Here is a 127,452-nt window from a genome sequence, read left to right as displayed (position 1 = left end):
TAGCAAAATGAAGAATTGCTGAAAGTGGCAGAGTGAAGCCAGGGAGTGGGATTTGAATACATAGCCCAAGCAACTGCAGTAAGATTTGTGGCAGAGGTGGGACTGGAACTTATCTCTATAGGTATCTCAGCTCTGTGCAGTGGTGGGATTGGAACGTGGGTCTGTGGAACATATCAGGAATGAGATGGTATTCCAGGTTCTCGCCGGTTCAGGCAAGGGCTCCTTGCTCTAAGTCCCAGACATCGCTTGCGAGGCGGATCCCACTTTTCAGGCTGTGCAACGTCACCAGCGTGTCTGGACTTTATCAAATCCAAGGCACACAGCCAGAAAGCTCCTGGCACTGTGCAGGGCGGGAGAGCTTCTGCAGGCTGAACACGAGTCCTTCCTGCAAGCAAACGAGCCTGGACATGAGGGGGGAACTGTGCGGCCCTGCTGACCTTGCTAAACAGTGTTTCACCGTCTGCCCTCTCCTCTGAAGGGCTAAGGAGGTGGGAGACTCAGTCACTTTCAATGGACTTATACCACACAGAGATATGAGTTCAAGTCCCACCTCTCCCACAGATCGGCTAGAAAAATGCAAGATGCACATGCTATATCCTGTCTCCAGCGATGGCCAGAAGTCCTCAGCAGATCCTGAGAGAAAAGCCCCTGTTGCTCAAATCCAGATGTAGGGGGTGGTGACTCTTATATCCGCCCGCCTGTCCCTCCAGGAACTTATCCAACCCTTTTTAAACTAGGCCGCACCATTAACCTCATCGTGTTCTTTGGCAACAAACTGCATGAATGAACTGTGCACTGACTGGAAAAAAAATACCCTCTCTAATTGTCAGTGCCCTGGAGTGTCCCCTAGTGTTTGAAGGGGTAAATAAGGGCTTCATTCTACTCATGATTTTATATCCCCTCAGTTGCTGTCATGGGTGAGACTAAGTCCCAGTCACAGGAGAAACTTGTGTCACAGCACTCTGAAATCCAGCGCATGCCTCAGGGACACAAATTCTGGAGAACAGCTGGATCCCATCTTCACCTCCCCCTCTCCTTCCTCCCCCCTGGCAGAGTCTGAGCTGCGTGACTGGCACAGTGTTTCAGTGAGAGCTGGGAAAAGTGCCTGCACTCCAATATCTCTTCCCCCCCATATTTTCAGCATAGCATCACCTCCCCCCCTCCCCTGAATGTGATCCAGCCTCCAGGAACCCTGACAAGACACAGCTGGAGCTTGGCTGAGGCTGCATGATCTCCCCTCACCCCCTTCCCAGCCTATGGCAACAACATAGCATACCTAGGACCAGCACTGGGACATTCCTGAAACAAGTGATGCCTAGAGGAAAATTTTGGGCCAGTCCTGGTTTTCAGGCAACCCCCATCCCGGTGCATCCTGATTTCAGTGGGCAGGATCAAGGACTACAAACCCTACACTGCAATGGACCAGGACTGGCTAAAATGTCTCCCTCAAGGATCATACTAACTTGGCAGCTCTGGTTCCATCTCATTCAGATTGACTTCCACTGGCAAAACTACAACTCCCTATATGCACTGGAGTAAGACCAGGACTGGAACCACCTCTCAGGGATGACCTGGGTCAGATGGACAGCTTAGTAAGAAGTGCCTCTGCTGCTATGGAGCACCTGACAGTACCATCATCATGGCTTAGAGGAGTGCTTCAGTTCTTTTTTGGGAGGGGAAGGTTAGACTTTTCCAGAACATGCCTCGCTGCTTAATCCTTTTTGACTTTTAGGCTGAAGAGAAAACCATCTGGAATGTATTAGCTTCCTTTTCTGTGGGGCTCGGTTTTATGAATGACGCCAACATCCGGAGGAGAATCCTCAGGGGAGCTGAGTGGGGGATCGCATGCATGCACACAGAAACATACACGCATAGGCACAAATATACATGCACACATGCAAGCATACACTGACCAATGCTGCAACTCACACACATATAGGCATGTGAATACACAGAGACAGACATACATGCACACGCACACATCCATACACAGACTACATGCATGCATATACAGACACATAAGCACCTGTTCATACATATGTGCATGCATTCACAAGCACACAAACATCCATGTACAGACATACGCAGAGACACACATGCATAAATACCCATGCACACACATAAACACATGTGCACAGACATACATGAACATTCATGCATTCACATATAAACACACATGCACAGACACATGAACACCCATGCACACACATACATATGGGCATGCATTCACATGTACACACACACACACACAGTAACATAGTAGATGACAGCATCCATCCAGTCTGCCCAACCTGATTCAATTTAAAAAAAAATTTTCTTCTTAGCTATTTCTGGGCAAGAATCCAAAGCTCTACCCCAGTGGTCTCAAACTCAAACTCTTTGCAGGGCCACATTTTGGATTTGTAGGTACATGGAAGGCCTCAGAAAAAAATAGCTAATGTCTTTGTTTTTGGCTAAGTCTTAATAATAATATTGTCATTTATAGCTAAAGAGACATATGATCAAGAAACTGTTTTATTTTACTTTTGTAATTATGATAAACATACCGAGGGCCTCAAAATAGGACCTGGCGGGCCGCGAGTTTGAGACCACTGCCCTACATGGTACTGTGCTTTGCTTCCAACTACCGAAGTCTTCGTCAAAGCTCACTCCAGTCCCAGCCATTGAAGCCCTCCCCAGCCCATCCTCAACCCAAAGGCCATATACAGACACAGACCATACAAGTCTGCCCAGTACTGGCCTTAGTTCTTCAATATTTATTATTTTCTGATTCTAGATCCTCTGTGTTCATCCCATGCTTTTTTGAACTCCGTCACCATTTTCCTCTCCACCTCTATCGGGAGCGCATTCCAGGCATCCACCACCCTCTCCGTAAAGTAGAATTTCCTTACATTGCTCTTGACCCCTCAACCTCAAAAATTACCCTCTGGTTTTACCATTTTCCTTTCTCTGGAAAAGATTTTATTCTATGTTAATACCTTTCAAGTATTTGAACGTCTGAATCATATTTGAACACCTATGTGCACATTCTTATATACATGCATGCATACACACATAAACACCCGTGCATGCACACTTGCATACACACGCACGCACACATCAAGCATCTCCATTCCATTCTTCAGCTCCTCCCCAGCCTTTACACAAGGATGGCGGGACTTTCACCTCATCAATGTTGTCTGCTGAGGGACCATACCTTAGGAACCAGCGTGGATAGAGGTTTGGTACAGAGAAATCCCTTCTCTTTACCATCTCCGGTTTAAACATGGACATGGTCACCCTTTCTGCTCAAGGTCACATACGCATATGCCTTCTTCTTACCGTGAGAGGGAGTTCTTCTTACATAACAACATAAAAATAGCCTTACTGGGTCAGACCAATGGTCCATCAAGTCCAGTAGCCTGTTCTCATAGTAGCCAATCCAGGCCAAAGGCTCAATCCCTGAAGGGAGTGCACTAGATGTGATGTATTTAGATTTTAGCAAAGCCTTTGACAGTGTACCACATAGATGTCTAATAAATAAATTGAGTGCCCTCGGGATGGTCCCAAAGTGACGGGTTGGGTCAGGAACTGGTTGAGTGGAAGATGACAGAGGGTAGTGGCCAATGGAGATCGCTCTAAGGAAAGGGATGTTACCAGTGATGTGCTTCAAGGTTCTTTTCTGGGGCTTGTTCTTTTTAACATTTTTGTAAGTGATATTGCTGAAGGGCTGTCAGGTAAGATTTGCCTATTTGCGGATGACTCCAAAATCTGCAATACAGTAGACATCCCAGATGAATAACATGAAGAAAGTCCTAGCGAAGCTTGAAGAATGGTCTGAAATTTGGCAGCTAAAATTTAATGCTAAGAAACGCAAGGTCATGCATTTGGGCTGCAAAAACCCGAAGGAACGGTACAGTTTAGGGGATGAAGAACTTATGTGCACAACAGAAGAGCGGGACTTGGGTGTGATTGTATGTGATGATCTTAAGGTGGCCAAATAGGTTGAAAAGGTGACAGCAAAAGCTAGAAGGATGCTGGGTTGCATATGGAGAGGTATAGTCAGTAGGAAAAAAGAGGTATTGATGCCTCTGTATAAGACTCTATTGAGACCTCATTTAGAATATTGTGTACAATTCTGAAGATCGTATCTTCAAAAAGATATAAAAAGGATGGAGTCGGTCCAAAGGAAGGCTACTAAAATGGTATGTGGTCTTTGTAATAAGGTGTATGGGGACAGACTTAAAGATCTTAATATGGATACTTTAGATTGAAGAAAGGTGGGAGAGGGGAAATATGATAGAAATGTTTAAATACTTACGTGGCATAAATGCGCATGAGTCAACTCTCAATTGAAAGGAAGCTGTGGAATGAGAGGGCATAGGATGAAGTGAAGAGGTGATAGGCTCAGGAGTAATTGAAGGAAATACTTTTTTACAGAATGGGTGGTAGATGCGTGGAAGAGGTGGCGACGGAGACTGTGTCTGAATTCAAGAGAGAAAGAGATAATGGTGATTGCGAATGAGCAGACTAAATGGGCCATTTGGCCTTTATCTGCTATCATGTTTCTATGTTAATATGGAATAATAATAATAATTTATTTATATGCCGCCATACTGGGAAGGTTCTAAGCGGCTAACAACAGGAAAGCAGTACATGCAATTCTAATAAATACATCAAGATAAAATACAAACATGTAAGTAAAATAGAAAGAAGCAGAGAACATTAAGATACCAGCCTATCGAATCGTTGTGTCTTTAGCAATTTTCTAAAATCTAAATAAGAGGAAGCTTCTAACATCATTTTGCTGAGCCATGCATTCAATTTGGCGGCCTGAAGTGAAAAAAATACACATCAACATTTGTTATGTCTAATCTGAAATGATGCAAAATTGAAAGTGAGATTTCATTTCATTTTGTCATTTTGTGCATGAAATGGTTTTTCACACTTCCTCCTCAACCTCCCACAACTTCTTTGCTAAGACCAAGACCTCTCCTACCTTTGAGCCAGTCTCCCCCAGGAACTCACTGGTCCTACTGAGCGCTGCCTTTCTTGGTTTGTGTGGTTAATCTGCGTTTCCCTGGTTAATAATCCCTTCTTTTTGCACATATTTGCTGGTTTACTGTATAGAGGAAATGGGGTAGGATGCTCAGGATGGGTTCTGTCCTCGGCTATTCTTACTTGACCACCTCTTGTGGGCCAACTGCATCATTTAAGAAAGTACACATATGGGGCTCCTTGCTCCAGTTTCACTCTGCAGCAGCTTAGTACATGGAGACATGGATTTCTGTATTGGGGATCACAGATAATAAGATGTGTGAGCATGTCAGATTCAGAAGGGACATGGCGTGGAGAGCACCGAGCAAATAGCTAAGGGGCAAATTATCCTTGAGTGTTTCTTTAATCTACTACAAGACTGACTGAAGCAGAAGCTGTAATAAACCTCGTGTTTATAAATGCTTAGCATTTTTTTTTCTTTGCTTTTCTGGGACAGACAAAAAGCGTTAACTCCTAAGAGTCTTCCTCTTTCAGATTGGTCTGCGGTGGTGCAGTAGTGCCGGGTTGTTTCAACCATGACCACAGAATGGCAGCAAATTGGAAAATAGCAAAAGACCCTTGAAAGATTATAGTTACTGTGCAGACCCTGCTGCTCATCTGAAGAGCACCTCTTAAGAGGTCTTTAGTGGGAGCTTAAAGAGGCAGAAGGTGCAGCCAGCTGAAGCTTCTTCTAGTGAAGCAGAAAGACCTAGTGTGACCTATGGAGACTTTGGGGCTCATGAACCCCCTTTTGTCAGGCTCTGGAGGTTATATGGTGCAGCTCCGAGCAGAGGCGGGGCTTAATTGTAGCAATTTCCTCTTGAGCAGAAAGTAAGCTGAGAACTTGAGACCGCTGTTGCTTCCAGGGTGGTTAGAGTACAAGCCAGAACTTCTCAAGAAATGAATCTTCCGCAGCCACTAATAAGAGGTTGGGAAACAAGGAGGGTTAGCAGAGCGCTACGGGGGCAGCTGCTCTGTGATTGATAGGATATCACATGCAGAGTGTGTTTGGGTCTAAAGGAGGTTTCTGGGATCCTGTGCTGGACAGTGTCAGCTAGTGAGGGGGTAGAAGGAAGCCTGGCTGTGGGGGGGATCAAGAAGTGGTTAGAGCACTGAGCTCAAATCCCACCCTCTCAATGGCACTCTTTGTGACCCTTAGGGGGCCCATAAATGTACTTAGCACATCCTTACACAGGCTTTCCAATGCCTAAGGTTACCATATGACTCCAAAAAAAGGAGGACGGATTGAGATATCCGGGTTTTACTTCTACTGAACGCAATGGAAGGAGGACAGGTTGAGACATCCGTGTTTTCCTTTAATTTAAAGCAATGGAAGTAAAACCCAGATATCTCAATCCATCTTCCTTTTTCTGGTAACCCTAGATCAAAGGTCCATTGAGCCCAGTATCCTGTTTCTAGCAGTGGCCTGTACAGGTCACAAGTATTTGGCAGATTTCCACAACATAGTGTAGAGCAAATTGGGTCTAATATGGATGTTTCCAAAAGATTTGAAGAATATATAAAAAGGCCTACCACAGGCTAACTTGAGTGTGTCTGTCTTCAATATTAGCTGTTCCCATATAGAACAAAATAAGCTACTTCAGTAAGAGACAGGCATATCATAATCATGGATGATCAGATTATAGGACCTCTTATAATTTCCATATTATTTCAGGTCCATATCCTGACTCCAAATTTTAATCACCTACGCCTGTCCCATCCTACCTGCCTCGCTTATTTTGTGTAAAAAAAACTACAGAATTACATCTGCAGGTGTGTGCTTCATGAGCTGTATCATCGAAATATATTGTATAATAATGAAAAAACCACTAATCACAAAAGTAGTAAATATAAACCCTCAAATCATTTGTGAAGAGGGAAAGCAACACTTATCTCAAATGGTATAACTCATGAACTAGCGCTGACAGGAGAAACAGGTGTTTCAATCTGTCCAAAGCAGATCTTCCTCAGGGGGTAATGACCAGCGTTGCCCCTCTACAATGAAAGAAAAGAAAAAACTAGAAATAGGAAACACAAAAAAAAAATGTGTGCACCAAAACCCCCTTTGTTTTCTTTTTTATCACAAATATATAAATGATAAAAGCTATGTTCTAGCAAGACCCCAGGGATTAGCAGTGACTTTTCTCCCCCAGCTATCTTGTTAATCACAGAGTATGGAACATGTCCAAACCTTTCCTAAACCCAGGCACGCTGCTTCTGCCTCATCCTCCAGCAATGAATTCCAGAGTGCCATTAATACCTTTCTCCCATTCGTTTGAAACAAACCGTCTGCTAGTTCTCTGGAGTTTCCCCTGTCTTTGCACTTTTCAGTGGGATCATTTCAAAGGTATTTCACGTACAGAAAAGGGCTGATATACGTCGTGCAATCACACCTAGCAAAGCAAGTCAATGGAAAGTGGGTGCCTGTTTTTGTGCGATCTGTGTTGGGGTGTAGTTTGGGGGGGGATTGGAGGCAGAGTTGAGATGTATGTTCCTATTGTACAGACACTGAAGAAAAAGCCCGAAAGGCCTCGATGACGAGAGCAGCAAGACAAAACAAAGAGTCGTGAGTCAATGCTACTATCGATGAATCAAGTCCACGGCTGTGATTGACATCTTGTCTTCTTATTGTATCGAGCATGTGGGTACATGCGTACAGAACACACACACATTTACGACAGCCTTGGAGCAGTGTATGTGGGTGTCAGCATTTGAGCGCTGAAAGCGAAAACAATTGATTCATTTTTGACCGTTCTACTTATTCAGGATTTTATAGACCTCTATCATATCCCCCCTCGATCATCTTTTCTCCAAGCTTTACACCGCCCCCTAAAGATACTCTATGCTTATCCCAGGCACCCCCCCCCCCCCCAGAGCTAATGATCCATGTGCTTATCCCTGGCTTCACCCCTCACTCCCTCCACAGCTAATGACCCTCTTCTTTTGTTTCATGCCACATCCTCCCCTCAAGGACATGCTGCTGGCCATTTCTGTTTTGAATTAACAGCCAACCAAGCATGTGACTGTTCCATATACAACACAGAGCTCTCTTGTGGACATGTGGCTTCACTTCCTGTGCTGTTCTCTAACCATCTAATAATATTCAGTGCATCTTGCGCTGAGTATCCAGGATGGTGGATAGTCCAGTGTTTGGCTGTGTTGCATACTGGTCTATCGAGCCCAGTATCCTGTTTCTAACAGTAGCTGGGTTGCCTCCTGTGATCTGAATATCAGGGCCACATTCTCTTTTGTTCTGTTCCACTCTGGAAGGTAAAGACAGAAAGGGAAGTACAGTTTTGTATGTTACACAGTGCGAACTGAGGGAATTCACTCAGGCCTTTGGATGCTACAGGCCCTTGATGGACCTGTGACCCTTCCTGTCCAACAGCTGGCTTGAGAGTGTGGTCTTGTGTGCCCATCTCCACGTTTTCTACCTTGCTGCACCCTCTGCTTTGAACAGCCTTCCTGGAATGGTGCGGCATGTCTGTTGTCCCACCTCCTTGAGACTGCATTCAAATCCTAAGCCCTGACCTTATGGGATTTACGCCACAAGCAATGAAAAGAGACTTGATGACCTAAAGATGTATGCCCCGGAGGAAAGGAGAGACAGGGGCAATGTGATACAGACATTCAAATGTTTGAAAGATATTAATCTACAAACAAACCTTTTCCAGAGAAGGGAAGGTGGTAGAACCAAAGGACATGAATTTAGGTTGCAGGGGTGCCTGTCTTCCCTTCCTTTTCAACTCGCTTAGAGCTTGTTTAGGTTTGTGCGACTCACAAATATTAGATTAGAATAACGCCAGGAAGTACTTTTTTCATGGAGAGGGTGGTAGATACCTGGAATGCCCTCCCGTGAGGGAAGGTGAAGATGAAAACAGTAAAAGAATTTAAAAAATGTGTGGGATAAATACAAAGGAATCCTATATGGAAAGAGAATGGAACCAAACGTACACAGTGATGTTTAGATGGCAACTCCAGTAACTGGGAAGCAAAGCCAGTGCTGGGCAGACTTCTATAGTCTGTGCCCTAATCATGGGTGGACAAATGAGGAGGGCTGAAGTGGGGCTTCAATGACAGTAATTAATGAACAAGGCCAGTCCCAGGTCTGTGCCATGAAAATGTCAAGGAGAAATTAAGATCAATGCACATGTGGTGTCATTATCATACCTTATACCATGCGTTTGTTGGGCAACTGGATGGACCATACATTTGTTTATCTGCCATCATCTACTATGTTTTAAGAAAGGTTTGGGCAAGTTCCTGGAGGAAAAGTCCATAGTCTGTTATTGAGAAAGACAGGGGGGAAGCCATTGCTTGCATGGAATATTGCTACCTCTTGGGTTTTGGCCAGGTACTAGTGACCTGGATTAGCCACCATGAGAACGGGCTACTGGGCTTGATGGACCATTGGTCTGACCCAGTAAGGCTATTCTTAAGTATATGATCGTTCCAAACCACAACCTTGTTGCTTCCACACATTGTCTGAAACCTGTCTTGTCTCTGTTTCTTGACTAAATGTGAACACGTGCGGTCTCTCGTGCATCCATGCAATACCCTGCTCTCTAGGTAGCATTACAGATGTGCGAGGCAGGAATGCTGGTGAAAAGGTGAAAGCAGCTGACAACTGGTTCTCAAGTGTGTGTGATGTGACTTTTCCTGCTGCAGGATAGTCATCAAAATTCAAATGGGAAGCGTCAGGAAAGCGCTCAGCGATCCCTGGGAAGAAAAAGAAAATCTTTTGAAATATTAGCTCATGCAAGCTCGTATGGGTTTTCTCATCTCAGAGACAGACTGGGAAGGGGAAAATTCTGACTCTATAAATAGATTTCAGGCTCAGGCAAACCTTTCCCCCCCCCCCTCCCATGGAGGATGAGGCTGGATGGAGAAAAGGAGGGCCAGTGGTGCTGTGTTATGTCCCTGGAGAGGTTTTATGGGCTGCATTTCTCACAGGAAGCTTAGGGAAGCTGTAGGACTGTGAATTTTCTGCTGAAGCTGCATGAAAGGCGGGGTGGGGTTGAAAGAGGCAAGCCTTGTCCTTTCACAAAGTCCCTGCTCTTTCATGTTTTGTGTGTATTAAAGGAACACTCAATCCTTCAACAAAGTCTCCACTTTTTCATGGTCATTATATGTACCGAGGTGCAGATTGTCCCTGACACTTCAGGGCAACTTCCTCCCCCAATATAAATATTGAGTACAGTTGTTGGAATTGTATTGGAAGGACTGAGCAGCAGCCTAGGGAAAAATGTTTTAGAAAACTCTTTATATCCATTGTGAAGTCTTTTCCTAAAGACCACACTGTAGGGCCAAGGGGATGACTTCAGAAGCCTGCAAACCCAAAGAGGCCGCCACGGACTACTCTTCTCTGTGATCCTGGAGCAGAGTTGCTTCTCTCTTCTGATCAGGGATCAGCTGCTGTTTGTGAATCCTGTTTCCAAGCTGAACCTTAGCAAACAGAAGGTTTCTTAGAACTCCGCCATCTTGACCCTGTTTCATATTAGATATTTCCAGGAATTTCAAAAGGGTGAAACATTTGTGTGTGAAATAAATCAACCTACAGGCCCTTGAGAAAGACTGGATTCCTCCCCTAGAGGCTGTGTCACAGATAGCTCCAGCTATCACCACTACAAAAATTTGTGATATCACAGATCAGAGAGGACCGAGTTGCTGCCTGTCCTGTGGTGGGGCAACGTGTGTGTTTTTCAGGGGAAAGGGCAAAACAAACTCTAATTTCTCCCCATTACAGAAAAAGTTGTTTTCAAATTACAAATCTTGGGAAAAAAGAATGCACTGCAATTTCCTGTCAAGAGACCTATGTGTCCTGCACAAAATCGCAATCCTAGTTTGTTTAGCTTCTGTCATCCCAGCAATTATGATAATAAGATAAACAGAGGAAATATAAACAGATTAGAGCCAGAGGAAGGGAGAAAATGGCTCTCTTCCTTTCGGGCCAGCGAGCCGAGGCAGGAGACCCAAGTCCCCTGAGAAGCTGACCTCCTGGAGGTCATTTGGAGAATCAGGGCTTCATTCTCAAGCTAGATGAATGTAAGGATTCAAAATGGTACTTACTGGGATTACACAATGCATTTACATTACATTACTGACTTCTATTCCGCCTGTACCTTGCAGTTCTAGGCGGATAACATCAGAAGATAACTGGACATTTCCAGGAAAAATTACAATTTAGGTGGCTGGTTACAGAGTTGAGTCTTAGTGGGGGAAATTACAGGAGGAGTGGAGATTTGAGGGGGGATTTTACAGGGGAGGGGGAAGGACATGGGGGGGAGTTAAGATATCTGGATACATTTTTTGAATAGCAGGGTTTTGACTTCTTTTCAAAATGATTTGAAAATCATTTTCAAAATAGTTCCTGTATCACCGCTGTACTAAAAGTGGTGGCTATGTAATTTGAATTGATATTTAAAATATAAAGGATAAAAATATTAGCCTAGGAACAGTTTCATTTTCTTCTCTGCAATGATTTTGACTACCTTCACCTTCCCATTGTAAAACTGCACCTAGTACTGAAGCATATAGAAAGGCAAAAAGGAAGGCATCTAAAGATCATATGGCCTCTCTAGCCTGCCTAACCATGCCCTCTACTATCCCCTCCTCTCCCTTAGAGATCCAACGTATAGTTCCCTCTCCACCACCTCCGCTGGGAGTCCCTTCCACACAGATTCACTTCTCTTTCCGTGAAGATGTATTTTCTTGAGGTTACTTCTGAGTCTAACCCCCTTCACTTTCATCCCATGCCCCTTCATTCCAGAGCTTTTCAGCTGAAAGAGACTTGCTTCATGTGCTTTTATGCCATGGGGGTATTTAAGTGTCTCTATCATATCTCCTCTCTACCATCTTTCTTCCAAAGTATACATATTGCGATCTTTAAGTCTGTCCCCAAACACCTTATGACAGAGGCCACCAACCATTTTAGTAGCCTTCCTCTGGACCAACTCTATCCTTTTTATCTCTTTTTGATGATGGTGAGGTCTCACCAGAGTCTTATATGGGTGAATCAATACCTCCTTTTTCTTACTGGCCATTCCTCTCACTATGCACCTAAGCATCCTTCTAGCTTTCAACCTTGAGTTGTCCTTTTTCATAGAAGTTATTCTAAAAAGAGCAAATGGTGAATGATTTTTGTCTTAAGAGCTAGGAAAGTAACTTATTACATCTGCCAAGGAAATTTTTCAACAATGACTAGTAGTAGATTCCGGGGAGCATGGACTCACAGGTCCCAAATGTAATTTGTTTATCAACTCAGAGGCTGTGTCTGCAGCTATGGGCTCTGGTGGAGGAGAGATGCATTAGACTTAGAGCGTCTGTGGTGCCCTCTGCTGACAGCTTCAGGAAGGACAAACTGGCACAAGCAGCGCAACTCAGCTCTCTGCATTTTGCCAGCTTCTCTTGTGGTATTTTTTTCAGCCCCTGAGCTCTGTATTATTCTGGATGCTCTTTGGTATTTTCAGTCACTGCAAAGCGGCTACTTTGTTCTCAATCCATAAGTTCACTTTTCACTCCAGAGGAGACAGTCTGTGCGTCAAGCAGTTCTGCAAAATCTATTTTCTACTTAAAGCCAACTTTCCCTCCAACCCTATAGAGTTTCTCCAGGCTCCTGTATATTCACGGTTTGGCGGCGGCCATAAAAGCAAACAAGATTCTAGGAATTATTAGAAAAGGGATGGTAAATAAGACTAAGAATTTATAACGCTTCTGTATTACTCCATGGTGCAACTTTGAGTACTGAATTCAATTCTGGTCGCCATATCTTTCAAAAAAGATGTAGCAAAATTAGGAAAGGTTCAAAGAAGAGGGACTAAGATGTTAAAGGGGATGAAACTCCTCTTGTATGTATGCTACGTATTTGTTCTGAGTAGCCCAATAAAAGGGGGAAGGAACTGTAGCTGGCCTGGTCAGAAGAGGAAATCGGTAGGCTCAGCTCTTCTGAGCAGGTCCAGTGGTTCCTGCAGGCTGCTCCTTCCTGCTGCCGGTAGCCACCACTCTCCCTCTGCCTAGCTGATTGTGGCTCTGAAGCTGCAGTCAGCTGATCCAGCAGGAGAAGCCATGATTAACTGAATCGACAGGATTAACCGGAGCCCGTGAACTGACACAGGAGAGTAGAGCTGCAATCAGCTGGACCAGTAGAGGGAGAACAGGGGCTGCTGCCTCAGACCCCCCAAACTCACGTGTTAACCTTTATTGATTTGGGTCCTATAATTTAATGCAGTTCTACACCCCTTTCCCGCTCTTGTCTTAGTATGGCTGTTTGGTTAACTTTTTGTGTAACACCCTTTCTTTTTTTAATTCTATGTACTATGCTTAGAAATTTGATAAGGTGATTAACAAATTTTAAACAAACTTGGAAATTTGGCCCGTGCTCTTCAACATCTTTATAAACAATCTGGACATTGGTACGACGAGTGAAGTGATTAAATTTGCGGACGATACGAAGTTATTCAGAGTAGTGAATACACAGGGGGATTGGGAAGATCTGCAACGTGACATAATCAAGCTTTAGAAATGGACATCGACATGGCAAATGAGGTTCAAAGTGGATAAGTGTAAAGTGATGCATGTCGGTAACAAAAATCTCATGAACAAATAGAGGATGTCCGGGGCGGTACTTGGAGAGACCTCCCAGGAAAGAGACTTGGGAGTTCTAATCGACAAGTCGATGAAGCTGTCCGCACAATGTATGGCGGCAGCGAAAAGGGCAAACAGAATGCTAGAAATGATTAAGAAGGGGATCATGAACAGATTGGAGAAGGTTATCATGCCGCTGTACCGGGCCATGGTGCGTCCTCACCTGGAGTACTGCGTCCAGCACTGGTCACCAGAAGGACACGGTACTACTTGAAAGGGTCCAGAGAACAGCGACTAAGATGGTTAAGGTTGAAGGAGTTGCCGTACAGTGAGAGATTAGAGAAACTGGGCCTCTTCTCCCTTGAAAAGAGGAGATTGAAAGGGGACATGATCGAAACATTCAAGATAATGAAGGGAATAGACTTAGTAGATAAAGACAGGTTGTTCACCATCTCCAAGGTAGAGAGAACAAGAGGGCTCTCTCTAAAGTTAAAAGGAGATAGATTCCATACCAAACGTAAGGAAGTTCTTCTTCACCCAGAGAGTGGTAGAAAACTGGAACGCTCTTCCGGAGTCTGTTATAGGGGAAAACACCCTCCAGGGTTTCAAGACAAAGTTGGACAAATTCATGCTGAACTGGAACGTACGCAGGTAGGGCTAGTCTCAGTTAGGGCTCTGGTCTTTGACCTAAGGGCCACTGTGGGAGCAGACTGCTGGGCACAAAGGACCACTGGTCTGACCCAGCAGCAGCAATTCCTATGTTCTAAAATGGGCACAGCGTTGGGCGCACCTGCTTGTAAAAAGTGGGCATTGCCATTATATTCTTGTAATGCATTAGCCAGGGAGCGTCCATTGGCCAAATTAGCTGAGCTAGACTAGCAATCCCCCACGTGCCACTGCGCATGCACGGATGCAATGTGATGACATCAGAGGCGTGCGCGGACGCCCAGGCTCCTAACTAGCGGAAAGTGCTGCTTTTGAACGGCCCTGGAGCTGGGTCTCGCGCTTCGACGTCATCGGCGCTGGCCAGCGCGACCTCAAACGTCATCTCTCCTGGACGGAAGCCGCTCGATCGACCTTGTGTGCCACGGGCGCGGGGGATGCTGCCGCTGTTGAGGCCGCTGCTCCGGCGGAGCGGGAGCCTGGTGAGAGGCGCGTGCTGGGGGGGGGGTCCGCTGGCGCATGCGCACAGGCTACTGCGCCAGTGACATGATCGTAAGCTCTTCAGAGCAGGGACTGTCTTGCAGGATATCCGCAACGACTATTTGCCTGCGCTTCCTTCTGGGTATGCAAATCTCTCTCATGCATATTCATTGCGGATGTCCTGAAAACCTGGCCTGATCTCGAGGACTGGACTTGGGCAGCCCTGCTCTATTGTATTGTATTTATACTATAGAAATAATAAATAGTAGTAGTAGTAGTCTGCACCATCGGAGGAAAACAGCCCCCCCCCCCCCAAATAAAGGAAGGATTATTCTCCTGGCATGGTTTAGTCCAGTGGTTCCCAACCCTGTCCTGGAGGACCACCAGCCCAGTCGGGTTTTTGGGATAGCCCTAATGAATATGCATGAGAGAGATTTGCATATAATTGAGGTGACAGGCATGCATATTCATTAGGGCTATCCCAAAAACCCGACTGGCCTGGTGGTCCTCCAGGACAGGGTTGGGAACCACTGGTTTCGTCCAGGGCTCTTTAGCAGCAGGGCAGCATTAACTGTCCACTGGGACCTCCTAGTGGCATGGTAAGGGGGGTAGGTGGTCTTCCCCGGGTGCCCTTTTGGTGGGGGCTCCACCTACCCCCGTCACGTCCCTTTTTAAAGTTTGTGGCGTGAGCAGCAGCTCTTCTTATGACATCATTTCCTGGACCCGCACCTAGGAAGTGACGTCGGAGGAAGAGCTGATGCTGGTGCGAACAGCAGAGTAGGGTTGCTGCTTGCGCCGTGAACATTAAAGAGATATGGGGGAAGGGAAGGGCATGCGGGTGGAAGGAGTGGATGGGGGTGGGGCAGCACCTCTCCCCCCTCACTATGCCACTGGGTCCCCCATTGTGGTATAGAATATTTTTAAAATTCCTACAAACAGGTGTTGTGTGGTTCCACTAGCAAAGATGCTTGCCAACTCCTGCTGAGACAGTGCACAGGATGTGGGGGACATGGACACATTTCTATAGATAGTGGCACTGGCCCTGACTTAGGGTTACCAGAAATCCAGGAGAATCCAGACATGGCCTCTTTTGAGAGGACAGTCCGGGTGCCCAGAAGGATTTCCAAAACCTGGCAGTTTGTCTGGATTTTGGAGGTCCTAGTTTGTCCATGTCTTAACTCTGCCCTACTTATCAGGATTTCTACAGTGAATATTCCCCGATTCACATAGTATGGGTAGATTGCCTTATATTGAAATTTAGTTTATTAATGATCTGCTATGCTCACTGCTCTCTTTCTTGTGTTTTATTAACAGCTTTGCTCAGCCTTGTCCTCGGAGAGAGATCATGCCTCACCTTTGCAACCACTTGATACATCTGGTGCGTTCCAAGTCATATCTCTCTCTTTACTTCTGACCTTCACTGGGGCTGGGAATTTTTCTGAGAAATGGGTAGTGAAATTGTATAAGTTGGGAGATGGCCAGAAGTGTGAAATGCAGGATCTAGTGTGACCTATACCACAGGGCTGGTACAGTTGGTACCCTTCCATTCTCAATAAAAATTAAGTGACAAGTCCTTCATCAAACATATTTGTGCTCTTTCCGAATCGCTTGCAAAACTTAAAAAAAAACTGAGGCTAGAAACCATTTAAGTTAACCTACATTCTTTTACATTGAATCAGTATATATTTTGTGTGTACAGCAATTGGAGTGCAAGAGTATACAAGTAATGCAGCTATATTTGTAACCCCCAAAATATAAATATTTATGAAGCAATTCAGCCTTATCTTTATCAGCTTCTACATATTCCTCCCCTTCACCTTTGAGTCCTGCTGCTTTTTCTTGCTGAATGCCCCTGGCAATATTTCTTGAGGGTTTCTTCACAGGTAAACGTTTGTGTACCCATGGAAAAGCCTGTTAGAAATGGGCTCCTGTAGAAATAGAATCTGCCTAGGTCTTATAGACGATGATGTTGCCAAAGCAATTATAAAGAAAACAAGGAAAATACATTTCAGCCCCAGGAAGGGTGGGATTGAGTGAAAAAGATACAGCACAGCTCCAGGAGCAGGACCACAGAAGACAAACTCACATAGGGATGGCAGTATGGTAGACCCTGATCGATTTTCAGAGGATTGTGTTCATGAAAAGCTAGCTAAACTAACGGTGGACAAAGCAATGGGGCTGGATGGTGTACATTCGAGGGGGCTGAAGGAACTTAGGGAAGTTCTGGCAGCTCTGCTGGCTACATCATAAGGCGTATGGGGACAGACTTAAAGATCTTTATACTTTGAAGGAAAGGTGAGAGAGGGGAGATATGATAGAGATGTTTAAATACCTATGTGGCAAGTCTCTTTTCAGTTGAAAGAAAACTCCAAAGTGAGAGGGTGTAGAATGAGGTTAAGAAGCTCAGGAGTAATGTAAGGAAATACTTTTTTACAGAAAGGGTGGTAGATGCGTGGAACAGTCTCCTGAAAGAGGTGGTGGAGACAGAGACTGTGTCTGAATTTAAGAAAGCCTGGGATAGGCATGTGGAATCTCTTAGAGGAGACAGTGGATGCTGCGGATGGGCAGACTGGATGGGCCATATGGTCTTTATCTTCACAATGCAAGTGTTAAGAGCCTTAGCTTATAACAATAATGCTTTATGACCTCACAATGCAGGTGTAAAGAGCCTTAGCCTATAGGGAGAGGAGGGGATAGTGGATGCTGTGAATGGGCAGACTGGGTGGGCTATTTGATGTTTATCTGCTGTCATGTTTCTATAATAAAGCTCTATGACCTCACAATGCAAGTGTAAAGAACCTTAACCAATAGGTAGAGGAGGAGATAGTGGGCAGACTGGATGGGCCATTTTGCCTTTATCTGCCATCATGTCTCTGTGTTTCTAGGCAGACATGCATTTGCAAAAGAGAAAGTTATCAGTGGGTGCCCTGCTGTATCCAGATTTAAAGAAAAGTGCTGAAGTTAGATTTGGAGACCTAAGCCAAGAGCCAGAATTGTGGGTGAGGGAGGAGTTATTTCCACAGGGATACAGTGGTAGTTTTGTCACCTCTTCCCTCTCTCTTTCTTGGCTTGTAGTAGAGAAACGGCCTGTGACTGATTCTGTTCTTCCTATAATCCGGAAATGCAGCATCCCGCTCCCATCACACCTAATAGCCGGGCAGGCCTGGCTAGAGTCCCTTCTCCACTATGATGATGAGCGTCTGGGCCTGGTGGACCTGCACCCTGATGTGTTCACAGTACCACCCAGGTAAAGGGCTCCAGGGTTTTGAGAAAAGGTAGGTGGGTGGCTGTCCTGTGTTTGCAAGGCTGGATGTACGTTTGTGTTAGAGTTTTCTTTGTTCTAAATTAAGAGAATATTGAATTAATATTGGTAAGAAAACACCTGAATTATTTCCCTGCCTATGGCCCCAGTGTTAGGGGCACTGACAGTAAGGGGCCTATAGAGAGGGGATGGAATGGATGTGAATTTAGGGAGGGGGGCTGAGGGGGTTAACAGATAATATTTGTGATTTTGTGTTTCACCAGGATTGATATTTTGCATCAAGTGATCACGTGGCAGCGAAACTTCAAACGGATAGTAAGTGTTTGTGCGTAAAAGGGAGAAGAGGGAAGAAATGGAAAGAGTGTGGGATACAAAGAGAGTGACGACTAAGATCTTCCATCAGAGCAGATGATCCTTGGGGGGGGGGGCATGTACCCAACCTATGACTTCAACTTAAATCTGATTATTTTATTGATTAATACATAAATACAGGGTTGTTTTTTTAATGTTGTGTTCTTGGGTACTGTCACGAATTACAAGTACCTCAACCCAGGCAAAGATGGGACCGTGAGAGCCTTCTTGCAAATACTTCAGACAGCAGGCCCTTTTTTTGTAGGAGTCGAGTCTTTTTGAGCATTACATAAAAACAACATTTAAAAAAATCAAACAAAACAATTAAGACCAATAACCATGAGCAAAGATGAACCAGGTGATATTACAATATATGAATGTATATGCAAGGATTATCAGAGTTTAAAAGACAAAGGCTCAGTAGAGGTTTCTACCATGGCCCAGAGCGCTAAATTCTCTAACGCTCATAGGAATTCTATTCCCTATCTCCCTCCCATGATCTTCCCCCCAACCCTCTTCCCCAAGCATATCTCTCCACTATCCCCCCTCCCCAGAGGAAGCATCTCTCTCCCCCCCTCCCTAGAGAGAGCATCTCAGTCTCTCCCCTGATCAATCATCCCTTTCTCCTATTCCCCATCTCTCTCTCTCCCCTATCCCCCCTTCCCCAAGCATATCTCTCTCTGCCCTATAATCCTCTCCTCCAAATAGAGAATGACACGGTGACTGTTTCCTGCTTCTAGCCGTGGAGATGGGGGAAGAAATTGACTGTTAGCCGTGGGTACAGTGTAAGAACAAGCTGAACTACTTTCACCTAATTTGTCTATTCAAAACCCTGACGAAGCCGCATGATAGCGGCAAAACGGGTTCCCGTCGGAAAGGATATGATGCATGGAGATATAACGGCGATATTAAACATGCCGTCTTAATTTTCTCATCTTACATCGATCTTTAAAAAGATAAGTGCCATTTTTTGGCTTATACTTTGCTTCATCAGGCTGATAATTGTATCGGTCTTCTAGATACTATTGTATTACACAATTGCTATTTGCACAGCTTAAATATGCTTAAATGCACAGTTCTTTGAAAATATTGAGCTAGCTAAAGCACTAGCCACTTTAATGTTATTCAAAAAAAGCCCCAATATAAGCTAATACGCACAGTCTTAATATTTAATAGCTATAAAATTATTTATATTTTTAAACATCATTATGTAGGGTGGCTCACATACACTAATAATGTTGATGAATTAAGTCAAATCATTACATATATGTGAAGGTTTTTATGATCGACGAAAGATATCCACGCCACAATTTCATTTTGGATGATATTATTATGATCCTAGGAGTGGCAATTCTGAGATCTTTTCCTTCACTTTGTAATATATGATTGAATGATCGGACTAATGTCATCAGAATTATTGCTCTTTTGATTAACTTTTTGTGGAGAGAAAGGGGAAGCATGCCGGCCTTTGGGGGGGGGCCCTGGTGTCCACGGATGTAGGGGGTCCAAAGAGAGGGGCATATGCCGGGGTGGGGGAGATGAAGGGGAAGAAATAATGGGTCTGAAAACAGAGGAGAGGGAGAGAGATGGTGGAAAATGGGATGAAAGGAGGGAGGGAAAAGAAAGGGAGAGAAGTTAGACCTAAAGGATGCCGCGTATGTCTAGTAGCGCTGTAGAAATGACTAGTAGTAATAAGGACTCAGTAATTTGATTAGATGAGTACCAAGTTGGTGTTTGTTTGAAATGATTTTCATAAACTTCCAAGACTGACTGTATTAGCTCCTTTACTTTATGGCTGCACGTGACATTACAAAAATGAAAGAAAACCCAGAAACAAGGGATTGATGACTGAAGTGTTAGGCTCAACATACAGCATTGTGGACATTGCTATGATAAGCTCTGATTAACCCATCTTAGTCTAGGTGGAAGTATCCATCATATATAATAAAACCCTAGCCGCGCATGCGCACTCTTACCTGCGTGATCTGTGATCCTTAGGTCCGTGGCCGGCAGGAGTGCGCATGCGCGCATACATCGCTCCCTCTCTCCATGAATGCCAGGACTGGCCGGCAGCGCTGGACTCCCTGCTCTCCACTTCTCAAGCTGCGATATCGGCTCCTCTCACGAGCCTGCACCAGCGTCGGAGAAGGCTTCCGACACTGGCGGGGATCATGAGAGGAGCCGCCGCCGGCACTTTTAAACTTTAAAAAAAACCTTCGGCCGCAGCAGACCAGCCCACGGGAAGGGAGGGGGGCCGAAAAAGAACATGACTCCAGCTACAGGAACGCAGGCTAGACCGCGGGAAGGGGGAGGGGCTGAACGGAGCAGACAAGATCACGTTAAGAGAAGGGAGGGGCCGAATGGAGCAGGACAGCTCGCAGTAAGAGAAGGGAATGGGGATTGGGGGAAAATGCTGCTACTGCTTCACAGAGACCTGGAGGGAAGGGAAATATCGCTGCTGCTTCTGCAAAGGAAAGTTGGGGGGGGAGAGAAGGGAATGGGGGGGGTGGGGGAAATGCTGCTACTACTTCACAGGGACCTGGAGGGAAAGGGAAATACCGCTGCTGCTTCTGCAAAAGAAAGTGGGGGGGGAGGAGGGAAATGCTGTTGCTGCTGCACAGGGAAATGGGGTGAACATGCTGCTGCACAGGGAAAAGGAGGGAAATAATGACAGACAGACAGACAGTGGGAGGGAGGGAGACAGAAAGAAAGGAAGAAAGACACGGGCAGGGAGAGGGACAGAAAGACAGACAGAAAGGGGGCCAGGGAGAGAGAGAGAGACACAGCGGGAGGGAGAGAGACAGAAAGACATACATATATTCTAGCACCCGTTAATGTAACGGGCTTAATGACTAGTAATGATTTAAATACAAAGCTCACAAAGTGCCCTTTTTAATGATGTCGAGAGTGAGAGAGTAATTTAATTGGTATTATTTAGAATTGAATTTTTCACAGTTTACTTGCAGTTGGCCAAGTGCTCACTAGGTGACGATATTGCTCCACCAATCACTAAATTTGTAACTTCCTTTTTTTTTAAGGAAATTTCTCCTTTGTTATAGGAGGCTCAGCGGATTTGGTAGAGAATGACAGGGGACAAATTTTGTTCCTATGGGATCTATCTCCATCCCTGTCCTGTCCTCGCAAGTTCTGTTCCTGCCCTATTCCTGAAAGCTTTGTCCTCATCTGCACAAGCCTCGGACATTTATGATTTTAAAGTGTCTGAGGCTTGTGCAGATGAGGACGGAGCTTAGGCATTGGTGGAATGAGGCATTATCACATCACAAGTTGAGCGATTTTAAAGCGTTTGAGGCTTGTGCAGATGAGGACAGAACTTGCTGGGACAGTTCTGGGATGGAGATAGATCCCATAGGGATCTCTAGTTTGCAGTAAATCTGTTGTGACATTGTTTGACTGGACGAGAGAAGAGGGAGAGTGTCTTTCTATTTTTGCTCTTGTGCATTCGTTGTGCCTTTATTTCAGAGCCACGCAAGAGTGAAAACTCGTGCAGAGGTGAGAGGAGGTGGGCGGAAGCCCTGGCCACAAAAAGGAAGTGGCAGGGCACGACATGGGAGCATCAGGTCCCCGCTTTGGAAAGGAGGTGAGAGTCTGTCACAAGAGACATGAGGGGTGGGGGGGTATACGGACAGTCTATCCACAATGCTGAGCTTTGCATTAGGGAAAATGTTCAAAAGTTCTCTCTCTATCAGTTTGTTCACATAAGATCAGTGGCTTAGTAAGAGAGGCGACTTCACTTCCTCTCCCACTGTTTCTCTTAGTTGGCGCAAGCAGCAACACCAGCCTGCTGCTCGCTCCAGCGTTGGCTCTCCCTCTGACATCACTTCCGGGTCCTGCGGTTAGGAAGTGACGTTAACGGGCGAGCTGATGCTGACGTGGGCAGTGAGTTGGTGATGCTACTCGTGCTGGGGAAGGGGGGGAGGGGCACCTCTCACCCTCACTACGCCAGTGCATAAAGTCAGGACCTCGAGTGAGGCGCTGTTTCTGATCTCTACTAAGCCACTAATTACATCATTCCTTCTTTGCCCGTGAGTTGGCTGATTTGAAGGGCAGGTGTTTGCGTTGTTATTCGCCTGCATATCTGTTTTTCAGGTGGAGTAGCTCATGGGCCCCGGGGCCCCACAAGCTATTATTACATGCTTCCAATGAAAGTGCGTGCCCTGGGGCTGAAGGTGGCACTTACCACTAAGCTGGCTCAGGTAATCCGTTGGGCCGTTGTGGCACCTGGGAGATTTGGGGGAGGAGAGGAGACAGATATTTTCGTTTTCAGTATGCCTCGCTTGATTCTGTGCTGCTAGCAGGAGTGGAGGCAGATTCATCTTCCCTCTGTGGCCTAAGCTACTACTTCGAGCGTTGGGTCCTTGGGCAGGAAAATGACTTGTGCAACTGATTGTAATGCCCACCCTGAACCATAAAGAAATCCCCTTTGGCAGGGCAGCTCTCAGCTTCTGAACTAAGAAATGTGCCCTTTGCCGTTTATCCCGTGGTTCTAGCAGCACAAAGAACTCTTTGGACGTTACAAGGCCAGTATTGCTGATCAGAAAGATGGTGGGGTCTCACCCTGGGGGATCTTACCCTTTCTTGGAGCCAGCTGAGAGTCCCCCTAGTGGTGTAACACTGTTTCCTCTCTTGGGGGGGGGGCCTTACCCACTCTTATCATTAGTGTAGTGTCTGAATGCGCCATGCCACATCTCGTAATAATTTTCTCCTTATTTAACTCCTTAGGACAACTTTCATGTCATTGACTCTTTGGAAGTTCCAACTCCGGACCCTCAATATCTCAAGGACTTGGCCCGATACCGACACTGGGGGGATTCGGTCCTCATAGTAGGCATGTGAGTATTTTTTGGCAATACTGACTGGAAGGGGGGGAGTTGAAGAGGTGTTTGATGATCTTTGAGAGGCAATATTTACCATTCATACTAAAATATCTCCCCAAACCCTCACCCTTTCTTTAACTGCACACTCCTTTGGCATACCTTACCGCTATGTGGTGACAGGACAGCATAGGACTTATTGCTTCCCCTCCTCCATTGCTACTGCTACTCCCTGATCTCTGATAAGGCAGCCCTGTAGCATTATAAATTGGTGTGTACAGCATAGAGCCACTGAGTCCCAACCCCTCTAATGTTCTGCTGGAAGAGACGGGGTCTGACAGAGCTTGAATGTGTGTCTGTGCTTAGAGGGCTTGCACCATTAGAACCTAAGAATAGCCTTACTGGGTCAGACCAATGGTCCATCAAGCCCGGTAGCCCATTCTCACAGTGGCCAATCCAGGTGACTAGTACCTGGCCAAAACCCAAGGAGTAGCAATATTTCATGCTTCCGATCCAGGGCAAGTAGTGACTTCCCCCATATCTTTCTCAGTAACAGACTATGGACTTTTCCTCCAGGAACTTGTTCAAACCTTTCTTAAAACCAGCTACGCTATCCACTCTTACCACAACCTCTGGCAATGCGTTCCAGAGCTTAACTATTCTCTGAGTGAAAAAAAGTATGTCCTCCTATTGGTTTTAAAAGTATTTCCAGTGTCCTCTACTCTTTGTCATTTTTGACGAGTGAAAAATCGATCCACTTGTAACTGTTCTACTCCACTCAGAATTTTGTAGACTTAATCATATCTCCCCTCAGCTGTCTCTTATCCAAGCTGAAGAACCCTAATCTTTTAGAGCCAGCCTCGCAGAAGTGTGGCATTGGTGGCAGCTGAGGGAGGGGGAGATCAAGCCCTGCAAGAGACAGGGGTGAAGTGGGAGAATTGCTAGGCAGAGGTGGTGGAGAAAAGGGGAGATGCTGGATGGCCGGGGTGGAGATGAAGGTACCCTGAGGGGCAAGGGAGGGGGAAAACAGTAGAGCCCCTAATCAATCTGTGGGGAGGGAGGGAGGACAGGACCTGTACCACTCCTTGAGGAGGAAGAGAAAGTTTGCCTGGGGTCTGCTCCCTGTAATGGCAGCCCTTTGCCCTGTTCTGCCTTCCCCCTTTAATTTTCCCAGTCTCTGACAAACTTTTCTTTTGTTTCTCTCCTCTGTTAACATTTTTTTTTTTTTGCTGGTGGTGTGGGAATGAAACGGGCTCCCTGTACAGTAACAACGACTTTCCCGAGAACATCCTTCAAGCAACAAGCAAATTAAGGACCATCACCCTGATCCCTGCCATAGGTACGAGGAAAACATGGGCTGCACAGAGCGACACCATCATAAGAATATAAGACTCGCCTTACTGGCTCAGACCATCTAGCTCAGCATCCCGTTTCCAACGCTGGCGAAACTTAGATGGCAGCCGACCTTTTTCTTCTAAAAGAAATTAACGCACAGTGTGTAGATGGGAACGCACTGCCAGAGATTATGGTAAAGGCGGATAGCATAGCAGGTTTTAAGAAAGGTTTGGACAAATTCCTGGAGGAAAAGTCCATAGTCTTTTATTAAGACATGGGGGAAGCCTCTGCTTGTCCTGGATCGGTAGCATGGAATGTTGCTACTCTCTGGGATTCTGGAATCTTGCTATTCTTTGGGTTTTGGCTAGGTACTAGTGATCTGGCTTGGCCACTGTGAGGAGGGGCTACTGGGCTTGATGGACCATTGGTCTGACCCAGTAAGGTGAGTCTTCTATTCTTAAGGTGGACAAGTGGATCTGGGGTGTGTCGGAAACCTTTAGTGGTAGCCACTGCTTTTACATGTGTCTCGGAAACTTTGACACCATTTTGTTTCCTAACTAAGGAACTGCAGTTGGTCTGTTGGCTGTTGCATTGCGAAGGCCAGGGTTTGGTCGCAGAAGAAAGGAGACGATTCACTACCGAATCTGAAGTAACATTTGGTTTTTTTGTCTGCTTTTCCTCCTCCCCAGGCTTGAACGTCTACAGCATCTTGAAGCACCAGACCCTGGTTCTGACCCTGGATACTGTTGACTTTCTGGAGGAGAAGCTTCTGTGGCAGGACAACCGATTTTCCCCCCTCTACCCCTTCAAAATGCCTTACAGTGACTTCCCCTAGCACCAGGGGCAGCGGGAAATTCAGAATGCTGCAGAGTTTGAACAAGCAAAAGTGTTGAGCAGTTCTGCTCTGGGCTGATAATGCAGGAAAAGAACAGACTTCACTTTGCATTTTGTTATATTTTTAATTATAATTTTCATTAAATAACAATCCGTGTTAGAGCCTCTTGTGCAGCTGCAGTGTTTTTTTTGGGGTTTTGCAATGGCTTTTTGAGGGGAAGCACCTGTAGAAAGAAGAGGAGGTGTCCCAGAGATGATATCTGTCCTTGGCCGGTTCCTGTCAACCTGCCGGGAACTGGACTTCATATCTCAGATGCTGGTGATGTTTCTCAGCAAGTAATTCCAACAGCTCTTCTGAAAACCAGAAATTATTGCCATGTGTTCTGTCCCTTCCGAACTCTCATCACCTTTTCCTTTGCATTTTCTGAGAGAGTGAGTGGAGTAAATTGCAGATAACACCAGGAGTGGATTACTGAAGTTAGTGGGATTTGGAACTGCTGGGCTGCACCTGACTGGAAAGGTACATTAGCTGGAAGAAGGTGCCCTGTGGCTTCCAGGCTGCTCCTTCCCCTGCTGGCTGCTTTCTTGACAGCAGAGGTCGACAGTGATCTGTACCTACTCCCTGGCCACTCCCCCTGCCTCCCTGGTGATGTAAGGAGCCCGATCCAGACCAGAGTCCAGAAGAAAGAAACCCCACCCTGAGAAGAACAGTCAAAGAAATAGAAATGAACAAGGGAGAGCTGAACTCTATAAACTTCCATTTGGCATTTTGTAGTTCATTTATGTTAGGTACAATCAAGCATTTTCTCTATCTGTCCCAGCAGGCTTACAATCTATTTAACGTACCTGAGCCAATGGAGGACTGAGTGACTTGCCCAGGGTCACAAGGATTTGAACTCTGATGCTGAGGCTGTAGCTCTAACCACTAGGCCACGCCTTCCTCACCTTAACCCCTGAGGCAGGCGGATTTTTGCCAAAACACGGTGCCGTGTCAGGTCCATTGCATGTGTTTTGTGGACTTATCTCTCCTGCCTGGGTGTTCTCCTTAGTTTGCTGGACATCCCGTGTTCGTCCCTACTTCTTTTATTGTGGATGGAGGGAGCACCTCGGCACACGTCAAATAAAAATAACCCAGGCCTTTAATCCCCAGTCACCCAGTTCAGTCTGACTTGCTACTGGGTTATGGTACCCTGAGCCTTTATTTATAAATATCTGGGGGTTTATTCTGTTTTTATACAGTATCTTTTCTCCTCTCAAAAACAAAATCTTATTTGGGTTAATCAATGCGGCCACAGTGGAGGCCCCATACCACAGCTTCTCTGTCTAGTCTAGCCATTCCATTACTGCTGAGTTAATGGCTTCAAATCTCCATCCTTCCAGGAGGCATGAATTCTGCCTGTGCCGACAGCTCAAACCAGTGGCATCCCCTCTTTATTTTTACAGTCCTTGATGTTGTGTGGCCTGATCTGGGGGAAGGTGGTATTCCTCTTTATAAGATGGATTTTACAAGGGAGTAGAGGGCTGGCATCCAAGCAGAATTATTGCATTGACCTCTGAGTTTCACTTTAAAAACATTCTCGACTGATTGGTTTTTTTTTATGATTTGACCTGTCAAAGGAAGTGAAGAGAACGCTAACAGTATGTAAACAACAGGAAATCTGAGGCAGCCCCCCCTCCCCCACCCAGCACTACATTTCACATACGGGACTTATTCAGAAGCCTGAGAAGGAAACAACCATCCCACCCTCCTCACGACTGATCAAAAAATGATTTAGTTAAACTCAAGGCAGCAGATTCTCGCTCACAAAAATATTCCAGAGGTGATGGATGGATAGAAAAAATACAATCACTCACACGCAGCACAGTTGCAGAAATGGAGGCGGGAAAGGAATGCCAAACACCCTTACAGGGCCCCCCCCCCCCCAAAGAAGAACTGGGGATGTTGCCTACCAAAGCAAACTAGCAGCCAGCGCCGTAGCACTTGGGAGAAATGTGCCCTTGCATGCAAGAGATTCCTTTGTTTCTGGAGACGAGCAGGGGCGGTGGTAGTGAAGCAGGAAGTTGTGTCATCTGCTTACACTTCACAGGGTTTCCCTTTGGTATTTCTGGGTTAGCGGGCTCTTTAACCACCATGGACACTCGCAGTGTTTATCTCCAGCTGATCCTGGCCTGTCTCCTTTGCTCGACTGCCCTGGGTAAGTTGATGTCAGCGTTCTCAAAGACTCCGTTCGAGGAAGGGGCTTTTACATTGTTTTAAATTTACAAAAAATATGACCCCCCCCCCCCCCTTTGGTGATCAGGAGTAGCTGAAAAGCATGTGGTATCAGATATGCTGATAAGCTCTAACTGAGAAGGGCATAGGTGTGGGGGCCAATAAGAACAGCTTGGAAGATACTGTGATGTTCTTCTAATGGGGGGGTGTTCTTATAAGAGGCACTATGACTGTTCAGAAGGACACATCAGTGACTGTGGAAATATGCTCTTATAAGGGAGGAGTTTTTGTAGCGGATTTTTACTTTCATAGGAACGGACATCCTGGAAGCTCAAGAAAGATGTTCTTATAAAGGGGGGTCTTGGAAGAAGGATTTCTATAAAGCAGGACACACTGGGGGCTCAATAAAGATGTCCCCTCTCGCCTTCATTCCAGAATTTCCTTCGCCTCACGCGCATTTGTACCACATAGGTATTTAAACATCTCTATCGTATCTCCTCTCTCCCTCCTTTCCTCCAAAGTATACATATTGAAGACTTTAAGTCTGTTCCTGTACGCCTTATGACGAACACCACCAACCATTTTAGTAGCCTTCCTCTGAATCGACTCCATCCTTTTTACATCTTTTTTTGAAGGTTTGGTCTCCAGAATTGTACACAATATTCTAAATGAGGTCTCACCAGAGTCTTATACAGAGCGCCTGGTAGACTGGTATAGCCCTTACGAATTGTTATGATGAGATATATTCTACAGGCTAACAAAGAAAATTAGCAGGTTAGAACCTAATTTCTCCTTTTTCCTACTGGCCGTTCCTCTCCCTTTTCTACTTATTTGGCCACCTTAAAATCATCACATCCATGTTCTGCTCCTCTTATGCACAAAAATTCTTCCCCCCCTAAACTGAACCATTCCCTCCCAAATGCAGGACTTTGCATTAAAGCCAAATTCCAGACTATTCTTCAAGCTTCGCCGGGTTCTTCCTCGTGTTATCCACACCATCAGGTATGTCTACCCTACTGCAGATTTTGGTATCCACAAAGTAGCAAACCTTTCTAGACAGCCCTTCAGCAATATCACTTACAAAAAAGTTAAAAGAACCAGCTCAAGAACCAAACCTTGCAGCATACCACTGGTGACATCATTCTCCTCAGAGAGATCTCCATTGACCACTATCCTTTGTCGCCTTCCACTTAACTAGTTCCTGACACAGTCAGATACTTCATGGCCCATACCAAGGATACTCTGGTTTATTTATTAGTTGTCTATGTGGAACAGTGTGGTTCTTTATTAAAATGTAAATATACTACATCTTGTGCTCTCCCTCAATCTGGTGCTCTGGTCACTCCTGAAAGAAATGAATCAGATTGTCTGATGAGACCTGCCTCTGGCAAAAGCCATGTTGGCTTAGATCCTGTAATCCATTGGACTCCAGAAACCTCCCAATTTCATGAATTTGTTTACCACTAAGGCCAGACTAACCAGTCTGGAGTTCCCAACCTTCTCCTTACATCTGCTTTTGTGGAGAGGGACCATATCTGCCCTTCAACCAGTCTTCTACAAACACACCTGACTGTAGAGAATCCATTGCAAAGATCAGACAGCGAAACCTTCAGAACTTCCTTAAGTTCCTTCAGTCCCCTCAGATGTAAGCCATCTGGCCTCACTGCTTTGTCTACCTTTAGCTAGCTCATGTCTACTCTTTATTAATAATAATAATAATAACAACTTTATTTTTGTATACCACAATACCACAAGCGGTTTACAATGCAAGAGACTGTACTTATTCAGCGAAGATGCAATGCAAGAGAATGTACAGTGCAGTTGAGAGCAGTTTACAATGCAAGAGACTGTACATATACAGCGAGGATACAATGTCAGAGAATGTACCATGCACTAAAGAAATTTATCAAAGAGGAAAGATTTGACAGATTTCCTGAAGGATGAATAGGATGGAGCAGATGAGATGAGGGTAGTCAGGCAGTCAGTCCATCTGCCAGCTTGGAATGAGAGAGTTTTGTTAAGGAATCTTTTGTAGGTGCATCCCTTTGGGGATGGGTAGGTAAACAGATAGCCATTGCGTGTGCGATTGGTACCTGGGAACGCAAAGTGGTATGACAGGTATATTGGGGACGAGCCGGTTAAGTTTTGAAGCAGAGGCAGGCAAATTTGAAAATGACTCTCGCTTCTATTGGTAACCAGTGAAGTTTTCTGTAGTAAGGGCTAATATGGTCTGACTTTTTGAGGCCATAGATGAGGCGGACGGCGGTGTTTTGAATGAGTCTCAGACGTTTAATGGTTTTCTTGTAGGAGCCCAAATATGATGTTGCAGTAATCAAGGGTGCTTAAGATTAGGGCTTGGACCAGCAGTCTGAAGGAGGGGAAGTCGAAGTAATGTTTGATGGTACGGAGTTTCCAGAGGGTGTAAAAAGGTCTTCGAAGGTCAGGCAGCGGTCCAGGATGACTCCAAGAATTTTGATGGTGGAATTGATAGGGTAAGTTAGACCGTTAAGTTGCAGGGTGGTGGTCGTTAATTTGTGGTTGGGGCTTGCAAGGAAGAATTTGGTTTAAGTCTGTGAACAGCAGTGCACCCCTGTTTCTTGCTAGATATATCTTCCCTACTCTCCCCATAAGAACATAAGAATTGCCGCTGCTGGGTCAGACCAGTGGTCCATCGTGCTCATACGGCGGCCCTCTGGTCAAAGACCAGCGCCATAACTGAGGCTAACCTTACGTTCCTAATGTAGCTGTTCATCTCGCATCGATCACTATTCCTTGTGACAGGTCCGAATTCGAGTGCCCTCTGGGCTGCAAGAAACAGGGGTGCACTGCTGTCCGTAGACTGAATTCACCACTGAGGCTGGTGAAGAGTGTGGCTTTACTCTGATTGCTTGTTTCCTGCATTTTTCTTGGGGTGCTTGTATTTCATCATTCTAGGCACACAGACTGCAGTGCACAGATAAGCCCTTCTCTGCTCACATGCTCATGCCCTGACCAGGGAGTTGCCTAGATTTCACAGAGAAGGTTTCCTGTTCCTCACGGGTAACTCAGCAAGGAAGCAGATGACAGGGACAGTGGAAATGAGAGCCCCTTCCCCCTCCCTCCTGTTGGGCTTGGGTTTTCGTATCACAAGCATTCGTTTGTCACCTTTGCACTTCACTTAACCAAGTGAGTGCAGTGACAGTCCTCAACTGAGAACTGTATGGTAGGCCCAGTGCTCTTCATAAGCCTTAATTCTAGCCACTAGGTGGCCCACAATGCTTGGATCTGCTCTACTTGTCATCCTTCCCCATTGGACCTGTGAAGGCTTTTCTGTAGTATCTCATGTAATTCAGGAGGCGATCCCATGTCTTCAGACTCTATGCTCTGGACATGTTTACCTTTGGATTCCTTAAAATTGGCTCAGTGGCAGTGCCTTTGTTTTTGGCTTCTTAAGGCCGTTTCGCCTCCAGGTCTCTTCTCATATGTTCCTGACTGGTTTGTCATTCACTGACAGGTCTTTTCCTGCTTAGTGACTGCTAGTTCTTCATTACCAAACAGATATGCAACTGTTTGATTTCCGCATCCCAAACAAACACACGCTCTTCAGTTTACTCATTTTTACTTTACCTCATTCTTTGTATTTATGTTTATATTTGGGGGTTTTGTTTTTTTTTACTACTGTTAATGCTGTTAACAAAATTGTATGTTGAATTATACCTGCTATACATCGCCTTGGGTGAATCTCTTCAGAAAGACGGTTAATAATTCCCAATAAATAAATCATTCAAAACATAGTTGCCAAGCCTTAGAGCATGTCTAACTTCGATTTTTGTAATTCCTGGATTTGTTCCAGTTCTTTAGACTCGTATTTTGTGAGTCGCTATGAACTGTGAGGTATGAGCGGATTATAAATACAAATACATTAATTTCTTTCTTTTTTTTTTTTTTTCATGCTTTTCTTTTTGTTGCGCTTGGTTTCAGTCTGAGCTGGACAATCCGTTTCTTGTTTAACTCAAGCTTTTTCTTCCTGTTTTCCGAAAGCAGAAATATGTTCCTGTTTTCAGAACATGCTCCACACCCTTCCCTTTCTACATGATTCCCCCCCCCTCCTCCCCGCACCCTCTGTAACTTTGGTTTTTCCATCAGCACTGGGATAAGAAAGCCACAATGTGACCCAGTTCCCAGAAAGAGATATTTGTCAATTTCAGGCTGTGGCTAAACACGTTGAAATGAGATACCAAAATGCCAAACAGAGCTGTTTTAAAATATAAAAACAATATTTGGATGTTAAGCAAGGGTCACCTCAATTGTGGAAACAGTATACAAAAATCTCCCAGATGTCAGACTCACAGCTTTTCTTATTGTAAACCGCCTTGAACTACCATGGCTTTGGCGGTATATAAGAATAAAATGATTATTATAATGCATGTAGTTTGTTATTAAATTCATGATGCTGGAGCTCTCGGGGGTTGGGTACTTTTTTTGCAGTTATGGGGTTACATTCCTTTAAGCTTCCATGAAGAAACTGCGCAGAGAACTGACAAATTAGGACAATCGGGATCTACAACACTCGAGAGTGGCACTGCCAGGAATTCTCAAACTGAACAATAATTCTGATTTATTTAAAGTAACATACATAGTAGATGACGGCAGATAAAGACCCGAATGGTTCATCCAGTCTGCCCAACCTGATTCAATTTAAATTTTTTTAATTTTTTCTTCTTAGCTATTTCTAAGCTCTACCCAATGATGGCTTAAGCAGAAGAGAGCTGTTCTCAAAGGCACATCCAACATTGCACATGAGACATTTCCATCTCAAAAGTAGTTCATGCAAATAGTAAGGAACCTTTTTTTTCTCTCTTCTTCTCCTTGGAACAGTGTGCAGCAAGTCTTGTAGCCTCTGGTTAGTCCCAAAGCATCCAGTAGTCCCGTATGGCACTGATATAGTGTTGAATTGTAGCACCTCATGCACCAATTATACGAGTCTAGACTGGGAAACGTCAGTGAGGAAAAACCTGAGCCGAGGTGTCCAGTGGGTGGCGCTCTACATTTCCAAGCAAAGTGCGTGGACGTTGACGCCGCAGTGCTATCTCATTCACTCCGATGGCTCTCCTGAGCTCTCCTCCGTAAACATCCTTTTTTACAGTAAGTATGGTCCATTCTGCTATCAGCAGTACTTTATACAGTGGTGGTTTGACTAAACTACAATTCGGATTTACAGCTTCTCCAGAAAACACCTGCAAGATTCATCCATGGTGTGGGCCAAGTTGAAAGAGCATCTGCTTTATTCAAGTTTATTGTATTTAATATACCACCTAAAAATCTTAAGCGGTTTACATTAAAAAAAATTAATACAAAAGTTTGAATAAGTAAAAACAACAAAGGGAAAAAAAATAATCTAAAACTAGAACGCATATCACAAGATACAGAAGGAAAAAATGGGAAAAGAATACTTCATTTATAAAATGTATGTTCCAGCATAACTCCTTAGGTATGGACAGATTTCAATCAAATGTATCAATTACAATCTGGGAAAAAAATACTGTGGGGGTGGGAAGGGGGTGACATGTAAAGAATCATCGAAAAAGACAGATATTGCTTTGACCAATTGTGTGAAGCTTGGGGAATGATGTCACACTGTGCTGTCATTGCTGTAACAATGCCTTCAAAGAAACGTAATGTAATTGGCCAAGTGCAATCAAAGCTACATCTAGAGCTTCAGAGAGAGTCCAGCAGCATAAGGATATGAAAAAGAGAGCTGCTACATCTAGAGCTTCAGAGACAGTACAACAGCGTGAGGCCTGACTACAGGATATAAAAGATAAGTGTCTAATCCATAGTTTTCGGGATCGCTGAGATATAGAGAGGGCCATTCTTGCAGCTGGAATTTGGATAATTGGGATTGGGATATCCGGGTAACGCCGGATGATCAGCTAGTATAAAATAAAAGAGGTGGGTGGGAGGGTAAGACCAGGAGGGTAGGTAGGATGTACAGAAGAGCCCTAAGAATGAAAGAAACTCTAGGGAACAGGGGTTTCTTTAAACGTGGAAAGCATGGTTGCCTATCAAGCTGCCAACTGAATTTAAAGTTGCAGGCCCCCTAGTGTAAAACAGAACACCATAAGAGCAGTATTTAAAAAATTAAAAAGTTGTTGTTACTCTGTGCCCGTGACACGCTCCCTCAAAACTATTTTTCAAAACTAGCTAAGCAAATGGGTGTAAAAGTGTTTTCTGTTAACCTATTTTTTTTTCTGGGTTAGATTTTTTTTTTTTTGGTGCTAAGGGTTCCTAAATACATCCAAATAAGAGTTATTCCTGCACGATCTCCAGATAGTACGTACAACACAATCTTAGGAGAATTCCATTTTCATTTTTAAAATTTATTTATTGAAATTTTGAAAATATAAACAAGAAAACAGAAATATAAAAGGAAACATGATCTATACAGTGGAAAGGATGCAACAGGAGAACAAAAAGCATCCAGATATAATAATAACATGGAGACAAATTTTTCCCTGTCCCCATGGGAACTCATTTTCCCATCCCATCCCCGAGAGTTCTTTTCCTGTCCCAGCTCCATTCCTGTAAGCTCTGCCTTAACCGCACAAGCCTCAAACACCTATGATTTTAAAATGTTTGAGGCTTGTGCAGATGAGGACGGAGCTTGTAGGAATGGGGCAGGGACAGGAAAAAACTTGCCAGGATGGGAAAATGAGTGCCTGCAGGGACGGGAAAAAATTTGTGTCCGCGTCATTTTCTAATTCCAGTGTGAAGGTGGCACACTTTGCCAAGTGTACAGATTTTGGGGACGTGAAGTCATCTTTATAAATGAAGGTTGTATAAAACCACAGACCATCTGAAAGAATTTCCAGATAGTGAGAGCCTAGAATCCATCTTGCTATTCCTTTGTCACCTGACCTTGCGATTGAATTTATTCACTTACTCAGAAGCATGGTAACGTTTTTTGCTCGTCTTCTGAAATAAAAAAAAAATTGGCTTTCATATTGCAGCTTTTTCTTCTCCGGAAATCCATCTGAGAGATGAAATTGTGGCAGGCCAGGAGCAGAAAGTCACCTGCGATGTGTCCAGCATGGTTGCTGGCGCCACTCCGTCCGATATTGAACTCACTCTCAGTGGCGCTGGCACGGCGCTGGCACAGAACCGAAATCTGTTGCTGGAGTATGTCTTCACAACAGGTGCCAAGCACGACGGGATGGTGCTCGTCTGCACTGCCCTGCTGCAGGTGGCTAACACGATCCTGATAAAAAACAAGACCGTGTTGATGACGGTTTTCTGTGAGTATCGTCCTCCTTTGAGCCTCAGGTACAGCTGACAAGAGTGTGTGCTCTCAGGCCGAGAGATGCAGGTGGGGTGGTGGAGAGTGCCCACAGACTTCTGATTCAGGGGCAGAAGCAGTACCTATTAGCTAACAAATAGCGCCTTCTACAGGCTAAATGGTAGATCTTCTGTCAGGTGACATTCCTGTCTCTGTAACTCATGTTCTAGGCAGGGTGAGCAGAAGATCCCATCTCCCTCTTCCGCCCAGGCGAGACAATCAGCCCAATCCATCCCCCACTTGCTTCCCTCGCTGCCGCTGCTTACCTTTTGAAGAGTCAATCTTTGCGAGCAGCATGGCCTTCCTTCTGACACAGTCCACCTCTGCAGAAACAGGAAGTTGTGTCAGAAGAAAGGTTATGGGGCTGGCGCGTGCAGTGTCTTTTAGTCATGCTGCTTGCTGCCAACGAAGATCGGCCCTTTAAAGGTACACAGGAGGAGAGGTTGTGGGAGTTTTTAGCTGGCAGGGTTTGGGGATTTCCACTAGCAACATCATAGATAGGCTGCTACTAGGTGGGCCTGGACCCTCCCGTGGCTGTACCACCAGTCACAGGTCAGGTTTGAAGGTTGTCCATGATGAATATACATGAGATATGTCCGCATAGGCACTGCCTCCACTGTATGCAAATCTGTCTCATGCATATTCATTAGTGATATGCTGAAAATCTGACCTGCCTTTAGCACTCGGAGCCTTACAGGAGATGCCCTTCCCTTCAGCGTAAGAGGAAAGGGGATGGCAAAAAAGCCACCACACAGCGGAAGAGCCTTCAGTTAGTGACGCACAAAACCCAGCTCCCTTCCTCACTTCCCAAACCACAGTTCCTGCCCCCTTTTCTCAACTGCTAATGCCCTTTCCTGGTGTCCCGACTCCCAAACACAAACCAATGCCAGTCTACCTTCACAGCACCAAACACAAATCAAACAGGCGTAAATACTTTCAAGTGTTCTGGAGCAGTCCCTGAAGGAACATGCTTGACAAATTCTCCTTTCTCTTCTCTTTTGGAAAGCCAGACAAGCCCACCAACACCAGTGTTTTGACAGAGCGGAGGGTGTTTCAGGTTGGGGAGAATTTCACTGTGAGCTGCCGCAGCACGGGCAACCCAGCCCCCAACTTCACCTGGCGTCTGCCGTCCAATGAAAGTGTTGAGGTGGCCAGTGATGGGAGAATGGTGTCCGTGTACTCTGCCACGGTTGTACACAGCGGAGACTATGAGTGTAATGCCAACAACAGATATGGGCTTGGCACAGCTCGTGCGAACATCATTGTGGAACGTGAGTGTGCACCCTCCAATGTACAAGCAATCCACTATCTCTTATATGATTTTGTAACAGAGTCTTACAATGGTGTATCTCAAATGAAAGACCCAGGCAGCCATCCTCAATTCATTTTTCTACTGCATTGTCTCAGTCTCCGATTTTGCCCCTCGCTCCACCGCTTCTGAGAGTGCTCTAGGCTCAATCCAGGCTTCACTTCCCTCTGCCTCCCTGCTGATGATCTGTGCTTCTTCCTGGCTTTCTCAAATTCTCTACCACCTCCTGTGAGACAGTGGGATAGCTATGGGTGGGCTCAGGCACCACACTGCCCTCTTCTCCTCTCAACTCCATGATTTCCCAGTATCTGCCCTTCTAGCTCCAAACCCCGTCCTTCCCTAGTGTGCATTACAAGTGTCCCCGGCATCAGCAGCAATTCATTCGCTCTGTTGTGTCCCACCCTCACTAGTGTCGCTTCCTGTTTCCTGTCTGGCAGGACATGGCAGAGAGAAGGTTGGGGCTTGCGCTGGCAGCAGAAATGAATCACTGCTGGTACCAGGGACACCCAGGGAGGGATTAGGTTCGGAGTTAGGAGGGCAGATGCCAGGAGGCCGTGGAATTGAGGAGAGATGCTGGACGGTGAGGTAGATGTTAAAAACCTGGTTTTTTCATATCTCCTCAAGGAGGGCCCTTCCAAAATACTGGGTCTGGCTAAACCGCTGCTGTGAGAGTCTGTTCTAAGAATCAAGCTCTTTTTTTTTTAAATGAAGGAATATGTGCTAATGTTCCTCCTGAGAGTAGGGTTACCATATGGCTCCAGAAAAAGGAGGACAGATTGAGACATCCATGTTTTACTTGCCGTGAAAGCAATCCGTCCTCCTATTTTTGGAGCCATATGGTAATCCTAACTGAGCATCCCCTGTTGCAGGCTCTGGTTCTGAAACTTCTGTGAATTGGGCTGGATCTTGTGACCCGGCTGGCTCCTTCTACAACACTCGGACCTCAAGTTTCAGAGGTGAAAGATCTAAATTTTACCTTCCAGCCCCCCCCCCCAAAAAAAAAAAAATATATATCAATGGGATCCTGAGACTTCATCTCTATTGGGCAGTATTAAACAGCTTTTATTAGTCATTGGTTCTTAAAAGTTTAAATCATTTTATTGTGTTTTGCAGAGAAGAATGTCCCACCTTGGGCCATCGTGCTCATTGTCCTTTTCGTACTGGGAGGGATTGCTGTGGCTGCCTTTCTCATTCATCGTGCTTTACTCTGAGGTTGCACAGAGCAGAACAACGTAATTGCTAGCCAAGTGGCGAAGACTGCTCACTAGGATTGGGCTTTCCATGAGCCGTAGCTCTGGGTCTTTCCTCTCATTTGTAGGGTTAGATCAAAAGAAATACACGTATTTTTTAAAAAATAGGTTATTCAAGGTAGCATTGAAGAGAGGCACTGAGAATATGTGGGGGTGGGGGTGAGGTACCTACAGAGATCTGACATGGCAGGCTGCGATCCATGGCATTCCCCCAAAGAACCTGATTCACTGCTACTCCCAAAGCAACACACTGGTCTCAAGTAAAACAGAAGCTTATGTTCCAGAGGAAGTCCAAGAGAAAGAAACGGCCATACCTGTCGTGTCTCTTCCTGTTTTTCGTATCAGCACCGGCAGTAACACCTCAGACCAGTGGTTCTCAAATGTGATCCTGAAGATGCCCCAGCCAGTCAGGTTTTCAGGATCTCCACAATGAATATCCATGAGAGTGATTTGCATGCAAATCTCTCTCATGAATATTCATTGTGGAGATCCTGAAAACTTGACTAGCTGGGATGCTTCAGGATCAAGTTTGGGACCCACTGCTTCAGACCCTACTTATTTAAGACTGGGGTGTTTTTTTAGGGGGAAGGGCACTGTGTTTCTGACATTGGTCTGCTATCAACCAGTACAGCTTAGGAAAATTTATTCCTCAAAGCAGCAGCCAAAAAATGTACAAAGTGCAACTGATATTCTGTGTGCCCATCTTAAGAGATTTCCTAGGTCAGTGGTTCTGGATATCCCTAATGAATATGCATGGAAGTGACAGGTATGCAAATCTGTCTCATAAATACTCATTAGGGACATCCTCAAAAACCGACTGGCAGTGGCATAGCGAGGGTAGGAGGCGCCCCCACTTCCCACACCAATACCTCTTTACATATTGGCCAGCTGCTTGCTTGGAAGTGATTTCAGAGGGAATCAGGCCAGCGCAAGCAACAGCTTAGAGTGGCAAAGATTTTAAAGAGGTACGGGGGGGGGGCGGGGAAGGGAGGCTGCGAGTGTGGTGTGGGGGAGGGGCATCCCCCAAAAGATGGTGCCCGCGGCTCCACCCTCCATTACTACGCCACAGGGCAGGTTTTGAGAACCACCATCCTAGTGCAAGGCATTAGACCTGATCCTTTTCCTGCCAAGCCCAACCCGCATGGTAGGAGTGTAGGCAATAGAAGGCCAGCTTTCATGGCTTCTCCTTCCAGAAACTACAGAAACCGATTCTATTTCATCAGCATTATGGATCCATGCAAAGTCCATTAGTGAACATATATCTCACTAACTACTAGATCTGGTACTAGCCTTCATGGATGATATGTTCTGTTTACTGGACCCGAATGAAGCTTGGAACTTGAAACTAACTAGAGTTTAGTTAAATTTGTAATCTTTACTGTTTTTCTGATATTGATATTTATAAATTCACATTGTTAGTTTATTCTTTTTTTCCTTACAATGTAACCATAATACTTCATTTTCTTGGATCGCTTGTTGTTGGTTGTTGTTTGTTTTTTTTTTGGGGGGGGGTTATGTTTTGTTTTAGTGTTCTGTACTTATTTTCTTTTTTCCCTTCTTAATATATATGGGGCTCCTTTTACGAAGCGTTTGATTTATAGTTCCTTTTCCTTTCTTTTCTCCTTTTGAACCTTACGGGTGGGACCTTCCCTCATGTGTTTACCCTAAATGTTTTACTATCCTATCATTCGATATAGTTCTTCTCCTTTCTTCCAAATTTGTTTCACTTTGTCTGTCTGACTTATTTTATGCATAACCCTGATTTTAAATTGATGTGCTCCGCTTAGAAATTTGATAAGCGGACTAACAAATTTTAAATAAACTAGGAAACTTGGATATATATCTGTTATATATGTGATATCTTCTCATGGATGCTTTAATTAGATTGTAAGCCTGTTCAGGACAGAAAGGGTAGCTCAAAATGCCGATGGGGCTCATAATCGAAACAAAAATACATCTAAAAATCCACCCAAGTTGGCACTTAAACGATCTAAGTGCCGATAATCCAAATGGGTTTTTAGATGTAACCAGAGACTTTTTAGGCCTCTGAATCCTGCTGTGCGCCCAGAGCTGAAAGGGGTGTGTTTGAAGGAGTGGTTAGGGCGGGATGTGGGCTGACCTAGACTTAGGGGTCCTTTAACAAAGGCGTGCTAGCTGTTTTAGTGCACGCTAAATGCTAACGCGTCCATAGGATATAATGGATGTGTTAGTGCACGCTTAGTCCTTAGTAAAAGGACCCCCTTAGTCGTCCTGGAGGAATAATTGAAGGTTTGACGAGATTGCTTAGATGGAACTTATACGTTGTGACTTAGGCGATCTAAAAATAGGTATAAGTGCCCAAAAGGTATCCAAAGTGACCAGATAACTACTGCAGGGACAAAGTAAAGACCCCACACACTCCCCCTGTGCTCACTTACCCTGTTGCACCCCCCATAAAGTTCAGAACAAAAACGTACATACCTGCCTCTGGAACATCAGCACCTGGCATAGGAAAGCTGCACAGAGGTGGCTTAAATAGTTTGGGGGTAGGCTAGTGAACAATAGGAGATCCCAGGCCCATAAGCCACTCTAATCACTACATTAATGGTGGAAAATATTAGCCCCCTCCCCCCAAAAAAAACCCCTACTGTACTGCTATATAAGTGCCACCTGAAGCCATAAAAGCTATTGGGGTTGTAGACTGGTGGGTATAGTGGATTTTGGGGGGCTCACTATGACCTATAAGAGAGTTCTGGTGAGATGTTTGCGGCACCCTTTTTGTGAAGTTCACAGCAGTACGCTGTAAGGTGCCCCTGTGCTTTGTTGCCATGTCTGGGTTACCGGTCCATTACAATTATGGCCCCTCCCACATCCAAAAGGACTTGTTCTGGATGTCTCAGACTTGGACAAGAATGTGGTATAAAGATCGACGTAGTGGCAGTCTGGATGATCAAACGCCTGGACGTACAGAGAGCCGATTAAAAAAAAAAAAAAAAATCTTTTGGATGTACTTTTCGAGAATGGACCTTTTGAGGTTGCCAACTTTGGGTGACTAGTGCCCTACATCCAAATCGGACTTGTATGTTTCTTTAGATTATGCCCCTGTATGTATTAATATTGTAAGTTCAAGCAGCATATCAAATACAATAAATCCAGTCCAGTCTTCTCCAGGTCCTACATTGATTTCCTCCTCCTCTCCTTGGGAGCTTTGATCTCCAGACTACAAAGGAGGAAAGGCAACTGCGAGTGCTTGAGAGCTACAGACTCAAAATAATATAATAAACACATCATTTTCAATAAAACATTCCATGAAAATAATAGAATAAGTTAAATGCGTAAACACAGCTCTTTGGAGTGGGAGAAAGGAAGTTAATTATACAACAGCAACACCAAGAAATCAAATTGAGCTTATTTGTTTGTAGCTACAGAAGAAATGCCAGCATGGGCGTCCACAAGAGAGATCCTCAGCTTCAGGCAAATTCGAGTATAGCGGGAAGGATGAATGAAAGTTCTTTCTGTTTGTGCACATAATTTTTGTTATTTTTTCTAATGTATTTTTATTGTTTGTGATGTTTTCATTGTATTGCAATTCACATGCTTTGAGTTAAATTAAAAATGAGAGACTAACTTCTGCTGGCTGGGACTAATCGTGGCTTCCTGTCAGTAGAGACAAAACGAAAGGGAGTACTGTACACCTGACCCTTCCTGCTGCTCTTCTCTGTGTCTTCTTATGGATGTGGAACAGTTATATTGTCCCTTAAATATGGCTAAAACAGGGTTTCCTGGTGTGCCACAGAAAAGTCAACATTGCCTTCTGTTCAGATTCAGCTCTGATCTCAGCATTGTATGGGGTGATGAGACTCATGCAGTGGCTCTTATGCTTACACAGGGTTACCAGATTTGTTCAAGGAAAAAAGTGGACTTGTGGTGACGTCCTGCTCCATTCTTCCCCCAGCCCTTCCTCGAGTTTAGGCCGCATCTGGAGGGTCTTTGAGCATGTGCGTGTGACAACGTTGCTAGGGAAAACCCAGACATGCCATCTTTTTATAGGACTGTTCGGGTGCCTGGACAGACTTTTCAAAACCCAGCAGTTGTCTGAAGGGCGTCTGAGCATGCGCGATGATGTGACACCCCTCTGTGCATGCTCAGAGGCCCCAGAACACGGCCCAGAGGTCAGAAGTATTTTTTAAAAATGAAGCTTTTGGGGGTGGAATAGGACAGGGCCATGCAGCTGGGGTTTTATTGTGTTGCATCCACGCATGCTCAGAGGCCCTCCAGTTGCAGCCCCTTCGGGGCCTTGCAAAAGCCAGACAAAGTGCCGGGTTTTGAAAATCCATCTGGACAGTCCTCTAAAAAAGAGGCCATGTCTGGTAACTGCTTATACAGTACATGCATCAGTGTTCAGGCCTTTGGGCATAAGAAACGCCTTCATCGGATCAGACCGAGGTCCATCCAGTCCGGCGATCCGCACACGCGGAGGCCCATTTAGGTGCTCCTTTTTGGAGACCCGGATTTCCCGTATCCCTCAATATGATTTGCAAGAAGGTGTGCATCCAACTTGCGTTTGAAACCCAGCACAGTATTTTCTGCCACCACCTCCTCCGGGAGAACATTCCAAGCGCCCACCACTCTCTGTGGAAATTTGGGGACCAAACGTGGACTAAGGACCACCCCATTCGGGGTACATTAGGAGTAGGAGCATAAAAGTAGGCCCAACCCTTGCAACTTGGCAGCTCCCCAGGGGTTCATTACCATATGGCTGCAGAACAAAAAGAGGGATTGAGACATCCGGGTTTTACTTCCACTGCTTTGACTCTAAGTAAGCCTAGACCTGGTTGCGAACTATAACTCCCGGCATGCACTGCGAGAAGCCCGGAAGCAGCTTTAGGACCCTCCGGCCCAGCGCAGCCGCGTCTCCACAGCAACCGGCGCCGGGGAAGTGACGCGGCGGGGAGGAGCGCCAGCCGGAAGCAGAGCCAGAGAAGGGCGGCCGAGCTTTCTAGAAAAGCCGCGGACGGAGCGAGCCGTCTCCGCCCCGCCATGGTGGACTACAGCGTGTGGGATCACATCGAGGTGTCGGACGATGAGGACGACACGCACCCCAACATCGACACGGGCAGCCTCTTCCGCTGGCGCCACCAGGTACCCGAGAAAGGGCTCCACGCGCACGCGTCCAAGCCCCGCCCACGCCCAGCTCGGGAGACAGCACACCCCTCCCCCTAGCTCAGGGCTAGGCACTTCCGGTCCTCGAGAGCCGGAGCCAGGTCAGGTTTTCAGGATCTCCACCATGAATATGCATGAGATGGATTTGCATGCATTGCCTCGAGATGCAGATCTATCTCATTCAATTCATGGTGGAGATCCTGAAAACCTGACCTGGCTCCAGCTCTCGAGGACCGGAAGTGCCTGCCCCTGCCCTAGCTCCATATACACTTCTGACATACACCCACATGCCCCCCAGTCCCATATACACTTAATATATGCACCCACCCCTCCCACTACCTCAGTGCTAGGCAATCCCGATCCTCGAGAGCCGGAGCCAGGTCAGGTTTTCAGGATCTCCACCATAAATATGCATGAGATAGATCTGCATCTCAAGGAGGCAGTGCATGCAAATCCATCTCATGCATATTCATGGTAGAGATCCTGAAAACCTGACCTGGCTCCAGCTCTCGAGGACTGGAAGTGCCTGCCTCTGCCCTAGCTCCATATACACTTCTGACATACACCCACATGCCCCCCCAGTCCCATATACACTTAATATATGCACCCACCCCTCCCCCTAGCTCAGGGCTGGGTAATCCCGGTACTCGAGAGCCAGAGCCAGCTCAGGTTTTCAGGATCACCACCATAAATATGCATGAGATAGATCTGCATCTCAAGGAGGCAGTGCATGCAAATCCATTGTGGAGATCCTGAAAACCTGACCTGGCTCCAACTCTCGAGGACCAGAAGTGCCTGCCCCTGCCCTAGCTCTATATACGCTTCTGACATACACCCACATGCCCCCCAGTCCTATATACACTTAATATATGCACCCACCCCTCCCACTACCTCAGTGCTAGGCAATCCCGATCCTCGAGAGCCGGAGCCAGGTCAGGTTTTCAGGATCTCCACCATAAATATGCATGAGATAGATCTGCATCTCGAGGCAATGCATGCAAATCCATCTCATGCATATTCATAGTGGAGATCCTGAAAACCTGATCTGGCTCCAGCTCTCGAGGACCGGAAGTGCCTGCCCCTGCCCTAGCTCTATATACCATACACCCACTTGCCCCCCCCCAGTCCCATATACACTTAATATATGCACCCACTCCTCCCCCTAACAGGGCTAGGCAATCCCGGTCCTCGAGAGCCAGAGCCAGGTCAGGTTTTCAGGATCTCCACCATAAATATGCATGAAATAGATCTGCATCTCAAGGAGGCAATGCATGCAAATCCATTGTGGAGATCCTGAAAACCTGACCTAGCTCCGTCTCTTGAGGACCGGAATTGCCTGCCCCTGCCCTAGCTCTATATACGCTTCTGACATACACCCACATGCCCCCCCAGTCTCATATACACTTAATATATGCACCCACCCCTCCCCCAGCTCTGTATATACTATACTTATTACACCCCTTCCTTCTCCCCTCCTTCTCTATATACACTTACTAAATACTGTATTTTTTTTGCTCTATAAGATGCATTTATTTTTACCCAAAAAAGTGGGTGGAAATAAGGGTGCATCTTATGAAGCAAATACCCCCTCCCTTAATTCTTCCAGCAGTCCAGCACTGTAGGGCAGGAGCTTTCAGCCTCCTGCCCTTCCCTCTGGCTGACTCCCGAGCAGCATCATAGTCATAGCGGTGCAAAAGGCAGGTGGCGAGAACTGACAGCTATGACTCTGCCATTCGGTAGTCAGCAGGAGGGAAGGGCAGGAGGCTGAAAGCTCTTGCCCTACAGCGCTGGACTGCTGGAGAAATTAAGGTAAGGGAGGGCCCTGGGGGGGGTGCCTGCCTGCCAGCTACTAGGCCTGCATGCCCTGTCCTGGCCTGCCCTGTGCCAGCCTACCACTAGACCGCCAGAGGGGAGATGGGGTGCAGAGCCTGGCAAGGAGTGTGGGGTTAGGTGCAGAGCCTGGCAGGGAGAATTTGGTTCAGAATGTCTCTCTATCTCTCTACTGTATAAACTTATTACATACATTCACACTCCCCTCCCTTGCTATATATGCCATTAAGCACACTGATCCTCCCCTCCTCTCCATCCAATCAAAAGTATATATAAATAAACATGTCTGTTCCTCCTTTATCTATATACATTATTAAATAGATGTGTGTTTTAGCCTCTGCAATTTTGCCTTCCCCCCATGTTACTAAATCGAGGCACTCCTGGCGTGACATGATCAGCACTTTCAAAACACAAGCTTAGTATCTTTCAGAACCCAGTTAACTTACCTGCTTTAAATGCCCCTTCACCATGATGGACAAGGAAAGAAACCACTGTCGTGAGAGTGGCTCATTGCTACTTCTGCTTTGCAGAAAAACAAGTGGGGCAGTTCTGGTCAGCATTGGTACCCCCTCTTATGCCTTTTCAATGACATGCATAAGTCGGTATATTGAGTAATGCATGTAACTTGGAGTTCTGTATTCTATAAACCTGTCTTAGGTGCGATCTGTACCTTTGAATCTTGCTACTCTTTGGTACTGGTGACCTGGATTGGCCACTGCTGGAAGCAGACTGTCGGTCTGACTCAGTATGGCTATTCTTACAAATGTCGACTTAAAGCAGGGATCTCAAAGTCCCTCCAGTCAGGATTTCCCCAATGAATATGCATTGAAAGCATTGCATGCACATAGATCTCATGCATATTAATTGGGGAAATCCTGAAAACCCGACTGGATTGCGGCCCTCAAGGAGGGGCTTTGAGACCTTGATAAAGGCTCTGTAAGTGGCACACATGTCTAGATGTTAGTTTATAGAATTACCCCGACTGTCCCCTTAATGAAAACTAATAGGTGGGAGCAGCAGCTGATCCTGCCAAAATGCAAAACAGCGTAAGGCTCTCTGGGAGAGTTTGGTATTTGTTTCTGCTGCAGCTGGCTCCATCTTCTAACACAATGCCTCTGATTGCTAGGCCCGGGTGGAGCGCATGGAACAGTTCCAGAAGGAAAAGGCAGATCAGGAAAAGGGCCACGGAGAATGCAAACGGAAGCTAACAGACTGCCAGAAAAAGGTGAAGGAGCTGGAGGCAGCCGAAGGCAAAAGTGAGCTGCAGAAGGTGCAGGAGGAGCTGCGGCAGCTGAAGACGGAGGAGAAGAACTGGGAGAAGAAAGCAGAGGTCCTGCGTAAGAAGGAGAAGGGTATGCCGTGGAACGTGGACACGCTGAGTAAGGATGGCTTCAGCAAGGTGCGAATCGCTGTGTGGTTGTGGGGAGGGGGGTGCGGGAGACAAATATGAAGGGGTTACCTTTGAAAGCTACAATAAGGTAGTCCTCGTTTCCCTTCAGATCCTAATGGATTTGATGTGATCCCATCCTATATGTTCCTCCCCAAATGTTTCTTTTTATTTTTTTTTAATTAAAGACTGTAGTCCATCCTATTTACTTTTTTGTATTAGTTTGTATTAGAACTTATATGATTTGTATGTAATGTCAGATTTTGTCCACCCTCTTTTTTATTTTTATGCATTGGAAATTTGTTAAACGCATTGAAATATGATACTGCGTAGATAACAAATCTTATTAAACTTGAAACTTTTTATTTCTAAATATTTACCTTAGTGACCAGAAATTAGAAGACCAAAAAAAACCCAAAATCAAACCTGTGACTAAACTCTGTCGCACAGTTTTGGTCCAAACTGTGTGTTCTGCCTTCCCTCCCCCTGACAGTCTACTTGACTAGCATTGGTGATGCAATCAGGGCACAAGCAGGCCCTGTTGCTTCTACCCATGACGGCTCAAGACTGCCGGTAGAGGTCATGGCAGCCACTTTGGAAATTGGAGCCACCCCTGCCCCGATGACTAACATTAGCTTGTCCAGCGGTGCAAAGTGGTAGCGGTGAAGTTCGAGAAAGAGGCTGTTTTTGTTGGGGGTGGGGAGGGTGGAAGGGAGCAGGGGCTGCATAATAGTTTGGGTATGAGCCGAAACCAAAACACTACTAAATCAGGATTTTGGTTCGGTTTTGGTCCCAAAAATGAAATTGATTGACCTCTGACCGAAATCATTTATTCAGTCGGGTGGGGGAAGAAAATCCTATGACTGTCCCTGGGGACACAGGCTGAGCAGGAAGTGCTCCATCACCACTAACTTCATGTTTGGTTTGTATTACTCAGAGTATCGTTAACATCAAACCTGATAAAGCTGAAGAGACTGAGGAACAAAAAGAACAGAAGCACAAAACATTTGTGGAGAAATATGAAAAGGGACTGAAACACTTTGGTAAGTTTCTTTTTCACCCTTTGATTCCAGGTGGAGGGATTTTTAGCCGAAGTTCTGGGGCTATTTTACCTGTGCTTGGAGGAATCTAATGCTTTAGTGGCCATGCTGCATTTTCTCTCTGTGCAGCCTGGCACGAGAGGCTGAGCAGACTCAGACCTATGGTGTTTTTAAGTGTTTTCCTGGGAACCTGTCTCTCTTAATTCCTCAAGCCCTATCTGTGGTTTTCCCCTAACCCTGCAGGCATGCTGCGGCGTTGGGATGACAGCCAAAAGTATTTATCAGACAACCCACACCTTGTGTGCGAGGAGACAGCCAATTACTTAGTTATCTGGTGCATCGATCTGGAGGTGGAAGAGGTAAGACCAAGGAGGCGATGGGTTGGGCTTGGCAAGAGGGGTGCCGATGCTGCATCGTTTCACCTCCCTCCAGGATTGGGGGAGGGGATTCATCAGCTTTTGACAGAACCTAGGTCACGAGTATCGGTTGTTAATTTGGTTTTTTCTTCCAGAGTTAAGTGTTTTATGTAAGGAATATCGCAGCTGTTAGATTTTGTGTTATGTTTGTTGAGTGTCTGTTGTAGGTGATACAGCATGTTAGTATTCAGAGTTGTGAGTTTTAGGCTGCTGAAGCTCTTTCTGCTGGGGGAAGGGGAGAATCTAGTTTCGCATGCCTTTTTAAACAGCACTTTCAGCTGGAAAGGCCTGGGATGTGAGGCTCCCCCGTATCCATTGTTGTGTCTCTGACTGCTAACTGCTGTCTCACTTTCTATTGCACCTCTGTGGCCAGAAACATGCCCTCATGGAACAGGTAGCACATCAGACCATTGTCATGCAGTTCATCTTGGAGCTGGCCAAGAGCTTAAAGGTGGATCCCCGGGCTTGTTTCAGACAGTTCTTCACAAAAATCAAGGTAAATGGGGTTCTCTTGCGGAGTGCATCAGCCAACAGTGTGAACTGTTCTTGGGATAAATGTCGAGTTTGGTCTTTTGAAGGGAGGAAATGCCTCTTACACTTAAATGAACCCCAGCAGCCCCCAGTCGGATTTCTTAACCCTTTGCCTGCCACCACCATCTTTTCGTTCCACTACCTCTGGGCAAACTGGTTACCTTTTGGGCCATACAAGTCCCCAAACTTTAATCTAGAACTCTTCCCTCTTATGTGTTAGCAGGAAGCTGTATAAATATTCTTAATCTTCTCAAGCCATTCCATGACACTGTTGGAGTTTGTGGCCAAATAAATTGTGGAACCCCTTGATGTACCTCTGGAAAGCTCACTCAGGTTGTGACCCTGTTTGAAAGTCCAGCGTGGCCCAGTGCTGTTTTTCTGGTCATCGCATTGCTCTCTGCTATAACAGCACCTGTTTCTTCCCCATCTTGTTCATACTAGACTGCAGATCAGCAGTACATGGAGGCCTTCAATGACGAGCTGGAGTCCTTCAAGGAGCGGGTAAGAGGCCGGGCCAAGGCACGGATAGAGAAGGCACTGAAAGAGTATGAAGAAGAGGAGCGCAAGAAGCGGCTGGGGCCAGGTGGCCTGGATCCCGTGGAGGTGTACGAGTCCCTTCCAGTCGTAAGTATCCCTAGAACGCTAGCTCTGTCTTCAGAGCATGCCCTTCTGACTTCACGTATTTGCCTGGCCGATTCAGCCTGCTTGGTGACGGTGAACACTTAGGTTTTGCCGTCTCTTAAATTCATCTCCCTTCCCTGTGTGCAAAGCTGACCTGTGATGCATCTACTCCAGTTGGGTACAAGGGAACCCTACAAGAGTGGATGACAGAGCTGAGGCCATGTATGGTGAAGTTTTACGTTGCATGCCTTATGTCCACTGAGCAGAAAATCCCAAGGGGTACATCTCGACCTCGTTAGTACTGCTGCTTCTTAAAGCCTTGAAATGCTTGGCCACTTTTTCCTTAGCGTATGGCTTGTCAGTTTTGAAGCATATTGATGGTGCTTCTCAGGGCTAATGTGATTTCAGTGGTCTGCATATCCTTTCTGTAGGAGCTTCAGAAATGTTTTGACGTGAAGGATGTGCAGATGTTGCAAGACACCATCAGCAAAATGGATCCCACGGTGAGTTGGTAGTGTCTTCTCAGAAATTTAAAACATGTCCTCTTGCTGGCGCCACTGCTGTTTCTCCTCCCCGTCCCAAGAGTTAAATGCAAGTTGTGTGTGTAATTCTTTTTTATGGCTTGGATAACCACTTGGAGACAGGGTCTCCGCTTCTTTTTTAAGCCCTCACTTGGGGTTAATTTTGCACATATTATGACAGGAATGAATCTCTCCTAAGCCAGGGCATTCCCCTATGGTTCTTTTGGTGGTGTTAGGGAGATGTGTGCATCACCCTGCAGCAAGAGAGCTATCCCTCCCGTTTCTCAGAGAGAAGATGCCTACCAGAGCTTTTCCCTGCAATATCACGTTACTCTGAAGAGAGAGCTCTCCACTCCTCCCCCAATATAGCTTATGCTGGATTTAAAAGGAATGTAAAGATAGACAGTTAATGTGGTCACTGTTTTGTATAGTCAGTGATCAGCATTTTCCTACTCGTTGGTCAGTCCTGCTTTGTTTTTCCTAAAGCCTGTCGAAATAACACTGAGCAGTGAGTAGGGGGGTCTCCTGACTTGCCACAATGTGCAGAAGTGGTGCATTTGGCTCTTTGTACAGTGAGCTGAACATACCCCCTTCTGGAAAATAGCACAAGCTAAATCTCTTCTGTTAATGTTGAGACACAGATAGAGGCAAGCAGTGTAAACAGCTAATTTGGTGATTTTGCTGATCATACAGTATGTACTGTTTGGTTTCCCCTCTTTCTTTCTAGGAAGCCAAGTTCTACATGAAACAGTGTATTGACTCTGGATTGTGGGTCCCAAATTCCAAGGCAGCTGACGATGTTGAAAAAGCAGGTGAAGAGACGGAGCAGGTTTCTGAGGAATTGGAGAAAGAGGGTAAAGAGGATTCGGAAAAGTCCTAAGTCCACCATTGGAATCAAAGACTCAATCTTGGACTTCTCCTCGTGCCGTCTCTTCCTTTCAAAATATTAACTGAAGCCAAAACAGTTACATCATTTCAATATATGTGTATATATATATATATTTTTTTCTTGTGAGGCTTTATTTTATTTGTTTTGGGGTGGGAGGTGGCTCAGGTAGCAGCTCCTATTAAACTGCTCAGGATCTGGCTGAAATGCTTTTGCAGTGTCCCAGGACTGAGTGCAGTGAGAGCCTTGGAGCCTGGTATTCCTCTCCTCTTGAGGAGATTATGTGGAAAGGGCCTTTGGCTAGCCCTACTCATCCCTCCCCGTGTCTGCAGAATGCTCACACCCTGGAACCAAAACAGGCTCCATTGAAAGGAAACAAAATGCTGAAATTGCTATGTAATTGTTGGCATGATGTGGTTTTATAAACTGCTTTAATTTTTATTTTTTGGATCGTGGTGGTGTTTCTGGGAGGATTCTTTGTCCCATCAGGCTGAGGAAAAGTGTGTTTTCTCTCTCATCCCTTCTTTCTTAAATCTCAGGGGGGGGGATGCAGTTCTCCATTCTCTTTACTTCCCCTGCTTTCTTGTTCATGGAAAATTCAAGCTAAATAAACACAGCACCACTCAGACAGTTCCTTGAACTTGTTATTTGGGGAACATGCAGGGCAGGAAGGGAGGTGGAGCGCTTTAATTCATGGGATTTGATATAGGTACCACCTTGGTTTTCTGCCTGTGGTGAAACAAACAACTGGTCAGCCTAAAATGTCACCTTGCGTGCTGATAAGGTTTATTTGCTTTGATGTACAGCAAAAAATAAAATTGTCTTAAGTGTTGAAACTGTGGCCAATTTTGGTCAAGCTCTAATGCAGTCACAAGTCCATTTCCAGTAGACTAGGTCCCTTCTTTCCTTGTAGTGGAATTTCCTAGGTCTTTGGCATTCATTCTCTTAACAAACCTATTCTGAAAATTGGAGTAAGAACCTAACTCCTTTTTTAGCTTTGGTGCCCCATATGACCAAACCAATTGCTGCTCGTATTCACCATATTCAGAGTAAGAGCCTGCAGGACAGCATAGTTTGGAAGAGGGGGGTGTCCACTGAGGACAAAATAGCTCCATCTGGGAAAGAGCAGCTTTCAAAGGTGGGCTGAGGTGTTTGACCCTTCCACGAAACCTCACCCCATCCAACTGCCAAGGATGAGCCCTGGATTTTACCCCAGCAGCTGTCCCCTGAACTCTCAAGAAGGGTGGATCTACAGTCGTTATCTAGCATTAACATCATCTGTGGTTCCTGAAGATTGGAAAGTGTCCAAGATTCCTTGAAGGATCGTACTCTGAATGTGGTGTAACGGGTTTGGCCAGACTTCATCCTGTAGGAAATTATCAATTTTTAAACAGGGTCCTAGGGTGGTCTGGGACATTACAGAAGTCAAGGTTGGGCAAAATGATAAACAATTATAAAGAATAAGATTACCAAGCATGCCAATTTCCTGCTGGTCAAAAAAGACACAACTCATTGGTGTGGATTGGTCGAATGAGACTAAGGAATACTCTTGCAAATAAACATTTCAGGTTTCTTTAAATTCATCTCTGTGTTAAGCTATTTCACCTAGGTTAAGACATGCACACCTGTTCTACTCAGGGACTTTGCCTAGGCCACCACTGCACATCCTCTGTTGCATGAGGGCAGCTGTTAATACATTCATGGAGTTCTTTTCTCTACAAGGGAGGCACGTCCCTTACAGATTCTGAGAACTTTTAATAGCCTAACATTTAGTAGAAATCTGTGAACCCAACACAGTCTGTGTTTTGGCTGGAGTTAGCCTTCATAAGTGGTCCTTGAACAAGATAAACTGAATTGAATAGAAAATGAGACAAAAGAGAGGAAAATAAGAAGGGTGAATCATACTGAAACAAGACAAATGTGTAACTAAAGGCATAAGGGCCTAAAAGGTAAAATGGCAAATGGAGGAAGGAGGTACGAGATGGGGGAAACAATAGTACAATAGGTGGCCAAAGAAAAGGCTGGGAAAGGCCGTAGCTCACTGGTTCAGCTGCTGCCTCTACACCCAGAGGTTGTGAGATCAAAGCCTGGGGCTGCTCCTTGTGACCCTTGGCAAATCACCTAACCCTCCAGTGCCCATTCCCTTTCCCTAATCAGGGTCAAGACCTACTGCAGCAATCTTGAGGCTACAGTTGGAGCTATTCTAGAACCAGAAAAGGTGTCCAGTGCCTCTGAAACCATCCATTTACACTTCCCCTGTCTAAGCTAGAACTGGCTCCCACCGACGCTATTGATTTCTGCTGATCTAGGACTCGTGTGAGACAGCTCGACCGCCACAGCCCAGCATCTCTTGCTTTCTAACACAAGAAGCGCCGCTCCGAATCTCCCGCGCAAACCCGCGGCTTCCGCCTCTGGCGCCCTGCCCTCCTCTGACACAACGTCCTGCTCAGATTGATTTTCCTAAACAGCATGTTGAAAATCTTTGCCATTTAAGAGTATATGCTCTGCGAGTTGATGGTTTTCTGGAATTGATTAGAACCTGTTCAACTTCAGGTGTTAGGTTTAAACTGGCGTAAGGCCTCTGTTCAGCTTCCATGCCATCAGTGATAGTGAACAAAGGTTTGGGTGGAGGGTCGATCCTGAATTATGAGATCTGAACGGAGTGGTAATCTAATAGGTAGTTGTACTTGAAGTTGATGGAGTGTCGAAAACCACTTTTGTCGAGGCCAGTGGGGAGCTACCACAATGCAGTGGGATCGATCCTGACAGATTTTTAACAAGACTTTTGGGACAAGAGGAATTGGTGGAAACGCATAAAGGTCTCTTGTCCATTTGAGGGCAAAGGCATCACTGACTAAGCTATGATTTGATGGAATCTTCGAGCAGAAGTGCTTGCATTTTCTGTTTTGTGGGGATGCAAAGAGATCTATCTTTGGGATTCCGAATCTTTGAATGATCATAGAGAACACAGCTAGATGCAGGGACCATTCGTGAGGTAGAAGGTGTTGACTGAGGGAATCTGCTAAGTGATTGTCTACTCCCGGAAGGTATATCGCCTGTAGAAAAATGTTGTTTAACTGCGAATTGCCAGATCCTCATTGCCTCTTAACACATGTTTGGAACCTGTTCCACCTTTTTTGTTGAGGTAATACATAGTTACCCGATTGTCTGTCTGTACTTGCACTACTTTGTTTGCTAAGTGATGTAAGAACACTTTTAGAGAATAGTACACCGCTCGGATCTCGAAACGATTGATGTGATAATGGTGTTCTTTGAGGGACCAGAGGCCTTGAGTATTGAAGTGTGAGGTATGCGCTCCCCATCCCATGAGAGAGGCATCTGTAGTGAGCGTTATCTGTGGCTTGGGAGCATGAAATAACTTGCCTCATGAGATTGTTGGATTGGCACCACCAGTTCAGGGCATTTCTGGTCTCGTCTGTTACTGGAACCATATCTGAAAGTTGTTGTCGATGTTCCATTTGGATATTGGATTCCATTGAAGTGGACGCATGGTGAGAAGTGCAAATGGAACTATGTACACCGATGCTGCCATGTGGCCTAAACATAAGTGCTGATTCTACGATGACAGAGTGCTGATGGGACAGTTGTGGTTTATTGTGTCCCAACGCTGATTGGACCTTGTGTTTAGTGTCTATATACCCTTCCTGGTGGCCTGTGAGGAGAGAGGTTCCTGCCAAATAGCTGTCTGATGTTTGAGAAGATGCTCATGCATCAGTAATGCAATAAGTACCTTGGGTATTTTCAAATAGTTTTAGGCTTTAAGGTACTTATTCCTAGGATCAGGTTTGTCTGAAACAGGTAAGGTTAATTGCTTAGCCACCTTCTGTAGAAATGTAGGATATGAAGTATCCTCTGGTGGATCTTGGTTTTCTGGCGTAGGTGGCGATAATTCCATCTATTCTACCATACAAAATAATTTCGGTATCGCACAAGGATCCATGCTATCTCCCTTACTTTCAATATATACTTGGCTCCTTTACTCACCCTCTGCCAATCTATCGGCCTTACTGCCTATGTGGATGACAGTCAAATAATTTGTCCTATCGATGCCAGTAGCTCAGAAGACATTAGACTTTTTTAAATTCTAAAATTGAAAAAAATTTGTGAATGGCTTCATAAAAAATATGCTGTCACTCAGCATACCAAAAACTAAGGGCATGTTTACGAAGCCGCACTAATGGCCCCGAAGCCCATAGAGATTTAAAGGGCTTCGTGGCCGTTGTCATGCGTCTTCGTAAAACAGGGGGTAAATGTCTTTTTCCATGGAAAGACAACATTCAGCTTGTTCACACTGTTACAATAAATGATACATCTATCTTGTCAGTATCTTCTATAAAAATCTAAGGTGTTATAATAGATAATAAAGTGAATTATCCTTCACAAATAAAGAATTGTTTTATTAGATTAACAATGATCTGATCACTCGCAAAAATCTCTTAACGTCCTAATCCATTCTCTTATATCGAAACTTGACTACTGTAATGCGCTGTACAAGGGAATATGTCAAAAAGATATCTGTCGGTTACAAATGATTCAAAACACCACCATAAAAATTATTGCAAATAAGAAAAAATTTGATCACGTCACCCTTCTGTTAAAATCTGTGCACTGGTTACCAATTCCATATCATATTACTTATAAAATAGCACTTCTTTCCTTTAAATCTCTAAGATTCCAAAGAATCGGCCTTTATTCATAAATTTCTTATCCCGCATGAACCAACTCGAGTCTTAAGATCCTCATCACAACACCTCCATATACCATAAGTGAAAATTATTGTCAGTCCGTCGACGCGCTGGAGTATGGACACCTGCACCGACGTAAAGCGGAGGGCGGCGCGGACGCTGGCCACAAAAGAATACACAAATATGAGCAGCTCAGAAGAGGTCTCATGGATCTCCTGGTTCTGTGGCCTACGGGGCAATGAATTCTTCTGTGAGGTGGATGAAGACTACATTCAGGACAAGTTTAACCTGACTGGGCTAAATGAGCAAGTGCAACACTACCGGCAGGCGCTGGACATGATCCTCAACTTGGAGCCAGATGAAGAGCTGGAGGATAACCCAAACCAGAGTGACCTGATAGAACTGGCAGCTGAAATGCTATATGGTCTGATCCATGCTCGCTACATCCTCACTAATCGTGGCATTGCCCAGATGCTTGAGAAATACCAGCAAGGAGACTTTGGGTACTGTCCCCGGGTTTACTGCGAGAACCAACCGATGCTCCCCATTGGATTATCTGACATAAACTCTACTGCCCCAAATGCATGGATGTATACACCCCCAAGTCTTCCCAGCATCACCATACAGATGGTGCATACTTTGGCACTGGCTTCCCTCACATGCTTTTCATGGTGCACCCTGAGTATAGGCCCAAGTGACCAGCCAATCAGTTTGTGCCCAGATTATATGGATTCAAGATCCATCCAATGGCCTACCAGTTACAGCTGCAAGCAGCAAGCAACTTCAAGAGCCCTGTCAAAACCATCCGCTGATCTGCAGCCAGGCGGCATGAAATGCCTCCACACATATACCTTTCTCCACTTCCAGATGCCAAGTTCCCGCTCAAGACAGAAAACCAAGATTGAAGGGCTGTCCTTCATTTTTATTTTCTTCAGTCTTTCCATATTCTCCCTGCCCTGACAGGACACTTTCTGTAGAATCTTTTTCTGATCTTCCCTTCTCCAGCCTGCCCTCTCCAAATGAAAGTCTATGACTCAGATGCGTTTTCAGCCTGTGTTTAAATTAATTAATTAAATATTTTGGTATTCTCAAAAAAGAAAAGAAAATTATTGCCTCACATCGGGCTACCTCTATCGCAGTTCTTGCTCCTACGATATGGAACTCTTTACCTCAGTATATCAGGGTGGAAAATAACATCCAGATTTAAGGGAAATTTAAAGACTTATCTATTTCAAGATGCATATGACTCTTAATCTGAATTTAAACTACCTCCCCCTCCTACTGTGTATTCCCTTTTCGTATTTTTTAATTTCAAATTGTAGTTCTCCCAATGTTCTTGTTAGTCTTGTGTTGTTCAGTGGATATTTGTCAATTTCGTCTCCCTGCTTTTAAATAATTTAGTAAAACACTTAGAAATCTCAATTTGCGTTTAATCAAAAAATTAATCAACTTGAAACTTGAGTTATAATTTCATCAGATGAAGACTGAGAAGGTGTGCGGGATGATGAAGTAGTGATCGGTTGTGGAGTTACATTACTTTCCTGAATTACCTTAGAAGTAAGAGGTTGCATGCCATAGTGTGTCTCTAAAAACTCAGTCAAATCTGGGTGAGATTGAGGTGGTGTTAATCCTTTAGTTACCACATTAGAAGCAGTTGGTATGGAAGGGTTCTGTATGCAAATTGTTATAACCTGAAAGACAAGGTTGAGGAGACCCGGACAGGTGTTTTCTTTTTTTGTGGAGAAGAATCTTGCAAAGGAGAACTTCCCCTGCGTGAAGCAGAATCAAGAGTTCTCGTTTGCAAAAGGATAAGTGTTTCTGCTAGAAGCAGTCTCCGAGCTGCCAGCTGCAGAGTTGAAAAGTTTGTCTCTGCCATAAGAATTGAAGATATACAAGAAGGAAGATTAGCAGAGGTAAGAAACCCAATCTTTCATTGGGCTTTTGCTCTTGATCCACGCTTGTGTTCATCCGATGGTGAGCGAGGACTGCGGTGACGTCGACGCCCCTCCGTTGATGGATGTCTGAAGTGTAGGGGCGGTAACGGTGTCCATGACGCCGATGCTCCTCCCTTGAATGATGTCGAAGACCAGCCTCTGCTGGGTGGTGTCGGCTTCGGCTTTCAGTGGAGCCTGAATCGGGCTGTGAAGCAGGGCTTGTCTTGGGCCAGCCCGGCCTCATCCACTGCCCTTTCAGCTGGAGGTGAGTGCTGCCAATTAGCTTGCTCATGTGTTGCAGGGAGGGATAAAGTCTTTCCCCCCGACTCTGCAGGCAGAGAGGTTGAAGAGCAGGGCAGAGCATGGGCCGGGTCCTGGAGGAGGAGTTCGGACAGGAGAATCGAGGCACTTGAACCAAAGTTGCTGTGGGTCCCTAATGGACATTCTTGCCGCCCATGTAAAACCTGGCTTTTTTGCCATATTAGAAGCGTGAAATGAATTAACTAAATAATTAATTAAAATAAAAAAGTGACAGAAAATAACTGAAGCTATAGCTTGCTAATAACTCCGTGTGGTTGGGAAGTGGGGCAAGAGCTCAGAACTTTAAAGTTCAGTCTGAGCTCTTTGACGAGGGCCCATCGGCAATATCAGTTGTGACGTCACCCACATGTGTGGATGTTATCCTTCTTGTCCATGGAGAACCAGCAGGGCGGGACGTGGCATAGGGTGGGAGTGGGGTGGGGTCGCTTTATAAGAGCGGTTGGTTGATTAAGAAAAAAAAAAGCACAGGTAAAAGCGTCACGAAATAAAAAAGTCTTCAGGCTTATCTTGAATTTATCGAGTTGTTGTTCGAATCGGAACATAACATAAGAACATAAGCAGTGCCTCTGCCGGGTCAGACCATAGGTCCATCACGCCCAGCAGTCCGCTCCCGCGGCGGCCCAAACAGGTCATGACCTGTCTAAATCACCAGAAGGGACCCCATGCCACCTTGGTTTCCTGATGAGTCCTATCTTCCCATCGAAGTCCTAGCCCTCCGGTCTTGCACATGCACGACCTGGTTGGGTTTCTATACTTTCTCAGTATCCCACGATCCCTTTATCCCCCAGGAATCTGTCCAGTCTCTGTTTGAATCCCTGTACCGTACTCTGCCTGATCACTTCCTCCGGTAGCGCATTCCAAGTGTCCACGACCCTTTGGGTGAAGAAAAACTTCCTTGCATTTGTTTTGAACCTATCTCCCTTCAGTTTCTCCGAATGCCCCCTCGTACCTGTTGTCCCCTTCAGCCTGAAGAATCTGTCCCTATCCAACCTCTCTATGTCCCTCATGATCTTGAAGGTCTCTATCATATCACCCCTGAGCCTCCTTTTTTCTAGAGAGAAGAGCCCCCATCTCGGAGTTGTTATTGCAGAGCATTCCACAATGTTGGAGCGACTACTGCAAAATTTATTTTCCTGGTGTAAAAGAAATCTTTTATGGAAGGAATTAACAAGAGTTTCTGATCTGTTGACCTCAGTGTGCCTGTTGGGCATTGAGGAATGAGAAGCTTATCGAGATATAAAGGCTGGTGAGAAAGTTTTATTTTAAAGGTCAGCAGGATGGTTTTATAAGTAATACGATGTGTGATAGGGAGCCAATGTGCTTCTTTCAAAAGAGGGGTAACAGGATCATATTTGCCTATTTTGTAGATGAGTTTTATTGCTGGGTTTTGAATTAGTTGTAAGCGTCGGATTTCTTTTTGGAGGAGTCCGTTGTAAAGAGAGTTACAGTAATCAAGGTGGGAAATAACTAAAGAATGAACCAGAATTTTAATTGCATCTGTGTCTAGAATCGAAGTTAGGGAACGAATAAGGCGAAGTTTAAAGAAGCAAATTTTTACTACCGAACTGATGTGATCCTTGTCGATAATAACTCCTAGTAGTTTTATTTTTGTTTCCATTTTTATAGGAATGGATTTGATAAACATTTTTCCTGATAGAGTCTCACTGTTTTTGATTGGGAGTAGAAGGCCGCAGGATTTGTCTATGTTGAGGGAGAGTTTATTTGTGTAAAGCCAATTTATTGTTTATATCTTTTATTTCTGAGATGTTTGAGGTATTGACAGGGTGAAGTCATTGTATCTCATCTGCATAGGCCAAGATCGTGGAGATAGAAAGATATTGTCCTATACTTGGCTCACTTTTACTACATTTTGATTTCTTGAGTGGTGCAGTGGTTAAAGCTCCAGCCTTGGCACCCTGAGGTTGTGGATTCAAACCCTGTGCTGGGCAAGTCACTTAATCCCCCCATTGCCCCTGGTACATTACATAGAGTGTGAGCCCACCAAGACAGATGGGGGAAAATGCTCAAGGACCTGAATACATTTATGTAAACCGTTCTGAGCTCCCCCGGGAGAACGGTAGAGAATATTGAATAAAGAAATACTTCTGTGTAAATGAAATGAAATCTGTGAGCTTTGTCGCAATCGAAGAAAGGTTGAGAACCACTGCCCTAACCCCATCAAATCCCAGACTCGCTATTTCCCCAACCTCAACAAATACAAGACTCATTACTAGCGGTTGCGATTGTGACTTTGATTCCCGCTGCCGCTCCTTGTCACTCTGGACTTCATTGGCTTTGATTGCAACCACACAGAAAGTGCCGGCCCCTTTACTCTCTTCCTCAGTCTCCCTAACCCCCAATTCATTAGACTTGGGTCCCCCTCAGTAGATTTCTGAGTTACTTATTCATTGACTAATCTTGGTCCTCCCTTAGACAGACACATTTGAAGGGCCCTGTTAAACGTCCTCGTATCTCTCTCCATCCATATTGCGGCAGGCGTGGGAGTGCACCTGGCTGAAACCTCCTCTCTATGAGAACTCCCACCCCCCAACTTAGGATTTGGGGGCAATACTGTTTAAGACCTTGAAAATTCATCAGAATTGCTGGCCAGACCCACATGCTCTAAGCTCCCCCCTCCACAGCTCCCTGACTAAATATATCCTAATAGTCCTACATTCTCTTTAGCAGATCTCAATGACATTATAGCCCAGCCCCCCATATACCCTGACTCTGATTCCCCCTAAATCTCTGATTATTGTACTCCAATCCTCCCCAGTACAGCTTTGCTCATTGTAACCCACTCCCATTTCCCTCCAACCACACCATTCCCCCCTTTCCCCCAGTCACCCCTCACATCCTCTGACACTGATCTCCCTTTACCTCACCTTGGGTAGAAGTTAAGAACTATCCTGTTCCTCCAGCACTTCCTTCTCTCCTTCCTGAACTTTGTGACCTGTGCTCACCTTGGGAGGGGTTAAGAGACGTCTCCCCCCAGCACTTCTTTCATCTTACCCTCCCCTCTCATCTTGTATGTGTATTTTGTATCTGAACCCCACTGTTCTACAGTAATCGTCAGACTTCTCCATCTCCTAGAGGTCAGGTTAAGGTGCCTTTATTAACGCCCTTCTCTTCTTTCTCTCACTGTTATGAACCTGGGCGGCTGCCAGTGGGTGAGGAAGACTGGACTTCAAACTCTGTCCTCTCTGAGATAAGACTTCACGCTGCGTCTTCCCCAGCACGGCCTGACTATATTCTTGGTCTGCAGGACTTACTCTACCTTAACCTCTCTCTGCCTTAGGGGTAGGTTAAGGCCTGGGCCTCGCTCTATGTGTCTGAGGTGTGGGATAGAACCATCGCTGTCCAGTCTAATGAAAACATCCTTTGGGTAAAAGGGATCGCAGATGCTCTTTGCTCAAGAAATAGAAAAGACAAACTGAAAATGGTGCAACGCTCTTTTTTTTTCTTCTTCCGTGCTGTTTTCTCTCCGTTTATGACCTTTGCCTGTATTTTCCCCCTTTGAATTTCTGTGGCCAGGGGTGGTGACGGTGTTTGCTTCGTCTTCCAAACTGTGCAGGTTTTGCATGAAGTTATGCAAAGGGGAGGCTTGGCAGCAGTGTTTGTTTTGATAGTAGATCATGAGAACTGCTTCCTCCTCCTCCTCCTCCTCCCCAGCAGTTAGTGACTATTTTCAGCTGCAAAATGGAACCGGAGGACCAGGGACTGCTCTGCAGTTTTGAGAAGCAGAGAACCTGAGGGCAGGAAGACGGTCTTTGCCTTCCCTGCCGGCTTTGCCCTTCTTCCTCTTTGCCCGTCTTCGGACCGCAGCTCAGGGTCCCCTGTGCTTATTGGAGCCTCTTTGTGTATATATTTTGCTGACTGCATGTAAGCCGGTCACTCTCCAGCAGTGACTCTCTAATAGGGTTTCCGGTAGGTGTGCTGGGGTTCTCTGTCAGTTCTGGGGGGGTCTCCTTCCTGTGCTTGAGCGCCTTCTCTGTAATATCTTGATCTCTGGGGGATGGTTTTGGGGTAGGGGGATTGTTTCTGACAGCTGTGCAGAGCCCCTGCTGCTTGATTTGTGTGGGTGCATCTAGAAAGGGGAGTGAGTGGCTTTGGAACAGCAGGAATTGGAAGCAACGGAACAGTTTCACAGTACTGTAGGGGTAGAGTTTTCAAGAAAAATAAAATAGTTATTAACATAACTTTGTGACCTGTGCTTACCCTATGGATTTGCTGGGGGTTAAGGGGACTGGGGTATAGTGAGTTTGGTCAGTGGATAAAAGACTGAGGAGAGTTAGCCTTCTCTTCTTGTGAATCACTTCTAACTCTCCCCCCCATCCCCAAATCCATCAAACCTTTGACCCAGTACATCAACTGCTGCCCGGTAGAGAAGTCTGGGGACAGGCCAGAGACGCCTACCATCCATGGGAGTCTTTACCTGTGCTTTCCACCCCACTTTCACACTTTGTCCTCCAGCTGGCGTCTCTCAGCAGCACTTCTTACCTTCTGCTGCCAGCTTTCCTCTGCTGTCAGAATTGGGGGGGGGGTGACCCTCAGTTATGTGAGACCTGCTGACTCCCTGATTGATTTGTTCAATTTTTTAGCCCGTCCTCCCAAAGGAGCTCAGAATGGGTTACAAATCAGGTACCCAAGCATTTTCTCTTTCTGTCCTGGTGGGTTCCCAGTCTTATCTAATGTACCTGGGGCAGTGGAGGATTAAGTGACTTGCCCAGGGTCACAGGGGGCAGCGTGGAGTTTGAACCCACGACCTCAGGGTGCCAAGATTGTAGCTCTAACCACCATGCCACATGAGGAAGGACCTAGCGAAGCTTGAAGAATGGTCTGAAATTTGGCTGCTAAGAAATGCAAGGTCATATGTTTGGGCTGTAAAAACCTGAGGGAACAGTACAGTTTAGGGGGTGAAGAGCTTATGTGCATGACAGAAGAGCGGGACTTGGGTGTGATTGTATGTGATGATCTTAAGGTGGCCAAACAGGTTGAAAAGGCGATGGCGAAAGCTAGAAGGATGCTAGGGTGCTTAGGGAGAGGTATGGCCAGTAGGAAAAAGGAGGTATTGATGCCCTTGTATAAGACTTTGGCGAGACCTCATTTAGACTATTGTGTACCATTTTGGAGGCCGCACCTTCAAAAAGATATAAACAGGATGGAGTCGGTCCAGAGGAAGGCTATTAAAATGGTGTGTGGTCTTTGTGATAAGGTGTATGGGGACAGACTTAAAGATGTCAATCTGTAGACTTTGGAGGAAAGGCAGGAGAGGGGAGATATGATAGAAGCGTTTAAATACCTACCTAATATAAATGTGCACGAGTCGAGTCTCTTTCATTTGAAAGGAAACTCTGCAATGAGAGGGCATTGGATGAGGTTAAGAGGTGAGAGGCTCCGGAGTAATCTGAGGAAATACTTCTTTACGGAAAGGGTGATAGATGCGTGGAACGGTCTCCCGGAAGAGGTGGTGGAGACAGAGACTGTGTCTGATTTCAAGAAAGCCTGGGATAGGCTTGTGGGATCTCTTAGGGAGAGGAGGAGATAGTGGATGCTGTGGATGGGTCGTTTGGCTTTTATCTGCCGTCATGTTTTTATGTTTCTGTGTAACATGGTTCTAACTGTCAAAGAAAAGTGATGAATGTACCCTTGTAACACGTTCTGGGCTCCTTTGGGAGGACGGGCTAAAGAAATGAATAAAAGTTAATCCGGCCAAGCCTGGAGGGGTCTACTATGGAAAGTGTCAAAGAGAAGAGAGGCAACACCCCCCCCCCTTCCCCAACAGATACTCCACAGGCAAAAAAACTGTTGTGGGGAAAAACCAAGAAAATAAAGCAAAACAGTAAAAAAAATTTTTAATAAAGCAACATTTATTCACTTATATAAGAGTCATCTGTCCAACACGGCTACATTTTGACTTGCACTGAAGTGTCAACTTCAAACTTCTAGTCGGTTCCTTTCTGCAGTTCTAAAACCCTATCCAACAGGATTTCCTGTTCCTGTGTAACTCATATGCTCCTGAAGCAGACGCAAGCTGAAACGTGGCCACATTGGGCAGTTGACTCTTGTACCAGCAAATTAATTTTGCATTCGTAAAAAAAAAAAATCTTTTTTACCATACAGGGGTCTGGTGTAGGGGGAGGTGGAAGGGGGTGAGGGAGCTGTCCGCAGGTAAGTTTGCTTTACTGGCAAGCCTAAAAGCCCTTCGGTGCCAGGGTTACAGCTCATTCCTGTCTACACTGAAACTTGGCTATGACTTCACTCAATGCGGATGTTTATGTATTGAGGCTTGGTGATTTCCAGATCAAAATATAGTGTGGTTTCACGATCTTAACTGTCTGTTTATTGAGGCTCTGGTGTTTAGAAAACAAAAGTACACTTTCTTTGTGATGATGTCGAATTAGACTTTTCTGGGTTTATTTCGGTATTGGCTTCTTTTTTTTTCCAGTGATTTTTATGTTTTCTAACTTTGTGTTTGAGCTGTTTAGTGGCTGCTGAGATTGCCCAGTGCATTCACATGCATTACTGCATTACGAAGCTGTCACTAGGTGAGAAGCATCTCCCGTCTTTCCCTAGGAGAGAGGTGGTGGTTTAGCTTCCGCTGTCTCATTACATACATGGAAGGACAAGAAGCTATATTGCACTGATGGGCTACATATTACTACAGCAGGAAAAAGAAACCTTGCAGAGAAATTTAGACAATATGTTTCAAGGCATTTAAACTAGAAGGTGGGGGTGGTGTATGTACGAAGGACAATTATAGAGACCACCCCCGGCAAAAGAAAAGATGTGATAGTAGTAAAGATTGCAACATAAACAATATCAGCAACTCATTTCTTAGTATTGCAACGGAAAGTGAAACGACACAAAAATCCATACAAAAAAGGAGATTATCGCTGAAAAATAGCTGGAAAGCGATGACCACAAATGCTCGCAGTCTAAGCAACAAAGTTCATGATCTGCAAGCCCTGATATTAGAGGCAGATCTAGATATTGTTGCTATCACAGAGACATGGTTCAGTGAATCACATGGATGGGATGCAAACATACCGGGATATAATCTTTTTAGGAACGACAGAGATGGTCATAAAGGTGGAGGAGTAGCTCTCTATGTAAAGATCAATATCCAAGCGACCGAAATGCAAGGGACCTGGGGAGAGGAAGAAGCGATATGGATTGCTCTGAAAAGAGAAGATGGAACTTCTATCTACGTGGGTGTAGTCTACAGACCTCCGACTCAATCGCAGCAAATTGATAAGGATCTGATTGTGGATATCCAAAAGTTTGGAAGGAAAGAGGAGGTTCTGCTGTTGGGAGATTTCAACCTGCCGGATGCGGACTGGAATGTTCCGTCTGCGGAATCGGAAAGAAGTAGGGAGATTGTGGATGCCTTTCAAGAGGCTCTGCTCAGACAAATGGTGACGGAACCCACAAGGGAAAAAGCAATATTGGATCTGGTCCTCACAAATGGAGAGAGTATCTCTAATGTTCGAGTGGGTGCTCACCTGGGTAGTAGCGATCATCAAACGGTTTGGTTTGATATAACGGCTAAAGTGGAGAGCGGCCGCACGATACTTAAAGTCCTAGATTTCAAACGTACGGACTTTAATGCAATGGGAAAGTACCTGAAGAAAGAGCTGTTAGGATGGGAGGACATAAGAGAAGTGGAAAGACAGTGGTCTAAGCTGAAAGGAGTGATAAAAATGGCTACGGACCTTTATGTGAAGAAAATCAATAAAAACAAAAGAAAAAGGAAGCCGATATGGTTCTCCAACCTAGTGGCTGAGAAAATAAAGGCGAAAGAGTTGGCGTTCATGAAATATAAAAAAACCCAAGAAGAGGAGAGCAGAAAAGACTACAGGGTGAAACTGAAAGAAGCCAAGAGAGAGATACGTTTGGCGAAGGCACAGGCGGAAGAACAAATGGCTAAAAATGTAAAAAAGGGAGATAAAAATTTTTTCAGATATATTAGTGAAAGGAGGAAGATAAAAAATGGAATTGCTAGGCTAAAAGATGCTGGGAACAAATATGTGGAGAGTGATGAGGAGAAAGCAAATGTGCTAAACAAATACTTCTGTTCTGTGTTCACAGAAGAAAATCCTGGAGAAGGACCGAGATTGTCCGGCAAAGTTACACGAGAAAATGGAGTAGATTCTGCGCCGTTCACGGAGGAGGGTGTTTATGAGCAACTTGAAAAACTGAAGGTGGACAAAGCGATGGGACCCAGGATACTAAGGGAACTCAGAGAGGTTCTGGCGAGTCCTATTAAAGACTTGTTCAACAAATCTCTGGAGACGGGAGTGATTCCTGGGGATTGGAGGAGAGCGGATGTGGTCCCTATTCATAAAAGTGGTCACAGGGATGAAGCAGGAAACTACAGGCCGGTGAGCCTCACTTCAGTTGTTAGAAAAATAATGGAAGTGTTGCTGAAAGAAAGGATAGTGTATTTCCTTGAATCTAATGGGTTACAGGATCCGAGGCAACATGGCTTTACAAAAGGTAAATCGTGCCAAACGAACCTGATTGAATTTTTTGATTGGGTGACCAGAGAGCTGGATCGAGGACATATGCTAGATGTAATTTACTTGGATTTCAGCAAAGCCTTTGATACAGTTCCTCATAGGAGGCTGTTGAACAAACTTGAAGGGCTGAAGTTAGGACCCAAAGTGGTGAACTGGGTCAGAAACTGGCTGTCGGACAGACGCCAGAGGGTGGTGGTTAATGGAAGTCGCTCGGAGGAAGGAAAGGTGACTAGTGGAGTCCCTCAGGGTTTGGTGCTGGGGCCAATCCTGTTCAATATGTTTGTGAGTGACATTGCTGAAGGGATAGAAGGAAAAGTGTGCCTTTTTGCAGATGATACCAAGATTTGTAACAGAGTAGACACCGAAGAGGGATCGGAAAATATGAAAAAGGATCTGCAAATGTTAGAGGAATGGTCTAATGTCTGGCAACTAAAATTCAATGCAAAGAAATGCAGAGTAATGCATTTGGGGATTAATAATCGGAAGGAACCGTATATGCTGGGAGGAGAGAAGCTGATATGCACGGACGGGGAGAGGGACCTTGGGGTGATAGTGTCCGAAGATCTAAAGGCGAAAAAATAGTGTGACAAGGCAGTGGCTGCTGCCAGAAGGATTCTGGGCTGTATAAAGAGAGGCGTAGTCAGTAGAAGGAAGAAGGTGTTGATGCCCCTGTACAGGTCATTGGTGAGGCCCCACTTGGAGTATTGTGTTCAGTTTTGGAGACCGTATCTGGCGAAGGACGTAAGAAGACTTGAGGCGGTCCAGAGGAGGGCGACGAAAATGATAGGAGGCTTGCGCCAGAAGACGTATGAGGAGAGACTGGAAGCCCTGAATGTTAGTCCAAAAATCATCAAAGCCGATAAAGTGCTAGTGCAAATTCAGTATGTAATCCACCAGTGTTCAGAAGCATAAAAGCACAGACTGACAATACAACCAGTCTTCTCACTCCTTTCGATAACTTTCTTTGTCAAGAGGAAGAACTACACGGGCAAGAAGTAGAAGCAAACTAACCCAGGAGCAAAGCTTTACACTATCCCTTGTGCGTATCTTTTGCTTTGCTGGATGGCTTAGGATTTTCACCTGTGGTCGTGGCTTGGTTACAGATGTCATTCAAGCTGAAGTTTGAATCAATTTGAGCTAAGTACTTTACGAACTATGCAACTATTTAATGAACAGAGTGAACTCCTTTGCCTATTTGCATATTGTTGAATTTTATGTGTGTATATGTTTTTTAATGAATTTATGATGTCAGCAATAAAATTTCAAATATATTTAGAAATGATATTGCTTTATCTCATTACATTAACATAAATTTAGAGTGTGATTTCTAGAGAGGATTCTTTTTGGGTTAATCAGCTCTTCGGCCACAAAGTTTAGGCTATCAAGATCCTTAGTCTTGATCTAATATGATAAGTGCTCTAATACCTATATTGATGGACAGCTGTCCATTTCTGGCTAAAAATTAACCAGCTTTTGGTGCTAAAATTTCATGGTGGTTGGGAGCTTTACTTTCCTAAGCACCAGTACCAAATGAATCCAGAAACTAGTGCTAGATGTGTGCTATTCCACTAGTCTCTGGATTCATCTGCTGCATCTAAAGAAAAGAAAATGAACAGGTAGGAACATAATTTTTCCGTCTTGCTTGAGTGGCTGAAATGCTTCCTCTGTTATCACTGAGGACAGGATGCACAAAGCTGCGGTGAAAGGGGGAGGAAGTGTGCCTGACGTCTGCGCAGAAGAGGAAATCGGTAGGCACAGCTCCTTCCTCCTGCCGGTAGCTCTGCTCTTCCTCTGCCCTGCTCATTGGCTCAACTGCAGGCTTGGATATTTTTTTGGGGGGGGCCCTGTAATGGGCACAGCTGTTGTGAGTGTGTTGCGTGTGCTGGACAGGCACACAACACACGCACACACAACTACCAGCAGCTCCTAACCTGCCAGAAAATTTTGCCTGTAAAAAGTGGGCGTTCCATTTTGAAATCAGTTAGCTTAGCGGGGTTTAAAAAAAGGTTTGGCTAATTTCCTAAACGAGAAGTTCCTAGGAGGTAGAGACAGAGGCGGGGATTAGAACTGAGGCACAGGGGGAGAAATGACTTGCTGAATCAGAGTTCTTGATGGAAGATTAGAACATACAGGTTCTAACTTTCCGGCTTGAGCTGCCTCGTTGGGTGCTGTTTGCTTTTCTTTTTGGGAAAACGTCTGAATTCTCCCTCCCAAACATCTGTGTCTTCTCTTCCCCGTAGGATTGTTGCCAGTGAAATAGAGATGTCCCTTTTCCAGTGTCCCGTCAAACACAGCGGATCTGTGACAGAGAGCTGCCCCTTTCTGGCTGGTGCTGGGGTGAAGGTTTCTCTCTACTGGAGCGGTGGGGGAGAGCAGTATGTCTCGTACACCCAGGGCTCTCCTACTGCCGAGGAAATCTGCATTGAAATCGCCCAGAAAATCGGTAAGTGTGTGAAAGGGCGATCGCTGATGGCTAATTGAAATGCTGCAGGGGTGGACCAGGAAGATAAAGTTGTCAGTTTAATAATTGAGAACTTCCCAGAAGAAGGTTTGTGTTGGCCCCGGGCAGAGACTCCTCCAGAAGTACAATATAAATAAAAATAAGGGGTAGATTAGTTTAAAAGATGGTTATCTTCAAACTACGGACAAACCAGGGAAAGGGGGAAAGAACGACAATAAAGTCAAAAAAGGAAACATGTCAGGAACAAGCACTAGAAGGGGAAACACAGGTTATGCTGCTGAATTTCTGTGAAAAGAAAGAAAAGAGACTGGACGAGACCAATAGCAAATACGTCGCATCCCTGTCGCACCTCTGAGGAGAGAGGAAGAGTATCTTTGGTGGTCTGTTTCTAGAGGGGCAGTATCGGCTGAGGGGAGAGATTTGGGCCAGGGCAAAGTCGGAAGGCCAGCTGGCCAGAGAGTGGTAGAAAACTGGAACGCTCTTCCGGAGGTTGTTATAGGGGAAAACACCCTCCAGGGATTCAAGACGAAGTTAGACAAGTTCCTGCTGAACCAGAACGTACACAGGTAGGGCTAGTCTCAGGGTGCTGGCCATGATGGACCACGGGTCTGACCCAGCAGCGGCAATTCTATGTTCTTATGGCTAAAAGGGGAAGAATGTATCAAATTTGGACACAAACTTGTACTGTAATTATGACAAATTGTAACCTATTAACTGTATATTATGTATGTTTAACCCATTCTGAGCGCTCTGGGGAAAGCGGGATGGAAAACGGATGAAATAAACCAGGTCACTTAGCTTCTGTTCTTGTGACCTTTCCCACCGCGTGTGGACAGAGGCGACAGGAAGCCTTTAAAGAGAGGCAAGAGGGGAGGTGGATAGGTAGGAGGGAGAGGAAGGGGAGGGAAGAGAAAAGAGGAGAGGAGAGGAGAGGGTAAAGGAGATTAAGTGTCGAACAGATGGGTTTTCAGTTTTCTTCGGAAGATGATGTTTGAAGGTTCAGTTCTGGTCTTTTCTGTAAGGCCATTCCAAGTTTTGACTCCTAGGAAGGTGAGCATGGAGTTGGAAAACTCATTTATAGTGGAGGTCTTTAGTGGATGGGAGATTTGGCAGCATCCGGTTGAGGGTTCTGCGGGAAGTAGACCACGCTATTGAGAAGAGTTGGATGAGTGGGGCCGCAGAGTTTCCATAAAGTATGCGGTGAATGAGGCAAGCTATTTTGAATGCTATTCGTGATGGGATGGGTAACCAGTGCAACTGTTTGAAGGTGGTGACTGAATCATATTTTCTCATGTGGCGGTCGTCAGCTGCAGATGTATGAGGGTGGTTGGAAAAATTTGGGTGAAAAAAAACCCCAAGTTAAACAACGAAGTCTCCACCGAGGGCTAAGCACTTAGTCCAGCGAGTTTTGTTTTTTCATTCCCTCTGAAAAATAGGTTTTCTCAAATTTCATTGACGGCGTCGACGACATAATGAACTGTGGCACCATCTCATGGAAATTTGGCAAATTTTTCAAACCACCTGCACAGGGCATTGTGCGTACAAGCATGTTTCCCAGGGGGGATAGGAGCTGGCAGGCTTAGAGCATGTGCTGATCCCCCAAGGCCCCACGCTGGCCATCATGCATTTTCTATAGCTGCCGACTCGCGCGTCTCCATCTCTGTGGCAACACAGCACCAGGCCTGAACACCTCAAGAGCTGCGGGAAGGAATGAGAGGAGACCTAGAGATCAAGCGCCAATGTGATGCCATCCTCCTAAATTGGGCTACCGTAGATGGCCACCAAATCTGTTTAGCAGATGAGCTGGCGCCGCCGATTCATGGAAAAGGGGTGTGGTCTGGCGCCGGATAGTACATGATAGGAGGGACTGAGTTAACCAGCTCGGCGATATCGTGGATGTTTGTATACCCGATAAAGCTGCAACTGGGTAACCCCATGACACAGTAAACCAAAAAGAAACTGCAGAGAGGAATGTACAAGGTACAGGAACTTTTATTAAAAGTCAGTAAAATGTTTTCCAAAATATGGAGAACGGACCCAACAAGGCCCGTGTTTGGGAGAAACACTCCTCCTTCAGGGGTCCGAGTTGTCCTGAGCGTCAGTGCAGTTTCTTTTTGGGGTTTTGGGGTTCTTCTTTCACTGCAGACTCGTTGACTTTTTCTTTGTTTTGCCTCATTAACACAGTAAATGACAGCAGAAGACCCACGCAGTCCGTCCAGTCTGCGCAACCAGGTGGCCAGAGCTACGCCAGCCACTCTGGGGGGGCCCCAGTCACCCATGTTTAAATGCTGGCTGTCAGGGCTCCACCATGCCAACCCTACGTGGTTATGACCAAGACGCCAGATGATGTTGATGGCTTCCCCTCCCCCCAAACGATTGAAAACGCTGGAGTTGCTGAAGCTTCACCTGCCTTTGTGTGTTTTCCATGGCATATAACGTGCGATGCACCAGTTTATTTTTCTAAGGCATGCTAATTGCAAAGTTAACACATTTGTTTTAAAGGGCTTTTCTTTTTCTGTTCTTGCAGATATTATTAACGCACAAAACTTACCCCAAAAAACCCCCCTACACCTCAAAAGAAAAGGCCTTAAAAACAAACATATTAATTTTTCAACAGCACGTCTTAGTAAAAAGACACACTGATGTGCTAGCACGCAGGTCGTGTGTTCCATTCCTGAAGATACAGTAGTTATTGTGGCGGGAGGAGGAAAGGGACCTTACAGCAGCCAGAATTAGCAGGCGAAGTATTCAGAGGCTGTGTTCCCCAGGGCATTGCAGCTTGTGAGATCATTTCTGGAAGATGGCGAGTTCTCCGGTAACAGTTCCGCCCATACCCAGGTAAAACCCTCAGTCCAAAGGGGTGAAATTCCAGCTGCTACATCACATGTTAATGACCTTTCATTACCAAACTATGCAGCGATGATGTAACTTAATTTGCTTTCTGTCTTTTTAAATTTAATTGAAAGCACCTTACAAGATATTAGAAACATAGAAACATAGAAAAAAGCGGCAGAAAAGGGCTACAGCCCACCAAGTCTGCCCATTCCAAGTATCCCTCCCCCCTGAGTTTACTCCCTTAACGATCCCACATGAGTATCCCATTTTCTCTTAAAATCCGTCACGCTGCTGGCCTCTATCACCTGGAGTGGGAGTCTGTTCCAATGATCCACCACTCTTTCGGTGAAGAAGTATTTCCTGGAGTCGCCATGAAACTTCCCTCCCCTGACTTTCAGTGGATGCCCTCTGGTGGTCGAGGGTCCCAGGAGCCAGAAGATATCCTCTTCTGTCTCGATGCGTCCCGTGATGTACTTATACGTTTCAATCATATCTCCCCGTTCTCTTCTTTCCTCAAGTGAGTACAGCCGCAATTTCTTTAGTCTTTCTTCATACGTGAGATCCCTGAGTCCCAAGACCATCCTGGTGACCGTTCGCTGCACCGACTCGATCCTCAGCACGTCCTTTCGGTAGTGTGGTCTCCAAAACTGAACACAGTACTCCAAGTGAGGCCTCACCATGGCTCTGTACAACGGCATCATAACTTCAGGTCTCCTGCTGACAAAACCTCTGCGGATACATCCCATCATTTGTCTTGCCCTGGAGGTAGCCTTCTCCACTTGATTGGCAACCTTCATGTCCTCACTGATGATCACTCCTAGATCGCGTTCCGCCGTGGTCCTAACCAAGGTCTCACCATTTAGTACATAAGTTCTGCACGGGTTTCTCTTACCCAGGTGCATTATCTTGCATTTTTTAGCATTGAAGCCTAGCTGCCAAGTAGTCGACCATTGTTCCAGAAGCAGTAGGTCGTGTGTCATATCATCAGGTAACAAGCTTCTGCCTACTATGTTGCAAAGTTTGGCGTCGTCGGCGAACAGTGATACCCTTCCTCTAAGTCCCCGCGTCATATCTCTTATGAATAAGTTGAATAGAATTGGGCCCAGGACCGAGCCCTGCGGCACTCCACTGATCACTTCTGATGCTTCGGATGGGGTACCGTTCACCACCACCTTCTGAAGTCTACTGCTTAGCCAATCCCCAACCCATGTAGTTAGAGTGTCTCCTAATCCTATCGATTTCAGCTTGTTCAGTAATCTTCGATGAGGGACGCTATCAAATGCTTTACTGAAGTCCAAATATACCACGTCCAGTGACTCTCCGGCGTCCAGTTGTCTAGTAACCCAATCAAAAAAGCTAATCAGATTAGATTGGCAAGATCTTCCCTGGGTGAACCCGTGTTGGTGTGGATCACGCAGTTTTTTTTCGTCTAGGATTGTGTCAATATTCTGTTTGATCAGTGTTTCCATGAGTTTACACACTATAGACGTGAGACTCACTGGTCTGTAGTTTGCTGTCTCTGTCCTGCAGCCCTTCTTGTGGAGTGGGATTACATTAGCGATTTTCCAGTCCAAGGGGACTCTTCCTGTGCTTAGGGAAAGATTGAAAAGAACAGATAATGGTTCAGCCAGGACTTCCCTTAACTCTCTGAGCATTCTGGGATGTAGGTTATCCGGTCCCATGGCTTTGTTTACTTTGAGTTTTGATAGTTCATCGTAGACGCTACTGGGCGTAAATTCGAAATCTTGAAACGGGTCTTTCTGGTTATCTCCTTTCTGCAGCTGTGGACCAGCTCCCGGCATTTCGCGGGTGAACACTGAACAGAAGTATTGGTTTAGTAGTTCTGCCTTCTCAGAATCTGATTCCGCAAAGTTACCGTCCGATTTCTTCAGGCGTACTATCCCATCTTTATTTCTTTTCCTGTCGCTAATATAGCTGAAGAAAGATTTATCCCCTTTCTTAATTTTCCGTGCTAGCTCTTCCTCCATTCGGAGTTTGGCTTCTCTAACTGCTGTTTTGACAGCTTTAGATCTGTCTAGATAGTCCTCTTTCGCCCCCTCTCTGCCTAAATGTTTGTAGGTGATAAATGCGTCTTTTTTCTGTTTAACTAGGTCTGAAATTTCTTTACTGAACCATTGGGGTCTTTTGTTTCTCCTGCGTTTACTTACTGTCTTTATGTATCGGTCTGTTGCTTCGTGTAGGATGGACTTCAGAGACGACCACATATCCTCCACATTGTCAGATATTGCTTGTTTATGTAGCTCCTGATGGACAAAATCTCCCATGCGGTTGAAGTCTGTGCCTCTAAAGTTGAGAACCCTTGTTGCTGTGTTTGTCTTAGGAAAACCTTTCTTGAGGTTGAGCCATACCATATTATGGTCGCTGGAGGCTAGTGTGTCTCCTACTGAGACTTCCGTGACGCTATCTCCATTGGTGAGAACTAGGTCTAGTAACGCCTGGTCTCTGGTGGGCTCCAATACCAATTGCTTGAGATGTGCACCCTTTATGGAGTTTAATATTCTTTTGCTGCTTCCCGTAGTCGCGGAGAGTGTGTCCCAATCTGCATCTGGCATGTTGAAGTCTCCTAGCATTACTGAGTCCCCGCGCAGTGTGATGTTCTCTATGTCCTCGATTAATTCTATGTCTTTGTCCTCCTGTTGCCTGGGAGGTCTATATATCACACCAAGGTATAGGCATTTTTCCTTTCCTCTGGCCAGGTTCACCCAGATGGATTCCCCGGTGTATCTAACATCTGTGATTCTGGTGGTTTTGATGCTTTCCTTAGTGTATAGTGCTACTCCTCCCCCCAATTTACCCACTCGGTCGCAACGAAGTAGGTTGTACCCTGGTATAACCATATCCCACCCATGCGATTCTGTGAACCAGGAAAATAGGCAAGAGGACCAGCCCGGCTCCAAATGTACACTCAGTCAAATGCCCCTCGCCTGCGTCTTGTAATCTTTTTCTGGAAGTGATCCTGTTGCTTTATTCAGCTCCTCATTATGCAGAAGTATAACTACGATCTGTTAGAGAAAGCAGCACACATCCGCCTGTAAAGCCATTTCTTTCTTCTGTTCCTTGCAGGAATCATGCCGCTCTGCTACACTCTCTTTGCACTGTATGACACGCAAGGGAAATACTGGATCCCCCCCAACCACGTCTTCGAAAGGTGCAAAGACCTGAACTTGGTTCTGCATTTCCGCATGAGGTAAGACAGAAGGGCAGAGGAAGAACATTGTGAAACCGATACTCGGCCTGCGGCGGTCAGTGATTTTTAACCTGCTGACGGTCGTGGGCAGAATTAAATCTTGGATATTCAGGGCCAGGCCGTATCCAGACATCAGCACTGAATATCCAGAGTCAGCCACTGACCTGAAAGTTACGCAGGATATCCACTGCATGGTTACACACTTTTGTGTGGACCTGCCTGTCCACTTAGCTATGCGGACATTGGCTAAGTACATAGCTGGTGCCACATGACTGCTGTCTCTTCTACTCCGCCCGCAGACTGCCATAGACCAGTGTTTGTCAACTTGGTCCTGGAGTACCCCCTTGCCAGTCAGGTTTTCAGGATAACCACAGTGAATATGCATGAAAGAAATTTGCATATAATGGAGGCAATGCATGCAAATCCATGCTGAAAACCTGACTGGCAAGGGGGTACTCCAGGACCGAGTTGAGCAACATTGCCATAGGTGACCAGTTCAGCCAGTTCAGTGGCTGAGTATGTGGCATTTCCCGGGGTTGCCTAGTGCAAGAGGAAGCAAAAAGTGTCTTGTCTTTGAGTATTGTTTCCTCTAGGGCTGGGGGTTCAGTTCCTGGATCTGGTCTGGTCCTTAGGTTGACTGGGGCTTTGTGTGTGTGTGTGTGTGTGGGGGGGGGATGGAATGGAGATACCTAGACCCTGATTCTATTAAAAGCGCCTACCATTAAGCGCCTAACTTACCCCCTCCTTTTACTATTCTGTGGAAGAGGTTTCTCTGTGGTCCGGAGCGCTAACTGCTCCAACGCTACTCTGACGCTCATACAATACCTATGAGGGTCGCAGCTCTGGGCCGCGGTAGAAACTTATACTGCAGCTTAGTAAAAAGGGGGGGGGAGGTTCATTTTTTAATTGGTTCAATCAGTGCTGTTAATTGAACCAGCACCATTAGAAACCAATGAAAAAAACCTCATTTTCAGGTAGGCGCCTGACTTGATAAGCATGATGTAGACATCTACACCAAGGGACCTACCTGTGATTACCCGAAAAGTAGGCGTGGTTAGGGGGCGGAGCTTGGTCATGGATTGAGTTAGGCACCAGTAGGCATCTACCTTAGATGCCAGTATTTTAGGCCAAGAAAACCTCTGGACACAATGCATACAAACAGACTTGCACAGGTTGTGTACACACACCCACACATGCTGATACACACAGTAACACATTTGCCATACTGGAACAGACCGAAGGTCCATCAAGCCCTGTTTCCAACAGTAACCAACCCAGGTCCCAAAAACCTAGCTAGATCCCAAGTAGTAAAACAGATTTTATGCTGCTTATCCTAAGGAATAAGCAGTGGATTTCCCCAAGTCATCTCAGTAATGGCCTATGGACTTCTCTTTTAGGAAGTATCCAAATCTTTTTTAAACCCTGCTAAGCTAACTGATTTCACCACATTCTCTGGCAATAAATTCCAGAGTTTAATTACACGTTGTGTGAAGAAGTATTTTCTCAGATTTGTTTTAAGTCTAGTACTTAGTAGCTTCATCACATGTTCCCTAGTCCTAGGATTTTTGGGAAGGGTGAACAAACGATTCATATCTACCCTTTCCACTTCACTCAATATTTTATAGACCTCTATCATATCAACCCTGAGCCATCTTTTCTCTTTCCTCCTTCTCTTCCTTTCTGTTGGAGAGCTGAGTGACACAGTTGCTGGCTCCAAGTGGATGACAAAAACTGAGGAGAGGAGGTAATGGTTATCAGCAAGGAATCCCCGCATGCTCCGAGGGACACTTATGAGCCTGGAGGAGAGCTGCCAATCCGAATAGGGTGAAAAGGGATGACGTTACCCAGCCTGTTGCTCTGTCCCTAGCTAATCCATGGAGAAATTGGATGTACAGTGGGGTAAAAGCAGGACTGGATCAGTCTATCCAGCTGGTGAATGCGTGGACCATTTTATCTTTTAAACTGAGTGTTACTGCCGGGTTTTTCATCACAGTGGCCAAGGCAGCATAAGAGTTCAGCCAGCCACAAGCCTAAAGTATTTGGCTCTGTGCCTTACAGGAGTTTCTAAGAGGCAGAGCTTGCCAATTTTAACATTACAGTGGGATTCAGGTCATAGCTTTTAAAGCATATTAAATCCATTGATGGAAAAATGAAATCCTCTGCCCGCTCTCTGTAAATAAAGTTTTCCAGCTGAATGAGTGCCAGCAGTGGAGTGATATGACAGTCGGAGGAAGAGACCCTCTGTAACATTTACTCTGAATGAGACATCTAAAGACCTCAGCCAAGGAACTAAATTCAGCGTGCAGTCTTTTGCACTATAATTGTCATTGGCTTGTAGTCATAATCTCAATCTCAGCAGCTCAAATTTATGATTATGATTATTGAGAGTTTCTTTACCACTACTAATGACTGGGGAGTCAATTCAGAGCGGTCTAATTGAGCCTCTGCAAAGGTGATATGATACATGAGCTTCTGTAGAGATGTTCCCATAAGGAGTTGTGAGGTGTTACAATACATGGGCTTTATACTGAAATACACAGAGCTCTGTGGTGGTGTTACCGAGTTATTAATACCGGCATGGTTATGCCATAATCCATCATGCCGCTGTACCGGGCCATGGTGTGCGTCCAGCAGTTGAAGTAGTTTGTGAAAAGGACAGTCTTTAACCCTTTCTTGAATTTTCCGGTGTCCTTTTCTAGCTTTAATTCCTCCGGTAGGGCATTCCATCACGTCGGGGCCATTGCCCAAAAACATTCTTGCCCTGGTGCTTTTGTATTTCTTGTAAGGATAAACTTATTAATGGTGCTCCTCTTTTTAAACCTGTATAGTAAAAACAGCTAGGACAGCTCTCACCAACCTATGAGGGTTCTTGAAAAAGTTCCCGCACTTTCATGTTTTTGCGGGAGAAGTGGTAAGAGGGCGTGTCGTGGAATGTCATGTGACTAGTTGGGGTGATTGTGTGGAAAAGCAATGCAATTTGCTCTTGAGATATTTAATAAACAGTATTTAAAAACCCCCAAAAGTGTGGAAACCTTTGAAAATCCCTCGTAGAATCTACGTTTTGCCGAAGCTTTATCTTCCCCTAAAGAAAGAAAGCATTAAGTTAAAATGTTACACTTTCTAATTTATTAATTTTTCAAAACATAAAAGAACTCTACCATAGTTAGTTGGAGGAAGAGAGTCATAACCTGGGCAAAAACACAGCCATACGCCTGACCACATCACTCCATCTTTCCAAAAACCAGTCGAGGCCAGAATAATTTTCTAATTCGGTTGCCTATGCTTCAAAACACTCTATTCGCCTTTCCGACTCCCAAAGGATGCCAATTCCAAAGATTCTTCAACCAGACACTTTCCTTCCAATACTCTAAGTGACTTTCTCCTTCACTGAAAGCCCATTTATTTGTTTCGCTTCCTTAATCATTTTCCTCTACGTCTTCCGCCATGCTCCTACCTCCTGTTATATAAAACCACGTTACACGCCTGTCTTTTTCCTCCTACTTCATGCTTGTGATGTAACTTAGCTGCGTTCATGAAGCCTCTCTTGTAAACCGTCTTGAACTGAAAGGTATGACGGGATATAAATAAAGCTATTATTAATAATAAACACCGATCGATTGTCTGCATATGAATTTCAGGGCAGGCATATACATATATGTAGATCAGTTTTGAAACGGAAGAAACATAATCCATAATTGTATAATCTTGAGATTTACCCTCCTTGAAAAGCACCCCAGATTGAGGCTTCGGATGACGCTGTTCAGAGCAGGGACTTTGGAAAGCAAGCCGCAGGCACCAGCCCACCAAGTCTGGAGAAGTACAGTGGGTCAGTGTACCCCCTTCCCCGGGGGTTTTGCATTCTGTGTGGGGAGCTCATCTCTCTCAGCCCCCCCACCTGTATAATCCAGTCAGGCTTTGAACAGATGCCGGATCCCTAATGCAAGCCAGAACAAAAAGAAACATCTTTTATTTATTTACGACTTATAGCCTAAGTGGTTTACATTCAGCTACTTGAGCATTTTGCCCTATTTGTTCCGGTGGGCTCACAATCTATCTAATGGGGGATTAAGTGGCTTGCCCATGGTCACAAAGAGCAGTGTGGGATTTGAACCCACAACCTCAAGATGCTGAGGCTGGAGCTTTAACCAAACTATGACTGGGGAAACCAAATAGGAAAAAAAATGGTCTCTGGACGACACAACATAAGAACATACTAATCAACATACAATTAAAAAATGTAGTTAAAGTGGGTTAGACGAACTGAGTACGAGGGGAGAAAGGGGGTAAAGTTACAAAATTAATACTTTTGGAGAAAGAAAAGAGCCATAGAGGGAAAAAACATAAGGAGAGGTAACAATTTTTCTTTTTCTTTTTTTATTTTTTAGTAGGGAGTCTACTGCACTGTATATATTCCATTTAGAGGTTAAAAGAAAGGTTTTTAAGTTATTTTTAAAACGGTTAATGTCTTTTTCATCTCTTATATATTGAGGTAGGGAATTCCAGACTTGGGGGGGGGCCACTATTGAAAACATGTCATGACGTCTAGTGCCAATAACTTCTAAGCAAGGGACTGCCAGAAGCCCTTGGGCCGTAGATCGATGAGAGCGGGATGTGTTATACGGAATGAGCATTCTATTGATAAATTGCGGTTCACGAGTGGGTAGAGTTTTAAATACTAGGAGCAAAATTGTATAGGTAATATGATGGTTAATGGGAAGCCAATGTGAATCGACCAAGAGAGGAGTTACATGATCATATTTTTTACCCTTGTGAATAACAATGGTATCTGGATGACACAACATAAGAACATAAGCAGTGCCTCTGCTGGGTCAGACCAGAGTCCGCTCACGCGGGGGCCCATCAGGTCCAGGACCTGTATAGTAATCTTCTATCCCCTTTTCCTTCAGGAAATCATCCAATCCCTTCCTGAACCCCAATACCGTACTCTGTCCTATCACACCCTCTGGAAGCACATTCCAGGTGTCCACCACCCTTTGGGTGAAGAAGAACTTCCTAGCATTGGTTCTGAATCTGTCCCTTCTTAATTTTTCCGAATGCCCTCTCATTCTTGTAGTTTTCAAAAGTTTGAAGAATCTGTCCCTCTCCACTTTCTCTATGCCCTTCATGTCTCTCTATCATGTCTCTATCATGTCCCCTCTAAGTCTCCGCTTTTCCAGGGAAAAGAGTCCCAGTTTCTCTAATCTCTCAGCATATGAAAGGTTTTCTATATCCTTTATCAAGCGTGTCGCTCTCTTCTGAACCCTCTCGAGTATCACCATATCCTTCTTAAGGTACGGCGACCAATATTGGACGCAGTACTCCAGATGCGGGCGCACCATCGCCTGATACAACGGCAGGATAACGTCTTTCATTCTGGTTGTAATACCTTTCTTGATAATACCTAGCATTCTATTCGCCTTTTTAGCAGCCGCTGTGCACTGCGCACAAGAAAAGTTTATTAAAAATAATATGACTTTAAAAACAATGTGCTACAGCTTGTGGATCCCTAATGCAGCCAGATGTTCTATCTGGGTCTGGCTTAGAGGTTCAGAATTTATTTCCTCCACTGCTTTGCAATTTCCCCTTGAGGTTAGGATCAGTCAACCAATAAAGCTGCTCCTTTTGAAGTGAACTTTTTGCTGGTACCACCATTTCTGAACCACTACTGGTTTTATAAAGCGACATGCCTTGGCATCAATGACCTAATTCACAGTATCATAAGAACATAAGAATTGCCGCTGCTGGGTCAAACCAGTGGTCCATCGTGCCCAGCAGTCCACTCACGCGATGGCCCTTAGGCCAAAGACCAGTGCCCTAACTGAGACTAGCCCTACCAGCGTACATCCTTGTTCAGAAGGAACTTGCGTAACTTAGTCTTGAATCCCTGGAGGGTGTTTTCCCCTATGACAGACTCCGGAAGAGCATTCCAGTTTTCTACCACTCTCTGGGTGAAGAAGAACTTCCTTACGTTTGTACGGAATCTATCCCCTTTCAACTTTAGAGAGTGCCCTCTCGTTCTCTCTACCTTGGAGAGGGTGAACAACCTGTCTTTATTTACTAAGTCTATTCCCTTCATTATCTGATGGCAGAAACACTTAGGATGTTTGAGAAAGCTGATTGGGGTGGGAGCACTCGAGCATCTCTGTAGTGCTGGCATCCTGGGAAGCCAGAGTTTGTACGCGCAGTCTATTGGGGAATGATTTGGAGTCTTGGTGGAGCGATTTGCAGAAAATATAAGATGCGGTTGTGTCTGAAGAAGGAATGAGCTCCTGGACAGCCTCATTTGGGCCATTCTTCTGTTGGTTCTGTAAAAAGTATCAGAACCTGCAAAAATCCCGTTACCACCTGCTTTAATTCTCTGCATAAAATCAAGCAAGAGACTCTTATTTTGTTGAGACTTCCCTTGAGTCTCGTCTCAAACCACAATTTCCTCTTCTCTGAATTGAATATATATATATTTTTTTCAACTTTAATCTTTGTGCACTTAAGATCAGAACAAATGACAATATTCAACCACAACTAGACTGGGTCATGCATGCTTTTCCACTCAGCACACAAGCCTCAAAGATGTCATATCTACGTATTCCTATTAAAGAGTACAATTTGCACCTGCTTTTGAACTAGCACCCTGAGAACCCCTCTTTGTACCCTCTGAGTCTCACCCTCATTAAACCACCCACTGTGTCCCTCTCCTCTGTAAAGCAATGGTTTAAAAACAGCTATCAATGTACTCGTCAATTATTTTCCTATCTCATAAGTGCACTCCCCCCTCCCATCAGCACCACATCCAGTCTTTTCTCAGGCCCTCCGTTTTCAGACAATTGCCATCCTAGCTGAAAGGGAGCAAATTCACCCTCTGCAAGCTTTCCTGACCCTCCCGTTTCTAGGCTAACACTGACCTGCATCCTTTGGTGTCTCTATCTGTGTTAGCACCTCCTCCCAAAATGTTATAAGTACTCTGCAGTCCCATTCGATATGGTCAGGGTACTTTCCAACCCACATCCACACCAAAGAAGCACACCAACTGATCCAACCTATGGAGGTCAAAACACATGCTCCTCTCTTAACTCTTGGTCAATCAATTGGGTTTACCATCTATGCATACGCCAACGACCTTCAACTCTTGCCTACAAATCAAAACGACATTTCCTCTATTAATCAAAAACTGGCTAAATATCAATATGCTTTCTTTAAGCATTTCAAAAACTAGCACTCTCCATTTCTCGGGGAAAGAAGGGGTACAACTAATTGCCCAGTTACTATTGATAATACGCCTCTTAAACCAACCACTACCATCAAAATTTTAGGTGTTCTCATAGATAACAAATTAACATTTCATCCACAAATTAGTGCATTGGTCAAAAATTGTTTTTATAAATTAAGGATGATTAGATCATTAGTTCCCCTCCTTGCTACTAATTCCCTGAATGTGTTAATCCATGCACTTGTAATATCTAAAATGGATTACTGTAATTCTTTATTAAAAGGGATCTGTCTAAAAGATATAAAGCGTCTTCAACTAATCCAAAACACAGCCATCAAGATTATTTCAGGCGCAAAGAAATTTGACCACGTTACCCCACTGTTACAAAAAGCCCACGGTTGCCTGTTATACATAGGATAACATATAAAATTGCTCTCCTGACCTTTAAAACTTTACAGACCAACACCCCAGCATTTATAGACAGACTCTTGATTCCGTACGACCCCCCCCAGAGCCCTCAGATCCACTTCACAGTATACCCTTAACGTTCCATCTTTGAAAATAATTAGTACGTGTCGTACCTTAATCTTTTCTGTGACTGCTCCTGTGACTTGGAATTCTCTTCCTTTATATTTAAGAATCGAAAAAAACTTACAAAAGTTCAAAAGCAGCCTAAAGTGTTTTCTTTAGCTGACCACATGATACCATTATTTTTAATAGTGTTCAAAAGGTTACACTCATCTATGTGGAAAGTGTCCACAATTATTTCTTTCTGTCTATTATTCTTAACCTTCCCTATTCCCTTTTGTACTTACCGTAAGTGTTTCTTTTCTATAACAATTGTATTTCTCCCCCTCTTCCTATTGTTCCTCGGGGCTCTAGTGTGCCAACTAACCCATGTATACTCGTTAATTAGCCAAGTATGTCCAACCTGTCAAAATATTTATTTGTCTCTATGTTATTTTTTAATACTTGAATAAACTTGAAACTTTGATCAAACAGAGAGATAGTTGGCAGCTGAGCTGTTGAGAAAACTCACTGCTCCTGCTTTGTTTAATAGTTTTCAAGGTTGACTTTGGACCGGACGATTTCTCTCCGTATTGGTACAGCACATCATGTCCCGGGCGAAACCCCTTTGAGGTCCTCTCTCCCTCTCACACCTACAGTCCAACCTCCCTTGAGAAACACCAGGTTAATGTTTTTCTCTGGTTCCAATTGCTTTAAGCATGGTATGTTAGCACTCTTTGTTCTGTGGGGAACGGCTGGGACATTCATCTGACTGCACATATCCTCCTCCTCGTCACGGAGAGGGGCAGTCACGTTATCTGTGGAGCCAACACGGAAAACAGAGTTCCTGGTGTCCCAAAAGCCACCTCAACCAACAATATGCTGATTCAGTCTTAGTTTTTTAAACTTGGTTTTTCCCAGATTGGAAATGCAAGCGAATACCACAGGGCTTCCTGTGAGCAGATGCAGGCCAGGTCTGAAAGAGTGACACTGACCGCTTCTGATGCAGGAATACCTTCCATCTTGTTTTTCCAAAATTGATGTTGTATACGATGAGATTTGACTGTAGATAGGCAGCAATAGTTTACTTTGAATTTTGTTCAGTAGTAGCTTGGGGTGAGTTACAGTCAGGGACATTAGAAATTTCCCTGTCTCTGGAAGGTTTATAATCTGTTTGAAGGGTTAAGTGACTTGCCCAAGGTCGCAAAAAGCAGCAGTGGGATTTGAACCCCTGGAGGTCAGCCCAGTGCTCTGGTCACTAAACTACTCCTCCACTTGTTCATAACCTGACACAAGATTATATTTAATCGGTTTTGCTTATATTTGTGTTTTTCCACATCTCTTTCTCTATATGGCATAGGTATTATTTCAGGAACTGGCACGGACTGAATGAGAAGGAGTCAGCCATCTACCGGAATATCCCAAAGCCCGGCGATTCGAGCGAAGACAAGTTGAAAGCCGAGCAGGGAGGCGCCCTCCTGGATTCCTCTTCCTTTGAATATCTTTATGAACAGGTACGAGATGAGACGCCCAACTTACAAGGCTCTGTTTTTCCGGTGTGTGTGGAGAAAGCCACTTCCGAGAAGGCTTTAGGGTTGAAACCTCCAGGCTAAGCTCTGACTTCTAGCTGGGAATAGGGTTTTTATAGACTGCTTGGACAAGGTGTATGAAGTGGTTTACAATCAGGTACTTCAAGCATTTTCCCTATCTGTCCCAGGGGGCTCACAGTTTGTCTGTTATACCTGGGGCAACGGAGGATTAGGTCACAGGGAGCAGCGCGGGGTTTGAACCCACAACCTCAGGGTAGCTCTAACCACTGCACCACACTCTCCTTCAAATCTGCCGCTTATGTTCCTGGTGGGATGGAGAGGGAGAAGGGACTATAAGAGCCAAAGCCCTCTCTTGGTTATTATCCATTAAGATGTCCTTTGGGAAGTGAGTGGAGGGGGTTTGGGGTGGTAAGGAGGCCATGCGGTTTTTGCCATCTTTTGTAGCTGGTGCTGATGAGATTTTGATGTTTAACCGTAATAAACAAAAATCACTTGAACAGAAGACCTTTTGGGTCAGACCAGTGGTCCCTTGAGCCTAGTGGCTTGTCCTTCAGAACCCATCCCCCACTGCTGACTCGGAGCTGCAGTTCTCTGGCCTTATCTTAAGCTAATTTGTCCCTTTTCTCATAAGAAGGTGTTTTCCACGCCTTAGAAGGAACCTGTGGTCGCTTATGGTTTTCACTTCTATTAAATGCTCCTTTTCTGTTGAATAGGGAACTGGGCTTTATTGTTAATTCATGGTGGGTCTCTAGAAAGTCTTACTCAGCTAGAGAGGGCACTGGTTGGCCGGTGTGGTTTTCCTTTTCCTCTCACTCTGATCTGTCCTGCTGGATGGGAGATTTGCTGTGCCACAACACTTGCTGAACAGTGGAGCCAACTCAGGGAACATCATTTTCAGGTTTGCTTTTGAAGTGCTAATACCTGAGGCAGCAATCAACCATTTGGGGAAAAAGGTACAGGTGAGAGTAGGTAAGCCAGTGGTCTTCATTGCAAGGGCCCACGAGCCAATGGCAGCCCACGCTGCAGTCTGGGGTTCCGTTCCCCCTCTCCCCCACAGGATCCATTGCTGCAGCCGCTCTTTCACTCTTCGGGCCGGTAAGCACGCTGTTTTCAGCGGTCCAGAAGCTTTCTCTCTGCTACTGCTTCCTTTCTCCACATAGGCAGGAAGGAGTAGCAGAGGGAAAGCTCTTGGGTTGCCGAAGGTTGCATGTTTACTTCACTCACGCTGCCGGCGGCCCAAAGAGTTCAAGAGCAGCTGCCTTATTGGATCCCGTGGAAGGGATGGGTCCAGTCTTTTTCATTTGAAAGGAAACTCTGCAATGAGAGAGCATAGGATGGGGTGGTAGATGCATGGAAAAGTCTCCCGGAAGAGGTGGTGGAGACAGAGACTGTGTCTGAATTCAAAAAGGCATGTGGGATCTCTGAGAGAAAGAGATAATGGTTACTGCTGATGGGCAAACTGGATGGGCCATTTGGCCTTTATCTGCCGTCATGTTTCTAGATGCTGGACTGCGGGGATGGGGAGGAAAAAAAGAGATCTTTGGGGGAGGGAAGGGGAGGACAGAGGTGCCAGACCATGGTAGTGAGAAGGAGGAGAAGGGAAGAGAAAGAGAGAAGAGTAGGTACCAGACCACAGGAAGGAAGAAAGGGAAGGAGAGAGATGTCAGACTACTGGGGTGATGGGAGGAGGAGAGAGATATGCCAGACCAGGGAAGGGAAGTTTGTATATTGGTATGTGTCAAATTACGGCAAATTTAGTGCAAATCATAACCTGTTAACTGTATATTATGTATGTTTAGCCTGTAACCCATTCTGAGCTCTTTGGGGAAAATGGGACAGAAAACAAATTAAATAAAGGAGAGGAGAAAGATACCAGATCACAAGAAGGGAGAAAGAGAAGGAGAGAGATGTCAGACTACTGGAGGGGGAGGGAAGGAGAGAGATGTCAGACTACTGGAGGGGGAGGGAAGGAGAGAGATGTCAGACTACTGGAGGGGGAGGGAAGGAGAGAGATGCCAGACTACTGGAGGGGGAGAGAAGGAGAGAGATGTCAGACTACTGGAGGGGGAGGGAAGGAGACAGATGTCAGACTACTGGAGGGGGAGGGAAGGAAAGAGATGTCAGACTACTGGAGGGGGAGGGAAGGAGAGAGATGTCAGACTACTGGAGGGGGAGGGAAGGAGAGAGATGTCAGACTACTGGAGGGGGAGGGAAGGAGAGAGATGTCAGACTACTGGAGGGGGAGGGAAGGAGAGAGATTTCAGACTACTGGAGGGGGAGGGAAGGAGAGAGATGCCAGACCAGGGAAGGGAAGGAGGAGAGGATTGAGAGATTCCAGACTAGAGAATGACACGGGGACAATTTTTCCCCCATCCCCGCAGTAACTCAATTTCCCCGTCCCATCTCTGTGAGTGTCCCTTCCCTATTCCTGTAAGCTCTGCCTTAACCACACAAGCCTGAAACATGTATGATTTTACAGTGCTTGAGGCTTGTGCAGATGAGGACAGAGCTTGCATGAATGGGGCAGGGACAGGAAAATGAGTTACTACGGGGACGGAGAAAAATTTGTCCCCATATTATTCTCTATTCCAGCCCACAAAGGGGAAGGAGGGAAAAGAAGGAGGGGAGAGTGATGCTAGACTGTGGGAAGAAGAGGAGAAAGATATCAGACCACCAGAGGGGGAGAGAGAGGGAGGAGATGCAGCACAGGGATAGGAGGGGTGAGGAAGGGAAGAGAAATGAAACGATGGGAATAGGGGAGAAGAAAGAGGGAAGGATGGTATACGTGGATGGAGGGGAGGAGAAGGGCAGAAAGGGACATTTCCTTTTCAATTGGGCAATCCTAGCTTTCACCGTCACCTTTTCATTCTGTTTGGCCACCTTAAGATCATCACATACAATCACACCCAAGTCCCGCTCTTCTAGATAGATTGGGAGCCCACTGGGACAGACAGGGAAAATGCTTGACTACCTAACTAAATTCATGTAAACCGTTCTGGGCACCCCTGGGAGAACAGTTTAGAAAATTAAATAAATAAAGACTTATCTTTTTTTTTTTTTGCATTCTATAACTTCTTTCCTTCTCTTCAGGGGAAATTTGACTTTGTGGGTGATGTGGCATCGCTTAAAGACCTCCCGACAGAGCAGGAGCTCCACCGATTCAAAAATGAGAGCTTGGGCATGGCCATCTTGCACCTCTCACAAATTGCCCTCAAGAACAGGGTGCCCTTGGAGGAGGTGGCCAAAAAGATCAGGTGAGGCCTCGGGCATCTGCTTTGCATTTGGGTTCACAGATGGCAGTGGAGGCACTGGGCCAGAGCTGGTCTAAGGGTAGTGGGCGCTCTAGGTGATCTGATCTCTTCGGCTTCCGTGGCAGACGCAGCGAGGCCCGGTCAGCTGCAACAATCACACTCTAGGTGACCCTTCAGCCTTGCACTGCTCCTTAATTAACTCCCCTCCCTAACATTTAAAATTTTAACTCGACAATCATGATGCTCACAAATGTATCCTATAAAAAAAGCAGGTTAAAGGTGGTTCTTTAGTGTTGTAATGTAATGTAATGTAATTTATTTCTTATATACCGCTACATCCGTTAGGTTCTAAGCGGTTTACAGAAAATATACATTAAGATTAGAAATAAGAAAGGTACTTGGAAAATTCCCTTACTGTCCCGAAGGCTCACAATCTAACTAAAGTACCTGGAGGGTAATAGAGAAGTGAAAAGTAGAGTTAGAGGAAAAATAAAAATAAAATAAACATTTTAACAAGACAGCATTGATCTAAATACTTTGGAAGGTAGAAGAGAGGAGAGAAAGGAATAGATGCAGAAGGGGGAGCCGTTGAACAGTAGAATTCTGGAGAAATTTAAATGATAGAAATAGAACAAAACAAAGACAAAAGGCAAAACAATAGATAAGATTAAAGATAAATCATAAGCTGGAAAGAAAAATAAAATAAAACTTTGTCTTCAATCCACGGTTTCAGCGTCAGTGATGAAGTGGAGCAAGTAAGTTTAGGAGGAGCGATTGACGTTTCCAGAAAGGGCTTCTTCAGGGAAGAGACTTGGCAGACAGTCCCAGGATGCCTATGTCTCCTCCCCTGCGATGTTCTCCCGTATTGGTTGGGTGGCCCTGATGCCATGGGCGGGTGTGGTTTAACATTTAACTGCAGGGAAGGAAGTTTCAGGCGTCTTTTCTGTTTTAACTTGATCTTGTATGTTTCATAAACATTGAAGATTAGAGAGGAGAATTTAGCAATGTTCACAGAAGGTTTGATTAGGTGGGTCTGATTAGTTTTGGCTTAATCATTAGGTAAGACTAGGCAATCGCCTAGGGTGGCGGGTTCTAGAGGGTAGCAAAGAGCAGCCGATGTCATAGCAAAGTAATAGATCCTGACAGCCACACTAACTCCAGAGGTATTTCTAGCAACAGAGAAGGTGGCCAGCTTTCAAACACCGTATCACGCAATACAAAGGAAAAAAAACCAACCTCACGGTCAGGATATGAAACCAAAAAAAGAGTGGGGAAGGGACACAAAGTCAAACTACCGTGAGCACAATCAATTTATTAAAACATCATATATGAACATAATACATAAAGAGGCAGGCATAAAATGATCCTTTTTTAAAACCGAACTGGAACCCAATACGGTCCGTGTTTCGGCTATATTAGCCTTCTTCAGGGGTGTATATAATAGAAGCCCAGTAGATGGCACTAGATTACAACTAATAAAAGAGGATTACTCGCGGTGCCTGGTCCTAAGCCTGCTGCCTGACCCAATGTTAAAAAAAAAACCACTGCAAAATATTGCTGCTGAATGATGTTTGTGTCCTTTCCCCACTCTTTTTTGGTTTCAGTTTTCAGACAGCCCATTTCCACAGATTATTCTGAGAATGGCAGTGTTGAGAAGTGGGGGAAAGGGTGTGAAAGTTAATTGGAGGGGGGTGCAAGGCTGACGGTTTAACTGGGGCATCTAACATCCTTGCACTGGCTGTGGGTCTGATACGCTGATTCTGTGGTCACGGCCTATGGAGAATGTTTTATAAGGGCGCTAGCACATCGGAAAGTTTTTCTGTGGCCAGTACGTCTTTTTATGAAGCACGGTTCCTTTGGGCAGCGGTCAAATCATTGAGCTTTGTGTTCTTTTCTCCAGTTTCAAAGACTGCATCCCCAGATCCTTCTGCCGTCAGATCCAACAGAACAACTTCCTGACGAGGTTTCGCATGCGGACGATCTTCAGGAAGTTTGTGTGCAGGTTTCACTTGCATACGGTCATCCCGGGCAAGCTGAACGAGCTGGACATTATGTACAAATATGTGGCCACTCTGGAGAATCTGGCGCCCCGCTTCGGGAGCGAGACCTTCTCGGTCCTGTCCTTGGACTTTCCGTCAGAGGGTGACAGAGGGAACCTGTACATCAATGCTGGGCACCCCCGGCCAGGAGAGGAGCCAGTGCTGACGAGGGAGGGGCCTGCCACACACGAAGTCCTAGTGACAGGAACGGAAGGGATACAGTGGAGAAAAGTCCAGGCAGTGGTGAGCTTCTGCGTGTTTGGGGCTCTGATGGAAAATGTGCGTCCTTAGCATCCGTACCAGACCAGTCCAGAACAAGAGAGTTTCTGAACTGGTCTGGTAAGGAAAGAATATTATCAGGTAAGAAGACATTTCTCCTTCCATGCCCTTGGAAGCAGTGATTCGAAAGAGCAAAGTTCATAAAAAGACATCTTGCTCCTGGTACTGTATGACTGCAGGCTGCTCCTTATGAAGCTAGCACCAGATACAGCATTTTTCTAGTGGCATGTGACCTTGTGACTTGCAAGTAGCAGCAGCTGAAAAATGTGATAATATTAAGCTTATAAATAAAGCACAATACATTTACATTTTCCAGCTGATATTCAGACAGGGTGGTTATTTTGCTTCTTTTTTTTTTTAATCTCTTTTATTAAGTTTTCTAAGAAACCAGCAATGAAAGATGAAGAAATATAACTGTTCGACATTTGTTTACAAATGGACAGGGAAATAACACCGTGATATTTAGTCCGTGAAGGTCCACAGGAGAAACTTTACGTTCTTGTGATCCTGTCCCTTTTCTAGGCCTGTTCTCTGCTCGGCCTCTTTGGAGTCAGCCCCGTCCTGTGCATTCACCGTTGCTTTCTCTTTCCCCCTTTTTCTAGAACGCAGATAACAGCAGCCATAAAAGTTATTTTGTCAAAAAGACGAGACTGAAAGGCGAGAAAAAGAGGACACAGCCAGTGGAGAAGGACGAGATCAAGTGGAGCCATTTCTGTGACTTTCAAGAAATAACGCACGCGATTCTCAGCAGCTGTCGAGTCGGCATTTACCGGCAGGATAACAAGTGTCTGGTGTGAGCCCGCTCTTTTTCTTCCCGTTGTCAAGAGCGTTCTTGTAATAGAAAGAGAAACCTCTGGGGCAGCGGCCTGTTCCACTGGCTTAGCGAGGGGGGGAGGCTCCCAGGGCGGTGGCGCCTCCGCCCATTCCTTCCCAGCCACACGCTCCTTCCATGTCTTTAGCAGCAACAGTGGAGGATTGGAAGGGGGGCATCAGTACCCCTTAGTTAAGCTGGGTGATGGCATTGAGGCAGAACTTCAGGGTGCTGGACACACATCATGGTTTCTGTTGGTCCCGGTTGATTATGAGCCACTACTTAACACTTATATAGCGTTGAAAGGTATACGCAGCGCTGTACATTTTGACATTTATAGACAGTCCCTGCTCGGAAGAGCTTACAATCTAACGTAGACAGACAGTCACAACATATAGGGTTGGGGATGCAGAACCCAAAGTGAGAGGAGTTAGGAGGCAAAAGCACTCTCAAAGCGGTGGGCTTTTAACTGGGCCTTGAATAAGAAGAAACCGTGCCATGGAATAGATCAGAAAGGGTGGACACCTTATAGGCAGGTGAGCGAAGATCTTACTGAGCATGTGTCTTGCAGGAGCTTCTGTTGCCCTCCTCGGAGGTGGCCCTGTCTTTTGTGTCCTTAGTGGATGGATATTACAGGCTGACGGTGGATTCCAATCACTACCTGTGCCATGAAGTGGCCCCCCCTCGTCTGGTGATGAGTATCCAGAATGGCGTCCACGGGCCCATACAGTAAGTTTGGGAAATATCTGTAGGTGATCCTGGCCAGGATTTTGCAGAATTAACAGAGGTTGGGAAGAGGGGGACGGGGTCGATAACGGGGTCTGTGTTGTCACTTTGTGCAGGCGCAGAAGTGCTTCACCCTCTCCTTGCTAATTGATCGATGGTTATGCATTTAGCCAAAGTACAAATAAAAAACCCAAACAAGTTTGACATAGACAAGAGGTGGGAGGGGGAAGGCCTGTCATTCACAGCACACGGCCCCGTAGGCAGGAGGGAGTGGGCTTCCCTCCAGCCGATTTTGCACGCAAGGTGACTATGGACGTTTCCTCCAGGAAATTGTCCAAACCTTTCTTAAAACCTACTGATGAGACTCTGCCGCCCATCTCCCTCACTTCCGCCCGGATCTCTGCAAGGCCCGCCATCTCCGATTTAAGATCCCGTAGCCAGCCAGCAATATTCCCTTCTGCCAGTGATTCACCCTCCGATGAAGATGTTTTGGTGAGTCCGGCCTGCGAGGCCATCTTGGGTGGATTCGCCGGGGGGCTAGGTGCATGCGATCACGTTTTAACGCTAGCCGAGCTGGAAAATTGAAATTTTTCCAGCTTTTTCCTGTACGCCATGTGCTCCCCTGTAGTAGTACCCTGGAACTGGTGCAATCTCCACGGTAAGAAGTAAGAACAATACACAACAACATGAGCCCCAAAATTAAGCTGCCATGCTCTCGAGTGACGTCACTTCCTCTCCCTTTCTTAAAACCAGCTACGCTATCCGCTCTTACCACATCCTCTGGCAACGCGTTCCAGAGCTTAACTATTCTCCGAGTGAAAAAAAATTTCCTCCTATTGGTTTTAAAAGTATTTCCCTGTAACTTCATCGAGTGACCCCTAGGGCTCCTTTTACAAAGCTGCGCTAGCGGTTTTAGCATTGAGCTGGCATTAGTTCTAGCCGCGTAGCGTGGGTTTAGCGCAGGCTAAAAACGCTATCGCAGCTTAGTAAAAGGAGCCCTTAGTCTTTGTCATTTTTGACGGAGTGAACAATCGATCCACTTACGTATCTGATCCCTCACTGTGTCTGGTTTTTTTTATCTTGGAAGATCCAAAGGTGTGCTCGGCTGAAAAAATCAGTGCGACTGTGCTTTAATTTTCCTGACTTTTTAAATATTTAACCCCCCCCCCCCACACACACACTTTATCAAGGTGCACTAGAGCAGTGGTTTCTAACCCTGTCCTAGAGGACCACTAGGCCAATCAGGTTTTCAGGCTAGTCCTAATGAATATGCATGAAAGAGATTTACATATAATGGAAGTGCTAGGCATGCAAATCTGCTCCATGCATATTCATTAGGGTGGCCTGAAAACCCAATTGGCCTGGTGGTCCTCCAGGACAGGGTTGGGAACCAGTGCACTAGAGGTTTTTAGCGTGGGCTGGCAAGGCTAGTGCGGGTTCGAGCTAAAAAAAACCTCTAGCGCAGCTTGATAATTTGGGGTCCTAAATTTTAGTTGTTCTATATGAAGCATAAATTCTTTTCTTTTTTAAGATTTAAACAATAACATCTCGCCTCACAACAGTTATTAAAGGAAAAAAGCAAAGTAGTAACAGGTAATTGTTAAAACCACATCTTTGTTGATGTTCATCCACAGCAAAAGAGAGGCAGGTAGAGAATTAAATCAAAGGAAATAATAAGGTGGCAAAGAACAGTCGTAGGATGAACCCTCACAGCATTAAATTGACAAGATAAACCAATAGTCTTGACAGCCTCACGCTGAGTCACCAAATCACACAGTTGCATGGGCTTAGAAGGAAGAGAAGTGTTGCCTTCCATCATGACGAAACCATTACAGAGCCATTTTAATATAAAAAAAAATTGACTGCCGGAGCTAGAATTCTTGAATTAAACATCAAGAATTCCTGCCTTCCTATCTGGGTAGCTTTAGAAAGGTCAGGCAGTTTCCAAATAGAGCCTAAATCCTTTTGAAATAAGTTCCGAAGCAGAACAATCTCAGTCGGATTTGGAGAAAATCAGGCGACCTCCCAAACTGTAGGCACGTACGTATCCAGTTGAGCTAATGGTGGGATTGGATCCTACTGGAAAGTGGAGGGGTTGATACGAAACAGTAGTAGCACACTGAAAGCTGTCCTTTTGCTGTTTCAGGGAAGAGTACGTCGTCTCCAAATTTAAAAAAGAAGAGGAAGATGATGGAGTGTACATTATTCGATGGAGCGCCTTTGACTTCAACCGGTTGATCTTGTCGGTGATGAAGAAGGAGAGAGCCGAGGTAAGTTGTGGCACAGTTTGAAAAATCGGGAACCTGCAAGCCTGAGCTCGCTGCCACCCTCGTGCCCGGGAGAGAAGCATTTTCAGAACTGTCGGGGACTGTCTCTGGCTTTTACCCATTCCTGAATTCCTGCGTGACTAATGGGTTTTAGAAGCTGGTTTTCTTTGCTTTGTGCACCTGGCTCTGCAGACGGTGTGGTGATGCCACAAAACAAAAGCCTTTTTTCGAATAAAGTAGGACTGTACTATTCCACTCAAAATATATATCAAAGTAATGCAGAAGGAGCAGAAATCTTCATATCACATTAATAAAATAGATGTGATGAAAGTGTATGAGAGTCCTAAGTTTTCACAACTCACTTAGGGGGGGGGGGGTGGAGAAAACCTTTAATGCAGAGCTGAAAGAAGGTTGTAACCCAACCAGGTATCTTCACATGAAACATCCCAGGACCTCTTAATATATGTGAACAATGTGTTCAAAAATATAATTACTATGCTTCTTTCTGTACGGTTGAATCAGTGTAGATATGGTCTGGTACATAATCAAATGTCTCTCTTTTTTACTAAGCCGACAAGCAAAAATAAGTTTGTACTTATATCACGATTTTCACAAGTTCTACAGAGCTCCATTTTCCGCAGGAATATTACCATACAGTCCTACTGTATTTAAAAGAAGTCTTTTGTTTCATGGTGATGCCCTGGCATCACTAAGTGCAGCCTCTTCCGTCCCTCCCTTTCTCATCGCTGTGGTCGGTTCTGTCCCCTCCAGGTGAAGGGAGCGCAGAATGGCCTGTGCTACAAGCAGTTCCGGATTCAGAAAAAAGAGACGTGCTTTGTCCTGGAGGGCTGGGAAAAAGAGTTTGCCAGCGTGAAAGAGCTGATGGAGGGCCTCAAGGGATACACGCTGAGACTAGGCGAGGAGAACTTCGCCGTCCGAAAGTGCTGTCTTCCCAGATCAGGAGGTAAATAAAGGTGGTGCTGGGTCCGTACACATGGCTGCACAGATACGGCACGCAGACTCCCCTCCACTCCCCCCCCCTGTCAAAACATCCCAAACTACATCGAGCGCTGTGATGTCACAGCAGGAGGCTCTCGTTAATAGCATACCTTAGTTATCAATGTTCACAATAAATCACTTCACACACAGACTCGGGATCGTCATTGGCCGTAATATTTTTTTCCTTCATTTGTTTTAACCTTTTGCTTTATTTACTTAGTTATAAATCTTAGCTATACTCATTTTATATGAAGGTATGGCCGGAGGGTTCTTGTTACAACACAGACCTATGTTTCGCCGGAGCCTTTTCAAGGGAAATACCCCTTAGTTTCCAATACCATCTCATACTTCAGGAGACTGTCGTATTCCATCAGCTGCTGTCAGCCCACAACTTATCTTGTCAAATGAGAGGGACGGTGTGTGCAGAGATCCCAAGTTTCAGCTATTACATTTGCTCCATGGAACCCTTAAAATCTGACATGAAGTCATGTTTCAGGAAAAAGCTGTCAACACCCCCCTCCCCACAGGGTAGGCTGGAAACATCTATTCTCTCTTCCTTTTAAATAAAATAAAGTTAATTTTATTTATGTCTTGGGTTGGGGGGGTTTCCTTCTGGTTTTTTGTTTTTTTTTTAAGAAATGTCTAACTTGATCATAACAAGGAAACCGAAGGACAGCAAAGTGAGGCCAGAATCCAAGACTCTGAATCTGAGCCAGTTAAGCTTCCACCAGATCCGGAAGGATGAAATCACTCAGGTTGGATTCCGATTACATCCTGATTAACTGTGCATGCATATCACGCCGGGACTTGTAGTTTCTCCAGCATGCTGGTGTCTGCTGCTTTGGGGAAAATACCTGCTCTGTAAGCTGAAAGATGAACCCAGAGAGAAGATGGGGTATTTTCAAGGTTGCATAGATGGGATTAAATCCTAGATAGTGGCGAGTTAGTGGCAACATTGGAGTTAGGGTGGGAGGCCCTCCTCGTGTGTCATGGGCTATTGAAACAGAGCCACAGAAAATCTCATTCTCTTATAAATAACGTTTAAGTTCCTTCTTGCTGAAATCATGTCCGTGAGCTCATATACCGAGACGCTCTCTGCGCTGCACATAAGATTTGTAGAGGGTGGCTTGTGGATGTGTGCCAATACCTGAGTTCACAGAATATTTCTTCCTGCTCCCGCCCTGGTGGTTTGTGTGAATTTGCAGATTGCTCACTTGGGCCAGGGCACACGCACAAACATTTATGACGGCATCCTCCGGGTGTGTGAGGGCAGCGACCTCGAGACGGAGCATCTCTCTGCTGAGCTTAACAATAACTGTCGGAACCTCCGTGTGGTACTGAAGGTGCTGGACCCCAGCCACAGAGACATTGCATTGGTGAGTAATTCCCAGCCTTAAATCTACTTTCACTTGGTGGGGTGGGTGGGGTTAGGGGTCCTTTAGATGCTCATGATTATGTATCCTGAGTTTAACCATTTGACGTCTCAGTCCATGAAGCATTTTCCATGTTTCACTTACAAAAAAAAAAGGCTTTCTTAAAATTGCATGATTGCAGATATGTGTATTTAAGTTCCTACGAAATCAACCAAAAAGTTGACCCATAGAGTCTCCAGGAAAAATGAGAATCCAAAGCCAATAGTACTGTGGAGACTGATGTTACTGATGCAAACTTTATTTATATCAAGAAAATAATCCACAACTTTGGAACAATGTTGAACATTCACTACTTGTACCAGTGAAGAGGACTTTCAACACGTTCCGTGTTTCGACCTTATTGTCTTCCTCAGGGGTCCCGATGTGGTCTCTTCAAAGATGTGAGAATATAGAAAGCCTACGCCCGAGCATGGGTGCAAAGTATTCCTCCGGCATGTACAAAACACGGACCATGTTGGGTCCTCTTTACGGGTACATGTAGTGGATGTCCAACATTGTTCCAAAGTTGTGGATTACTTTCTTGATATAAATAAAGTGAAATGTTCAGACATCTCTCCATGCCAGAATGTTATTGATCTCTCGCAGTTTCTCCCCTTGTATGTTTCTTGAGCACATGCTTTGATTTCTTTGTCTTCCAGGCTTTTTTCGAAACAGCAAGTCTGATGAACCAGGTTTCTCACATTCACCTGGCTTTTGTCCACGGAGTCTGTGTGCGGGGATCTGAAAGTGAGTGACTGGACAATCTACCCCATTTTCATTTGAATAGAGTTTTCTTTTTCAGTGTGATCTGTTATGACAGCCAGATTGGGGGGTTTTTGTCCATGCTTTGGTAAAGGCCTACGTTTGTACCCCTACCCTGTGCAAAAGTATTTCCTTAGTGTCCGTACCAGACCAGTCCAGAACTATTAGGTTATATCCATTGATCACTGAATAGAGAAAAAGATTCTTGTGATATGAAAAAAAAAGATTTGTAAGCAGTTAGGTTGTGTTGTGTGTTTTATGCCTGGAAGATAACTCTGTATCATTTTACCACATTTTGTTAAAATTGTGATCTTGCTGTGATGCTCTGTGTTTCATGATCAAACTTGCCGCTTACACCACACTCTCTACCTACACTTGAGGAGGGATAGGATTGCAACACTGTTCCAACGATGCTCCTTCCCAGTCCTGCCATCTTAAGCAGTAGCATCTGTCCTGGACAATCTGAGGTGACCTTCCCGCTCTGTTCTTCCTTGCCAGATATAATGGTGGAGGAGTTCATTGAACACGGCCCATTGGATGTGGCTCTACGGAAGAACAAGGGGCAAGTGACTCCGGGATGGAAGTCCACAGTGGCCAAGCAGCTTGCCAGTGCTCTGAGCTATCTGGTGAGTACCTGTGTCCATTTCCTCTTGTAGCAGTAACTCTGCACCCCCTCCTCCTCCATGTCAATAAACCGATGGGACATCAGCGATGTTGAGTCCAGACTCTCCAAGTCTTTGATTATTTTGCTACAGATCTCTACGAAAATGATAAAAGGTTTGGGATGACTTCTCTATGAGGAGATGCTAAAGTGGCTAGGGCTCTTCAGCTTGGAGAAGAGATGGTTCAGGGGTGATATGATAGAGGTCTCTAAAATGCTGAGTGGCGTGGAAAGGATAGATGTAAATCACTTGTTCACTCTTTCCAAAAACACTAAGGGCTCCTTTTACTAAGGTACGCTAGCGTTTTTAGCGCACGCTAAATGAAAAATACTAACGCAAGCTCTATGGAGGCATTAGCATTTAATATGTGTGGTATTGTAGAGCACACTAGGTGCGTGCTAAAAGGAGCCCTAAGACTAGGGAGCATACGATGAAGCTACTAAGTGGAAGATTTAAAACAAACTGGAGAAAATATTTCTTCACGTAACGTGTAATTAAACTCTGGGATTTGTTGCCTGAGAATGTGGTGAAATCAGTTAGCTTAGCGGGGTTTAAAAAAAGCTTGGATACTGTTCTAAAAGAGAAGTCCATGGGCCATTATTGAGATGGCTTGAGGAAACCTATAGCTTATTCCTAGGATAAGCAGCATCAAATTTCTTTTACTCCTTGAAATCTAGCTAGGTACTTGGGACCCGGGTTGGCCACTGTTGGAAGCAGGATACTGGGTTTGATGGACCTTCGCTCTGTCCCTTTATAGAAATTCTTAGGTTCTTACCACATTTCTTAGGATGTGTATTTGATGCACATTTCTATAGCGAACTGCAGTTGTAAGTTCCTCTGGCCCTCGTTGTCCCACACAATAGAGTTTCCAAAATATTGAACCTACACAACAGAAGCTTGATTAGGCTGTCATCTGCCATAGCCAATGCTGTCCTAGACCTGGTTAATAGGCCACGGTGTGAAACTTGATTTTGATTGCTCGAATTCCTGTTTTAGAATTGATTCTAGATCAATCAAGTCTTTGCTGAAGTCAGCGGTTCTAGTAGAAAGTCCGATGGCACCTCTGTCAGATCAATTGCGCTTTCACACATACAGTCTGGGCTCTGGTGGGCCAGTGATCTCGGTCAAGGGAGGAGGTTTTGCTCTCTTGGTGACCTTTCTGATCTCAGCTGTGGAGAGGGGGGGTCATAGCAGTAGAAGCTACCTCTTTTTCCTCCTCATTCTCTGTCTCTCTCTCTCATAATCTTACGTACACAAATTTCTACAGGAGGATAAGAACTTGGTACATGGAAATGTCTGTGCAAAAAACATTTTACTTGCCAGGAGAGGTCTGGAGGATGGCTCTGCCCCATTTATCAAACTGAGTGACCCGGGAATCAGCTTCACCGTCCTTTCCAGAGAAGGTACCAGCTGCTTTTTCTTCTCTTGTGAGAGGAGGATTTCCTTGATTTCTGTTAGTGGCTGGATGATCTCAGTGCTTGTCATGTTTAGAGTTGCCATATGGCTCCAGAAAAAAAGAGGATGAATTGCAGCATCCGGGTTTTACTTCCACTGAAAGCAATAGAAGTAAGGAGGACAGATAGAGACATCCGGGTTTTACTTCCCACTAAAAGCAATGGAAGTAAGGAGGATGGTTTGAGACATCCGGGTTTTACTTCCACTAAAAGCAATGGAAGTAAGGAGGACAGATAGAGACATCCGGGTTTTACTTCCCACTAAAAGCAATGGAAGTAAGGAGGATGGTTTGAGACATCCGGGTTTTACTTCCACTAAAAGCAATGGAAGTAAGGAGGACAGATAGAGACATCCGGGTTTTACTTCCCACTAAAAGCAATGGAAGTAAGGAGGATGGTTTGAGACATCTGGGTTTTACTTCCACTAAAAGCAATGGAAGTAAGGAGGACAGATAGAGACATCCGGGTTTTACTTCCACTGAAAGCAATGGAAGTAAAACCTGAATGTCTTCATCTGGCTTCCTTTTTCTGGCAAAAATCCCAAGTAGTACAAAGTTCCTTTTTCTGGAACCATATGGTAACCCTAGTCTTGTTGCAAAACAGAAGCAATCGCCCATAGGTGCATGTGTAACCCTGCCAACTCCTGGTATAGCCTGGGAACATGTGAGAGCAGCAGGGTCTCCTCCTCCCCCACATCTTCCAGTGCTTTTCTGCCTTCCTAGGCCCCCCGTTCACTCTTCCAATACCCATGGCTAGATAAAAACTCTGGGTTTATTTTTGTTTTCTTTAATTCTATTTCCTCTTCTCTCCCTCCCCCTCCCCTCCGGAACGGACAGAGCGTGTGGAGAGGATTCCCTGGATCGCTCCTGAGTGTGTCCGTGATGTTAGTAACCTCAGCACGGCAACGGATAAGTGGAGCTTCGGCACAACACTCTTGGAAATCTGCTTTAATGGAGAAGTCCCTCTTAAGGAGCGCATGCCCTCTGAGGTACGTTGCTGCTGTTTTCAGGGTGCACTGTCTGGCTCAGAGTCATAGATCTCATGGCACAACTATTAGAAATGTAGATACATTTAATGAGGTAGACTAGTTTCAAGAGGATTGGATCCAACTTAAGTGCACCCTGCTTTGATGGTGAAACGCTGGCCATCGTTGGTGGTTTTGATCTCCCATATAAGAAAAAGTACTGTTTTTTCACAAAGATCTGTGGACTGGAGTTTATTTGCATTGCACAAGGCTCGATAGCTTTTGTGGGTATTGGAGATTTTTTATGTCAATGAGGTTCCTTTACCCTGATGAAACCTATTTAAACTCCCCCCTGTTCTTTAAGCATCTCGGAGCCAGATTCAATGCTCATAACCCAATCTTTATTAGTATGTACAAATATTTATATACATATATTTAATTGTGTTCATTGTCCTCACATTGGCATTAGATATTAATATATGCTTTATATTTGGCAGAAGTGTATTGAGATATTAATTTTGTTTCTACCTTGGGCGAAGTGCACAACTATAATTAATTCTGGTGAGCTAAATTTAAATCTACTGTATAATCTTGTCCAATTCACTCCATTGTGAATGTTTACTTGTAAACCGTTCTGAGCTACTGGGAGGACGGGATAAAAATCTAAATAAATAAATGGATTGCTTTTGCCATGGATCCTGCAAGATCTTGGCAGTGGGCAGGTCCAGAATCTAGGTGGTGTCTGATAAGGGCGCTCTAATCGAAACATCTTGTGCAGCTCTTTAGTCAGAGGGAGCTGAGTTAATAGCAAAATGCTGTTGAGACAGACATGGGGGAAGCCACTGCTTGCCCTGGATTGGCAACATGGATTCTTGCTTCTCTTTGGAGATTCTGCATGGAATGTTGCTACTATTTCGGGTTCCGGAATCTCGCTTACTCTTTGAGATTCTGGAACGTTGCTACTATTTGGGGTTCCGGAATCTCGCTTACTCTTTGAGATTCTGGAATGTTGCTACTATTTGGGGTTCCGGAATCTCGCTTACTCTTTGAGATCCTGGAATGTTGCTACTATTTGGGGTTCCGGAATCGCGCTTACTCTTTGAGATTCTGGAACGTTGCTACTATTTGGGGTTCCGGAATCGCGCTTACTCTTTGAGGTTCTGGAACGTTGCTACTATTTGGGGTTCCGGAATCTCGCTTACTCTTTGAGGTTCTGGAACGTTGCTACTATTTGTTTTTTTTTGCCAGCTACTTGTGACTTAGACTGGCCACTGTGAAGATGGGATACTGGGCTAGATCCAGTAAGGCTATGCTTATATCCTTCTCTTTTGGTTACAGAAAGAGCGGTTTTACGAGAAGAAACTCAAACTGCCGGAGCCCTCAAGCAAAGATCTAGCACACCTGATCAGCCAGTGTTTGAATTACAGCCCCAGCGAGAGACCCTCCTTTCGGACAGTCCTGCGTGAGCTGACTCAGCTGCAGCCACAGAGTATGTGTGGGCCCCTCTTGCGCTTTCCTAGGGCCACTCAGTCCAAGAAGTGGCGTCCCTGCGCTCACCCTGCAGGACCAGGCTCTGTTCTTCTGCAATGTGGCTGAATGCCTCGCAGGGTTTGCTTTCACATGTGTGATCATTGGAGGTGGGGTGGGGAATGGGGGTTTGTTTTGCTCTATGAAACCCATTTACTAGTCCTTTATCCTGATAAGCTGGAGAAAGCTTTAGTGATGTTTATTATTTATTTTAAAGATCTTTCAGAAATGGCCTCTGTGAACCCGGACTTTCCTGCCGCGGACCCCACGGTTTTTCAGAAGCGCTATTTGAAGAAGATCCGTGACCTGGGAGAGGTAACTGAAAGCGTGCTGGGACATGCGTCCTCTCTAGATCAGATCAACTTTCTTGTCTTGAATATGCCGGGTACTTCTAAGTGACCCAGACTGGCCACTGTCAAGAATGCTGGACTGTTAGCAACTTGTGTAATTAGGATTTAAACACAGCTGCTTGGCCTGTTCTAACCCCCATTCCACCACTCCTCCTTCCAGGGCCATTTTGGGAAGGTGAGCCTGTATTGTTATGACCCCACAAATGACGGCACCGGAGAAATGGTGGCCGTGAAGTCCTTGAAGTCGGGATACAGCCAGCAGCTCCTAACCAGCTGGAAGCGGGAGATTGAAATTCTGAAAACCCTCTACCATGAAAACATTGTCAAATACAAAGGATGTTGTAGCGAGCAAGGTGAGAGGGAGAAGGATTTTGCACTGATAATGCAGCAGAATTAAGGCTTGAAGCGCTGAACTTTTCACCAGTTACATAAGACTAATGTCTGTCTCCTTTTGAAAATGGAGATAACAGGAAAAAGGTCATGAGCTCTAATTCTGGTTCTCTCGATGAAGTCACATTGATCTCTGTAATAATAGGCTTTCAGGAAATTACATACATCTAATTAGCACACTGTCCTCCAGTCTCTGTCATGTCTTTTCTCAAACAGCCACTGCTTCACTTACAACCCTGTTCTTCACCTTAAACATTTATCATATCTCCCCTCTTCTGCCTTTACACTAAAGTATGCATATTGAGATCTTTAAGTTAGTCCCTATACACTTATAACGAAGACCATCCACCATTTTAGTAGCCTTCCTCTGGACCGACTCCATCCTGTTTATTTCTTTTTGAAGGTGTGATCTCCAGAATTGTACACAATATTCTAAATAAGGTCTCACCCGAGTCTTATACAGAGGCATCAATACTCCTTTTTCCTACTGGCCATACCTCTCCCTAGAGACCCTAGCTTTTCAGCTTGTTTGGCCACTTTAAGATCATCACATACATTCACTCCCAAGTCCCGCTCTTCTGTTGTGCACACAAGTTCTTCACCCCCTAAACTGTACCGTTCCATTGAGTTCTTGGAGCCCAAATTCATTTCTTAGCATTAAATTATAGCTGCCAAATTTCAGACCATTCTTCAAGCTTCGCCAGGTCTTTCTTCATGTTATTCACACCATCCAGGGTGTCTACTCTATTGCAGATTTTGGTATCATCTGCAAATAGGCAAATCTTACCTGACAGCCCTTCAGCAATATCGCTTGTAAAAATGTTAAAAAGAAGAAGTCCAAAAAACAGAACCTTGAGGCACACCACTGGTAGCATCCCTTTCCTTAGAGCTTTCAATATCGGAAACCTAAATAAACTGTTAAAAGCTTTACCTGTGGGATTTTGTTTCAAGGTGACAGTAGAGTGATATAACAGAGAGTTAAATCATTTTCACCATTCACTAGAAGACTTTGAACCTTAGTGCTAGTTAATCTGTAATATAAACAGTCACTTGCTGGATGGGAGATGTAGTTGTGCCAAGTAGAGAGAGTTTCTGAGCTGAATAACTCAGCTCTTCAGATCAGGGCAGCTGTGCTCAGTTGCTGAAACGTTGGTAAATAGATGCACGTGAGCAGGGTCTGAACATCTGAAGAAAGGAAACGAGCAGGATGGAGGGGGAAAAGGGGGAATTTCTCTCCTCACTGCACTCCAAAAAGGCAGGTATGAACAGAAATAGAGAGGCAGAGACCAGGATCAGTGAGCAAAAGACACATGACAGGGAACTGAGGAAGGCCAGCGGTTAGCGCACGTTACACTGAAGCCAAATGAAATCGACCTGAGTCATAATCCATCATCGCATTCCACTTGGAACCTGCAGCCCATTCTCATGAATCTGACATGAAACAATTAGTCATTTCACAGTTCAGCTGTGCGACTTATCTGTTTCCATTATTACAGCCCCATAACCCCTCTTCTTAATCACTTCCTCTCCATTTCTGGGCTACAACATTCATTCTGGAGTAGAGAATGACATGGTGATAGAATTCATCACCGTTCTCGTCTCTGCGAATAACTGCAGGAAACCATCCCCATGTCATTTATTAAGTAGAGGGAAGAATCAGAGTATGAATGGGCCCAAACACTGACCCTCAAGCCTTGCATTGAAGAATGCTGGTGTAGAAGGACTGAGGCTGAGATGGACGCTAAAGAACGACACGGGATGGTTTCCAGCGACTGACCCTCAAGCCTTGCATTGAAGAACGCTGGTGTAGAAGGACTGAGGCTGAGATAGACGCTAAAGAATGACACGGGATGGTTTCCAGCCGGAAGTCATTATGCCATTGTACAGATCCATGGTGAGACCCCACCTGGAATACTGTGTGCAATTCTGGAGGCCGCATTATCGCAAGGATGTGCTGAGACTGGAGTCGGTTCAGAGAATTGCCACCCGGATGGTCTCGGGACTCAAGGATCTCCCGTACGAGGAACGGCTAGACAAATTGCGGCTGTACTCGCTCGAGGAGCGCAGGGAGAGGGGGGACATGATCGAGACGTTCAAGTATCTCATGGGCCGCATCGAGACTGAGGAAGATATCTTCTTTTTCAGGGGTCCCGCGACAACAAGAGGGCATCCGTGGAAAATCAGAGGCAGAAAACTACGAGGTGACACCAGGAAATTCTTTTTCACTGAAAGGGTGGTTGATCGCTGGAATAGTCTTCCACTGCAGGTGATTGAGGCTAGTAGCGTGCCTGATTTTAAGGCCAAATGGGATCGACACATGGGATCTATTCACAGGACAAAGGGAGGGGAGGGACAGTAGGGTGGGCAGACTTGATGGGCCGTGGCCCTTATCTGCCGTCTATTTCTATGTTTCTACGGGATGGTTTCCAGCCACTGACCCTCAAGCCTTGAATTGAAGAACGCTGGTGTAGAAGGACTGAGGTTGAGAGAGACGCTAAAGAATGACATGGGATGGTTTCCAGCCACTGACCCTCAAGCCTTGAATTGAAGAACGCTGGTGTAGAAGGACTGAGGTTGAGAGAGACGCTAAAGAATGGCATGGGATGGTTTTCAGCCACTGACCCTCAAGCCTTGCATTGAAGAATGCTGGTGTAGAAGGACTGAGGTTGAGAGAGACGCTAAAGAATGACACGGGATGGTTTCCAGCCACTGAACCTCAAGCCTTGCATTGAAGAATGCTGGTGTAGAAGGACTGAGGTTGAGAGAGACGCTAAAGAATGACACGGGATGGTTTCCAGCCAGTGACCCTCAAGCCTTGCATTGAAGAATGCTGGTGTAGAAGGATTGAGGTTGAGATAGACACTAAAGAATTACATAGGATGGATTTCCAGCCACTGACCCTGAAGTTTTGCATTGAAGAATGCTGGTGTAGAAGGACTGAGGTTGAGAGAGATGCTAAAGAATGACATGGGATGGTTTCCAGCCACTGACCCTCAAGCCTCACATTGAAAAATGCTGGTGTAGAAGGACTGAGGTTGAGAGAGACGCTAAAGAATGACACGGGATGGTTTCCAGCCACTGAACCTCAAGCCTTGCATTGAAGAACACTGGTGTAGAAGGACTGAGGTTGAGACAGACGCTAAAGAATGACACGGGATGGTTTCCAGCCACTGACCCTCAAGCCTTGAATTGAAGAACGCTAGTGTAGAAGGACTGAGGCTGAGATGGACGCTAAAGAACGATACGGGATGGTTTCCAGCCACTGACCCTCAAGTCTTGCATTGAAGAACGCTGGTGTAGAAGGACTGAGGTTGAGAGAGACGCTAAAGAATGACACTGGATGGTTTCCAGCCACTGACCCTCAAGCCTTGCATTGAAGAACGCTAGTGTAGAAGGACTGAGGCTGAGATGGACGCTAAAGAACGATACGGGATGGTTTCCAGCCACTGACCCTCAAGTCTTGCATTGAAGAACGCTGGTGTAGAAGGACTGAGGTTGAGACAGACGCTAAAGAATGACACGGGATGGTTTCCAGCCACTGACCCTCAAGCCTTGAATTGAAGAACGCTAGTGTAGAAGGACTGAGGCTGAGATGGACGCTAAAGAACGATACGGGATGGTTTCCAGCCACTGACCCTCAAGTCTTGCATTGAAGAACGCTGGTGTAGAAGGACTGAGGTTGAGAGAGACGCTAAAGAATGACATGGGATGGTTTCCAGCCACTGAACCTCAAGCCTTGAATTGAAGAACGCTGGTGTAGAAGGACTGAGGTTGAGATAGACGCTAAAGAATGACACGGGATGGTTTCCAGCCACTGACCCTCAAGTCTTGCATTGAAGAACGCTGGTGTAGAAGGACTGAGGTTGAGAGAGACGCTAAAGAATGACACTGGATGGTTTCCAGCCACTGACCCTCAAGTCTTGCATTGAAGAACGCTGGTGTAGAAGGACTGAGGTTGAGACAGACGCTAAAGAATGACACGGGATGGTTTCCAGCCACTGACCCTCAAGTCTTGCATTGAAGAACGCTGGTGTAGAAGGACTGAGGTTGAGAGAGACGCTAAAGAATGACACTGGATGGTTTCCCACGGTTATCTGTGGGGACTAGAACAACAATGAAATTTGTCACCTAGTCATTCTCTATTCTGGAGTTCCTCAGTCTCTCTCCTTGTGAATGCCATTCGTTGGCAGAGGCCCAATGATCCTTCCTGAGCCTGCGCCATCTGGGCTTCCCTTTACTGGGGGGGGAAGGGGGCATCATTCTCAGGCCTCTTGTAAACCTTGAACTTTAACTCATCTTACACATGGCCACTTTGAAGTTTTCATCCTATGGAACCCTTTATTTAACTTTTCTGTCTTGCTGGAGCAGGCGATTATCTCTCACATGTCCATCCAGCACGTCACAAGCCTTGTAATCTGCATGAAACACAATGATATCATTCTCTGTCAGATGCTGATGCTTCTGTCCTTTTTGCACGTGGTGGGTGGTGGCTGTGTGGTGCCCTTCCTGTGCTGCTTTAACTCTGTCTGGTTTATGCAGGTGAAAGGATGGTACAGCTGATCATGGAGTACGTACCCCTGGGAAGCCTGCGGGATTATTTACCGAAGCACAATGTCAGCTTGGCTCACATTCTCCTCTTCGCGCAGCAGATCTGTGAGGTAACTGCTTCTCCCCGCCCGCACCTGGCAGGCCAGACATGAAATCCCATATATTTAGCTGTTTTACTCATTTGTACTGCTCACTACAGTCAGCTGCTTACCCAAATGCAATATCGCCACATATATTTCTTCATTAGGTCTCGCTAGATCCTCAGAAGTGCTACTCGTGAGCTGTGTTTGGACTACATAAGATTCTCCACATTCAGTTCCTCAACTCAAAGGCATCTCCTGGTACACGAAATGGGCTCCCACTGTAACTCAAAAACGCCACCGTAGTTACGAATCTTCCTAAACATTCCAAGCACAACCAAATTGTGCTACATACTGAAATTCAAGTTTCAAGTTTATTAAATTTTAATATACCGACCATCAAGCAAATATCTGGACGGTTTACATTGGATTTTAAAAAATTGACAGTTAAAGGTAGAAGCAATTGAAAACAAAAAGTATTAAGTTATTTAAATATTATAAAGTGAACATTAAAAACAATAACAAGACAGACTTGACAGTGAGGAGAGAGGGAGTGGATGGGGGAAGTTACATTGTAAGTAGAAAAGAAGAAAGAGGGGTTAGGGAAAAAACATGTGGGATGGGGATAAGATATATTGAATGTTTTTGAAAGCGAAAAATTAAATTACAAAGAATAGAAATTAAATGGAAGAGAATGCATCTCGGAATAAGAAAGTTTTTAGGCTTTTCTTAAATTTCTCAAGATTTAGTTCGTCACGTAGTGGTTGTGGAAGGGAGTTCCACAATGTCGGGGCGGTTACTGCAAAGTTTATTTTGCGTGTGTAATAAAATTCTTTTATGGATGGAATCAATAAGAGATTTTGGTTTGAAGATCTCAGAGTTCTAGTGGGGCACTGTGGGATAAGAAGTTTGTGAAGGTATGATGGGAGATGAGATGATTTTATTTTGAATGACAGAAGGATGATTTTGTAGGTGATTCGGTGAGTCATGGGTAACCAGTGTGCATCAAATGTTCATCACCAGTAAAACTTATCTGTTGTACTCACTGGAACCCGAACACTATACTATCAACCATGTACACACCCAAGGCAGGATTAACCAATAGGTCAAGTAGGCACGTGCCTAGGGCCCGAAATGGTCAGGGGGGCCCGATGAAGGAGGGAATCAACATTGTTTTTTCCAAACAGTGATGGGCCCCTCCAGCATTGATCGGCAACGTGGGCTCCTCCCCGATCGGCAACACACCCCTTCCAATTGACGGAAAGTAAGACAAGCAAGCAACGCAGGTAAGAAAGGCAACGGGAACTGTAATTGTGCAAGTGGTGCTGCTTGCCCAAAGCTTCCCTTTGACGCAGCTTCCTGTTTCCACCTGGGCACACGGTGGGGTGGGGCGGGGCAGGGGGCCCAGTGGACTTGGGTGCCTAGGGGCCCTGTATTACCTTTATGTTATGCCTCTGTCTGTACTGTGAATGCTGCAATATCAACTACGCTATGTCCGCCAAGCCTATACTCACTCTTAAGTCTGTCCTATCTATACTGTGAATGTAATCTTGTAACCTGTTCTGGGCTACCTTTGGGGCTGAATAAATAAATAAATTTGAATAAGTGGTTCTTTAGCTCTCTTCTATTATTATTCACATGTACTTGTTTATCAATTTTTTTCAGTTATTGTTTGCATAAACTTATTTTTCAATTTCTGAAATAATTATGGAACAATTTAATATAAGCTCATATCAGACTTATCTTATACACAGCGTCAAGTGGGGACAGCGAATCATAGTCGGGATGGTAGTGAGTGAAACGTTGGGGGCAGGCAGGCGAAACATGTCCCCACCCGACACTGTGTATAAGATATGAAGAGAGCTAAAAAGCCACTTGATCAAATCTTATGTAGCCCAAACACAACTCCCGAGTAGCACTTTTGAGGATTTAGCGAGACCCAATTACATTACATTACATTTGTGATTTCTTTTCCGCCATTACTTTGCGGTTCAAGGCGGATTGCATAAGAATCGTCATGAAGTTACAAGATATGTAGGTGGATTATCTAAGAATTGTTGAGAAATTAAGGTAATACGTGTTGGGTAATTACAACATTTTAGATTTGATAGGAGCAGACAGTGTGGTGGGTGGAGCTTGGGAAGGAACTGGTCGTGTTAGATAGGTTTTATTTATTTTTTTAAAGAGTAGAGTTTTTGTTTCTTTTTTAAAGGTTTTGTAGTGTGTGGTCGAAGACAGCAGATTAGTGATTTGTCTGTCTAGTTTTGCTGCTCTGGTGGCCATTAAGTTGTCAATGAAGAAATATATGTGGTGATAGTGCGTTTGTGTAAGCAGTTGAGAAATCCCAGCACCCCAGAGTATGTTCGCTTTTAGAGGTGTGAACTGAGCTGCAGCATGACCTGTGATGGGTCTCGGAAAGTTTTCCAGTGTACAGTACTCCCCCGAAATTCGCAGGGGTTCTGTTCCAGGAACCCCTGCGAATTTTGAAAAACTGCAAATGCAGTTTTTTGTCTGTCAAAAGGCAGGGGAGGCAGGAGAGGGCAGCTGGAGCGCCGGCAGGTGAAGAAAATCACTCGTGGTCTGCTCCAACCGCCTCTTCCCTTAGTAAAGTTGGGCTACACCAATCAGGAGCTGCTTTGACACTACAGGAAGAGGCGGTCAGAGCAGACCGTGAATTCGCAGGGGAACACTGTCCCTCTTTGACACCCTCTGTTAGATTTACACAGTGGTTTGAGGCATTGCAGGGAGTGGGGTGGTGCGAGTCCCAGAAGGTGACGTCAGAGAGAGCGCCGAAGCTGACGTGGGCAGCGAGTTGGTGGCTGCTCACACTGAAGTTAAAAAGGTACAGGGGAAGGGAAGGAGCACACATGTGGGAATGGGGGGGGCAGAGAGGAAGAGGGGTGCCTGCCTCACCCAGGGCGGAACCTCTCCCCTTCCCCTCTTACTACGCCACTGATTCCAAGTGTCATGAATTTAATCGGATATTGGGCGTTGAATGTATGTCTGGAGTTTTGTGCCATTGGCATCTTTTGGTCAGTGAAGGGGATCTGGGGCTCACAGAGGTCAGAGGTCAGATTTTGGGCCTGTGGAAAAGCTCTGGCACGTGACCAAACAAAAGTGAGTTGGAGAGGGGGAAAACAGTCATTTGGTTTTGGGCAAATGAAACTGAATGCTTCTAAAACCAAATTGCTTTGGATCGGGCCTAGATTTGAAAATCTCCCTGCTGATGTGACATTAAAATAAGGCATCTCATTACACCTAGACTTTTCCACCAGAATTTAGGGTATTATTCTGGATTCTTCGCTTACATTTCACGATCAGATAAACTCTTTGGCAAAGAAATGTTTCTTTAGCTTGCGTATGCTGAGGAAAGTTAGATCACTGTTTCATTATGAATATTATTTAGAAGTGTCTAGTCCACTGTCCTCGCTCAGTTGGACTATTGTAATTCTGTCTACTTGGGTATTAAATAGGGTAGTTTAGATCGGCTGCAGTTGATACAAAACACAGTGGCTAAACTTATCTTTGGAAAGAGGAAATATGATCATGTATCCCCATTACTGAGAAAGCTTCACTGGCTTCCAGTTCGTTATAGGATGCAGTTTAAGTGTTCTTCTGTTGTCTTTAAGTTCCTTTATGGAATATTTGACCCTTCTATGTTGGAACGCTACTAGATCCTGTTATTCGAAGATTACAACAATATATAAATTATCATTTCCTTCTTTTAGAGGACTTAAATGTGTTGGGAAGCTTAGTAAATCTATGGCATTTAAACTGGTTGAAATTTGGAATAGGCTTCCTGACTCCACCAGACTGATAGGTCAGCTACAACAATTCTGGAAAGTTCTAAAAACTTGGTTGTTTACACTATATCTGAAAAGCTTACCTGCTGAAGTGCTGTAGTAACAGTATATCCTAATTTTTTAGTCTTTTAATTTTAATTCCAGTGCTGTCTCTGAAATGATATACTAATAGTACTTTCTCTCACAGGCCTATTCTTATGTCACTCTAATTTAATCAATTGTGAACTGAGTCGAGCTCCTTCGGGAGATGAACTGAAGATTAGATTAGATAGCACCGGTTCAGGGTGAGCAAATGCCAGGTGTCCCAGTGCTGGGGGTCCTGAGTAAAAGGTCTGCGGACTCTTTGCAGGGCATGGCCTATCTGCATTTCCAGCACTATATCCACCGGGACCTGGCTGCCAGGAACGTGCTGCTGGAGAACGAGAACACGGTGAAGATTGGAGACTTCGGCCTGGCCAAAGCCATCCCTGAGGGTCATGAATACTACCGAGTGCGGGAAGATGGGGACAGTCCTGTCTTCTGGTAAGGACCTGGCGTTCTAGCCTCAGGGGATATCTGTGAATGTGGGAATGCATTTTATTTTACTGAGAAAATCGTGGGCTCTTCCTTTGAGTTTCTCTTCTGGGGAGGGGGAGGGGGGGGCGCTGTGAGCTCTGTTGATTTTCTTTAAATCTATTTACCTGATCCCACTTACCCAATTTCAAACCTGTTTTGTTTTTGTTTTTTTAATTCTTTGGCCCTTTTGGGAGTTTAAACCATACAAAAAAGCCTGACCCAGTGAAACGTAGGAAAAGCAGGTTCTGTGTGAGGAAAGGCCTGTCTGGGAGAATCGAGATCAGATCCTCAGACAAAGCCTGAAATGTCCTGAGGCGAGGAACTTTCTTTTGACCCTTTATGCCCCTGAGTTCATCCCCAATAAATAGAATGGGAGGGAAAACATGGAGTCTGCAGTGCTGTGGAGAGGGAAGAAGGGAGCAAACCCTCCAGGGTTTGTGAGCACATGTGCCAGGCTGCATTACTCTCTCCTGTGATGCTGGGAGGAAAGGGGGACCCTCCAGGGGGTGTGGGCATGTGTCAGGGTGCGTTGCTTTTTTTCCTTCCTGTTTCCTCTGATGCTGGTGGGGGGGGGGGGGGTAGGGACCCTTCAGGGGTTATGGAGATATGTGTCAGGCTGCATTGCCCTCTCTTCTTCCTGTTTCCTGTGATGCTGCGGGGAGAAGGGGATCCTCTGGGGGGGGGGTTGCTTTTTCCTTCCTTTGCACTGCAGTGTTGAGTACGGTTTGGGGAGCTTGGCTCTGCCTCTCGTTCCTCCTACAGCTTTTCTCTGTTTGCTGTATCCTGCATAGGCATGCAGTGGAGTGTCTGAAAGAGGGCAAGTTTTTTTATGCTTCTGATGTCTGGTCCTTTGGGGTGACGATGTATGAACTCCTGACTCGCTGCGATTCCTACCTCAGCCCACCCACGGTGAGTTTCAAAGTGCGTGGTCTGGAAACAAATAGTTAGTGACATTATAGTACTTCAGTGCCAGCATTATGCGCAGCACAGGTTGGGGGAACCCGCTGAGCGGAGCAAGTGAGAGCCCCTCAATATTACACATTGCTACTTGTGTCAGGCCTGGAGCTCACAGCTCACTAGCCACTGCCCATGTCTGAAGCTTGTACCGCTACCCCTCACTCAGAAGATTGTGCAGGGGGGGGGGGGAGGGAGGCGGGCGCTATGCGGTCACAGCATAAAGTATTTTGGTTTCAGACAAAAATGAAACAAGCCTGAATACTGATTTCAGGCCAGTTTCGGAGCAGAAACCAAAATCCAGTTGTCCTCTAATTAAAACGGTAACATAAACCATTACGAGACACTTTGCGCCTTTCATTCTGGCTTGAATTCAATTTTTTTCCCCCTACAGAAATTTCTCGAGATGATCGGGGTCACCCAAGGTCAGATGACAGTGTTGAGACTGATAGAATTACTAGACAGGGCCCAGAGGTTACCGTGCCCGAAAGACTGCCCACGAGAGGTGAGTCCTCCCTGAACAGATGAATGCTTTCCTTCCTCAGTAAGCCCCCCCCCACCCCACCCCACACAGCCCGAGTGTTCCTTGTGGAGATTTTCATCATCTCTCAACTTTCCTGGGGCTCAGACGTCTGGTTGGCACAAATGTGACAGGTGGTATCGTGCCCATCTCGTGTAGGGTTTGGGATCTCACGGATGGCGCACATTGTTTGGAAGGCAGGATGTTGTCTAGCAGCTGCTTTAAAAAAATTCAAACTAGTTCTAGGTGAAGTCGAAAAATGCTTTGAGTGGGTATTACTGTTGCCGACCCACAATGCTATGGGAAGGGCTGGTGAATATGAACTTCTGTGGCACTGTCTGAGCTGGATTGGGGAACTGGAGGGTGTCCTTGCCAAGTCCCCCCCCCCCTTCTTCCCTTGCTGATTGGGTGGGGGAAGGAGGAGGAGAGTGGCATCACTTGAGCCACGTTGCTTTCTCTGCCACCGTGAGCCACTGATTTTTTTAACTCAGATTTTGCTGGAACAGTTGGATGAGGAAGACACTAACCAGGGTGCTGTCCTTCCTCCTTCTCCTGCTCAATTTATATTAATTTTAAGGGATTTGATCTCTCACGTCACCTACTAGCTTGAGGCGACTTACAGTAAAACATTCAAAGTACAATTACCAGATGAGCATGTTAATTCCATAAAACGTAATCTAGATACTCCTTACTTTCCCCCAAAAGAAACTCCTAAAAAAAGCTTTTTGATAAGGCCAGATCATCAAAGATTGTCAATTAGTTTGTGTAAGGAGAAGGAAAGAAAATTGCTGTAAATCAGCTTGAGCGAGAGGGTGTGGTAGGGGTAAGAGAAGAGAGGCCTCATCTCCTGCAATTCTAAGCCAGAAAGAAGGGGGGTGGAAGCAGGGATGGCACCTCAAGCTGCTGCCACTGGCTTGGTACATCACGCTTTCACCCAACCGTGGTGTGATGCTGGTGCCAGGCACGAGAACGGGCGGATGCCTGAAACGCTGCAGTTCCGCCATCCTTCTTGCTCACAAGTGAACGGGGTGCAACTGAAAGCCAAAAGAGTGAATCGATCGCGGGAAGGGAGGGAATTGACCTGCAGTTGTTGCAGAATTTGCAACCTCCCTTGGAGTTTTGAAAACTCGGGGACCGTGCAGTTGTGTAATGCCTGGCACAGAATAGCTAGTGCTTCCATCAAACCGACTCTTCTTGCTCTATCAGATTAGCCTGTGAGCTCGTCTTATGACCAGACTGATTTTTACCCAGAATCTCTAATTCATGTGCCTTTCTACTTGTTTTATTCCTCAGATTTATCTTTTACTGAAGAACTGCTGGGAGTCGGAGGCCTCTTTCCGGCCGACCTTTCAGAACCTCATTCCTGTCCTGAAGGCGTTCTATGAGAAATACCAGAACCAGGCCCCATCTGTGTTCAGCTTGTGCTAGGTGGGGGGAGAGCAGATCCTTCTGATTCTGTTCCCATGGGGGTCATCTCTCCGACGATGACCTCTGTGCCTCTAACCAGGGATCACTGGTGTCAGGCGCACGAAGTGCAGGGAGCTAGACCTCGCCACGGTTTTTTGGTTACTCGCCGCTCCTATGCTGTGCATTGCTGTAACCGGGTGCGTTGGTTTGTCTTGGGCCCATTCCAGCCATTCCGCTGTTCAAATTAAGGGCGCTCTGCGGTTGGAGTGGAACACTGAAGACTGCTGAAATGAACTTTATCAGTTTCCTGCCGGACATCTTTTTGAAGGAGCAACAACTCTGGAACTGTATTTATTTGACAGTTTTGTTTGTTATAACTGTGAATTCTCCTTGGAGGAGGGTACTGGAACTGGTCCTGGAGACTTGCTTGCTCAGTCTGGCCTCACAGGTTTCGTTGTGATACTTTTCACTGAAGGCCGTAACGTGGGAAAGGGAGGGACAGGCCGCCACTGAAACTCACAGTTATACTGGACCTGGGTTGACAATTAAAAAGCCACTTTAAAAAAAAACCAAACAAACCACCAACAGAATCAGCAGGCAAGGGGGGGAGAGGATGATAAATAATTGGGAGGCTGCCTTTCAGTTCTTAGAACAGAACGATAGAGACCTCCTTGCCCCCCACCCAGGCAGGCTGTCATCAGTGCAAAGGCCCAGTGTTCATTTCTGTATGGGATCGTGCTCAAAGGTGCAGTGTGTTTGTATATGAAGTTCTGGCCTGATCTATCTGTGTAGATAAGATTGGATAGCAAGAGAATAATATGTGTATATTAAGTGACTGAGTGAAATGTTCTCTTATACCTCGAGGGAATTTGATTATCCAAAGTGATATACTTAAATATATTTTACTAACTCACTTTGTTTGTTCAAAACAATATCAAATCAATCAAACAGATAACTGAGGTTGTTTAGTGAACACTCAGACCCACAGCTGAGGTCTCAGTGAACAAATTCACGGAGCAGCTGATAGAGAGACCATCATCGTTGTTCACAGTCTCACCCTCCATACAATAGCTAAATAATTGTACACAGATGGTAAAACAAAACCAACTTAGCTTTGAATGGAGTGGGTAACATTATAGCTGCTCCGGATTCCTTTTTATTCAAGTGACTGCATTCAATACAATTGCCGACCCCCCTACCCAGGTTTCGCCAACTGGCTTCTTCAGGAGGGGTATAATGTTACCCACTCCATTCAAAGCTAAGTTGGTTTTGTTTTACCATCTGTGTACAATTATTTAGCTATTGTATGGAGGGTGAGACTGTGAACAACGATGATGGTCTCTCTATCAGCTGCTCCGTGAATTTGTTCACTGAGACCTCAGCTGTGGGTCTGAGTGTTCACTAAACAACCTCAGTTATCTGTTTGATTGATTTGATATTGTTTTGAACAAACAAAGTGAGTTAGTAAAATATATTTGAGTGAAATGTTCACCAGCAATGGCCTTTTGTATTAATGCATAATCCAAAGAACAGACACCCCACTTTCATCTGTGCTGTCGCCTGACCCCCATTGTTGCTGACCCCATCCCCAAGTATTTTTTGGCCTGGGGGATGCTGTGAACCTCCCTGACTTTAGAAGAGGTGAATGGACGTGGAGGGCACCTCCGTAACTTAAAAGAATTTACAGGTGTGTCTGTCACCAAGTAACAGCTAGCCATGACCTTAGAAAGCCAAGTGGCCTTTGACCTCTGCTGCAGCACAAGGAGAGCGAGAAACGCCGCTGAATAAATACAGGAATCTTCACTGTGCACCCTTGGCGGAGTGTAAACGGGCAGGTGTGATCCTCAAAAGAGGAATCGCTTTCAGACAGAGATCTGCCCAGGGCAGGATGAGCTCTGTACTTAACTTTATTTTTTTATAAACCTACTGGATGTACACAGCAGTGATAAGTATTCAAGTACAAGGGGTTCCTGCCCAGAAGAGCCTACAGTCTTAAGAGGTAATGGGACATGAAGGGACTTGCTCAAGAAGTGGCAGGATTTGAACCCAGGCTTCCCTGCTTCACAGAAGCACTAGTCAGATATGAAGAGGGGGGACAAGTTACAATCAATGTAACAAGAGTGAAAAGGTGCATGTATTGAAGAGAAAAAGAAAAAAATCACTCTATGGACCTGTTCAAAGAGTAAAGTTGATGATATAACTCAGTTCACAAAAACTTGCTCAGAATCAAGGAGGGGAAAACTGGGGCGAGCCCCAGAAAAACCACCTCACAGCCCAATCATCGCATGGAGAGTAAACAGAAACGTTATATCATTCCATATATGCTTTTTGAGTTACGAAAAAGTGTTAACGCTCAGCACTATGTAAACTAGGTTTTTTTAGTCAAAGAACTGAGCAAACTTAACTTTCAGCTTGCACGTTTCGATCCTGCCTCAGGGAACACCCAGGAATAGATGAAGAAACTCATGCGATAGGTACAGAGATTCAGAACGGACTGTTGTCTCCCATATAGAAGTGCTGAACGTTAACATTTTTTCGTAACACAAAAAGCATCTATGGAATGATATAACGTTCCTGTTTACTCTCCATGCGATGATTGGGCTGTGAGGTGGTTTTTCTGGGGCTCGCCCCAGTTTTCCCCTCCTTGATTCTGAGCAAGTTTTTGTGAACTGAGTTATATCATCAACTTTACTCTTTGAACAGGTCCATAGAGTGATTTTTTTCTTTTTCTCTTCATCACAGAAGCACTAGGCAGCAATGGGGGGGGGGGGGGGGGGGAGTTGAAACCCAGATTGCTTTCTCTCACAAATGTTTTTATGATTCCCTCCTGTGTTGCCCGTGTCCTGTTTCAGTGTGGATCACACTCACAGCCGTAAACCCGTTATCACGCGTCCCCTGACAATTATCTGACAGAGTGTGTTTTATTCCATTAAGGTCTGTGAACTACTTTTGGGGCTTTAATAAAACAAGACTGAAACAATCGAAACATTTTCCAAAGATCACATTATGTCCCTGGGTAAACGTGTGCACAAAAGTTGAAAGCTTGTATCTTTTGGCTAATTCTCACACTGCTTCAATAAAAATTACTGTGATCATCAAACAATCTGAGTTTCCTTAGGACATTTTTTAGAAGTGCTACAGCTCTCTGTTATTAAATCCTATTTGCCTGCCCCCTCCCCCCCCCCCCCCCCCCCTAGAAGAAAGCTATGTGACAGCTGCCCAGTTGGATCCCACAGCCACATCTTGATCAAGTATTTTAGCATGATAGAAGAATCACATGTGTTGAAATCTCAAAGCAGAACTTCTCTGGATCCCCGGCTAATAGGTGTCAGTAACTCAGCACTACACTGGTTCTCTTCTTTTCTAACCGACCGGACCTCAACGGTACGCTTTAATAATTCATCCTCTACACCATTCTCACAGAACTATGGAATCCCTCAGGGTTCAATCTTATCTCCATTGCTGTTTAATATCTTCTTATCTCCACTACTTAGCCTTAGTCAATCTATAGGCTTCACAACGTACGCCTACGCTGATGATATTCAACTGATTCATCCAGTCAATCCGGAAAACTCAAATGAAATAATACAAATCAATCAAAAATTAGAAAAAATCAAAAACTGGCTCACTCTGAATAAACTTGCGTTAAACATAGTGAAAACAAAGGTGTTGTTCTTTCCATTCAAACAGGGCATAACTCTATCTATGCCTTTCTCAATTGATAACACAGCAATCGAACTCGTCACATCCCTTAAGATATTAGGAGTAACAATCGACGACAAATTCTCTTACCAAGAACACATCAACAATACAGTCAAAAGTTGTTTCTATCGTCTACGTTTAATCCGTTCAATGTCAAAATATCTGGAACCAAAATCTCTAAACATCTTAATACACTCCCTTATAATATCCAGACTCGATTACTGTAATTCACTTCTCATGAACATCACTCAAAAGGATCAAAGACGATTACAAATAATACAAAACATCGCCATCAAAATAATCCACCATGGAAAAAAATACGATCACGTAACTCCCTATCTCATTGAATCTCACTGGTTGCCCATTAATCAACGCACAACATATAAAATAGCATTATTGGTATTTAAAACATTAGATACTAACGAGCCACAGTTTATAGATCGGCTCTTAATCCCTCATACTTCAAAACGTTCACTTCGGTCCAACACCCAAGGTCTGTTAATGGTTCCCTCATTGAAAATAATAGGAACCAGACGCCATGACATCTTCTCAGTTATGGCTCCTTTTATCTGGAATACCCTCCCCCTATACATCAGAAACATCAAAGACCTCAATTTATTTAAAACTAATCTAAAAACTTATCTCTTCAAATCCTCATTTAACCTTTAGTACAACTCCTTGGAGTACATGTAAACAATCAACACTTTCATACACATCTTCCCCAACCTACTCGTTTGTTCCTACCCACATCATCCCCCTTTCTTCCCTTGAGGAAACTACAATTTGTAACTATTATCCCCTAATGTTCTTTCCTAATGTTTCACAGTTCGTCTGTATTGTCAATCTGTCGTAGCACCTTGAAAATTGTTAATGTAAGACAACTTGTTTTATTGTTCTATACTATAATGCTTTTATTATGTAATTCGCTTAGTTTTAATAGGCGAACCATCAAATTTTAATAAACTTGAAACTTGAAACTTGACCCGTCGTCACTTTTGCGCCAGTGAGACTTCTCAGAGGATGCTTTTCCAATACCTGCCCGAAATGGACCAGCGTCCTCCCGCTGTTCTCTTGTGAGGTCAGTGCCACCCTTGCTGATATCCTGGGGCTCAAAAAGCGCCTGTGACCTCAGCCTAAGGCCTCGTGGCGGTTTTTCCTCTGCTTCTGTTGCCACATTGAGTGTTTGTGTTGTGATGGTTGCTTTTGTGTGGGTTCCCCACTCATTATAACTGAAGGGGATAGACTTAGTAGATAAGGACAGGTTGTTCACCCTCTACAAGGTAGGGAGAATGAGAGGGCACTTTTTAAAATTGAAAGGGGATAGATTCCGTACAAACGTAAGGAAGTTCTTCACCCAGAGAGTGGTGGAAAACTGGAACGTTCTTACGGAGTCTGTCATAGGGGAAAACACCCTCCAGGGATTCAAGACAAAGTTAGACAAGCTCCTGCTGAACTAGAACATACGCAGGAAGGACTAGTCTCAGTTAGGGCACTGGTCTTTGACCTAAGGGCCGCCACGATGGACCACTGGTCTGACCCAGCAGCGGCAATTCCTATGTTCTTATGCTCTTACAAAATCTGGACCTAGTCTCGCTGTGCCTAACTTTCTGAAAGCAGGTCCCAGGGAGATATTGAACTTCTCTAATTTTCAGACTTGGTGAGTGATTTGAAAGGGAGCAAAGTTTGCAGTTTTCTCATAAAAGCTGCCTATTTCCCCAGGTTTATAACTTTGAAACGAATGACCCTATCTGTACCAAACAGTGTGTAATGATAAGGTCTTTGTGGAGGGGAGAATTATACATTTCTAAGTCAAAGCTGATGAGAGATTAAATGGGGGAGAGAGGCAGGGGATAAAATGGTAGTTTTCCCCAAAGAAGATTCGGGGGGGGGGGGGTAAAGGGAGGCTATGCACAATTTCTAGTTATTGAAGTGCTTAAAATGTTTCCCAATTCCCTTACATGGAATTTGTTAGGTGACGCTCTGAGCTCACAAATATGTGGAAGTCTGTTGAAAACATGTAACTTTGTATGGACTGGATTGTGTAAAGCTGTTGTATATACCTACTTCTCCCCGTGAATATTTCTGTACTGTGGAAATTGGGTAGTGGTCTGTGTAGCATTGACCATGATGAGCTCCTATGAAGGCAAGGTCCATTTGAGGAAAGTACTAGCCAGGGTTTTTGTGGTCTCGCATACTATCAGAGGGAGACACGAGGTTTGAGCAACATCTCCATTGGAATCTGACAGCTTTGGGTTGACTTCTGATGTCACACATGACATCATAAAACTGTGTGGGCCAATCGGAAACTGTGTTAAGGCCCTCATAATTTTATCAAGTAAAAATATTAGAAAGGACCTACTGATGCCAGGTACAGAGAATCGTGTAATGCTACAAACCATCCCTGTAATTCAGTAATACAATGCTGATCACTTCACAATAAATTACTCAGTATTGCCTGGCATAATGTTCCCATGACAGAGCCACAGGTGCTTGAGTTGAAATCTAATTAATGAAGCTCTGTTATGTTGCATGGTGCAAGTTCACTTGTTTGGATTTTTTTCAGCCATTTGTAATAGTGTTAAAAAGGAGTCAAGTAGAATTGTCGTCTTATAAATCTTCCATTTAATTGATAATAAAACAGAAAAGCCATTTTGGCTACACTGCAGAGTACTGGTGTTCTTACTTACATTTATTCTTAAGCAAATTATAGAACAGGGTGACTCAGCGCTGCTCGAGAGGCAGGTCTGGTTTCAGGATGGGGTGAGTAGGGTGACGGCACTGCTCTAGAGCTGGAACTGGTTTCAGGTTTGGACGAGCAGGGTGACTCAGCAGTCAGCATGGCTGAGATAATGCTGATTTCCAGATAGGGTGACTTAGCACAGTTCTGGAGATGGGGCTGGTTTCAGGATAAGGTGAGTAAGGTGATTCAGCACTGCTGTAGAGACAGAGCTGGCCTTAGGAATAGAATGACTTGGCATAACTCTAGAGACAGCTGGTTTCAGGATAGGGTGAGTAGGCTGACTTAGCACAGCTGTAGAGATGAGGATGGCTTTAGAGATAGGGTGAGCAGGTGATTAAGCAGAGCCAGGGCTGGTTTCAGGATAGGGTGGTGACTAGGGTGACAGCACAGCTCTAGAGGCAGGTCTGGTTTCAGGATAGGGTGAACAGGCTGACTTAGCAAGACTCTAGAGAAGGGGCTGGCTTTAGAGATAGGATGAACAGGGTGACTCAGCGCTGCTCTAGAAACGGGACTGGTTTCAGAATGGAGTGAGTAGGGTGACTCAGCATAGCCCTAGAGACGGGGCTGGTTTCAGGATAAGGTGAGCAGGTTGACTTAGCAAAGCTCTAGAGAAGGGGCTGGCTTTAGAGATAGGACGAGCAGGGTGACTCAACATAGCTCTAGAGATGTTGGCTTTAGGGATAGAGTGAACAAGGTGACTCAGCATGGCACTGGAGATGGGGCCAGTATTAGAATAGGGTGACTCAGCACAATTCTTGAGTGTGCTGGCTTCAGGACAGAGTGAGAAGGGCCACTTTCAGGATACAGTGCCAGAAATAAGGCTTTGTGAATAGGGTGCAAAGGAGAAATGCTGGACAGGTCTCCCTATACTACCCACCCCTAGGATCCAGCCTGCCCTGGGCATAATTTAACAGGAGAGGACCCCAGGGCTGACTGGATTCTGGTCTAGAACTCCCTGGAGCTCACAGCAGAAGAGACCCAGCTGTGATAGCATTCCCAGTACATCTCTTACCTGTACACGCCTGCAAAAGGATGGGAAGGACCAGAGGTAAAGTAAGGTATCTAAGGCTGGGAATACCATTACCTCTGTATAGGTCCCTGCTGGGTCCACACACCTTGAATACTATGGGCAGTTTTGGTTGCCCCATCTCAAAAAGGATGCAGTGCAAATAGGAAAGGCTCAGAGAAGGACAACCAAAATGATAAAGGGGTGAAATATCTCCCTTATGAAAGAGAAGCTTTTCAGCCTGAAGAAAAGAGAACTGAGAGGGGAAGGGATATTATAAAGTCATGAGCAAGAAGGAACAGGTAAGTCGAGAACAGTGGTGTAACCTGTCAAACTACTGTATACAAATTACTTCTGGCAAAATACTGTGCAAAAAAATTTCAAAATTCTGAAAGTTTGACAACATTTAAACAATATTTTTGCTAATTATTATCCAGTACAATCCAGTATTTTCATTCAGTTATACTAGAGAAAATAGAGACCTTCCAGTCTGGTCTGTGGTCTGGCATCTGTCTGTCTCTTTCTGAAGTTCCCCCTTGGTGTACCTCAAAGATGCCACTGGTACTGTTTCCTTTGGGCAATGTGCGCCAGCTCTGTGGGTTTCCCTCTACCGCATCCCCACTTGTGAAGAAACAGGAAGTGATATCATTGAGGGTGGGAATATGGTAGAAGGAAGCCCACAGAGGTGACACAGGTTGCCTAAAGGTGTCACTGGCAGCGATTCCTATAAGGTAGATCAGGGTTGGGGCTCAAAAACAGAGGGACAGAGGCTGGGCCACAGATGGAGAGAGGGAGGGCCACTGGCTGCAAACGGGTGAATTCTGTGTGTCTGGGGAATGCACAGCCATGCAGTATTCTGCCAGGAGTAACAAATAGAAGAGGCACTCTAAAACTAACAGCCAGCAGACTGTGAACACACTATAAAAAGAGATTTTCATGGAGTGCATAATTAAACTGACTTTTGTTGCTGGAGTGTGTGGTTACTTGAGACTAACATAATGGTATTCAAAAGTTCCATTAAAAAAAAAAAAAAAGGCTGGCCAGGGAGAGCTAGTGTTCGTTGTAGACCAAGAGCTACGGGAATTAAATCTGCAAACCGTTTTATTCAGCACAGTGAACTCTGGGCCGCAGCTGGAGGGCACCTGGAAAAGCGCAGACGTCGATGTGATGATGCCATGTGCATGTGTGAAGGCCCTGAGTGGGGGGTGCTGGAGCAGGAGAGGCATGGGTGCCAGCGGACTGCCTCTCGCCATGAGAGACATGTCCTGCAGGCAGTCAGCCGGTGCCTGTCCTCCTCGCCGGCGTCTCACATTTGCGATACACTGTACTAGGCAGATGAATCATATTATGGAATTTATTCATGAAATAATTCAAGTTGGGCTAGCCAGCGCATATTGTGGGTATTAGCTGGTGACGGTAAATGGTTTTATTTATTATCCACTTAATAATCTAAGCAGCTTACAGTAAAAACATTCAGCATCATAAAATGGACAAGAAACAATTGTCTAAACAATTCTAATGGTATACTATCATTTCCGTTTTATGAATGCAAAAAAATCATTTCAGCCAAATGTATGTTTGATTCAGTGCTGAGCCATGACTGCATTAAATATCCGGGCATGGGGGGACAGAGAGCCCTTAACCGGATATGTTAAACTGGGCAAAACTGGTTGAGTACTGAGTACCCACTCGGCCCCCAGCCCACCCCGACACAGCCGGTTTCAACTTTAGCGTTTAGAAGGGATATTCTGTGACACTGGGCAAGAGGCTTCTTTTGAATGTGGGGTTGTTTTCTTATTTTATGTATTATTTGAATTTTGGCTAGTGCTAGTAACATAGTAAATGACAGCAGATAAAGACCTGAACGGTCCATCCAGTCTGACCATTAGCTATGCCCATTACAAATACATGATTCATTTAACTTATCTCTTCTTTGCTATTTCTGAGTTATAGACTGTAAAGTCCACCTAGTATTGTCCTAGGTTCCAAATGCTGAAGTTGCCATCTAATCAAGCCATTGTGACATCACTGCTGAGGTTGGCTTCTTAGGCATTATGACATCACAATCTCAGCTCTGGAATGTTACTACTCTTTAGGTTTCTGCCAGGTAACATAGTAAATGACGGCAGATAAAGACCTGAACGGTCCATCCAGTCTGACCATTAGTTATACCCATTACAAATACATGATTCATTTAACTTGTGTCTTCTTTGATATTTCTGGGTCATAGACTGTAAAGACTGGTCTTGTCCTGGGTTCCAAATGCTGAAGTTGATGTCCAAGCCCACTCCAGCCTATCCAACCATCCCGTTGTTTGCAGGATATCTACCACAAAGTCTGGCCAGTAACATCCTCATGTTCCAAGTGGGACACAGACCGTGCAAGTCTGTCCAATACCAGCCTTAATTCTTTAATTTACATGCTTCTGTTTCTAATTATCCCACACTTTTTTAAAATTCCTTCACCATTTTCCTCTCCACCACTTCCCTCAAGAGGGCGTTTCAGGCATCTACCACCCTCTCCGTGAAAAAGAATTTCCTAACATTGCTCCTGAGTCTTCCTCCCCGCAGCCTCAAATTATGCCCGCTAGTTTTACCTTTTTTTTTTTTTTTTTTACCTACCTAGATACTTGCAACCTAGATTGGCCACCGTCAGAGGACGCTGAGTGCAGTAGACCTGGTCTGACTCAGCATTTTGACAAGCTAATGCTCCAGTATCAGTAGGGGCGGTCTCTCCGATGGAAGGGCTGTCCCGCAGGTGCAGTGGTAGACATAGCAAGGACATTTGTGACAATGCAGTTGGTCTTGAGCTGCTGCAGTAAAATCATCCATTCAGAGGTGGAGTTGTTTTGCTTCAGCTGGATTTTGCTTTTTTTTTTTTTTTTTTTTTTGCATCCTTAACTGGCAAAACTGCACCCAGCTTCTGCTGTAGCCTGAAGCAATCTATTGGCCTCTCTCACCCTTCACTGATGTTAGGACAAAGGGCTAGATTCACTAACCTGACTTCCGGGGCCGATTCCAGCGGGCCCGACGAATTCCCAAAATAATAATATTTAAATGAGAGCGATCGGAGGAACGCCCCCTCCGACCGAATGGATCGCTAGTGTGCAGTCCCGACGCATGCGCAGACCATCTGTAGATGGTTTGCACATGCGTCTAAGACCCGTCTGAGCTGTGACTTTTTTTTTTTTCTTTACTTATTAGCCCAGTGAGCCCGTGGTTTTAACCCACTTAAACCTGCGGACTCGCTGTGCGGGGAAGGGCAGGAGAGATTCGGGGGAGAGTAGGGTGGCGATTCAGGGCAGCAGGCAGAGAGATAAATATTGTTGGGGCGACAATGGAGCTGGAGAGTCAGAATGGACGTTTGCGACTGGTCCCCAGCAGTCGCTTCTTGGGTTGATCGGCCAGCCCAGTCAGTTTGCAAGATTTCATTAGTGGATCAAGCCCCTGCCTACTTTGCATGCCATTCCCCTCATTTGCATGCGCGGATCAGAATCAGATCGGTAGAGAGGTAAGTGGATCAGGCCGGGTCGTAAAGGGGTCACAAATCAATCAATACACGATCGGTTTGCTTAGTGAATCTAGCCCAAAGTGCAGTCGGTCCAAACTGGCAAACCTCAATTTGGATTCTAAGAGGTGGGGTTTCTGAGCCAGAAGCCTAAGAAGTTTTGGTTCATGTGAAAGTGATGTGACATCTTTTCATTAGCCCAAGCCTTAATGCATTAACGATGATCTTTTCAGAGCTAGACGCTGTTCAGCAGATCAGTTCTGAGTGTGAAAAGGCGCTTCCTTCTTTGAACTGCCTTGTGGGGACTGCGTAAAACGAGGATCCTGTGGACCCACGGACCTTGCGGATCTCTACCTCATGACCTTAAAAATCTGCTTATCTCAGGGGTGAGCGTGATCCGTGAGGTCCTTGGCAGTTAAAATGATAAGCCCTGCGGACCCCACACCATGGCCGCTTTCTTTTTAAGGCCGTGTGCTTGGGGCCTCCAAGTAGAAGGCATTTGGGGCACTGGGATGCAGAAAAGCTGGGCACAACGAAAGGGAGAGCTAGGAAGAGACAGCAGGAAATTCATGCAGTATTCAGCACTGGTTATCCCAAGCACAAACAGAAAAGAAACCAGCATGAGTAGAAGTAAAAACAAGGATCCTGTGGACCCCACGGAACCTTGTTTTACCCAGTTCCTGACTTCTGTAACAAGGTCTTTGAGGAGGCAAAGAAGAGAAGCACCCTGGTGGCTTTTCAAAGAGTTTGGTAATCGCAGCCCATGCTTGATATTAACAAACCACTGCAAAATCCAGTCTTCAGCCAGACCAGCTTCTACTTCCTTTCAAGGATCTGTCTATGTCCATTCTCTTCCAGGGTACCAATGGGACCTGGTTTTGGGTGCACCCTTCTTCCCCCAACCCACCTGTAGCATAGTAGGGCATCTTCGTGTCCTCGGATCCTTTCACTATAGCACAGTCATGAATATAACGTACACTAAATCTATTAGCTTGCCTCAGCAAGAGCACCCCTATGTTTGTAAGTGATCCAAAGTCACAAGGTGCATGAAGGGATTTTAACTACTAGGCTCCTCCCACGTGGGACCACTAACCATTAATACATTTGGACTAAATAAGCATGAAAAGGGTTTTTTTGTTATTACACCAACAAGTTTATTGGCTGGTTTCATCTCCTGTTCATAAGGCTTACCTTTATTACATGTGTTGCCAACATAAGCTCTGTGGGTGCTCACAGTGACACCCCCTATGCCCCCCCCGGCTCCTTCTCATCCCCTACACCACACTCATGTTCTCCCTTCCCCCGTACCTGTACATCTTCACCAGCGTGAGTGGCTTTTCTCCAGCATGCTCTTCATGCCAGCGTTGGATTTCCCTCTGATGTCACTTCCTGGCTCCCGTGACCTGGAAGTGATTCAGAGGGGAAACCAGGCTGGTGCGAGCAAAAGGCAGGGGAAGTTGTTCACGGTAGCAAAGATCTACAGAGGTATGGCGGGGTGGAAAGGTTTTGTGCCTGGGGGGGGGTCCGCACCCCCACCCCCTTACTATGCCACTGTGAACTCGTGTCCAGGGAGAGGTAATTTGTACTGTGTGGCACCCTCAATCATTTTAAAATGTTGGCTTGGTTGCCTTTAAAAGAAATAAAATACTACAGTACTGCTACTACTATTTATCATTTCTATAGCGCTGAAAGGTGTACACAGCACTGTACATGTACTGTAACATGTAATAGGCAGTCCCTGTGCAGAAAAGCTTACAATTTAATATGGACAGGCAGGACATATAGGGGCTGGGGAGTTTCTTGCAGAGAGAATGAAAGGATGGGCATGGGTGACTTATAATAATAATAACTTTATTTTTCTATACCGCCATAATCTTGCGACTTCTAATAATAATAACTTTATTTTTGTATACCGCAGTACCAGAATAGTTCAGAGCAGTTTACATGACAAGAGACTGTACATCTACAGCGAAATTTACAAATAAGTCAATCAATCAATATAACTTAGCAAGTTGGGAGCAGGCAAGAAGGAGATAGAGAGGTTATAAACAAGTCAATCGGCGTGGCTTAGGAAGTCGGGTGCAGGTAGGGAGGAGGCAGGTAGGTGGGAGGTGCAGGAAGGTGGGAGGTACAAGGCATAGTTAAAAGTAGAGTTACAAGGAGGGCGGGAGTCAGAGATATTTGTCAGGCGGTTCACAATGAAGAATAGCTGTACAATCAGCGAATTACAGTAGATGAATAGATAAGGGGTCACTGAGGGTCAGTGATTACAAGGTGCAAGGTGGTTGAAAGGAAAACTATACATAGGTTGCAGTATAAGAATTAACTATTTTACAAATTACATTGAAAATAATCGGACACCAGCGAGTAGCTGGATACAATTGTGAAGAGGAAATTTCAGCAGACAGGGGATATAGGATACCTAAAGTGAAGAAGAAATTCAGGGTAAGGTGTGGTAGTTATGTTCGTGGGGAGAAAGTCTGGCTAGGACATGAATTTCTTAAACAAAGTGATCTTTAATTCTTTCTGGAAGATGCTGTAGGTCAACCTAGCGACATCAATGAAATAGCCTAGCCAAGATTGCTGTCTACCAGCTTGAAACTTGAAAGTTCTATCCAGGAAGGTTCGATATCTGCAGCCAGCGATTTTCGGGTATGCAAAAAGGTTGCAGTTTCTGGTAGATCTAATGGGGGAGTAGAATTCAAAGTGAGGTAGAAGGTAGTTGGGGGGCCATTCCCCAGATTAGTTTGCAGCAAAAGCAGGAGAATTTGAATAGAATTCTTTCTTCAATTGGTAACCAGTGCAGCAGTCTGTAGAAGGGACTAACGTGATCACTTTTCTTTAGTCCGAATATTAAGCGGACAGCCGTGTTTTGAACTATTCTCAGTTTTCTTACGGTTATTTTAGGTATCCCCAAGTAAATGATGTTACAGTAGTCCAGGGTGGATAGAATCAGTGACTGTACCAATAAGCTGAAAGATAGAGGGTCGAAATATTTTTTTATGGTTTTCAGTTTCCAAAGAGTGGAGAAGCATTTTTTTGTCACCGAATTTGTGTGATCGGTCATGGTCAATTGGGTATCTAGAGTGACTCCTAGTATTCTTATAGTTTTTAATATTGGGTGGTCGTGGCCGTTTATTTGTATTGTTGTTGTAGTGATTTTTTCCTTTGGGCTTGCCAGGAAAATTTTTGCATCAGTGAAAATATTCAAATAGCTGGACGTACTATGGCCTAATTAATGATCTTACATCCTGGATTGCTTAATACTCAGACCATATGGAAACAGAAAAAACAAAGGCGGGCTCTCTACTCTACCTATCTATTATATACTACTTCTTATCATTTCTATAGTGCTACTATGTAAGAGACAATTATCGCTCAGTACAATACTATCAGTGCCACTGGTCATGTCTGATGCTTGTACCGCTACCCCTCACTCAGAAGAGGGTACCGAGCAGTCAAATTGGAGCCTGGGGCAGCCTGTATTTTCAAACCACATCACCCCAACACAGACAGTTCTGAAAATACACCACACAGAGATTTCTTTTTTTTTTTTTACTCACTGGCTTTGTTCCAAGGTTGTGTGAGGGCACATAAGATGGGTACAATTGGAGATTGTCCCAGTAATAATGCACTTGTCTGCCTAAAGGTCTTCAGGTTATGTCCTGCAGGA

At 45.1% G+C, this 127,452-nt stretch overlaps 4 protein-coding genes and 1 pseudogene across 8 annotated transcripts; all 5 read left to right on the top strand.

Annotated features, from left to right (window-relative positions):
* The first annotated feature begins 14,570 nt into the window (after window positions 1-14,570).
* MRPL4 (mitochondrial ribosomal protein L4) lies at window positions 14,571-25,518 on the top strand. 3 transcript variants are annotated; one of them, XM_033924127.1, is made up of 9 exons: window positions 14,571-14,744; window positions 16,057-16,120; window positions 17,818-17,989; window positions 18,268-18,319; window positions 21,836-21,953; window positions 22,463-22,569; window positions 23,096-23,205; window positions 24,453-24,526; window positions 25,212-25,518. In XM_033924127.1, exons 1-9 carry the CDS (start codon window positions 14,700-14,702, stop codon window positions 25,355-25,357), a joined length of 888 nt encoding a protein of 295 aa, XP_033780018.1. In that variant the 5' UTR covers window positions 14,571-14,699; the 3' UTR covers window positions 25,358-25,518. The 3 variants fall into 3 exon arrangements, with proteins under 3 accessions (XP_033780018.1, XP_033780020.1, XP_033780019.1); XM_033924129.1 differs by lacking the exon at window positions 14,571-14,744 and adding an exon at window positions 15,219-15,341; XM_033924128.1 differs by lacking the exon at window positions 14,571-14,744 and adding an exon at window positions 15,467-15,505.
* A 133-nt stretch (window positions 25,519-25,651) lies between these two features.
* Window positions 25,652-39,282, top strand: LOC117350118 (cell adhesion molecule 4-like). Its single transcript, XM_033924126.1, has 5 exons — window positions 25,652-27,551; window positions 32,426-32,692; window positions 34,558-34,842; window positions 35,894-36,154; window positions 37,306-39,282. Exons 1-5 carry the CDS (start codon window positions 27,347-27,349, stop codon window positions 37,401-37,403), a joined length of 1,116 nt encoding a protein of 371 aa, XP_033780017.1. The 5' UTR covers window positions 25,652-27,346; the 3' UTR covers window positions 37,404-39,282.
* A 3,058-nt stretch (window positions 39,283-42,340) lies between these two features.
* CDC37 (cell division cycle 37, HSP90 cochaperone) lies at window positions 42,341-50,446 on the top strand. The gene is made up of 8 exons (XM_033925505.1): window positions 42,341-42,563; window positions 45,541-45,813; window positions 46,739-46,844; window positions 47,085-47,200; window positions 47,631-47,753; window positions 48,230-48,412; window positions 48,841-48,912; window positions 49,658-50,446. Exons 1-8 carry the CDS (start codon window positions 42,462-42,464, stop codon window positions 49,808-49,810), a joined length of 1,128 nt encoding a protein of 375 aa, XP_033781396.1. The 5' UTR covers window positions 42,341-42,461; the 3' UTR covers window positions 49,811-50,446.
* A 4,236-nt stretch (window positions 50,447-54,682) lies between these two features.
* LOC117349507 lies at window positions 54,683-55,334 on the top strand (annotated as a pseudogene).
* A 1,272-nt stretch (window positions 55,335-56,606) lies between these two features.
* Window positions 56,607-113,785, top strand: TYK2 (tyrosine kinase 2). Of its 3 annotated transcripts, none has more exons than XM_033924289.1 (24): window positions 56,607-56,721; window positions 67,540-67,742; window positions 73,680-73,803; window positions 82,875-83,028; window positions 86,155-86,318; window positions 88,216-88,597; window positions 89,236-89,424; window positions 90,016-90,173; window positions 92,317-92,440; window positions 93,209-93,401; window positions 94,073-94,191; window positions 94,642-94,812; window positions 95,508-95,595; window positions 96,109-96,236; window positions 97,540-97,675; window positions 98,563-98,714; window positions 100,029-100,179; window positions 100,435-100,532; window positions 100,728-100,920; window positions 105,497-105,615; window positions 109,738-109,910; window positions 110,735-110,852; window positions 111,292-111,402; window positions 112,711-113,785. In XM_033924289.1, exons 2-24 carry the CDS (start codon window positions 67,562-67,564, stop codon window positions 112,843-112,845), a joined length of 3,561 nt encoding a protein of 1,186 aa, XP_033780180.1. In that variant the 5' UTR covers window positions 56,607-56,721; window positions 67,540-67,561; the 3' UTR covers window positions 112,846-113,785. The 3 variants fall into 3 exon arrangements, with proteins under 3 accessions (XP_033780180.1, XP_033780181.1, XP_033780179.1); XM_033924290.1 differs by lacking the exon at window positions 56,607-56,721 and adding an exon at window positions 60,004-60,077; XM_033924288.1 differs by lacking the exon at window positions 56,607-56,721 and adding an exon at window positions 60,468-60,704.
* Window positions 113,786-127,452: the final 13,667 nt, after the last annotated feature.

Source organism: Geotrypetes seraphini, chromosome 16 (assembly GCF_902459505.1).
Source record: "Geotrypetes seraphini chromosome 16, aGeoSer1.1, whole genome shotgun sequence".
In the NCBI taxonomy this organism is placed as follows: Eukaryota; Metazoa; Chordata; class Amphibia; order Gymnophiona; family Dermophiidae; genus Geotrypetes; species Geotrypetes seraphini.
This window is presented reverse-complemented; position numbering and strand designations above follow the sequence as displayed.

Excerpts from the sequence above, each read along its gene's own strand:
- TYK2 (XM_033924289.1), top strand. The coding sequence starts at position 67,562 with ATGTCCCTTTTCCAGTGTCCCGTCAAACACAGCGGATCTGTGACAGAG. Across the intron at positions 83,029-86,154 it reads TTGAATATCTTTATGAACAG|GGGAAATTTGACTTTGTGGG; the intron begins GTACGAGATGAG and ends CCTTCTCTTCAG. Across the intron at positions 110,853-111,291 it reads CCTACCTCAGCCCACCCACG|AAATTTCTCGAGATGATCGG; the intron begins GTGAGTTTCAAA and ends TTCCCCCTACAG.
- LOC117350118 (XM_033924126.1), top strand. The coding sequence starts at position 27,347 with ATGTGCCCTTGCATGCAAGAGATTCCTTTGTTTCTGGAGACGAGCAGG. Across the intron at positions 27,552-32,425 it reads CCTTTGCTCGACTGCCCTGG|TGTGCAGCAAGTCTTGTAGC; the intron begins GTAAGTTGATGT and ends TCCTTGGAACAG. Across the intron at positions 36,155-37,305 it reads TGCGAACATCATTGTGGAAC|AGAAGAATGTCCCACCTTGG; the intron begins GTGAGTGTGCAC and ends TGTGTTTTGCAG.
- MRPL4 (XM_033924127.1), top strand. The coding sequence starts at position 14,700 with ATGCTGCCGCTGTTGAGGCCGCTGCTCCGGCGGAGCGGGAGCCTG. Across the intron at positions 17,990-18,267 it reads GTGTTCACAGTACCACCCAG|GATTGATATTTTGCATCAAG; the intron begins GTAAAGGGCTCC and ends GTGTTTCACCAG. Across the intron at positions 22,570-23,095 it reads TTACCACTAAGCTGGCTCAG|GACAACTTTCATGTCATTGA; the intron begins GTAATCCGTTGG and ends TTAACTCCTTAG.
- CDC37 (XM_033925505.1), top strand. The coding sequence starts at position 42,462 with ATGGTGGACTACAGCGTGTGGGATCACATCGAGGTGTCGGACGATGAG. Across the intron at positions 45,814-46,738 it reads GTAAGGATGGCTTCAGCAAG|AGTATCGTTAACATCAAACC; the intron begins GTGCGAATCGCT and ends TGTATTACTCAG. Across the intron at positions 48,413-48,840 it reads TGTACGAGTCCCTTCCAGTC|GAGCTTCAGAAATGTTTTGA; the intron begins GTAAGTATCCCT and ends TCCTTTCTGTAG.